This window comes from Tachypleus tridentatus, chromosome 8, assembly GCF_004210375.1.
Source record: "Tachypleus tridentatus isolate NWPU-2018 chromosome 8, ASM421037v1, whole genome shotgun sequence".
Taxonomy (NCBI): domain Eukaryota; kingdom Metazoa; phylum Arthropoda; class Merostomata; order Xiphosura; family Limulidae; genus Tachypleus; species Tachypleus tridentatus.
In genome coordinates, this window is record NC_134832.1 from 114279019 (window position 1) to 114423197 (window position 144179).

General features: G+C 32.1%; 2 protein-coding genes across 7 annotated transcripts; one reads left to right on the forward strand and one right to left on the reverse strand.

Annotated features, from left to right (window-relative positions):
* Positions 1 to 31373: 31373 nt before the first annotated feature.
* On the forward strand, positions 31374 to 37948 carry LOC143224259 (uncharacterized). The gene is made up of 3 exons (XM_076452672.1): positions 31374 to 31766; positions 35182 to 35299; positions 36100 to 37948. Exons 1-3 carry the CDS (start codon positions 31467 to 31469, stop codon positions 36342 to 36344), a joined length of 663 nt encoding a protein of 220 aa, XP_076308787.1. The 5' UTR covers positions 31374 to 31466; the 3' UTR covers positions 36345 to 37948.
* Positions 37949 to 55230: 17282 nt separating this feature from the next.
* Positions 55231 to 117522, reverse strand: LOC143223247 (uncharacterized). Of its 6 annotated transcripts, none has more exons than XM_076450949.1 (6): positions 117000 to 117522; positions 64319 to 64596; positions 63943 to 64172; positions 62552 to 62703; positions 58215 to 58964; positions 55231 to 55805 (listed from the first exon to the last, which is right to left on the reverse strand). In XM_076450949.1, exons 2-5 carry the CDS (start codon positions 64586 to 64588, stop codon positions 58243 to 58245), a joined length of 1374 nt encoding a protein of 457 aa, XP_076307064.1. In that variant the 5' UTR covers positions 64589 to 64596; positions 117000 to 117522; the 3' UTR covers positions 55231 to 55805; positions 58215 to 58242. The 6 variants fall into 6 exon arrangements, with proteins under 6 accessions (XP_076307064.1, XP_076307063.1, XP_076307062.1 ...); XM_076450948.1 differs by lacking the exon at positions 117000 to 117522 and adding an exon at positions 102231 to 102746; XM_076450947.1 differs by lacking the exon at positions 117000 to 117522 and adding an exon at positions 102240 to 102743.
* Positions 117523 to 144179: the final 26657 nt, after the last annotated feature.

Genomic DNA, 144179 nt, shown 5'->3' on the forward strand with positions numbered 1-144179 from the left:
GTCCCAGTAAACCAACAGTAAATGGTGGAAACTGTGGCTAATATCTGGAAGAGTAACAGAACTTAAGCTTTCTCACTGACTTGGGGAAACAAAGTGGACCTCTTACACTAAAATATTCGATGGTCAACTCAACTATCTTAAGAAAAGGTGTAGGTCGGTTTGTACCTGTGAATGTACTGGATATTGACTTTATTCTGACAAAGTACATATATTTTTTTGCATATGTAAAAACATATGGTATGGGTTGAGAAAAAAAAATTATGTAGAGGAGCAAACAACGTTTCGACCTTCTTCGGTCATCGTCAGGTTCACAAAGAAAGAAAGAGGTAACTGTTCGATAGCTGACCACATGTTTGAAGGGGTTGTGTAATTGAGTGTAGGAATGTAGAGGGCGTGCTTAGATGTTGATTATATTTATTAATATAGGTATAAAGGTGTTCCTTTGTATTGGTTTATTTTGGGCTTGAGTTGTTGTATAAGTAAAGCTTCTTTAATTTTGCGTTTGTTTATGTTTGTTTTTTTATTTAGTATTTGTGTGTTTTTATGGTTATGTTGTGATTATTTGATTTGTAGCGTTCGAAAAGGTGTGAAGGTAACTTTTTGTGTTCTTTGAATCTGGTTTCCATTTTTCTACTTATTTCTCCAAGTCGTGGCAGTTATCACATTGTATTTTATAAATAATGTTGGTGTGGTGTTTATATATATATTTTTCTCTACAAGTGGGTTTTCTCGTCATCACGGATATACATTTTTTGTTTAATCACCCCAATCTGACGGTTTTGCAGAATGAGTAATACGGATAACCAAGAAGATGCTTACAACTTTGGTAATCTCCACAGAACCAACTTGTATAAATGCTTCACATAAGCGGTGTAATATATTTATTTTTGTGCCTACAATTGTTTCAGTATAATATTTTTATGCATGTGACGTATATTGTTGAATGTTCTGCTTGTTCTGTAAAATTGTAGAAGATTCTCGATAGTAAGAAACAACATTTGTTTTACGTATGACTGCTATATAAAACCGACGCGCCGAGAGACAGTTATTATTATTATTAGTAAGCTACAATCAATGTGCTATAGGCCTCGGAAGTTAAAATTGTTATTAGCGCCTATTAGTAGGAAAACTACAGAATTTGGCCAGGAATGTTTATAGATTTTTAAATATTTAAAACCTTTCAATTTCAGTTAATTACTTCGGAGGTTATTATTTCTACTAGGACATTAGATATTTTATTCGGTAAGAAGTGAGCTTATGACCAGTGTGAGGCCAAGCAATCTAGTTAACTTAAACGAGATGTAAAAAATCTCAACTCAGAATTAACTTGCTCTTCGTGGATGTGAATCGTCGATAAAATATTCAGTTCCAAACCGGATACACAATTCTGTAAGTTGGTAAAACTGTTGTATTTAAATCATTATTTGCAATATTCATCTTTATTATGAATTATATTTTTGTTTGTAAGTAAAATATATTTATCTTAAAAAAGAAAATTCTGTGAATCAATCTTGTATCTACCTTATAATCCATAAACTCAATCCATATTAACATTTATATATCTCAGGACGACTGGTATGGGTATTAACTTTTTTACCAAAATAAACCAGAGAACAATGTTTAGGCTAATCTGAAGATGACCTAAGAAGGTAGAAACGTTGTTTTGTGCTTTATTTTGGTAAAAATGTTAATACCCATACCAGCCGTCCTGAAATACATTTTTACTTCGAGTGGGTTTCTCGTTATCACGAGTATTAGCATTTAATTAACTTCTAAATTCAAATTTCCAGTTATTTAAAACTGTAATACGTAATGTACGTAACATAATAAATAAGAGACTCATCCAAAACAAATTATTATACATAATAGTAGAAATGACATCTAGAGAAACAGAACAGGGATTTACTGGTTATGTGCCATGTATGCTTATGCTGAGGTTAGAAATCTTCCTTATTACATTAAAAATGGTCCTTCCATGAGAAGACAACCTACAACGTCCAGAGAAGTATAAGAAATGGCTAAGGTTTATGATAGTCATTGTGCACAAGTTTCCCTAACAATAACTAGAAAAAGCTGCTTGAAGACCGAAAAAAGTGTTATGATCAAATGATTAAAAAACAAGTTTAATTGTGGTGTTTGAGCCTTGTTGTGTTATGTAACTAGCAGGACAGAAGCAACATGTTTGCAGCTAAACTTATCTGTACGTTATAGTCCAACAAACTTGTCCATTAAGATATGAATTACACTGGCTTATAAAGTGTAAAAAAATCATGCCTACAAAAGATTGATAACTTTTTTGTACATTACAGATGATAGTTTAGTACATCTGCTTTACAAGGAGTCTAGGGGTAAGATAAATGTACCAGAAGACGACTAGGATGTCATCTTGAGTCACAATGAGTCACCAGTCGAGGAGGACTGTTCATGTTAAGTCAGGTAAAACGATGCTTGAGAAAAATGTCAGCCATTGTCTAATCTGGAATCGATATTGGTGGAAATGATTGATCATCAAACCTAAAGAAGCTAGAATGTTGAAAGACTAAAAGTATGACATTGTTTGCTCTCCAAGTTATCGAGTGGGAGTGAAAAGCAACGTATGGTATATTTTGTAAGGTACTTAAAGGGCTAAAGTGTGTAGCAATCCTTGCTATCTGAACTTCTTGTATGATGACATAAGATAATGTGTAATGTTACCTTGCGTGGTTCCCAGTCAATCAGGAATTAGGACGTTCATTTGGATAAATGACTGATAACTGAAAGTGCCTCGCTTCTAGTCTAATTAATCTGTTTGATTTTTTGTAAGATATAATGTTTGGAAGAGAAACTAAGATAGCTTTGCTCAACACAATGATATAACCTACTCTTTGTGACTACTACTTGTCTTTGAGAACTCTAAGAAGTATACTGATCTGGGAAGTGTGCCAATTCTACAAACAGCGATGGAATTGTGTTACTTGTGAGTGTATATCAAATAACAGTGGTAACAGTCTGAATTCTAATGTTGAAACTAGACTTTTATCTAAAATGCCTTGTTTAGTCCAAATTCTCACAGCAGTTATTTGTTTCACAAAGTCTGAAATAAAAATGATTTGTGTTGATACTTTTGGATGACATTACCATTGCTACTGTGTGTAGCTTTGGAAGGTAACTCAAAACTGTTACTATTGTGATTCATGTTGTTAGAAGTTCTCTGTTTAAACTACTAGTGTTTAATGATGTGTACTAGTAGTGTAGTTATTTAGTAATATACATATATCAAATTACTGATTTGTGGTCTAATGTGCACACATGAACAGTGCATAGAAGCCATTCATAAGTATGTTATAGCACAAATAATGTTAATGTAGTCTGAGAACAAGATGATAGTAGCAGAAAGGAGTATGGACTTTTTCTATGTAAAACTTCTTCAGTTATTTAATAACAAATATTATACAAAGATAATGTAAGGTAATACAAGTTATTCTCAAGTTTCTCAATGACTAACAATAATACAAATATACTGATTAACGTTTAACAAGGAAAATACTGAACTGAATAATTTGTTTATAAATATATTAGCAGCAATACTTACAGTGAAAATATTCTCATTTTAATAATTACAACGGTTCAGCTCATAGTTTCAGGCCATCATAAGGTTAAAGCTACATTCAAAGAACCAATTGAATTCTACGTAAAATAAATAAGAGATACACTGATAACAAATGATGATAGTTGTTATTGTTTTTTAGTTAAAAATACATTGAGACGTGAAACGTGTAAAAAATAAACATAACAATGTTAATGTCACATGAATAAACAATACTTGGTAATTGCTCAAACTTGTTCGACAGCTGAATGTCATTAAGAGATTACTTTATATTCAAATTACTTTACTTGTTACCTTATAATAATGTTAAGTTATTTTAAATAATGTATTTCTTTATTTATCCGGCAGTGCATGTCAGCCTTCCAAAACATGAAAACCAAGAGAGTTCAATTCACCCCTTTTGCCACGAGGTGGGAAACGTCAGTGAGTGTTAAAAGTTTCGCACAAAGCTACGCGAAGGTCATCTGCGCTAGTAATTCCTAATTTAACAGCGTAAGACTAGAGGGAAGGCAGCTAGTCATCATCATCCACCGCCAACTCTTGGGCTACTCTTTTACCAACGAATAGTAGGATTGACGTACTTATAACGCTCCAACGGCTGAAAGGACGAGCATGTTTGGTGTGACGGAAATTCGAACCCACGACCCTCAGATTACGAGTCTAGTGCCTTAACCACCTGGCCATGCCGGGCCTAAAAGTATGTCTGTTTGTTTGTTCTGGATTTCACGCAAAGCTACACGAGGGCTATTAGCAATAGCCGCCCTAATTTAGTAGTGTAAGACTAGAGGGAAGGCAGCTAGTCATCACCAACCACCGCAACTCTTAAGCTACTCTTTCACTAATGCATAATGGGATTGAGGTAACATTATAACACTCCCACGGCTGAAATAGCGAATATGTTTGGTGTGGTGGGGATTCGAATCCGCGGCCCCGAGATTTAGGATCTTGCACCCAAACAACCTGTCTAAGCCGGACCGCCTTTGAGGGGAGAAAACTATCAAAAAAAAAACGATGTGTAATGATAATATTGGAAAAATCAATTAATTAATTAAATTTAGTAAAAATTTAAGTAAAATAAATTAAGTAAAAAATAAAAATGAGAATAGTTGTGTGGATAGTTATACATGAAAAATAAATTAAAAACTTTTCAAGATGTAAACTTGAAGCACGAGAAGTGAGTCAGTATCAGAAAAAAGTGCGAAATAACATGGGAACAAGAATTGAGTTAAGAAATTCATGTGAGGAGTATTTTAGTAGATAAAAACACCATCGTAACAGAACAAGTAGAGAAGGCTGAAATAATGACAAGCTATTATATTGCCTGGAAAGAATAACAGACAGTGAAATTAGAGCAAAGTATTTCCAATAAAAGTTTAAATCAAGATAAATAGTTTCTAAAAATTCCAATCATTGAACAATATAGGAAAAAAGTTAAAGAAACAAAAAACTGATGAAACGCAGAGAGTTAATAAAAATGTTATACCAAAATCATGGAAAGATAATTGTAACAGTCATGATTAACAAAATCTGTGATACTTATATAGTGGATAACTGTCATGTTGTGCTACAAAACGAAGTAGAGGCGATAAAGTGATTGTCAGATATAATAGACTGTTTAGCGCAGGCATTATAGATTTATTTATTTTGTGAGTGAATATTTCATTCTTATTTAGTTTTTCGTAATAAGAGAGATAAATGCAGACGAATACTGGAAGTAGACGTATCTATACAAACACAGAAGATTATTGGATGTTGTGTTTGTAATTCATTGATGTTGAAGCTATCGAACGTTACGTGCAATCAATTGATATCAAGGATATAGAGATTTCTAGAAGACCTAAGTGATATATATATATAAATAAAAGCAAGCAGACGAAAAAAAAGAGCAAAATAGAGTGAAGTCAAGAGAACGAAAAGTTTGGTTAAACTTTGTTAATCGTTGTAGAACTGAAAGTCCTAACGGTTTATATGTTGGACTGAAATTAAGAATTTCATAAGAGATAAGAGGAATAAATTATATCTTCAAAATGTGTTTTAAAGTAATTGACTCAGCCTGAGACAATTATTAGAAATACAAAAAAAAATCAGACGATTTTTGAAGTAGAGTATACAACCGCGGTAACTCAATGACAGCGAAAGTGGAACTACACACAAATAGTCTTGTAATAAAATTAGAGAAAAGTCGTTCGGCTTGTCTACTGAATTCTAAAGCAATTGATAAACTTAAGTGGACTTTTGACAATAGTAAAAAACCAAAACTTTCTTTTGTTTTTAATTGCGAATGAAAGAATATCAAGGGACTTTATAAAATACGAATACACAATAGTTTATACAATACAGAAAATAGGAAAAAGTTACAAACATTCACTACGTGAATAGTTTTCTATCACGTTAAGTGAATCTGTTTGGTATAAGGCAACATAATATTCATATATGAGATGAAATAGACGACTCTAAATTTACTCATCTACGGATATTTTTAAAATGAATTTTTTCTTGTTATGATTCATTTTATGTGCAAAACTACATCAAAGGTTACTTACGGGAAATCTAAACAAGTGTTTCAGAGTTGTGAATTTGTAAAGTTACTCTTGAAATATTGAGAGATTCAAACGGAGTGGCCTTTTCTGGATAAACAAATACAACAGCTTTTTCAACCACAAATAATGTATTATTTAGTTTAATAAAACTAAATTTAAAGCTGAAAAGTAAAATATAAATATAAAATGGAAAATAAATAATATATTATGGAGATAACTGTTGCTTATTTAATAGCACGAAGTAGTACAGGGGCTGAATACATTATATTAAAAGGACTTTGGAGCCTTATCACGTTGTTACAGTCTGTTGACAACTGAAATTCCATTTCAAAATTCTCTGCAGAAAGTCTCATGTCCAAAGGACAATACTCCTTCCTTCAGGCTCAAAATGATCCAACTATAACAGGATGACGACTTTTCAACAGCTAACTTCAATAGTCTGAGAGCATACACATCCGACGACTTGATGGGAATGTTTTTGTATGAAAAGGTATCAATACCGGTGTCCTTTTCCATCTGCTTGATAGGCGTATCAGTTGAACAGTTATGTTGAGGAAGTAACTTAGGTGCATATGATTCATGTTGATTTTTCTATACGGAGATGACTCTTTATTGTGTTGGATACTATTAGCTGCTGCAAGTGGATCACTTTTGTCAATGATACTTGTGTTCATGAAATTTTACCTTTTTCACTTTTTCTTACCAGAGTGAAGTTCGACCTGTTTGAGGTCTCTTCGTGAATAGTTCTTATGTTACAAATTGATCTATATGACTTTACTTTTCAGTACAGTCACGCACACTAGAATTCCATGTCTTCGAAATTCTAAATGTTCGATTTTAACAGAACTTTATGATCTTCGTATACAAATATTGTGTGGTGTAAAGGGCTGTCACACGACCTACGAACTCTAAATAATCTCGAAGTGTAGATGTGATGTATGCCATTCCACGTAACTTTATACTTGTTGTGGTCGTCAGGTAACTTGCTAGTTGGCATTTTCAAACGTTTTCTAAATAATGGACTAAACTTTCAGATAATGACGCTCGACTCGTAATTTGAGAGCCACGAGTTCGAATCTTGTCCCATTAATAACATGTTTGTCTTTTCAGTAATGGGAGACGTTATGTATGAGTTGGCAAAAGAGTTGCTCAAAAGTTGGCGGTGGATGGTGATGACTAGCTGTCTTCCTTTTAGTTCTTACACTGCTAAATTATGCACGGCTAGCACAGATAATCCTGGAGTAGCTTTTCGCGAAATGCAAACCAAACAAATCAAACCAATAAATACCAGTGAGTAATAGTTAATTTATTTTACAAGTTAAGTCCTAAGAGCCTACTACAGGATTTGTTCCTGGACTCACAAGTCGTTAACCTGGCCTTGACACCATTTCCCTGTTTGGATAAAAAATGGATAAAAAGAATAAAATAATTAACTCCATATATTTCAGACCATTTAAAGTTTGTAATATGAAATTTTCATCGACACTAACGTGGAAAAAGTTAACAAAAATTGATAGTGTCTGAGATATATACATAACAAAACCTCGTTCTTGGAATTATGACTATTAATTATATTTATAGATAATGAACGTTTCGTTATCAATAAGGGTTCGCCATCTATCAATAAACAAGACATAAAATTTTGAATATATTACACTTCAGTTTATATCACTATTTCTCTTTATGCAAAAAAAAACACAATTTCTACTACTTAGTATATTTTACAATAAATGCTTTTTATTTTAAAATAGTATAGTATAGTATAATATAATAGTACAGTATAGCATAATACTATATATAGTATATTATAAAAGTATGGTATAGTAGGTTGAAATGAGCACTATTTATAAATAGATTAGATAATTATACAATTTTGTCAACAAATCCTTACATGGAACTCATGCCAAATGTAAAACAATATTTTTTTTCTTCTTGGATATTGAGAATTTCGATACAAAATCTATCAAAAGAATCTCAGTATTTAATTTAAGTTACAACAAAATAGGATTAAGTGCTCTTAATGCATCGTTTCTAATAAATTTTAAAATATAATACATTTTTTCTAGATTTATTATTTTTATTTCACATATTATTGTAAAAGTACAAATAAAAAAGTTAAAAACTTATAACAAAATAGATTATTCTCTCTATATGTTTAAAGGAAATATTTACAACAAGCATTATATAATATGTGCCACCAGGATACTATCATCGGGAGATATAACGTAAAGGTTTGGTTTGTTCTGAATTTCGTGCAAAGCTACACGAAGGCTATCTGCGCTAATTTTGGAGTTTAAGACTAGAGGAAAGGCAGTTAGTCATCACCACCCACCACCAAACTCTTGGACTACTCTTTTGCCAACGAATAGTGAGATTGACTGTAACATCATAACGCCCCGACAGCTGAAAGGGGGAGAATGTTTGGTGTAACGGGGAGTTGAACTCGCCACGCTCGGATTAAGAGTCGAATGTCTTAACCACCTGGCTATGCTGGCTCTAATGTAAAGGTAAAGTTTGTAAAACATTTTCAAGAAGTTGGAAGAAAAAAAATGCAAAATCGCGCCCTTCGAATGATTAGAACAGTTCGAAGCGGTTTTACGTTAGAAATGGGTGTTATCACAATCAGAAACTCAATACCTATTTTAGGTAGTTATATATAAAGGAATAGAAACTTAAGAGTTTTTGTTTTTTAAAATTAGAAAACATCTACACATGAACTACGTTAAGTGATAATCACCTATTTACAAGAGTTGCCGAGAGGTGATGCTACGTAAGGGAGAGTAAATAATTTTATCTATTAAAAGTTCTCCCATTTATCTCTCCCGTCATCTCATGTCTAATAATAATAATAACATTATTGAATAAAAAGGTAACTAAACGATTTCTAGTCACAAATATAGTGCACATATGCTAGTGTCTTTTTATATATGTTTGTATAATCTATACTTCGAAAACATAGTTTGAAATGTTTGATGATTACCCTACAAACAGGAAATGTAACAGTATCGACGTATAAAGAATTTAAAAAAGAACAAAACTACTGTCGCGCTGTACATCATCTGTGTATTTCAGTATTCCATTTCTTATATTAACTGATCCCAAGATCAGCTTATTAAGGAGAAACGACGAATATGATTTAGTGTAATGATATTGTGCACTGAGCGCTTATAAAGCTGTTTGAGTCCATGGTGATCGTAAAGAATAACTGGCACTACGTGTAGTAGCATGGTTGAAAACATAGATTTTTTTATAATGTTAAAGAAATCAGCCTGTAAATATTAGCAAGTCTGGAGTTTTCACTAGGTTGACTAAAAGTGACGTATTACGAGATAAACAAGGACGTATTATTAGCATGACAATAAATTGTCATGATTATATATTTCGCTGTTGGTTAACGTTTGGCACAGTTGACCAAATCCATTTTGGTAGAAATTGGTAAATCAGAGCGACAGTCTGAAAATTCAGACATTGCAGAGGCAGATTCTGTGTTTTTCTTTTTATATCGGCGGTCGTTACTGAAAATATAAGTAAGTAAGACCTAATTAAATAGGGTATTAATCGTTTTTAACATCTAATAAAAATGTAATTAAAATAGTAATGTGTTAATACTCTGCGTTTAAATAAAGTAAGTATAATTTTCATTACACAAGAATATCGTGAAATTACAAAAAAAAATATTATAATTCAGAACATCTACGTAATGTTCATTAAACCCATCTATATAAATAAGTATACTGTCCTTCATTACCCATAAATCATTTGCGTACGATAAAGGCTTATTAGGAAAAATACTTAAATCATTCGGTGGGACAGGGGTAAGTTTATGGATTTACAACACTGAAATCCATCGTTCACTTCCTCGCAGTCGGTACAGCAGATAGCCCAAAGTGGCTTAGACATAAAACAAAATAAACAAGAATACTTAGAAACAATTTATACACATATAATTTTAATTTGTCATGCAGAGTTATTCCTTCTGAAGGCTCGACATGGCCAGGTGGTTAAGACACTCGACTCGTAATCCGAGGATCACGGGTTCAAATTCCTGTCGCACCAGATATGCTCCCCCTTTTAGCCGTGGAGGTGTTATAACGTGACTGTCAATCCACTATTCGTTAGTAAAATAGTAGCCCAAGAGTTGGCGGGGTTGGTGATGACTAGCTACCTTCCCTCTAGTCTTATATTGCTAAATTATAAACGGCTAGCGCAGATAGCCCTCGTGTAGCTTTGAGCGAAATTCAAAGCAAAATAAACCTCCTTTCTGAATACGTAACACTGTCACTTAAATACATTTTCGTTTTTTAGAAATACTAAAATAAAATTTAAAACAATATATGTTTCTTTAAATCTTGTGATCTTCTAATGACTTAAAGATGCAGGTTATTAATAAGCAGGATGGTAAGATAATCTTATAATCTAAGAAGCTGGAAAGACGGGTTTTATTGGCTCAAATCCGACATCAGAGTATGTGGTATATGTTAGTTTAATGAGAGGCTGGCTGGAAGACTTATTTTGGTGAACTCATTCAAGTTGACATCTGAGATCCTTCTTGATTATGTTACCTACTTTTGACTGTAACACATTGTTGATTTTCGTCAATGAGTTATGTAATATCACTTTTTACAAGACAATGTATAGTTTGTTCACCACAACTGTGTTACGATTTGTTGCAAATTTTTTTTTTCTTTGGTTGTCCTGTTTTCTTGTGTTAATCTTTATTATTTTGTATTCCAATGCCATCAAGTTATATAGCATTCGAATAGCCACTAAGTATAAGACAGTTTTCCATCTTGAAAATACTAGATTCCCAATCTGAACATATCTTGATGAAATGAGTGTATGGATATCTTATGTTGGAAAGGATTGCTTCATCATTTTCTCAAAAGCAATCAATTTTGGATGGGAATAACATTAGCTACACTTTCATACAGTATCAAAATGTGGAACTTAATTATGCCATTTTATCACATTTATATTTGTATAATTATTAGGTGACTAGTTGATTTTTTTACAGTTTCTTGGATTTCATTCAAAGATGCTCGAGGGATATTTCTACTAGTCGCCTTTGATTTTGAAGCGATAGGCTAGAAGGAAGGCATTTGTTCAATACAACCTGTCTTCAGCACTCTGACTACTCAAAATTAATAGTGGTAATTGACCGTTACTCTTATAACTCTTCTATTGCACTAAAATGTGGAGCGTAATTTTTTTATTTGTAGCCATGTGGAGCGAGACACGAGAACCTCCGATACGCAGTCTATCATGTTAACCACTGGACTTAATTCAAAATTGTTCTAATATAATCTGTTCATCTCTTTATTGAATTTACTCACTTTGATGTTGAGCAATCTTTAGACCATTCTTGGGTCACACTGCTGTTTTTTGGCTGTTATTATGAATGACCAATTCGTGTTACAGCTCACAAACTTTTCTCGTAGCAAAAATACTCTGAAAAATAATGAAAAATCAGGTTGCTCTTGAAAAAAAAAATCCTTAAAAAGAAATATAGTTCTTGTTATAATCATATTTAACACATTTCTAGTTTGTACCTGTGTACTCACTCTGTCTAATAAAATCGGCAATCTCGTAATATGTTGATGCTGTTTCAAATATTATATTTTTTAAAGCAGTAGACAATAGAAGTGTTAAAAACGACTGTTTGATCTAACTTGTCTGCTTAATATTATTAATAACGTTGTAATTAGATTAATTAAGTTTTAAGATTCCTTAGTTATTTCCTTCTTTTTGACTTACAGCCACTGACAGGTATGTAAAAATCCAACGTATGAAAAATATTGAATTTCACTTCATTTGTATCCATAAATACTTGTGATTAAAATTTCTTATTCTTTCATTATGGGTTTTGGCAAGAAAGCGCCGAAGGGTCCAAATTTAGTCACACGATGTTTGATTTTAGTCTCGATAGTCTAGTGCATTGTATAAGAAGAAATTGTTTTTTATATTTTGAATAGATATGAAATTTGAATTTTGTTTCAGTTTCTAGAATATTCTTTGGACCAGTTTTAACCAAGAGATGTTAACTGTTGTATCTCCAGTTGTTTTGAAAGTGATTTTTATAAACTGTAAAAAAAATGTTTCTATTATATCATGTCATTTTAATGGCAGATATTTTCCTTGTAAAATTAGTTCATATATTTTGAAAACATACTTGACAAACGCTGGTTATTAAAAATGATTCATTTCATTAAGCCTGTCTTAGGCTTTTATTTTGTTGTTATGTACTAGGAATATCCTTGCTTACAAATCTTGACAAAAGTAAGTGTCTTACTAGCATTTTTATAGGCTTTAGACTTTCGTCTTTGATTGTTTCTCTTCACAAGTTATAGAAATCAGTCATAATATCTTTTGTTTAAACGCAGAGAATCTCTCTTCAAGTGATATGCTAGAAATGTCTTCTCATTCATCTCATCTTTGTAAAGAACAATGTTGTAGAGATCATGAGTGGGATGTTGATTAGAACAGTAAAACGTTCAGTAAATCACTTCAAACATGAATACTTGGTCTTTCTTGTACTTTCTTGTTATGTTATATGCCTCTTTGAAAATATGGTAAGTCATATTTTTTAGACTTTATTCTGTTTGAAGCTCATTACTGTATTTCTTTTCAACATATGACCAACGCTGAATTTCTTTGATTTATCATATGCTCAAACACTTTTATCTTCAGTCAGATTCATTTTGTCGTGGACAGGACATCATAGTAAGTGTAAAGGCTATAAGGTGTAAGAACTCTGTCTTTTGATTTTCTGAACAATCTCAAAACCAAGTTGACTCCCACATCAGTTTGCCTACGGCCTTAACAGAGGAACACCTGGTTAATTTATAGAATTGTCTTTATTGAAGATCTCATAACTTGAGTGTTACCATTAATCCTAGCCAAAGAATGAATGTTTAAATTTTAGTTGTGGGTCTCATAACAGAAGTTAATAAATCATATACCTCTTATAACGTTCACTTAATTACTTTAGCTTTAATCACACAACAGTGTTATGAAACATAACCTCACATTGTCTAATATTTCATTAATATGCTTCTATTTGTTATGGTAGTTACTGCTGTATTAATGCATACCGATATTGAATTTTTTAAGCCTTTTATAACGTACTACTACTACACCTTAAACGAGATACCCACTAAAAATGGTGAATATTTTCTATAACGCTTTCAAGATACACCTTTTACAACATCATGTAGGACCAGGTTCACTTAACTTTCTGTTATTGAAGATATTCCCTCAACCACTTTGCGTTACGTTTAAATATCCTAACCCTACTTCCAAAAATGAATTTACATTTTTAACTCTTTTAACTTTTCTTTGGATGATGTGTAATATATTTTTTAATCTCTCATCTTGTCAACTCACACATGATGGTTGTCTTATCTTCAAATTACTTTGAATTGTTATCAAATAAAGAGTTTTTTCTTAATTTCGCTCGGGTGGTTATTATTATCTATATCTGTAAGAAACTAAGTGAGCTTTGCGTGTTTCCTTATGTTAGCTCTTTAACATATCGATAACAACACAATAGTTTTCACAGCTTTAAATTTTCTAGCTTTAAATGGCGTAGCATCAGAAGCTTGTTTTAGTCCTTTTTTAAATTTTTATTTCGTATTTTTCTTCATCCTCATTTGTTAATTGATCTTTATGAACAGTTTTATTAATTTCAATTAAATATCTAGACATCTCGGGTTTTCTGAACATGTACACTGAACGTTTCACTACACTCTTTTTTGTTTTCTTCAACTGTTTTTGTTCCTTTTGTGTGTTATTTTTATTCTACTTGAGAAATCCTTCTTCGTCATATATTATAACTAGTAATTCTGCCAAACTCTTTTACCACGTAATTACTTTGTAGCTGTTGTCGCATGTTCTCAAGTCTATTTAAGCTACTTCTTTATTAAACACTGATGTTTACATAGATCTGCTGAAGGTGTGATATTTTATCCAAGGTTTATTCTTTAAGAACAATATTTGTAAAATCTCGTTAATGGTCTACTTTGAACTTTGTACACATGAAAGTGTCTAAATAAACGACATGTTTCATTATTAATACGTTTGTTTTGAATTTCGCGCAAAGTTACTCGAGGGCTACTGCGCTAGCCGTCCCTAAGTTAGCAGTGTAAGACTAGAGGGAAGGCAGTTAGTCACCACCACCCACTGTCAACTCTAGGGATACTCTTTTACTAACAAATAGTGGAATTGACCGTCACATTATGATGCCCCCATGGCTGAAGAGGCGAGCATGTTTGGTGTGACGGGAATTCGAACCCGCGACTATCGGATTACGAGTCGAGTGCCTTAACCACCTGGCCATGCCGGGCCTTATTAATAGGATAAAAAATAACTCATTCTTTCTTTTGTCAACTTGTTTAGTGTATTGCTTAAGATTAATTCACGACTCTTTCTGAAAAGAAATAAAGCCATAATTCTGTCACATTCTTTTATATAAGTGATGACTTGACACTGTAGTACAATCTGTTGTTTGCAGTTTAAGAGTTTAATATTAGAAAACACAGAATAACCCCAACAAACTTCAACTGTTAATTTACCAGGGCATTTAAAACACAAACATCTGTAACGCACCAATAGAATGCAGTTTACAGTGTAACCCATGGATACAAGAAAATTAACATTGATAAAATACACTACATGGCCAAAAGTATGTGTACACCCCTTTTAATTAGTGGGTTTAGCTAATTCAGCCATAACCATTGCTAGCAGGTGCATAAATTCAAGCATACAGCCATGCAATCTCTATAGACAAGCATTGGCAGTAGAATGGGTCGTACTGAAGAACTCAGTGACTTTCAACGTGGTATTGTCATAGGATGCCACCTTTTCAACAACTCAGTTCGTCAAATTTATGCTCTGCTAGAGCTGTCCCGGTGAATTGTAAGTATTGTTATTATGAAGTGGAAATGTCTAGGAACAATAATAACTCAGCCATGAAGTGATAAGCTACAGAAGGTGTAGCGCGTAAAAATCGTCCTTCCACAGTTGCAACACATACTGCCGAGCTCCAAACTGCCTCTGAAAGCAACGTCAGCACAATAACTGTTTGTCAGGAGCTTCATGAAATGTGTTTCCATGGCCAAGCAGCCGCACACAAGCCTAAGATTACCATGTACAATGCCAAGCATCGGCTGGAGTGGTGTAAAGTACACCGCCATTGGACTCTTGAACAGTGGAAACGCGTTCTATGGATGATGAATCACGCTCCAATAGTTGGCAGTCTGACGGACGAATCTGGGTATGGCGGATGCCAGGAAAACGCTACCTACCTGAATGCAGAGTGCCAACTGTAAAGTGCCAACGGAAGGAGGAATAATGGTCTGGGGCTGTTTTTCATGGTTTGGACTAGGTTCTTTAGTTCTAATGAAGGGAAATCTTAATGCTACAGCATACCATTACATTCTAGAAAATTGTGTACTTCCAACTTTGTGGCAACAGTTTGGTGAAGGCTCTTTTTTGACAATGTCGCCGTGTACAAAGCGAAGTCCATAAAGACATGGTTTGCCAAGGTTGGTGTGGAAGAACGTGACTGGCGTACACATAACCCTGACCTGAACCCCATCGAACACCTTGGGATGAATTGGAACGCCGACTGAAAGCCAGGCCTTCTCGTCTAACATCAGTACCCGCCTTCACTAATGCTGTTGTGGCTGAATAGGAGCAACTCCCTAAAGCCATGTTCCAAAATATAGTGAAAAGCCTTATCAGAAGATTGGAGGCTGTTGTAGCAGTAAAGGGGGAGCAAATTTATATTAATGTCTATGGTTTTGGAATGAGATGTTCTACAAGCACATATGAGTGTGATGGTCGGGTGTCTACATATTTTTGACTATGTAGTGTATGTTTCCTATTACTCATACGTTATAATAAACACAGAGATGAACTTTTATACCAAATCAACAATCTGGAATATCATTACTTTATTGGATTAACGAGCTATAAGAAATTAGACAAATTTAAACCATAATATCTTTGAAAAGTGATGAAAACATCGACAAACCTCCACATAAGGATAAAAAGGGAAAACCAGTGTGGTTTTTCAAAACGACTAACCAGACATTTAGAGTTTAGTATAAAGCCCTTATATTGATATTTTTCGTTTATGTGTTTAATTTAAATAACTGTACAATACAATAAATTTAGATTACAGCTTTGCATTAATATACTTACATCTCATTGGTATTTACTTAATACATCGAATGAGTATCTTAATTTATTATTTTAATGTTGTCCACATTCTATACTTTATACATTGCTATTAAGATTTCAACAATTGTTGTTTTTTTCAATAATATCAACATTTGTTAAAAACTCATGGTTATCATTCTTAAATACAGTTATATCATTATTCATTAAAACTGATAGCTGCTTTTGAAATTTAAGAGATTATTTCATATAAACTATTTATCCATTTTCTTTAAAAATCATATGCGCATTTCAGTTATGCACATTTAATACAAATCAAATAATTCATACAAATTACAGAAGAAACTCAGCTATGCTCGTGTACTTCTAGAACGTTTAGATTGTTTTTATTTATTTTTTGCAGAGCTATTACTGCATTTTTATTTGAAAACCAAAACTCATAGATGTATTACAGTTGTTTATAACAAGATACAAGCCCTCAGAAATATATCACAGCAGTTATATTTAACTAACGTGACATGAAAGCGCTTGGACCACGTCTGTCGTATTCTAGCTGGTATAGTATTACGAAATGCCTCATCGACATTGAACATGACAAATTTAGTGTGGTTTACATATTATTTCGTATTTTTCTTTACTTACATTCACAAGTTCTTAGAATTACTTATCTTGTTTTTAATAGTTGCTAGATCCGCTTATGGAACGAGAAGACTAGATGGTTCGCCAGTTTTTGTGAATAATAGTGGAGTTAATACAAATAAAATAGTGTATAATAAAAAGTAAATAATCAGTGTTCATGACTGAAAATAGGGATGGACATATACTGTCCTGATATTAGGGGCCCTCCCATGTACAATAATACACCCTGCGATGATTTGTTTGTTTCGAATTTTGCGCAAAGCTACACAAGAGCTATCTGCGCTGGCATTTCCTAATTTATCAATATAAGACGAGAACAGATAATCACCGCCCCCCATCGCCAACTCTTGTGATAATCTTTTATCAACACATTATATCGCTCCGACGACTGAAAAGGTCGAACATGTTTTATACGATAGGATTCGAACCCAAGACCCTAGCATTACGAGTCAAATGCCTTAGCGACCTGGCCATATCAGGCCGCACAAGGTGAAATTCTGCCCTCTACTTCTTTTTAAAAGTTAGTTTGTGATGAGAACCTGAACATTAATAAATAATGGCTGATTTAGCCAAAGCTATCATAAAATGTTCATATAATCTCTTTGATATACTAACTTCTAGTCTTTTCTGTAAGAAGAGGCTTTGATCAAGTGTGTGAAACTTCAATTCATAAAGAGAATTAATAATAAATATAATGTCGCGCAAAAACAACAACAAAAAACCTTCCTTAGCTCTCTAGTTTTCATGTTTCAGTCCAATATAGTGAAAATTTTCAACCTTCTAACATCAAAAATATTTGTGTTTTTAATAACGCATTTAAACGTCATCCTTGTCGGTTTGTATGAATAACCCAGATTTAAACAACCTTATAAATGTGTAGTGTGCCAATATCATGACAGTAAATCAGATTCATTGTTTCTTCTGGTATACAGAGCAATAGCAGAGATGTTTTCGTCTATTCTTATCACACGTTAATGACCTTCATATTATGTGTTCAATGATTTGTAAAGTAACCACAAAAAATTCAAACTATCTTTACAAGGGAAAATACCCAATAAAAGCCCTTTTTAAAATATTTATTTTTACGTACACAAAATTGAAAAATTTAATCTGCGGTTAGTTTTTAACATTTTTTTCATTTTACTCTTTCAATAACATGGAATATGACGTCAAAATATCTCAGCTTTTTAGGAAACAAAAATTTAATTTAAAATTCATCAGACTTTCTTAAACACTAGTAACCAAATACATGTATATTGAGATCGCTTGACTCGGTTTTTATTTCATTTAAATTGAGTCTTTATAAGAGCTTTAAGATGATTGGTTGCTGGGTAACTGAATAAATGAAAATTTTGTTGGTTATATTTCTTTATGAAAATCTTTGAAATGAAAATATACCTAAACCTTGTAATATTAGTGACAAGTCTGGAAAACAACATCTAGATATCTTTTTGTATGAAACTGGTATTGTTTAAAAATAATAACAAAGTGCGGTTTAATATTTGTCATGCATCTCAAGTAGGAATTCGTTACAACATGTACTTTTCTTACGTCGTGCTCTCTTCAACTCGTTCTACTATGTTAAAATAATGAACGTTTAATCTAAAACAAAATATGTATTAGAGTACTACTTTCCTTTGTTTCGGAATGAAAAATATCAAATTTAAACTAATTGGTATTCTAGAAAACATTCGTCTCAGGCACTAATAGATGGCGCGAGCTGTTTTAGAACAGTAAATTTCAGTATCTGTACGAATATAGAAATGTCTGCATGAATATTTTGTCATTTATAAGTACAGATATCGTAGAGGAAGTACTGTGCCTTGTAAGTTGTATTATTTGGCTTAATGCTGTTATCAGTGTTAACTTTTATATCAGTGTAGGTTAAATTTGTATAACAAACATTAAACGCTCTGGAATACATGGAGTTAACTTTCTTTTCTTTTTGCTTTTGTTTAAAATTCTTTAGAGACGTTTTATATGTCATTTTGTGTTTTTACCAGTAAAATAATCATCGGTTGAAAACTTTAGTGCGGAATTCTATTTCATTTGTATAGAATTGTCTGTCCACAATTCCTCTCCATAAAAAATCCAACCATGAGTAGTTTTGTTTTTTTCTACTTACTTACAAAAGTTAATTTATAATAATATAAGACGTTGCTATTTTTTGAAAAACAACTAATGATGAACTGCACCAATAAACAACTTTATTAACTAATAGAAATAATTCTAAAGTAAAAAAATATGAGCACAAGCAGTTGGGTATGATGATGCTTGAGGAGGAATTATGATTTTTATCATATTTTTGGTTGATTTTGTTTCTCGTGTCATGTTAAAAGCTACATGTTATGAAGTGTGCAAAGAATGCTAGGAAGCCTTTTTTTTATAAATTAATTTCTTTCATTAATTCATTTACAGGATAGCACCTAAAACAAATTATGTAAATAACAGTTATCTCCAACTACACAAAATTTGTAGTTCATCGTCACAGAAAAACTGGTTATTAAACATTTTAGAATGTACAACGAAATTATTCTGTATACAATAAGAAAATTTTGAGGAAGTAATTTACTTATTATTATATTTTTAATTGACTCTAATACGATTTACATCAAAGTATTAATTTTTATTGTATGGTTATTTCTCAACTCCTTTATCTACTAAAAAGCTAACTTTCAAAAGAAATAGAAGTTAAGGATTTCTTAAAATTTAATATAGGTATAACTTTCTGAATAGACGACATAATGGAGTTTGACAACATTACAAACAGTGCATGACTCATTTATAACTGTTGTTGAAGCAATATTAGTTATTAAGCAAGCTAGACACCGATAATAAAAACTAAAAATAGTTGCTTTTTCTCCTCGAGACAGAAGTAAAGTTCAACTATATATATATATATTTAATATTACCTTAATTTACAAAGAGTTTGTTTATCAATTCATTGGTTTGTTTTTTGTTTCTCAGTGTTATGGACTAATTTAGCTCTCATTGGAATAGTCTAAAACGGTGATAAAATAAATAATTTAAACACATCTTATCAACTACAACAAAATCTCTGAACATACTAAAAAGGACACAGGCTAAAATGTAGGATATAAGATGTTCACTGTGTTTTGAAGGTGAATGTAAATTTAGGCCCAAACAGCTCTAAAACACATCATCTATACTTATTAACCTCCGTTCGCTCGTTTCACACGTTAAATGTTTCCCGCTGGGACAACAATAAGTCATCGGATTTACATCTCTAAAATCAGGGGTTCGATTCCTCTCGGTGGATACAGCAGATAGCCCGAAGTGGCTTTGCTATAAGAAACATACATACACACACACACACACACATGTTAACTAAAGAAAAATAAACATAAAATAAGTTAGAAAAAATAAGTTAGGAGAGCAGCAGGATGAACATCTTGTTTACGGAAAATTATTCGAAAACAATACTTCGAAACACAATTTAAAGAAATTATAACATACAATATACATAAATTAAGACTAGTTGGAGATTTTAACTGTATATTAGATCATTAGACAAGATAGACGCAAACATAAAAAAAAGATCAAAGTGAGAACTGATTACAGACTTTAATTTAACTTTCAAATACGTGAACTATGAAGGCACTTAGAAAAAACAAGCTAGGTATTACATTTTGTAATCGTAATGAAGTCGGAACTATGATAAACAGATTATATATTTCCAAGTCTTTACTCAACCAGACTGATATAACAACAGTTATTCCAATAAGCAGCTCTAGTAATTTATGTAAGTGACACAATTTTTGTGAGCCTCGCATGACCAAGTGGTTAGGGCGTTCGACTCTCAATCTGATGGTTGGGGATTCAAATCCCCTTTACACTGAACATGCTCCCTCTTTCGGCCGTGAAGGCGTAATAGTAAGTTGAAAAATACTAAACTAAATTAAACAGGAGGAGTGGTATTTTTTTGACATGACAACCTTACGACGGAACCAGCAGTGGAGGTTACAATCGGGTTTTTTGTCAAGATGGATGTTCTTCAGGTAAAAGATGATTAGACATAGCAATATGATTTGTAAGAACGTAGCAAGGCTTTAAAATCGTTTCAATGTAACACACTAAACCTTCGGAACATTATTTTATACATACACAGTATGCACTGCATTTGACCATGAACTTCTCAATACGTCTTTTAAATCGTTATATTACACAACTTTTAATTTACTACAATATTCACAGTTCTTCACTGTTTGCTAAAGACTGCAATAGCTATTTATTTATGCGTAACTTTAATTGTAGATTCCTAAATACACCTACTTAATCTGAAATTCCATATGCATTAGACATGTAATTTCTGTGAAGACCTTATAAACAAGGAAAAATACACAAGTGTATTAATCACTTGATTTAGGAAAACATTATTTAAGTTAATAGCATCATCACACTCTTAAGCGTAAGTTGCATTTTATGTATTTTATAGATTGTATGTTGTCTAAAGACAAAGTAATTTTTTTTTTATATATTTGGGGTGGGTTATATTACAATAAGTATAAAAACACTATTCTAAAATGGTATTTTTGGAATTTCCTCGGTCTCTCGTTTGGAAAGTGGTAGGTCTATGGACTTGCAACGATAAGTTCGAGATTCGATACCCTTCAGTAGATACAGTAACTAACTCCCTTTGCTTTATTCGAGAGCTATCTGCGCTAGTCGCCTCTAATTTAGCAGCGTAATACTAAAGGAAAGATAACTAGTCATTACCATCCACCGCCAAACCTTGGGCTATTCTTTTACTAAGGCATAGTTGGATTGATTATCACGTTATAACACTCCTCACGGATAAAAGGGTAAGCATGTTTAGGGTGATGGAGATACGAACCCGCAACCCTTAGATATTGAAATAATGTAAACAGTTTGTTGTTTTTGAATTTCGCTCAAAGCTACACGAGGGCTATCTGTGCTAGCCGTCCCTAATTTAGCAGTGTAATATTAGAGGGAAGGCAGCTAGTCATCACCACCTACTGCTAACTCTTTTACCAACGAATAGTGGGATTGACCATCACTTTATAACACCCCCACGACTGAAAGGGCCAGCATGTTTGATGTGACGGGGATTCGAACCCGCGACCCTCAGAAAAACGTAAACAGATTCACACATTATCTTATTTCGATTTATATTAGAGTAAGCTTCCGGTTATTTTTCTTTAAAAAAATAAAAACTTTTATTCATGACTCTGTTATCTTCAATTTGTAGTTTTTTATTAGATAAAAAAACTTATTTGTTTCATATTGATACCTTCCATCTAACTTTTATTAAAGGAAACTTACAACTTTTTTTTTCAATAAATAGTTTATACCACGTTGATATTTTTATCCACTTTTAATGATTTTGCTTTTTTGGAACTATCCTACAATAATTTATCTTCCATCATTCGATATATCGAATTTTTCGGTTTGGTTTTGTTGAACCTTGTATGGTCAGGTACACACTCGGCTGCTGCGTCACCCAAAGAGTAGAATTTTGCTTTTTTATTCTTAACGTTGTATTAGATATTTCATTTTTAATTTGATTTCATTATAAGACGCTTGGCATTTACGCGTTTCCGAACAAAACCGACCAATCATTGTCGTTACTGAATTTTAAATACACTGCTGGCCCAAATCTTAAGGCCAATGAACATAAAGAAAACATATGCATTTTGCGTTGTTAGACTCAACCATTTATTTGAGTAGAGCTTTGAAAGATGAAAATAAGAAAAGTGGGAAAAACTTTTTTATCATTTAATAGGGAAAATGTGTACATTATAAAATTAGCCTAAATACTAACTGGTCGAAAGTTTAAGACCCTAAAGAAGTCCTAAATAGGGTAGGAAATGCCCAACAAAAGGTCTTATTGTTTTTGAGCTGCATTCTACCTCAGTTAGGGTCTTAATCTGGTTCGACGATCGACTGGTGTCTTGCCGGACAACCCGTCGAATCCTCCTGCTCAACGCTGGCGAAACTTTCTTGGGCCGACTACTTGAAATTCTCGTTCCGCATCCCTCAGAGTCTTTTAAGAAATTTGCAACAGCAGTTTTACTACGCCCAATGTCACCAGTGATGGCATGTTGAGAGAGACCTTGCTTCTGCAGCTCAACAATTCTGCCACGTTCAAACTCTGTCAACTTTTTAGCCTTTACCATATTTCTACCCAATGTAACATAGGAGATGTCGGTGGGAGATGTTTACAACGTTAATGCTTTGACACAAATTACTAAATTTCGTTACGTGTTTACCGATTAACGCTTCGTTTCAGTATGGTCTTAAACTTTTGGCCAGCTAGTATTTAGACTAATTACATAATGTTCACATTTTCCAAATTAAATGCTAAAAAAATTTCTTATTTTTATTTTTCCTTTTCTTATTTTTATCTTTCGGAGCTATACTCAAATAAGTGGTTGAGTCTAACAATGCAAAATGCATATTTTTTCTTTATGTTCATTGGCCTTAAGATTTTGGCCAGCAGAGTATTTCCTATCGCTTTACTCAACGTTGTTGTTAACGTAACAGTTAGATCATCGCCAAATTTCATCCACTTTTTAACGGTCTTCTTACTTTTTCGTGTAATCATTGTGGAGTTTTACCACTCACAAATGATAGTAAACAGATAAAACACAACTGTTCTTAACAATTAAACGTATATTCCCATATCGACAATTATATGCGGCACGTTCATGAGACTCTTCAGCGAAAGCGATCAGTATTAAACTCGAAAAAGAAAAACAGTCAGTGAGAAAAACTGCATTTAGAGACGTTTTGTAAACTAATAAACGATAGGCGAGATTAAGAAATAAATGCTATTTTTTGTTAAATAAAATAGATAATTGGGTAATCTGGTCAGAACGATAAAAAACAGGTTTACACTACCTTTGTATCTTCTACACAATTTTTATTGAAGACAGTTTTTTTATTTCTCCACGTGATGAGTCCTCCTGTGGCACAGAGGTATGCCTGCAGACTTAAACCGATAGAAACCAGGTTTTAATAGTCGTGGTGGGCAGAACACTGATAGTTCTTTGTATTTCGTTGTACTTAATTACAAATAACCATAACAACAACTCCACGTGATGAGAGATAATACCATAATGTGCACTTATTTTGTTTTGTTAAGTTTCTTAAATTTTGTTATTTATTTCTCGCGATAAATGAGGATCACTCTCAAACAAATATAAAACAATATTCGAAGCTAGGCCTATTTAAGGCAGTAAGTGAACCCTACATAAACTGTATTAAACAAATTCAAGCTTAAGCTTTAATTACCCTCTGAATAATCCGATATGGTCAGGGGTGAGGGCGCTTGACTAGTAATATTAAGGTGGCGGGTTCGAATCCCCGTCCTACCAAATATGTTCTCCCTTACGGCGGTGAAGGCTTTATAAAAATTATCGTCAGTCCCATTTTTCAATGATAAAAGAGTAGCCCTAGATTTGGCGGTGGGTGATGATGACTAGCTGCTTTCTCTCTCGTCTTACACTACTAAATTAGGAATGGCTAGCGCAGATAGTCCTAACGTAGCTTTTCGTGAAATTCAAAACAAACAAATCCTCATGAAACTGGTTATATCTCTGATAAAGTCCCCCATTCTCTAAATTTTGTTACATGTTCACTTTCTACTATCTAACAAATATAATCAATACATAACATTCTCATAAAAAGTAAAACAACATATTGCTTGCAATATAACTAATTAAGACATAAAAAATAACATCCATCAGTCAAATTCTAACGCATGATAATAAAATTTGTAGATATTTAATCTTAACACGGCCCGGCATGGCCAAGCGTGTTAAGGCGTGCGACTCGTAATCCGAGGGTCGCGGGTTCACATCCCAGTCGCGCCAAACATGCTCGCCCTTTCAGCCGTGGTAGCGTTATAATGTAACGGTCAATCCCATTATTTGTTGGTAAAGAGTAGCCCTAGAGTTGGCGGTGGGCGGTGATGACTAGCTGCCTTCCGTCTAGTCTTACACTGCAAAATTAGGGACGGCTAGCACAGATAGCCCTCGAGTAGCTTTGTGCGAAATTCAAAAACAAACAAACAAACAAAATCTTAACACGAGAAACTGTAGTTCATATTTTCCACGCAAACTAACTCACATATTACTAATAATGAATGTAGCAACACGCAAAATAATTTGTGTTGTGTGCTGTTAACTACCTGCCTTCCATCTCAGGCTATTTGTTTTAATGTAGACAGCACCAGCGTACATGAACTTTTGTAGTTTAGTGCCAATACAAGAACTCAAACTAACAAGTGATGTGGCATTTTTGTATTTGGTTCATTGGTTGCACATTCATGTGTTGTTGTGTTTTGCGCTACGATTGATTAACGTCGCAATGAGAGTAGCTTTTAATTTAAAATCATGACAACTTCCCGTTTATTGCTGATCCTTCCGCCCAAATTGCAGGATGCCATTTCACTTGCTAAGTTTTTTACAAACACGGAAGCCTGAAAATAAATTTTAAATATAAATCCAATTAAGCCCGAAAATAATTATATAATAATTTAAATATTTTGAAAAACAAAGAGAGAGATAACTTAAAATAGTAGAAGTTCGTGTCATGTAACTTTGTAATTATACATGTAATATTTGTTCGTTGGGAACAATTTATGAATCTCCGTTTTAAATTTAAGTATACAATATATAGAAATAATTATGTTTGATTTATTTTTTAAATTTTTATTATTAAGTGTGGAACTTGCTAATATACAAAATACAGACATTGTTACTGAATGAAATAATGTAGTTTTATAACAGAGTGTTTCCCTGTTAACTTTAGTTATATTTTATATTTTCCTGCGTACGTGCGAGATGTGACTTAAAAGCTATGATACATTCTTTATGTCTGATTGAAAGTTTTAACAAACTTTAATAATTGTTGATAAACGTTAAACGATCAAGTGTATTGCTATAACGTTATCGTACATACAAAGAAACGAGACATACTTTGATATTTTTTAAAGTTAAAGTAAAAATGACCATTAAAATATGGACTACTCTCCACCTCCCTCGTTTTCCTAAATGTATTTGGAATTTTTAAGTCTACAATAAATAATAATATATTTAATTGTTTTAAAATTTTCCTTTTGACGTAAAAATGTTCACAATAAAATGAATGGAATACGTAGAAGGCGAAGGAAAATTGTAGTTCTGAGTGTTTACTGCAGCAAAGTTTCAATAGGTTTCGGATACGTCCTCTCTTCACAACCACAGAGTAGCTATAAATTGATTCAAACTAGGAGCTAGTGGTGTATATTTCAACAAAACGGCTAGAAACTGTTTCGTGTCATATTCGATACAGTTTTCATTGTGAAAATTTATTGGTAATTCATGAACCTCTACCCTTTTACTATTCACTGTCTACATACCTGTATCTTATGTTTTTATGTGGAGTACGTACGTATAGCTGTATCTAGTACACACATTCCGTTCACGTTAATAAATAAATGGTCAATTGGACGTTATTTGAAAGAATTGGTAGGTTACATTCGCAAGCGCTGAGAACTTAAAACAGTACTTCTTTCTAAGTTGTAGTAAACCTAAATACACTTGGGCTTCAAAAGGGACGACAATTCCGAAGAAAATGTGAAAAACTTGGCGATGAAATAATTGTTTCCACAACTGTATTAAAACGACAAATCAAACGAATAGTTTAAAATAAAATATAGTATAATAAAAAAAGAAAAAAATAAGGTTTTTGACCAAAGTTACCATCTAGACCTGTTTATTTTTTGTAACATTTGCTGACGAGTGAAAGTGCTAAGGCACCTTTGCTCCATTAACATCATTCGCTGTTACTAATCAATCTATTATAATAAATATGTTCTGGCAGAGACACGTCCTGTTTATCTATAACTCTTCGTCTTTCAAACACTTACCGATCGATCGTTATTATTTCTTTATTCCTACGTAAATTAACTTGAAATATAGTGGGGCTATGCCTTGGTCCAATAAATCCATCACCTTTTTCCATTTCATTTGAATTAGATATTTTTAACGACTTTATAGGATAAAATTTAAAAAAAACCCAAAAATGTTTATTTTGGTTTCCTGAGCAGTCACATTTATATGCAGAAACAAAGACGAAAATTGGAATAAGTATAAATTTTCACTCGCTCAACGCATTGACATGCTACGAAGCGAGATTTGTCCATTTCAAGTCTTTTTAGGGAAATCAGAGCTTCTAAATAGTATAATTTTGAAGTTTATGGTCAATTAATTGGCCGTGTGTTGACCAATTTACACGAGATTCGGTACAAAAATACCTTTTGTTTTGACAAATACCAAACAGGTATATAAGTAATTTTGAAATTTTGTCTTTTGATAATCTTATATTGTTTTTTCGCACAAAAATACCTTCTTTTAAGTCTTAAGCCGTGATATAAACAGTTTTTGATATTTGCATACTTTTCACAATTTTTATTGTGTCAAAACTGACCATGCTGGAATTTCGTTGTGGAGGCATATTGCATTCCTCCTGTAATTGTTGAACTATTTAACTTTGTGTTGTATAGTTATGGAATCAAATTTTTGCTTGCTTTATTTTTTAGTAAAAATTTATTCCTATTTTTGAACTTGACAAAGTATATCGAATGTTACAATAGAATGTTTGTCACGTTGTGGTACAATAAACAGACAGGTATAGCGTGAATCATTATTCATATACAGGTGTTCAAACTTTAATTCCGAAAACCAAACAATCATATTTGAACGTGCCAGTTTCACTTAAGTTTCCATCATAAAATTATCACACGAAACTTTCTTTGTACGTAAAATCAATATACACAAAATAACGTTTCATACACCCAACTTTGTAAATTATTGACCATCAAGAGGTAAAGAAATTATAAACTTTCTGTTCAAGTATTAATAACAACAAAAAGAGAAATATTTAAATGAAAATTTAATTCTGTTTCACTTATGACTGTATTAAAAGTACTGCCCCATAGTGGCTCAGCGGTATGTCTGCGGACTTAATACGCTGAAAACCGGATTTCGATACCCATGATGGGCAGAGCACAGATAGACCATTGTGCAGCTTTGTGCTCGATTCAAAACAACAACTAAAAGTACTAAATATTCTATTAAATACATGAGTAAGATTGAAGTTATAGAAGGTAAAAATACAACGGTCCTTAAAATTATTGAGCTAATAAGCACAAACAACTATTCGTAATGTTTGTTATACTTCATTCAAATATTTCATACAATGTTAACCTTTTCTTGGTTCTGACTGCAGTGGTTTACCTCTCGTGGTTGATCGTGACTTCCAAATTTTGTTACCATTTCTCTATTTGTTTTTACAATGTTCATAGCAGCAGGATGAGTCAAGCTTATCAATCAGTTATATGACCACATTTTGACTTTGCATTATCAAAACCATTAAGTGTACGTATAACCAAATTTTAGTTTTTGTTTGGTAATCTACCATTATTACCGTTATTTTAACATTTCACATTGCTATCACCAAATTACTCTAAATAATTGTCATGATTGTTTCCAGTTTTCTTCACAACTGTAGAAATTCAAACGAGTTAAATTTATAAAACACGTATGTTACTGATTTTGTCATTCTGTGAACACGAATACTAAATCTTTACAATCTAACTATACATTTCTTTCCTTAAGGTTTTATTTTCAAATATATTTAAAGTATAAAAGACCTCAGTTTAGATACGAGCTTTTCGACCTTTTATAGTGGCTGGATATTTCTGAATGTGGACAAAGCTTCCTTTCAAAATGAATGGCTTTAAATAAGTGAAACTAAATGCTGTGTATGTTGATGCATTTGCCTTAGCAATTCTTTTATCACTAAGAAAAAGTCTAAGATGTAAAAATTGGACTCTGAGTGGACAGTCATTCACCTTTCTTATGTAATATATAAAGGAGCTTTGTATGACACGGATGGCCAGTCTAAACACACAGAGTCGAATAGTTGACCTTCTGAGTTTCTCTAGAGCTACAGTTTGTCGGCATTAAGACCTAGATTTGATGGATACTAAATAATTTATCACAGCTGTTTTGTCGGTGTGCGAAACAATAACATGAAAAAAGTTTTAGACTTACATTGTTATGTGATTTTCGGTAACTTTGACTTAACGTTTGGATGCAAGAAAATCAAAGAAATTATTTTGACTCCATGTCTAAAAGCTCTAATATTTATGACTTGTCTCGTGATGAAATAATGTCAACACTATATCTTAAGCCTTAAGCTTGTTTTTTACTCTTTTACACTTTCAGCTGGCTATCTTGTTTCTGTGAGGTTTTGAAGATCGCTATTCGCTTTTTAAATTAATAATTTTTAATAATATTTTTCTTTAGTTTTTCATGCACATCATGGACATAAATCTGTACAACATAGTATTTCTTGTTGTTGTTGTACAACATAGTATTTCTTGTTGTTGTTTCTTTTTTATTTCCTCTTTTTCCTCTCCTTTCGCCACAACCAGACTGGGCGTGGTTTTCTTGCTATATTTTCTTTTGGAATGACATTCTGCACGTCCTACAAGGTCAACAACGTGTTAATAACAATTATTAATTCATCATATTAATATACCTTCCGCCCATTTTTGATGGTGTTTGGGTTGTGACGCTTCTTCGATTTTCTTCCACAGATAATATATACAGTTATAAAAATTCTGTTTCACTTTCTACTAAAATCGCCATCTCGTGCTTGCACAATCAATAATGGCTACTTTACCTTGTTGTTGTTTTGAGTTAAGCACAAAGCTACTCAATAGGCTATCTGTACTCTGCCCACCACGGGTATCAAAACCCGATTTTTAGCGTTGTAAGCCCGCAGACATACCGCTGGACCACTGGGGGACGGGCTACTCTATCTACAATATCTATAATATTCGTGATTCATGATCCACATGTAACTATACGTATTTTTCAAATCTGGAAAAGGGTTTCTCATTAGCGAAGATATAATTCTTAAACATTTCTATATATAACTTTTACATCAGATTATTTTTGGTCTCAATATATTCAATTTTCTTTAAATACTGAACAGCATAAACTGCGAAATTACGCAATGGGTAATGTCATTAATTTTATATCTCCTAACCACTATAACTGGATTTGGTCATTATTCAAGTCTGTTTTCCTGTGATAATCATTTTCTCACGGTATAGTTTTACTAATTGAGGAAACCAGATTGTGTAGCCATAGTCTAGAGACATCTCTAGTTCAAATGTCGGTATCGATAATGGGAAATTTTAAAAATATGGAAACATTTGACAAGTATTTTGCAGCGGTTAAAGAACAGCAGGTTGTACTGGTGTTACCTAAGCAGGACGTTGTTTTGAAAATGTATGATTTCTAAAATCCACCTTTGAAACTAAAGTCATATAAACTAGCAAAAGACGTTGCCAAATTACATTATTCTATGAAGTATTGGATTTCATGTTGAACTTGTAAGAATTCAATTTCTTTTTTAAATATGTTGCTGGTATACCTGCCCACTGGTTGCTTAGAATCTTTAAATAGGGATTAAGTCCCTATGTTGCAATTCATTGTCTTTTTTATTTTTACGTAAGTAATGTCAGCTGTGAGTTTGTAGTAGCTCAAGACAAGATGTTTTCTCAATCAATTGTAGAAGTTGTCCTGTGTCTCAAACTAAAGGTATTTATCAGACGTGCTCACGTACTGTAAATGAAGAGCTCACAATGATGACGTACCAAAAGTATGCTGAATTTTGTTTAACACTTGTTTCTGCCTCTGTCAATGAAACTTTGATCTTGCGAACCTTCCTTCTCTGTTTCAAAGCTTGTCAACAGTGAACATTTTAGCACTATGACAGAGCAGAGTCTCAGTAATTTGGTGTTCCTGTAAGCTGAGTCAGAAAGAAGGAAGTTGATCAACTAAAATGTTATTCATGATAGTTGTTGAAACCATGTTTTTGGTGATCATCGATGAAGATAATTGTTCTCTGGCCCTTGTATAATATCTTCAGTACGAATATTGTGTATACTTTCTGGATGTTGCGTATACTATTAATACACATGTTATATTACACGTCTATTTCATTATTTTACGTACTATACGTGCACACACACACGCATATATATATATAGTGATATTTCGAGCTACACTGTAGTGACATTTTCATTGGATGACCTCTTACTTCTTGCACAAAGTCGTGTAACGCTTATACGTGCATCACAAGTTTTATGCGACAAAATCCTTCTCGGCTGTTCTAAACCACTTTTTGTTAATATATCTTGAGCCGCTCTGATTGGACACCGCCTTATATCCGATACCTGACGTGTGATAAACGTCATTGGCCATTATGTGTGTGTGTGTGTGTATACGTATATATATTAGTTTTATACGTAATGACAAATATATTGTTAAGTCTTTAATAATGTTGATCTATACGTTTTTCTTCGATTTAAAACTAACCATGGTTTCAGAGACTATAGCTCCTAAAGAAACAGATAAAGTGCACATTTTCAAGAGTCTCTAAGTTCCTAAGGTTTTCGTCTGTTACAAATAGAAACAATGTTATCAATCACATCTGTATTGATGGTTAATCTGTATTTCTCAAGGTATATTACATCAGTTACTTGTTTCCACTTCGAATCGCAATTTTATTTCAAAGATAAAAGCAAGATGAAGCAAATAACCCAAACTTTACAAACAATTCAAGCTCCACGATCCTGGAATTGTGGAGTGTACTGTAACAGAAGAAGCGACTGTCGAGGTTTCAACTACAACTCAGACATCCAGGAATGTCAACTGTTGATGTGGCCTGACAACGAAACAATGATATCAGAAGGACATTCGGTTTGGTTCAAAAGGGTAATCTTGCTTTATATATATGTAAGAAAGGATATTTTGATTTTTTTCTGTGTAAATGTATTTCACTTATTTAATAAGCGATGACGATATATATCATGGCACAATAACTAAAGGTTTAAAACACTAAATATATATATTTATGTTCATTACTTTATTCAAACTACCAGCCTGACATAGGCTTCGATTTAGAAGATACTTTCCTTTTAAACCTTGACGGTGTTATAAGTAGTGGCCAATCCCACATTTTCTTGCTAAGTTGTAAGTTGGTGGTAGATGTTGTTGTCTAATTATTTTTTTTCTAGTTTATGACTTTAATATTAACACAGGCCTGATTAGGTAGCTTTGGAGGAGCTTTACGAGAAACTCATCAAACAATTAAACAAAATAAGTGCTTAATCTCTAAGGAAAAATATATTTGACGCCAGTTAAAAGATACAGGGTTGTGTTTCTGAAGCTGAATATTAGCGCTATTGTGAGTGCTGTTTGGATTGAGACTACCTCCATTATATATCCACTGGCGATGTAATCACGGCGTTCTTCAAATTAATATCTGTAGTTAGTTTAAAAAAACAAGTCCACAAAGGCTTCGGGTCTCAGTTCCAATTGAACTTACCACCGACAATAAATTTTATGAAAACAAAAATCACTATCTGTATTATTTTATTGTATTAGCACTTAGGTTTTGTTGTACCTTGAAAGTCGATTGCAGATAAAATTCTATAGCTATAGATAAATAAACTACAAGTAATTTGTTAGATATTTGGCTTCTTCTTGACCTTTAAAACTCAAACATGTTGGCGGAAAAATTTGTAGTCATGGTACGATGGTATTGTTATAATAAACACTTTTAAATGAACTCAAATTATACCATTTACAATAATAATTCTTAAACACCGTTTTCATTATAAAACACAATTCTACATATTAGGTCATAGCCTGTTAATAGTACATTTAGTATCACTACTACTTTTGACTATGGAAATTCTACACTTGTCATGTTTATTGAAACAAATAAAAATTGTGTTCATAATGGAAAATTTGAAAAAATAAACACTCTTGTGGGGCTAAATCTGATCTTTGTACACGAGTATTTCATGTTTCTCAGATTTCATTTAAATATCCATTTCAATCTGTTAGTTAATGGTCAACGGCTTATAACGTTGTTGAAGTCATTCATTTTTAATCTAAACATTGTTGGAAATTGATGTTCGAGAAAATAACGAAATATCACTAGTTTCTGATTGTTGTGGCGTTGTTGGCCTTAAGAGAAGTGCTCTGCTTATGATGTATCATTTCCGTGATGTAGTTTCTTACCATGTTATACATTTATCTACTTGTTTACCTTACTGATATAGAACGCAAGCTATATAGTCTGTACCTCAAACGAAACAACGAACATAAATTGTATTGCTGTATTGTGTATTGGGCGAAAAAAAAAGAGAAAGAAAAAGGAATTATTACTATTACATCTATTTCTTTAGAACATTGCTCTTTTTCTCACTAAATTATAATTCATGTCCATTTCTCACTGTGATAAAATTAGTTTTGTTCTTACAAAACTTACGGTGCTCAAGTCTAAAGAAGGCTATTTGGAAAAATTCAAACTGTAAGTTATTTGTTTTTCGGCACATAACTATAAACTTTGTAATTGACTATCAGCTTTGTGCCCACCATAAGTACAGAAACCTCAAAAACAATTTTGAGCGTTATTAATTTTCGTAATTATCGTTTGGTCACCAGGAGGACAATAAATATTACTATGAATTTGTTTATTTGTCATAAAGCAGAAAGCTACAGGATTGGTTATATGTGCTGTGTTCATCACAGGCATTGAAACACAATTTAGCTTTTTTATGTGCTCAGACTTACGGCTAAGTTACAGGGGAGCTACACTATTGAAACAAAATGTATACATAAAAGGAAAATGCATTCAACTCAATAAAGCATATGAAATACCTGAAACCTTAGAAATGTAAAGCAACATCATAATAAATAATCACATTCCAATGTGAACATTTAAGAGTCAGATTATGTAGTTGAAATCAACAAACTTTTTAGTTGCAAACAACAACAAAAGCAAAAACAGAAACCCTTTTAGAAGATAGGTAGAAGTTTTCCACTTAGCTGTATTGCTATAGTGTGTCTGGTATAAGGATTAGTTATACTTTAAATTTACATTATTTAGTCAACTGTAGTACATGCATTAAACTTAAACTTTTTGTGTTGCCTTCTGCGAGATGTTCACGGTTTGTGTTATTTTAAATTATCTATATATTATTTATACGGAGCCAGCCTCTATTAAGTCTAAATACAAGTATTTTTAATGCTCAAAGTGTAAGAATCAATCTAAACATTCCAGAGAAACATTCTCAGTTAAAAGTAGTTTCTTAAGTTCATAAATCTTCAAATGACAAACGTATTGTTACTGTTGAGATGAAAATATTACTTAGTTATCATTATTGAAGCGTTTATAATTTATAATATGTCAAATTATATCTTAGTATACAAAAGGTTAAATATACTATATTGAAATAATTTTGTAAACACAATTCCGTATTTCATATGACAGTTACAGCCGTTACAATGTCGCGGTAGAACGTCAGGTATCATAACTACGTTTGGATATAGTTTAATTATTCGCATATAGTGTGATGTCAACGAAAATTGGTCGCTTCTAGAAAAGTCATGTAAGAGACATTTCCGACACTAAAATCATAAATATATGTTGAGATCAGAGATTCATAATTTCCAAAATAGGTATATCTCTTGTACTTCACGTACGTAACTGCACTGGAAAACAAAGGAACATATATATTATTTTGAAACACGCTGACCATCTAGAAAAAGACCTACAACAAGTCGTACCATAACTGTGGCAAGCCAATTTTGCCCTCTTTTAACAAAGGAGAATCCACCAACACATTCAGACAGCGATATACAATATAGTCGAAGAATAATCGCCATGAAAAGCGATAAAATTCACGTGAACACAGTTTGCTTCCATGGCATATCAGTAGTTGTGGATTGAAACGGATACTTATGGTATTCCATAAAAAGAGTTACGACTGTGACAGAGTCTATGAAACCGTCATTCCCGTACACTAGATGGAATGTCAGCAAGGAAGAAGGAGGAGCTTTGGACATGATATTTTATGATTGACAGTTTTGCGACAAAAACTTCGCTGCAGGGCTATTGTCAAAAAGCAACATCATCAGGTGGAGCATGACCGACCTTGGTGACATGGAAGGTAGCAATGTATTGAGGCTTGAATATCGTTTTCATATGATGTACTCGACTAAAGTGTACACATACGTGTGTGTGTTGCAACTTGTAAAGCCGTATCTAGGAATCACTTTTTGATATCTGTTAACAATTTTGTTGATACGACTTTCCTTTTGCCTTTTTAACCAACAGATCACGTGTACAGACAACCCATGTGAAAATGGTGGATCATGTCGAGATAGACCAGGATACATTCATCAGTACAAGTGTGACTGTTTACAAGGTTGGTGTGGAAGGAGATGTGAAGAACGTAAGTCTTGTCATGTTCAATTAATTGTTTCAGCAGTTAAACCAAAAGTTTTTTCCCTATGTTTATTTTAGTTATAATAATAAATATATTCTGCACCTTTTAAGAAATTTGTTCATAATGAAATGTTTGAATAAATATAAGTAACTCTGTAGAAAAATTCATTATCGTGTTTTAAACATCTTGTGAGTAAAATATTTTACCTCAGATCTTACATCCTACATCTCATGATGCCACAGTTATATGTATATTGATTAATAAACAAACGACACATTAAAGTATACATTATCACATTTTGTCTCACAAAACAGCATTTTTCAGACATTCATTAAGCTTCTAAAATTCGGTTTATAGTGAATAATATCACAACGCAATTAACAATCACGATTTAAACAATTGCACAATATCCCATGAAATAAGTTATCTTCAACTTGAATACTTGTAAATTATATCTAATTATAGTCAAATATTCTTAGTTTTATAATCAGTACCTAAACTGTTGATGTTTTGAATACCAACCTAATTACACAAACCATTTTTTAATTTTGAAAAGTAACTATACTTATTTTGAACGATAATCTAAGTTGTGTAAAATACTAATTGTTCTTCAATCACACATTAACTGTCTTAGTACAGTATACTGTAATTCTTAATACATTGTATTGTATTGGTTGTAAAAACAAACAAACAATAGAATGTAAAGCACTTTCATTTCTAAATTTCAGTTTGTAGTCTTAGTTTTAAATCGAAACATGACAAATATTCATTTATTATTGAAAATCATTTTTCTTTATTTATTTCAGTTCATTACAACGGCACCGATAATACCTGCTTCTGGCTTTATGATTTGATGATTTTATCCGTTTCCACCCCAGATGAGTGTATGAGACGGTGTCTTGATCGTCCCCTATGTAAAAGTACAGCCTTTAACAATGATTTGAATTCATGTTACTTGAAGACGAAAGATCACACCGAGATTGACTTGACTCCTGGTTGTTATGGATTGATTTACGCATACTATTATCCTTTGAAAGAATGCTATAATTAAAGCATAAATATTTTCATCTGAAAATGTTCTGTATTATTGTGTTTAGTTTTTTTATGTAAACATTTTTTACATAAAATTTCACTGAGTTTAATCAATGAAATATTAGTTTATTTTCACAAGTGAGTTACACATGTTACTATTTGATTGCTTGATAAGAACTGTTATATTTTAAAGCTTCACCAAAACTTCTGCCACCACGGTGGTTCAGCGATAAGTCAGTAGACTGATAAGGCTAGATTTTGAGTTTAAATACACATGGTATGGACCCGGCATGGCCAGGTGGTTAAGGCATTTAACTCGTTATCTGAGGACCGCGGTTTCGAATTCCAGTCACACCAAACATGCTCGCTCTTACAGCCGTGGAGGAATTATAATGTGAAGGTCAATTTCACTATTTGTTAGTGAAAGAGTATCCCAAGAGTTGGCGGTGGGTGGCGATGACTAGCTGTCTTTCCTCTAGTCTTATACTGTAAAATTAGGGACGGCTAGCGCAGATTGTCCTCGTGTAGCTTTACGAGAAATTTAAAACAAACAAATCCGTAATGGGCAGAATACAGATAGCCTATTGTATACTTTTATGCGTCAAAACAACATCACTAACCAACAACTATATAAATTTGTAAATTTTTAAAGCACTTTTTAGAAATTCCTTGAAGGGATATAACACTATTAATTTTACTTTAAATTCTACCCCTTAAAACATAGATAACTTATACCTAATTATGTTTTACATTTCGTGATGTTTCACGGCGAACTATTAAACATAACACAAGACATAACAAATAGCTTTTTTTTAAATTATGTTTAGCGTTTATATACAATAGAGCTTGACGATAACAAATTCTGAAAAAAAGTTCTAGAACAAAAAATAAAACAAAATCTGAATAAATTAGCAATAATAAACTTATTTAAATCTATTTTGCGTGAATATTTATCAATGGATCGTCCTAAATTGAGCTTCAATAAAATAACTTTTAGCTTGATTGCTATAAAGCAAAGTCACATTGAGCTATCTGCTGTGTTTACATTTGGAAATCGAACCTCTTATTATAGTGTTATAAGTCCGTAGACATACCACTATCCAAGTAGGATATATAGCTTATGGAATATTATTCTTTAGAAAATTATTTGAGCTCTTTACTAAAGTGATTTTAAACCAAAGAACTAATATAGCGGTATATCAATAATCTTTCAGTCATTGATTTAGAATCAAAATCTCTGAAAGAATAAAAGAGATTTAGTGCAAAAATAATTATTTATTTTAATTATGTTACAGTAATTGTCTTAACAGAAGGAAACTGTGAGTGTGGCACCATCTTACAGCATATCGTACAACTAGAATTGTTGTTGTTGCTTTGAATTAAGCACAAAGCTACACAATGGACTATCTGTGCTCTGCCCACCACGGGTATCGAAACCTGGTTTTTAACGTTTTAAGTCCGCAGACATATCGCTGAGCCAGTGGGGGGCAATTTGAATTGCAATGCCTATTTAGTAGATCTCAATGTGGTTGAATTTTAATCGATAAAGAATTTCTGGTTGTGATGGCGTTGCAGGCAAAATAACAACACATTAATGATAATAAAATTTCATTGGATGATTTACACGTGTGAAGATTTTTTATCAGTTATAAAAATACACGAATGACGATGTATGAAACTAAAACGGTAATAATGTTTAGTGTATCTTACAATACACGTACGATTAAACCTTAACAAATATAATTGTGTGTGTGTTTTTTCTTATAGTAAAGCCACATAGGGCTATCTTCTTAGTCCATCGAGGGAAATTGAACCCCTGATTTTAGCGTTGGAAATCCGTTAACATACACGTAATAAGTAGAAATAGCAAGTGCATAGATGTTTAATAGACACAGAATTACAGGTTAAAAATGTTGAACAAATACAGAGATACAGTTTAAAAATGTTAACAGATACATAAAGTGTACTGGCAGACACTTTGAAATATTTTTAAAAGTCTTACCACCTAAAAATATCACTGTAATCTTATTGTCACTGTTTGTTTTTTATACATTGTGCACATGCTGTTAATAAAAAGTATAATTCATGTCGTTTCGTACTTTTTAATACGCATTTTAATGTACTTAAAGTACCCATAACTGAATATAATATCCTAAAGATTTCTTCATGTAAACTGTACTAATAATAAATGTTTCATTAAACTACCTTTTACCCTCATGTTCAACACATCAAATGATTTCCAGACCATAATAAACCAGAATTTGTGTTGAGTATGTTGTGTATTATATACAAGTATAGATAAACACGGATTTCACAGAGTCACACCATTCTCTTTTACTGCTGATTAAAGTGTGTCTTTAATATAATCAACAAGTTGTCCTGTCACTTTTGCAGTTTTGCTCGAATCCCTGAACTCAAGAGGAATTCACTACAGATCCTGATCTTAGAGATGCAAACCTTTTGTTTCTCTCATGTACAGAAGTACACATTACAATAAGTTATAGATATTATATACAGAAAATCGTGGATTGGTATTAAGCTAGAAAAATAATTAATCTAGTATAAAAATCATAACATTCTAACAAGTCACACTGAATGAAGCAAATACCCAAGAAAATGTAATTAATCTCATGTAACCAGAACAGTGGAATGGAAATTCATTTTAAATTCTGAGAAAAAATAAAGATAAGTTGAAATATAAGTTAATATTGAAGCTTTTAAAACTGCTTATTATCACAAGTTCACCCAAAAATAACTATTAAAGATACACATGGTTTTCAATTTGGACAGTCTTTTCTATGTTCTACTAAAAATTCAATCCTTCAATCTTTGATAATATAAAAAAATTAAAACATTTTTGTGTTACACGCACAATCATTTAAATTTTCAAAATAAAGGCTTAAGTTATCTCAACTTGCATCTTATAGGTAAGCAAGCTATTTAATACAAAATTTTTTTTTTTAACTCGTAACAAATCCATTACTGTCAATAACCAGAATATTCGAATAAGACTATTATAATAATGAGGCACTAGATTTGCGACCTCATAGCTAGCTACTGTCATGGCTCATATTATTCTCAAGTTTGTCGTTGAAGTTGGTTTATGACTATTTCACATGAAAGTATGATGTATTCCGAGTTAATAATTTAAATTAATAGAGTGGAGTAATGTAGTTACTCTAAGTGATAAGATGTATCATTATACATTGTAACACAGCCTGTTGGTTATGGGCTGTTATTGGGTGGCCCGGCATGACGAAGCGTGTTACGGCGTGCGACTCGTAACGTGAGAGTCGCGGGTTCGTATCCCCATTGCGCCAAACATGTTCGCCTTTTCGGCCGTGGGGGCGTTATAATGTAACGATCAATCCCACTATTCGTTAATAAAAGAGTAGCTCAAGAGTTGGCGGTGGGTAGTGATGACTAGCTGCCTTTTCTCAAGTCTTACACTGCTAAATTAGGGACGGCTAGCACAGATATCTCTCGAGTAGCTTTGTACGAAATTCAAAAACAAACAAAAACACATTTCAAAAACTACTTAATGGTTTGAACGTCCTTATAACAAACACGGGAGTGTCAGAAGTTCAAACTTAAAAGGAGTTCAACTTTATCATATATAATATATTTAAAGAACTGCTACTTTTTATTGTGTTTAAAGTAAACTTTTAGCTTTATATTACCGTGAACATTTAGTAAGTCTAAAATGTTTGTTGTGACACTGCAGTAATAAATCTCAAACATAAAACATAAAATGCTTGTTTGACGGATTTCGAGAAATATAAAATTACCGTTGCGGGATTGTTTAAGTTGAAACAATATAAAGTTTGTGTGAAAAAAACTGCTATTGTAAAGATGTTTTATTAGATATAGAATTATACGTGTTAGTGATTATTGTTTGAAATACATACATTAATACTTTAATAAATATAAAACTACAAGAGTAATTACTGTGTACAGAGGCTCAGTTGATGAGAGATTTGATAGATTAACAATTTCACTCATGATGATGTGCAAGAGCTCATGTTAATGGCAGTCTGAATATTGTCATCTAATGTGACAGTTTCTAGTCGAGGTTATATGCTCAACATATACTTCAGTAACGGCTACAGATAAAAAAATAAAAAATTACGGACCTGCTGCTGCTACCTTTGAATTGTCTTGTAAACGTTCTGATATACCTGTTTCTAGTCTTTCTACCAGAGGGAGTCTCGGTCAACTGTGCCAAAATTCAAGAAATAGCGAGTTAAATAATCATGAAAATTTGTTGTCATGGTCAAGAAATGTCCTTACTCAGTTCGAAAGACTTCTTATTTTAAGTCCACCTGGTGAAAACTCCCGACCTTCTAGCCTTTATGGACTTCCTTCTTTAACATCAGAAAAATTCTGTGTTTTCACTCACCCCGCCAGATGTCGTGCCATCTGTTCTTAATGGCCATCCTGGATTGATACAGCCTTATAAGCGCTCAGAGCGCCAGTATCAACACACTAAATGAGACTCATCGTCTCTTCCTAATATCAGCTGAGCTTCGGCTATAACGACCGAGGAAATGAAACGTTGGAATTGATATAGTTCTGTTGTATAGACTGTGATAAAAGAGGTGATTTTGTGTTCCTATTATACATTAGTAGTTTTCATATTTTGTGTTTGATAATTTGTAAAGTAACCAAAAAACTTCATACAAAAGATGAGCATGTAAAATTAAACATTGCCATTCGTTTGAAAATTTTGTAATCCTTAAAATCTTTTTATAAGTCATACTATCATCGACCCATTATAGGATATTAAACAAAGAGCATTTAAAGTAAAATAAACTAAATAATAGAAAACTATACTTCTATTTTTTATAACCAAAAATACCGATTTAAACTTTTTCTTTTTTTTTTAATCCAAAAGGTTTTTCGTCTTACATACCGAAAGATGGCGGGAGCTGTTAGAGGAATCTAAATATCGGAATCGATATTAATATTTTATTATCTATATAAGTATTTCGAAGAGTGTAAATATAATACTATTATTCCAAGCTCAAGGTTTTGTTATATATATTCCTCGAACAAATATTGTTATTATAAATAATTTTTAGCTTATTCTGTGTCACTGTTGATAAAATTCTTATTCAACAGAAGCTTTAAATTGTCTGAAATAAATGGGGTTAACCGTTAACCACTTTATTTTATTTCTATATTTCTACAACTTTCCATACAAAAATTTTCTTTGTAGTTTTTCAGTAGATACTATTATTTCTATGTGGTCAGAATTGAATTCTCTTAACTGGAGTCTACAATATAAAATTTTCTCTCGTTTGCACCTATAACAATCTGTGAACTCGGTGCCAATTCTGATTTGTTTAGTTTTACCTTCATAAATCAGTCAAATATTCGCCTATAAACAAGTTGATGAACCCTGTGTGTTTATACGTGTAACTCATGTCACTTTCTAAACTGTTTCTCTTGAAAGTTAATTTTGTTGTTACACTTCATGTTTAATTTGTGTTGTAATCTCATTTTACAGCTTATAACAAATCTGTAATAAAGTACTAATATCATATAAAAATAAAAACTGAATAACTTAAAATGTAGTTCATTATCTATATTAGGGAAGGATAGGAATAAGGATTTGTGGAGCTAGGGTTAAAGTTTGTATATGCATCCCTATAAACGAACTTCATAAATAAACCGATTACATTTCAGTACTATTCATTACTTACTTTTGATCAATACCGAAACATAAACGATGAGAAGATAACATGAAAAATCTCAGTTCTTATATTCATAATAAACGTATGATAACGGTAACTACTGTTTATAATAAATACAAAGTAATTAAAAACCAATAACGATTTTTTTCTTAAAAAGACGAGAAAATATTTTGTGAATGAGTAAATTGAGGAACATGATAGTGAAAAATTAAAAATTTTTAGTTTTATACAAAATGAACACAAAGATTATTACTGTTATGCTGAAACTGCTATAGATATACGTTTTTTACATTAATAAATTTGAATTTTGATTATTTTTGACGAGTTTTTATTTCAATCTCCCGATCCAGAATAATTAATAGTGGTTTGATTTTCCTACTTCCTCTTTACAAATGTTAGTTTCCAAAGTTCACATATTTATGAGTAACAAAGCTATCGCATTAATCCAATAAGTACTGGGAGAAGAAAAACTTATACAGTTATCTATCAGAAATTTTGCTAAAGTCGACAAGTTTGTTTTTTTTTATTTTACACAAAGGTACGCGAGGGCTATCTGCGCTAGCCGCCCATAATTAGCGTAAGACTTGGGGGAAGGCAGCTGATCATCAGCATCCACCGCCAACTCTTGGGCGTCTCTTTTACCAACGAATAGTGGGATTGATCGTGACTTTATAACGCCCTCACGGCTGAAAGGGCGAGCATGTTTGATGTCACCATGATTTGAGCCCGCAACCCTCGGATTAGGAGTTCAGTGCCTCAACCACCTGGCCATGCCGGGCCTATATGTTTGGAGATAAGCAGTTTGGGTATAATGTTAGATGAGGAATTATTATTATTTTGTTATTTTGTAGCTGAATAATATTTTTGTAATCTCAAACTACTTAAAGTAAAAAAAAGAAGTGCGTGTTGTTAACTTCGAGAAGGGAATGTTAGTTTGACATATTTTCTTTTTTCAAAAAGTTAAAAGCTATTAAACAAATTGTTAATTAATAATGGTCGCCATTAATTTAAATCCCTGCATGGTTAGATGGTTAAGATGGTAATCTAAGGCTGGCGGGTTTGAACCCATACCACATCAAACATAGTAGCTCTTCCAGACGTGGGGCCATTATCATGTGACAGTCAATCCCACCATAGTCAATTAACAATGATCGCCTTTAACTTAAGGCCCTGCATAGCCAGGTGGTTAAAGAGCTTGATTTATGATCTAAGCATGGTGGGTTCGAATTTCCACCACACCAAATATGCTCGCTTTTCCAACAGTGGGATCGTTATAATGTGACAGTTAATCCCACTATTCATTGGTAAAAGAGTAGCCTAAGAGTTGGCGGTTGGTGGTGATGACTATCTACCTACCCTGAAGTCTTAGACTGCTACATTAGGGACAGAAAACGAACCGTTAAGCTAAACATTAATTGATAGTTTATCGTTAAATAAGTTTCTTATTAAGCATTTTAGAACGCACAATAAACATACAACAATAAACATTTGGAAGTGATTTGCTTGTTATTGTGATTTTTAATTGATTAAAATCACGTTGATACATACATGTAGAGAGAATTGGTGTATGACACGTGTATAACTTTTTAACACACTTGGCCATGCCGAGCCCAATAATAAATATAAAAAATTACTTGTGCTAAAATAAAACAGGCCATCTATGTTCTAGGCTTAAGAAGCCCCCTAGTGACTCAGCGGGTTTCGATATCCGTGGTATGCAGAGCACAGATAGCCCATTGTGTAGCTTTGTGCTTAATTCAAAACAACATAGACTTGAGAAAATCTGAAAGAACAATATACATGAACACTGCCCTGAAAAGGGTCTGAGCTATGCACATCACTCTGGCCCTCATGTATTTACTTTAAATATATTATTAAGTCCACTTTAACAGTGAAAAGAAAGGAGGAAGAGGTTTAGTGTACCCGACCCTACTGGACATTCAAATTTATATACCCAAATACCTAGATATATATATATATTAATTTTAAGTTTAGTTGATCCCACGAGCTACTCCATTGAAAAAAAGCATGTATTTTAATGTAATTAATAAAAAGGTGACTCGATTTTGTGTTAAACATTTTAATAATGTCAAACGAAAACGATGGCGTGGATATGGTACAATCCAAAAAGCAGTGGTGTGGGGTAGTATTTAAAACTAATTATGATACGGTTTGGAAATATTTATAAATAATTATGCTACTGTTTATGGTAATTTTTTTTATAAATAATTATGCAACTGTTATGGTAATTTTGATAAATGATTATGCTAGACGATCAGTTTCAGTGCTAAGTCTAACTTATTGCCTAGTGATCATTACTTCTTTATAATTTGTGTTGATTTATGTATTGTAACCATTTCATGATGCAACTTAATCAGCGCAAACTTTTTCGAACTAAAGATTTAATGGTTTTTGAAGTAAACATAAAACGTAACTGAATTCTTGCCCAATTTCCATCCTTTTTGGAAAGATTGTTGTTGAATCTTCTACAAAAGCTACTTAACGGCTGATTTTGAAGTGACAGACTTGAGCGAAGAAGCTAGTGAACAACACCCGCCTCCAATTTTTGAGCTACTATTTACCAATTAAACATGAAATTGACCGTCACATTTATCTCCCCTACATATTAGGTACTTAGTTTCGATCGCCGGACCCGAACTTTCGGAGTCGATCGTCTTAACCTGTTGACTTCCAAGTATTTCAGCTGCTACAGCAACTCCGAACCTAGTTCAAAATACAACTCTAATGATTCTTCATTTTGTAATCTTTTTTGTGACGCCATTTCGGATCAAAAGTGAAACAATTTGTAAGTAGGTAAAATGCATGTATGATGCTGACGTCTAGCGTTGAAGTTAGGTATTATTGAGTAAGAATTATCTCGTCCCTGGTACTGTGTTACCGATCGGCTTGGACGAATTATCTCGTCTACTGCACTGAACAGGTTAAACATCAGGCCATGCTATATTTTTTCTTTAGAGTAACATATTTAGCTTCGAAATAACAACCCCTTGGTTACAAATTTACTAAGCCTATCTCATCTTTGGCTCATTCAGAAAACGTGTTGATGGAAAACCTTAATAATATTTTCGTCAGCGATTTCTAAAAGTTACTTAATGATTTACGTAAAGTTATCTGATCCTTGCCATTGTTGCAATAATACATAAGTGCAGTATTTTCATGATGTGCTAAAATCACGTAGGACCAAAAAGTCTCGATGAAACTGAAATAGAAACCCTTATAATCCGAGTGGTCCTTTCTTCCGAAATTGCCCTTGAAGAAGAAAGGTCCACCTTTTGAAAGCGCTCGGGTTATAAAGGTTTCTATTTCAGTTTTACATAAATGCAGTAAAAATTGGGAAACTGTATACAAACTAAACTCATAATTTTATTTTCAAAATACATTTATAGGAAACGAGCATTTTGTCCCCCGCTAGTACACCGGTAAGTCTAGGGGTTTACATCATTAAAATCAAGAGTTCGATTCCCCTCGGTTATCTCAGCAGATAGCTTGATGTAACTTTGTTATCAGAAAAACCCATCCGAGTTTTTGTAAGTTTTTTCGTATTTTCCCCTATTCAAGTACTATGAATATTCTGTTACGTTTATTTAATTACTTGATTTTACATTTATCAAAGCTTTGCATTTGTTCATTATAATATTAATTTTATTTGGTTTTTAAAAAAATCTATATTATTGTAAAAACAGAATATGTATTATTTAACTCTAACAACAACAAACAATTTCTATCTATATTACTGCAGCAAAAAAGCATTTATGTTTTATAAATATAAAAATACAATTTAAAAATAATTGCAGCATGTGATGGTATACCTTTCTTCATTAAATTATATTTTTTGATTTTTTGTTTTTGAATTTCGCGTGAAGCTACACGAGGGCTATCTGCGCTAGCCGTCCCTAATTCTTCAGTGTAAGACTACAGAAAAGACAGCTACTCATCACCCCCCACCGCCAACTCTTGAGCTACTCTTTTATCAACGAATAGTGGGATTGACCGTCACTTTATAACATGAAACTATAATAGCTAAATATACGTCTGAACTCAATGCTTAAAAATGTAATATTATCGATGCTTTAGAAAATAAAATATTGAAAAGTACTCAAATATTTAATGTTATTTCCATGTAGATATTTCTAAAATATTTGGATGTCATTCATAATAAAACATAAAAATTTATATTTAAGTGCACAAGAACATAGTGTAGATATGAAGTTTATAACAAACAAAAGGAAAAGAAGACAACGTTATTAATCAAAACGTTACTGTATATATATGTATATATACACACATGCCCGCGATTTTTCCGGAACATGTTTTTTCTGACTTTATTAACATCCATGCATCATTTTTCCTAGGAAATCCAACATTATGCAGTGAAAGAAATAGTTCAATTACGGTTTAACGTGTTTGAACGTAAGAAGATTTCTGTATAAATATTTGGAGTATGCTCTTGACTGTCTGACTTCCTTCTTCGTTTACCAGCTCAAATTTAGGTAAGGTTAAAGCAGACGCCATTTCATAAACTTGGCTCGAATATCTAAAAACAGCTTGTTTATAATTAAGTACAAAGCTGCAATGAACTACCTATGCTCTGCTCATTACGAATATCGAAACCCAGTTTGTAGTGTTGTAAGTCCCCAGACATAGCTCTGTGCCACTGGGAGGTGGCCTCCAGAAACTAAAATAAACTTTTTTGTAGCTTATTCAAGGTTTACATAATTTTTGTCTGTATTACAAGAGATACGTGTTTATTGTTAGTTGGCTCAGTTTCTCATCTTCATAAACACTCCAACATTCTGTTTTTGTTAATATGTCCATACCAAGTCCATGGTACCAATTTATTTGTCATGTTTACTGCAAAGTTCGGGAAACTCGAAATCAGTTTTTAGTGTATATACAATAAACCCTACTAATAATTATATTTGCATTTTCGGTGTGTACCGTATGTTTCTGTTTTAAATTATCTTCTAAAGATTTATTGGTTGAGAACCTTTTAAGAACCTCGGTTCAAACTACTACAAACATGCGTGTCTGATGTACGATTGATTTACGATTTATATGGACAAGGCAAACCAATGACTATAAACTTTTCTATAAATAAGTGTGGGACTTATTAACACACTTAACGCAAACAACATCACATTTCTAGTTGCATACATACATTTTATATACATAATAACAGATTTAGTAAGGCGTAGTCAACCAGTTGCAATATCTATTAAGGGCACTTTAACAATCAAGAGCATTTATCAGAGAGAAATTTTTATGAACATTTTGTAAGCTAAAGTGAAAACGACTATTTGAATATTGCCGTCCTTCCATTTCCCCTCACTTTTCGTTTCGCTAAATCCATTCAACGCCTTTGATTTTAATTCTACAGGAAATGGATACACCATATAATTTAACTTTATTTTCTACCTAAAATGAGTTGAATAAAACGAATCCGTGTTCAAAAGTGAAAATGATAATTTTGATGGTTTATCAAAGCAATATTCAAAAAGGTTTTGAATTCCTTTCACATTCTCAACATATATAGATCCAGGCTCGGAGTTAATGATAACTGTTTTAACAACTTCTTCAAGTCATGCAAATGTATTGGTAAAACTTAGTTCAACCCTCTCTACCATATTACTATTCACTATTTACACTATGATTTTATGTGAAATAATCATTGATACTTTGTCTGTTACACGTAAAAATAAAAACGGTAAAATACAATTTCACGTGTCTAGTCACAATACCTTGCTGCAGCAAACAGGACCATTTTCGTTTGAAATTAAGCTTAAAATAATTTTTATGAGATAGGTTTGGTTTGTTTCAGGTTAAGCGCATAGATACATGGTAGGTTATTTGTACGCTACCCATCTCGACTATAGAAACTCGGTTATTATCACTGTAAGTCCGCAGACATACCGTTGTGCAACTGTGAGACAAGAGGTAGGCGGCACATTACTTCAAGAAGTGTTATCCCAGTTCAAATTTTAAAACCATATTTTACTAAATTTTCTGTTATACTTTTAATCACAGTAATTTCAAAAACATATTTATTAGTTAGAACATAAATTTGTTATCGTTTTATTTCATGTGTTCAAGAAACAATGTCAAACGTGCAATGGTCACTTTTTACTTAGTAAAAATAAGGTTTACGTCATAAAAAAAATTTTTAGGTGGCCACTTTCATTGAAGAGTACTTTAACTTCGACACCTGATGTGTGGTGAACGTCATTAGTATTTATGAAAAGATGTTTTCCTATCAAGTACAAATGTTATAAATACAAAAGTAAAAAATATAGAGAAAATATTAAATATAATATAAAATAAATACAATAATTCGAAGATAATAAGTATAATTGATTTCATTACACGAAGTAATAAGCAATAGTTTACAAAAACGGTAAGACAGACAATATTGGGATTAACCAATTATTAAACATTGTAATCACGTGTAAAGTAGAAGAGAGCATTATTAAATGTTAAGAAAGATGGGTTTTTGATTCAGAATTAAATGCAAACTTATTCAAAAAAAACATTTAATGTAAGAAAATTTATCTAACTAAAAACCATATTTTGCGTATAATTTGACTGAAAAAGATGGAATAACGTAACTAAAGAAAGATTTCTGAAATGAATAAAAAATTGTTTTCATACATGGACTTTCGTGAAACACTTGATACTGTTTTGCATTGAATATTGTATAATGATGTAAATATAGTTGATGTAAGCAGAATATTCCGTACATGTTCAGATGGGTTCAGATCTTGTGACTGGGAAGGCCATTACATATGAATAACCTCAATGCCATATTATTCCTCAGCCCACTAGGCGGCTAGTTGTGCTCTAATTACTGGGACCTTGTCATCTTGAAAAACATCCCTCTCTGCAAGACAGAAATGTTGTAACATTGGATGAACGTGATGAACCTTACCTTCTGAGGGTATTAGTACACCTAAACCAAGCCAGGAAAATGTTCCCACATCATAATGGAACCACCAGAAACTTTCACTGTTAGAACCAAGCACTCGGTGCTGTAAAGTTCTTTAGGCTGGCGCCACACGTTCATTCGTCCATTTGTTGAGAAAATCTTAAAGGATGATTAACATGACCGCATCACATTTCTTCACTGCTCGATAATTCTTAGACTATGTTTTAACATCACTGGAAGAGCAACCGTGCAGGTGTGATGATCGGTTTGTGCTTTGCGACCGTTTTGTGGAGTTTCGGTGAACCATTGAAAACAACTGGCTACTTTCACTACAAATTGAAAATTGCGGTCAATTTATTTGAAGTTGAACCCATGTTTTTCCTTGCAATTCGAATTAATGCACGGCCATCACTATCCTGAAGTATGTGCTTCCGCCTACTGTTGCCCTTTGTTGACGACGTCTCTTCCTCAAAATTCCTTGCTGACATCACTTTATACATCGTTGCTCATTTGAGTTGTCTTGGCCACTGAAATTCCCACCAATTGCACTCCAACAAAACCTCTCATTCAAAATCACTGAGGTCTCCTCTTGCACTCACACTAGCCATAAATATGGAAAACCGGGCCTGAATAGATTGTTTTTGAATTTCACGCTCAGCTACTCGAGAGCTATCTGCGCTAGCCGTTCCTAAATTAGCAGTTTAAGACTAGACTACAGGGAAGGCGGTTACTCATAACCACCCACTGCCAACTCTTGAGCTATTCTTTCACCAACGAATAGTGGGATTGGTCGTTACTTTATAACGCCTCCACGACTGAAAGAGCGACCTTGTTTGGTCCGCCGAGGTTCGAACCTGCGACCCTCAGATTACGAATTGAACGCCTTAACCCACCTGGCCATGCCGGGCCAGTCTGAATAGTAAAAAGCAGGGAAGCCAGTTATTTGTGGGTATTTACTCGATTCATTTAAATTAAAACTTAACGATGAAACCATTTCTAGACGCTCTGAGATACGTATTTTAAGTTTAGAACATAATCTAATGCCTAACATTTTCAGCAGAAAAACATTAAAGACCTTCTTTATGAGAATTTGTTCTTCTCCCAAGTCAAGTTACAAATGGAGTTTCATTGAAAATAAACGTAAAATGACTTTATAGGTTTAAATGATTTTGGAAAGTATAAAATTTCTTTGATTTTTAAAACCAAATACACGATGAAAGTTTTTCTTTCAAGTTAATTCTCATTGTTACAAACAATAAAAATCTTTTTAGAAATGTTTATAACGTATAGTTGTTAATATTAAAAACAATTGTTACTGTCTATTGAATTAAGTAAATTATATTTTAATATAATATATTTTTATATTAGAATAAACTAAACTAGAGAAGTTTTTTTCTCTCATTTGTGTTGAGTTGAAGGTTTTATCTTGTCTCTTCAACCAACGGTTCATGTGTTCATACAACCCATGTGAAAATGATGGATCATGTCGAGACAGACCATGGTACGTTCATTAGTATAAGTGTGACTGTTTCCAAGGCTGGTGTAGAAGAAGATGTGAAAAACGTATTATTTTCGTAATACTATTCGTTACTAGTGTTCTCGTTGAGGACTTGTGGTATCATTTAAATAAGGTTAATAATAATAATATTCAAAACATATAAAAGCATTTAATTGTAATTATAAACGCCTAAAAATACCATCGAAATGCAATCAGCTATTAGTTTACATTTTCTAACATATCTATTCTCCATCTCTTGACTAGCAGTTTGGATTGGTTATAACTAAATATTAGAGGACTGATTTAACTGGAAATTATAAACTCCGGAACAAGGTACTATTCACGTTAAAAATACCAAAACCTATTTTCAAAAACAAACATCATATTTGAGAAGAATAAAATTTTTAAGTCGCAATAAGACCCATTATTATTAGTGTGTGCATAGTACAAATAATAATGCAGTAATTTCATCTGTAAGTTTTTAAAAATTCACGTTTCTTTGTTTTAATTTTCTTATTCTAGTTTACTACAACGTTACAGAAAATACCTGTATCTGGGGTTACGATACCTCCTATCAGTTAAATCACACTCCAGAAATGTGCCTGAAGTTGTGTCTACAAACGCCTCGTTGCAAGTCGTTAACTTTCGGATATGACCGAAACTCGTTTCTTACAAAACAAAGATCACACTGAGGTTGCGGTGACACCTGGTTTTAAGGGATGGAACTGTTCATATTATTATCCTTCAAAAGAATGTTAGAACGAAATTCAAACAGTTATGAAAGAAAGTGATTTTTCATACTATAATTTGGTATTATTATGACTTAATAAAGTAAAAACCCAAAACCAGCATATTTTCAGACTAATATTTAATGAATATACTAAATCGTAGAAACCATACAGGTATTGATATAACTTCGAAGTCCTTTCAAACATTGGATCGTTGCAAGCTGGTAAAATACAAGCAACAGGTTCTAAGAGTAATACTTAATGTGTATATTAAAGTGAATTTGAACTCACAAGCTTTGATTACTTCAAGTGCATTTCAGTAGGTGGATCACCTAATTACATGTAATGAAAGTATTTGAAGTTTTGGAAATCTTGCAGGTTCAAACAAACCTCAATATAAATCTATTGTTGTTATTTTATCAGCTTGCACTAATCCAACGTTTGAAATGATAGCGAAGTTATATCTATACCTGTATAGTTTCTAGGTTTTAGTACACTCATTAAATATTAGTCCGAAAACATGTTTGTTTTTGTGTTTACTTTATTAAATCATAATGATATCAGATTATGATATGAAGAACCACTTTCACACAGGAGTGTTAAAAGTTCATTATTTAAATAATCCTTATTCCATTTGTGTCTCTATTTCAATGATATTTAAAAGTTACTTGACATAAAACTGTTAACATTTTGGATCAAGTTGTTTTTTATAAGTTCGTTCCAAAAAAGTGTGAAATGAGTTATTCTAATTACAATATCTTACATGAAACTAATTCTTACTATACAAATTGACCGCAACTAACGTCGTTTAATGCACTAATATTCTACGGACTTACGAGATATATCACTTTTTCATTCATGATTAATGCGATTTATATTTAACTACAAGCACCAGGGTACAATATTTGTTCACTTATTATTGTGTGAAATATCTTATTCAAGTCACATGTTTGCCCAAGGAAATAATTTGGTATACTTTTGAATATTGTATTCAATCTGAAGATAAAGCAATCAAAATGGGTAATCTAAGAGATAGAAGCCTGGCATGGTAAGATGGTTAGAGCACTTGACTCGCAGTCTCAGAGTAGCGGACTCGAATCCAAGTTCAACCAAATAGCCTTGACATGGCCAAGTGGTTAAAGCACTCGACTACTAATCCGAGGATCACGGGTTCGAATCCCCGTCGCAACAAACATGCTCGTCCTGTCAGCAGTGGCAGCGTTATAAATGATGATCAGTTTCCCTCTTCGTCGGTAAAAGAGTAGCCCAAGAGTTGGCGGTGGGTGATGATGAATACCTGCCTTCCCTTTAGTTTCACACTACTAAATTAGAGATGGCTGGCGCACATAGCCTTTGCTCAGCTTTGCACGAAATACAAAAACCAAAACAAATTGAGAGAATGAAAAAAAAAAAGCTTTCTTTTGGTGCAACTATTTTATAAATTTAATAATATATAAATAGTAAATTTTAAATTAAAATGTTGTTTTTTATAAAACGAGGAACTGATTTTACTCCTTAATTGGTTGTCTTATATTACACATTTAGTAACACGTTATCCAAACCTAGTAAGCATTTTGCAGTAACTTTTCATTAATTAATAGATTCTTACTGATAAGAAGGTCAACTTCTGTTCTTTACTAAACAAGTAAACAATCTTTTTTGTTTTAATTTAAAGGTAATTATTTATTTATTTATTTGTTCAAAAATAGCTCAAGGTTTCAATATGCTAAAAAACCCCAGCGGCACAACGGCATGTCTGCGGACTCACATTGCTGAAAACCGAGTTTTGGTACTCGTGGTGAGCAGAGTACAGGTAACCCATTGTGAAGCTTTGTGATGAATTATAAAACTGTCTTTTATCATTTCATGTGTTCTTTCAATAAAGAAAACTGCATTGCGTTTATTTTCAAGCAAAACGAGACTGACTGCAAGTGACTAAGGACTCAGATTCAGTGGAAGTCCTATAAAGCAGCCACCTTTGAGACTGAAACAAACTGGCCTGATTAGAGGAGTTCCACTGTACATAATTAGGGATTATGTAAACAAAAAAAGGAACTGTGATTGAATGACCGCTTTCATGGGGTGACCGAATCTGAGGGGTGGCCGCTTAGAGGGGTTTCACTGTATTTAGGTTTTGGAGCAATTGGTGAATATACAGCGGTAGTCAGTTCCAGTTCGCTAACTAGCTGTGGAAACTCTTCCGTTTTACTGAGCACAAGAAAATACTGCTATCGGAATTAGCGCTTTCCTGACAGTTGTCATTTCTATAAGAAACGCCAAAGTGGATATGTTCAATTCAATTTGATTCAAGATGATATAGTAAAATCATACATTTATGTAACACCAACATGATATGCGTATATATCATATATACAAATCGAACAGCAAAAAATATTATACTCAAACACATTTCTCTCTTTATCCATTTTTTTCTCCGTTCATACTCCTGTCTTTGAATTAATTCTCTCAGTTGGCCGACAGAGTAATTAGTTTCGTGACATTCCCTCGCAAAAAGAAACATTTTTGTTGTTGATAAGTTTTCTCGGATTGATCATTCAACACATAACAAAACTGTAATATTGATGTGATATCGATAGGAAATTTCAGGAATTGCACAAAATGAATAATGTTCCTGTAATGTACTGTTAAAAAAAAGCACTTCAATATATAATTTTTGTACGATTAACCGCTCAAAAGATACAGTGTGCTAGGAGAGAGGCATTTGGCTCTTTTATATACATATGTATACTAGCTTTTAAAAACACACCAATAAATGTGAGTTTTATCAACAGATGGCAAGAAGAGGACAAGTGAAGTCATGCTTACAGTAAATTAAACAGTATTAACAATGAAGTAACACAAAACATGTTAATATGTTTCCAACAGTTAGCAATATGTTTTATTTAGGTTTCTGTAATCAAATTCGAACTTATATGTTTTTCTTTATAATAAAACTTAAAATACGCAGAAGGAAAGAATCCCTAGTGATAAACTTAACTAAAAAGATGAATAATTCCAGACAGAATTCAGATAAAAAGACCATAAAGATGTTTGTATATCTTAAAACCTATACTGAACGTTTGTTAACAGTTTTGTCTATACAAATAAACACTATATTTCACTAATACAATTTAAAATTTACTCCAGTAACAGTAAACTCATAAACCAGTTACATACAGGATTGATTTGGTTTGTTTCGAATTTCTTAAAAAACCTACACGAGGGCTATCTGCGCTATTTGGTGAGACGGAGATTAGAACACGCGACCCTCGGATTACAAATAGAGTGCCTTAACCACCTAGACATGCCGAGTTCTACATACAATATCACTCTCTCACTAGTAACAAACTGTAGAGATACATGAATAGTAAAAGATCGAAGACTCGAGAGCTTTTGAATTGGAAGAAAATCTGCTTTATCCATTTCTGTATTTTATCACTGAAACGGTAGATGTATATAACATACATACATTAGGTAGCTGAATACAGGAATGGGTAATACAGATCGTTTTTCTCGTTCCAAATACTCTCTAATTTCCTTTTTTTTTCTTCCATTCCAATTGCCATCACAAGTCGCGTTGATTGATATGCGTATTAAGCAATAGTAAACTATCTGTATCATTACGTATATTTTGGGCTGTAACTAGCTTATCGTGCTTCAATTGGGACTCTAGCTTGAAAATACGCATCCTAAGGAGTAATGAAGAGTTTTGGTGCGCCGACTGGAAGTAGACACACTGTGGTTTATAAGTAACAGCTGACAGAAAAGAAAAAAAAAGATGAGAGAAAAAAGATAGTCGTGACTCATTTCTACATAGGAATCGCTCCCTGATAATCACGTTTTTTAAACGAATATAATGTTGTTAAACATAATTATATCATCGGTTTATACCGTCTAATGAGAATGCTATAAATATATGAACTTTAATTAAATTATTAACTTGTTGCTTCAGAAAGAAAGACAAAAAATGTTCTCGAGTAAAATGTTATTATCTTTTGAAAGTTAATTTTCTAATGAACGGAGAAAAGGAAAGGACCACAAACTTCATGAATAAAACATTTAATACTTTATGAATCATTTGGAAACAAAAACAGAATCTTAATCAAATAAAAATTATAATAATGAGCAAATCACTTTCTTAAATTGTTTATTATTTTTATACATTCATTTCATTATACATTTTAAAATGTTTAAGAACAAACTTTCATCTGACGATAAGCTATGTATTTTGTGTGGTTGATGGAGATCGTTTATTACAAAAGTTTGTTGAAGGTTTTGTACTTTGAATGAGTAATTTCTCTATAGCACGCTTTAAATACAGTTGATAATATGCAAACTTTTAAGGGAAGTAATATTAAAATAAAAAAAAAATCAACCACAAAGATAGAAATCACAATAACTTTTCACAAGCACATTACCCAAACTGCTTGTGTTAAAACACGTTGACTTCAGTGAAATTATTATTTTACTAAAGTTCGCAAAGACGTACCAGAAAAATCAAACTCATATAAACCTATACGCCTCCCGCTAGTACAGCGGTACGTCTTTGGATTTACAACACACAATCAGGAGTTCGATTCCCCTCGGTAGGCTCAGCAGATTGTCTGACATGGCTTTGCTGTAAGAAAACACACATATAAGCCTATAATTTCTTTATGAGCGTGCTTTTCAACAAATAATTCCTTGGCGATTTATCAAAACTAATTCGTTAACAGTGCTTTGTGTTCATCATGATATCTTTTGTTTGTTTAGCTCAAAACTCCACAATGGACTATCTGTGCTCTGCCCACCACGAGTATTGAAACCCGGTGTTTATTGTGTAAGTCCACAGACATACTACTGTGTCACTGGGGGGCTCGTCATGTTATTACCCTGTATTTAGTATAAAATTTCGTTGTGATTACTTTATTATAAATATATGAATTATGATCTTTTATATAATATACCCATCTCTTATGTTTACATACGGCTCAAACTGTAATTAATAAATGGTATTGAACCGTATTTAACTTATTTATGAAGTTCATGTTTGAAGATTACCAAAGTCCTTAGTCCAACCGTTCCCTTCTTCACTATATCGTATTATTAATGAACAATATTCTAAGTTATTTAGTTTTTATTTTTGGATGGTATTATTGTTTTCTTACAAGTGTGAATGATATGAAATTGTAGGTTTATTGTATGCTGTAAAACAATATTATCAAAAACTAAACATAATGTGTGACCAAGAAATATTTACGTTTTAAAAAAAAAGTTTAACTAGAGATGAGTATTCCACGTACATTTGACAGACAATTGATAATAAATCATTGATAATAATTTTCAGATTGTTATATAGACAAACGAATGAAAATTCTCTTTCAGAAATTTAATATATAATTTAATTCTGACCACACAGAAGCAGTATTATCCACTGAAATAAAAGTTTATACAAATGCAAAAAAGAAAGATATATATTATTGGCGCCACATATTTCAGATCGTTTAAGTTTTGTGTTATATTCTCGGACATACTAAAAGTTAAGAAATGACTAATAAGATCAAAAGTAGGCCTTGCACTTGGGATAATGTTATTATATTTATACACACTTAAATACTTTGACGATACTTAAATTCCCATATAAATAGAGAAATACTCACGTAAATATTACAGTACTCGTGTAGATTCTGAAATATGCATTTTTTAAATTTTTCGCCATCTGTTCATTTGCGAGAAACAAACTTCTTCATTTAGGTAACAATTTAATTTAAATCAATAATTTACATTACGAATAAAATACAGCTTTTTACTATTCAGATTGAATGTTCATTTTTTTATGTAGTAAGTTGAAGAGAGCGTGATTTATGAAAAGCTTTTGAAAATTACAAAACTGACAATGAATTTCTATTTCATGACAAATTTTATGACAAATGAGACAGTAATTTATTTATTCTCTGAAGCACTACTAATTTAATACGAAACTTATCATGATAAATTCTGATTGCGGATGGTGAGGATAAAACTAGTTTCATACAACTGAATATTTAATTGGGGGATTGCCACTTGTATAACAAATAACGGTTTCCACTCGTAAACGTAAATTTAATATTTGAGTTTTGAAAATATATAATAAATCACATGTAAATTAAGAACTTTTTATAAAAAAACCAAAAATTACATTATGTTGAAGTACCCGGTGATGGATAATGAACATCATATTTTCTCAAAATAATCTTAACATTTAATTGAAATAAAAACAAAATGTTCCAGTGTGACTAATAAATGTTTAGTTTGTAATCGGTGTTTAAGAGTTTTTCGTAATAATTAAAAAAAAAGCTGGTAATTATTTTTCACGTCACGTTATTTCACATCATTTTAAAAACAACAATAAAATATATTTAAACCAATGGGAAAATAAGCTGTTATCTCAAGTTTGGTATGAAAGATATCCTATTTTCACAACAAAGATTACCCATTATGCATCACCTGCAGCCTCATACTTCAACATTTCACGCATAAATCAAGAAGTTTGTTACACATTTTTGAATGTGAAGAAACATCAAGTCGCGTCCCTTGAGAGATTGTTCTACACACACAAGTTTTATTTTAGAATTGTGAGTTTTCACTACCAAGAAATTTCAATCTAATTAGTTAAACACCAGGGCATAAAAAGCTATAACAATGTTTTAGGAAAAGAAAATATTATTCTGTGCATTTTATACAATCACGCTGTTCGATTTATAAGTGAGCCGAAAGATGGCACGAAGTAAATAATTTTAACTAAAATTTACAACTATTCTAAATTACCTAAGTTGTATTTCCCAATCTTTCCTTTAATGTTATTATTCTTATTATTATTGAAAGAAAGCGCAAATAAATGACTTCTGAATGATAATCTTCGTTATTTCAAACATATGCTAACATGTTTTCATATACTTTTCTGAAGTCTATTTCTTTGAAAAAGCGTATGAAGTTTTTGTGGTTACTTTACAAATTATTAAACACAAAATATGAAAACTACTAATGTAGAATAGGAACACAAAATCACCTTTTTTATCACAGTCTATACAACAGAACTATATCAATTCCAACGTTTCATTTCCTTGGTCTTTAGAACCGAAGCTTAACTTATTAAGAAGAAACGATGAGTCTGATTTAGTGTGTTGATACTGGCGCGCTGAGCGCTTATAAGGCTGTTTCAATCCAGGATGGCCGTCAAGAATAACTGGCACGACATCCGGTGGGGTGGTTGAAAACACAGATTTTTCTGATGTTAAAGAAGGAAGTCCATAAATGCTAGAAGGTCGGGAGTTTTCACCAGGTGGACTTAAAATATGAAGTCTTTCGAGCTGAGCAAGAACATTTTTTGAGCATGACAACGAATTTTCATGATTATTTATCTCGCTATTTGTTGAATTTTGGCACAGTTGACCGAGACTCCCTCTGGTAGAAAGACTAGAAACTGGTACATCAGAGCGTATATATGAGAATTCAGAGGTAGCAGCAGCAGATCCGCCATTTTTTATTTTTGTATCTGTAGCCGTTACTGAAAGTATATGTTGAGCATATAATGAACGCTGAGAAAGTGCTGGTGAAACTTGTAAGGAACGAGGCGAAGGTTTCTCCAAGTGACATCGAACTGCTGGACTTCTCACGTAAGACACTAAAGACGTATAGGACCCAGAAGAACACTGTGGAGCAAGTCTGGGTGAGAAAACCGCTCGGCAGGGGGCGCTGACTCCAGAATCAAAAGGAAGACCAGTATTGAGATCATCGCTTAATTCGATGTCTGTCGTCACTGTTAAAAACGAAAATACATAATATAAATCATTCTTCAAATGATATTAAGTTATTGGAATATTTTAAATAAACTATAATCTATCTTTTTATGTGTAGAGGGAGCAACAAACTTTGTGCATATATCTTACAAATAATTAAATTATAATTTACAATTATTCATAAGTTATTTAATGGTTGTCTTCTTAAAGAAAAATTATAAGACGCCAAGGTGTGAAAGAAAAACTAATGTGCCCCTGACATTCCACAGCTACTAATTTTGGAGTATTTACAACAGGCTTATCAAAATTATCATTATAAAAACCTTTTATGTTCACTTTAATGGCAAGTATGTACGCCCAAGTAACATTACAATTCTAAAACGACGTTGAACACCTTTTAAACCTATCATCAAAACGCATATAGGATATACATTGACATTTTAAAACTGTAACAGCCGCTTGGGTGAACACACTTTGTATTAGAAATACTTTATTTCACACTATGCTTATCTGTTCTCATGGGCCTAACGCAGCCCAGTAGCTAATGTGCTGGACTATGGATGTTAGGTTCCATGATTTGCATATTACCGAAATATATGTATATCGCACTGCACACAATGAAGTCGTGATTACGTCACAAGTGTGATAGTCAAGACCCACTATTAGAATAGAATGTACCAAGAATTGTAGGTTTGTGGAAATAACCAGTAACTTTTCCTCTAGTCTATCATTTCAAAATTAGTGTCGGCTCTCGCAGATTCAGCTCCTCTCCAGTGATCTAAATGTAAGCTTGAATGCAAGCCAATTTTCAGTATATGTGTTAGGTGAATGGATAGTAAGTACTGTATAAATTGTGTAAGAGGACTACATGCAAGATTTATTGGTCCGGCATGGCTAGGTAGTTAAGGCGCTCGACTCGTAATCTGAGGGTCGCGGATTCGAATCCCCTTCGCAGCAAATTTGCACGCCCGTCCAGCCGTAGGGCGTTATTATGTTACGATCAATCCAACTATTCGTAGGTAAAAGAGTAGCCCAAGAAATGGCGGTGGGTTTTGATGATTAGCTGCCTTTCCTGTATTTTTAAACTGGTAAATTAGGAACAGCTAGCGCAGATGGCCCTCGTGTAGCTTTGTGCGAAATTTAAAAACAAAAAATAATATGTATTATTTGTAACTTAGTAAAAATTAAAATATATCATACTGGCACTAAATATTTCTACAATTATTTTCAATACTTTCTAACGATGTGTGTGTCGACTGAAAACTACACCTGAATATGAGCTAATGGAAATGTAACCACTAATATTTTATCTCTACTTACTTTTTTAGTTACCGTTTTTAAAGTGTCTCAATAGATACAATAACAAAATAATGTTTTAAACTTTGTTGTTCCACCTGATTGAGTGTGTTCTTATTATAGCAAAGCCACATCAGGCTCTCTGCCGTGTTCAACCAGGCGAATCGAACTCCTGATTTTAGCATTATAAATTTGTAGAATTACAGCTGTGCCAACAGGGGACTCATCTGATTGAGAGCAGAATTGAAATGAGAAAAATATGTTTTAAATCAGGATTTCAAAACATGCTCTCCAAGACTATATCGTTAGTCGCATTATTGTGTTGTATGAAAACGCTGACAACCGCACCAGTGTAATAATTTTTCATCGTTTCCTAAATTTATGTAATGAAAAATGAGTCATCTTAAATCTCTTATGAAGTTTGTGACAAAGCATATAAAGATACTGCAGGCATGTGGCAGACGTTTTGTGGTCAGATGAAAAGACAGTTGAGCTTTTTGTTCTAAATTCCAAGTGTTACATTTGACGCATGCCCCACACAGCACATCACTCAGTCAAGATACCACCTGTCAAGCACGATGGTGACAGCATTATGTCCTGGAAGCGCTTCTCATTGTCTTATTAGAATTGAGGGGAAAATTGATGGTTCAAAGTACAAACAAATCCTATAGGAAATTCTGCTTGAGTTAGTCCAAAATCTAAAATCTGGTTGAAACTTAATATTTTAGCAGGACAATGACCCAAATCACAAGACCAAAGCAACACTGGAGTGGTTTCCAAAGTAAAAAGTGAATGTCATGGAGTGGTCCAAAAGAAAATTTATATCAAAACCTAAATATTGCAGTTCATCAATGATTCCCAACGAAGTAGTCAGATTTGGAGCAATTTTGCCAGGAAGAATAGAGAAAAATTACACCACCCTATTGTGCAAAGTTCATAGTGACCTATCGAAAAACAACTAACAGCACTAATGTAACACTCATGATAATTAATAATGGAAGGATATTCAATCATTTCATTTGTACCAATGCCTTCGGTATATGTATGTTTATAGCAAAAACACCAATTTAACTTAAAAACTATTCTTAAAAGTGTATAAAGTGTCAGCAAAACATTGTTTTCTAACCATTCTTTACTTCATAAGAATACATGATGATTGAAATACTTAAGATTTTACAAAGTATTAACTTCATAAGCCTTCATAGTAGATAGTTGTGGATATTACAAGTTTATTTGTAAGAGCATAAAAAGTGTACTTTCCGTCATTCACTGTTCAGTTGGTTCATTCCATTGTATAAGAATTCTTTTTCAAGACTACAAATTACTGCCTAGAAGGTAAAATAGTTAACATAGGTGTACAGGTTTCTAAGTTTATTTGCTGGTTAAAAACGCCGTCTGAGCTAGAGAATTTTGTTTCGAAATCTGTTTCATGAAATAAAGGTTTCTGTTTGTTTGTTTTTGAATTTCGTGTAAAGCTACACTAGGGCTATCTCGCTAGCCGGCACTAATTTAGCAGTGTAAGACTAGAGGGAAGACAACTAATCATCACCACTTACTTCCAACTCTTGGCCTACTCTTTTACCAACGAATAATGGGATTGACTGTCACATTATAACGCCCTCATGACTGAAATGGCGAATATGTTTAGTGTGACAGCTAATCATTACCACTTACTTCCAACTCTTGGCCTACTCTTTTACCAACGAATAATGGGATTGACTGTAACATTATAACGCCTTTACGACTGAAATGGCGAGCATGTTTAGTGTGACGGGGATTCGAACCCGCAACCCTCGGATTACGAGTCGAGTGCCTTAACCACCTGGCAGTGCCGGGCCACAAGGTTTCTGAAATTGTAAAGCTGTATTTTAGCATCAACTTAAAATAATGGAGCGCATACGTTTTCAGAGATTTCTCCTATTTTGCAAAATTGGCAAAGTTATGATTAATCTTCTAACACGTTTCCTGTTATTTATTGATGCTACTCACTTTGCTTTAAAGGCTAAGTTTAATCTTGTTAATAATAGGAAAACACACGCAATCATACTTTCTATTTTTAACATATCTTTTTAAACTAATAGCAACAAAACAACATCACGTCAAACAGCTAGCTATGATTCACTAATGCTCAACATTCTTGAAAATATAATAAAAGTTTATTTAACACTTTCTTTATCATTTCGAGGTGTTTCTAAGGAATAATAGGTATAAGTATTCAGGTGACGCTTTTCATCTCAAATAAATTACAAAAGGTGTAAAATATTTAATAATAAAAGTGACACGGAAAATACACTGCTCTATTACATCTTACCCGAAATCCTTTGCGGTCTTCTTCCAAGATGTGGTGTTGATTGTCTTTCTGAAGTTGGCCGGATATTCCCGTTTTCTGGGTTTCGATTTCGGTAAAGTAGAGAGGGTGACGTCACACCATCATAAAGATTATGTTTCAGTATTAACAACTGGCTATAAGTAGATAAAAACATAAAATCAGTTGGCCAGAATACCAAGCGTATTGGCACTAATAAAACAAATAACCCTTGTAATAAAATTAGCAGATAATGTAAAAGCTTTAGTCAAATTATCACAGCGAATAACACGACCTGAAAATAATAAACTAAAGAACGTTTAGGAATAATAATTACTTTGAGAATAGCGATCCCCTAACATCACCTCCTAAAATTATTAATAACATTATAAATTACTACAGATATTCATTGATCAAAATAAGCTGGAACAACTTAAATAATGGAATCTTACAAAGGGAAGTGTGAAAGTGTCAGAAAGTGCTTAATTAACGTAAAAATATAGGTTACAGGTTAGTACAGTACGTAATTAACCATACAGCACAAACGGTACAGAATAAGCTTCCATTTCTATATATCATAATTAAAAAAAAAGAACAAATGTTTGTTAGGTGGTCTTATTTCGATTTCCATCACCAGGGCGGGTTATTGGTCATATACATGAAGTACTTGTGAATAACAGAGAGTTTTTAATTGATTCAATTATATTCTTTTACAAAATATCAAAATTAATTTTTGAATAACTAAAACCATGACTTTCCACAAACACTGCCTATGATATCTATGTTTAAGATAGCCACTAAATAATTGACTTGCCTAGGACAGAAACTTTATCTATGATCTCCCCGTGTTAGAAAACACTTTATGTATGACCTCTGTGACTTTCATGTGCAAGATGAGCAACTTTGTGTCTGATTTTGTCTCGGACAAGCACTTTTCTTATTGTCTCTTTAGAAATCTCTATGGCCCGGCATAGTCAAGTGTGTTAAGGCGTGCGACTCGTAATCTGAGGGTTGCGGGTTCGCATCCCCGTCGCGCCAAACATGCTCTCCCTTTCAGTATGTAACAGTCAATCCCAAAGAGTAGCCCAAGAGTTGGCGGTGGGTGGTGATGACTAGCTGCCTTTCCTCTAGTCTTACCCTGCTAAATTAGGGACGGCTAGCACAGATAGCCCTCGAGTAACTTTGTACGAAATTCAAAAACAAACAAACAAATTTCTAAGGACAGGAATAGTGCTGCCATCTCTGTATATAATATAACAACTTCGAGGAAGGACACTTTACTCAGTCCATGAATATTGCTCGTATAAACCATTCATTCACTCATCTCACACACAAAAATAGCTATAATAATTACCGTAGAGCTTCTAATTATTCAAAATATGATCCAGTTTATTTACCTGCGAGTAAGCTTTCTATCAGTTATCTGAGGCGTCAAACTCTGAGATTTTCTGAGAACTTCCCGCCGTCCCTTGCTAGAACCAATAGCTTCCTGTAGAGCGAACATCCAATCATCGAGTGTTGTTGGTGACCAAAGTAGCAACTGACCTTCTTGACCAAGGCGCACGGCTATTACACCTTCACGTTTTTTGTCGGCCCACTGGAGTCCTTCTATGTCCACTAAATTAATCTATAGGTGATTAAAAGAAAAGAGTGTTTAATGAAAACTATTCAAACGAGTAAGAACAGTATGTTAATGATACACGTTTCACTCAAAATGAAAACAAAACTACTCCAAGCTAAATTATTTATCTACAATATTTTAACGTTCATCACCTTGTACAAGAAGCTGCCCATCTCTGACATTCCAACCTTCGCTCCCTTTTTAAAACACGCCAGATAATCTCGAGTGAGAACAAAATAACGTTCCTTCCACCGACTGAAGAACTTGTCTCTCTGTTGCCATAGCAACCCCTTCTTGAGCGTCGATGCATCCAGCGAGATCGGTTTGGAGACCGGCTCTTCTTCCGACGATGTCATGGAAATAATTTTGTTTTGATCGGGGATTTCTTGCGATGTATGCGTATTAACAGGAACATTTATCATTGGTTCATCTGCAACATAAACATGAATCAACTGAAGTATATCTATTACACTGAATTAGTTGCGAAAAAAAATAATTATCCTGGGAAAGGTTTACAGTTGCTTCTTCTGTTAGATAACAAAACAATATGTTTATAAAATTACACATTTAATGGTTGGTTTAAAAACAGTAGAGATATATATCTACAGGATATCAAAAAAATGTAAATATTACAACTACGTCATACTACAAACGAAAACAATTGACAGTAATAGTATGAAAAAACAAGATAAGTTTGTACAGTAAAATCACGTGATAATGATGTCATTTTCAAAAATAAATGTGGTAGCAATGCCATATGAAAATACAGGTTAGCGGTCTATAATGACAACTCTGTATTGCTTTTCTGAACCAAAAATCTCTAATTAATGTATTAAGGATACGATTATAATAATATAATAAAAGTCTCACTACACAACGACTTTATTACTAACTCTAAAAGGCTTCTTCCCTCTGTCATTCAGTCGAAAACGCTCTCACATACCTTTCTTGGTAATGTTCAACCATATACAACGTCGCTTAGCAACAAAACTATTACCTGATTGTTCTCAGGCTAAATATGGTGTTTCTATTGAATGCTCAATATTCATGTTGATTTGTTAGAAATATTTGTTTTTATTTTTATTTTTGGTAACTCTGATTATGTGACAGCAAAACAGTTTAATTCAAAAGTTTTTAATATTAACTTGTAGCTAATAGCAAAATAAAATTTATCAAGTATCGTTTGAACTGAGCCTTACTTAACGTTTATGTATTGAGTTACACTAGAAATAGGCCTACTGTTACTAACATTATAGGGTCGGTGTTTAAAAAGTTTTAAGCGGTTAATAAATGTTAATTAATTAAATATTCTTTCGGTAGTTTAACACATGCATTATTTACTGAACCTTACAACATAAAGAAAAATAAACGCTCATATCTACCAAATATCTTTTATCCTATGTGCAGTCGAAAGAGTTGAAAATTTATGTCTGAATGTCCGCACTATATTTTCTACTTCCTGACCTAGAATACAGTAGAGATGTTCGAGGGTATTATTTAACTCTTTTAGAGAGGTTTGGTTTAGGTTTGTTTTGAATTTTGCGCAAAGCTACACGAGGGTTATCTGCGCTAGCAATCCCTCATTTAGCAGTGTAAGACTAGAGGGAAGGCAGCTAGTCATCATCACCCACTACCAACTCTTGGGCTACTCTTTTATCAATGAATAATGGGATTGACGGTCACACTATAACGCCCCACTACTGAAATGGCAGACATGTTGAGTTTGAGGGGGATTCGGACCCATAACCCTCAGACTGCGAGACGAGTGCCCTAATCACCTGGCCGAGTCTTCTTTGGCTCCTAGTAGCATTGATGAGTTCTTTGTTATTTTGAATTTTGTGCTAAGCTACACAAGGGCTATCTGCAATTGCCATCCTTAGTTTAGCAGTGTAAGACTAGTCATCACCATCCACCGTAGCTCTTAGATTACTTTTTATCAACGAATAGTTAGATTGACGGTCACGTTATAACGCCCCCACAACTGAAAGGGCGAGCATGTTTGGTGTGACTGGGATTCGGATTCGCGACCTGTTGTCTCATGCACTGTCGAAATATATATACAGTTTTACAAACAATCTAATAAATAACGAACCCTACCAGACATGCATACATTGAACTTCCATACGATTGACTTACGTGTATGACATTATTTGATAGTGTCAGTAAAATTTCATACATTCAAAAATGTAATGAATAAATTATCGTTTCAAGTTCTTTTATTTACAACATGCGTGTTTTAAGTATATTTCCGTGCTGTTACTTCCATTCTCCTTCTCTATGTATAAGTAAATTAAATATTTCTTCTGCATATGCGCAACTAGGTTTTTGTTTGTTTCTTTGGAACTTTAAAACATACATAATAACTGACGCTAAATCTTGTATTACGTCATGTAGTCGTTCATGGAAATTTAGTTACAAATATTAAGTGTAAGTTTTTAAAACCTCACAGTGATTGTCACCAAAAAATTTCAATTAACTGTAATATGCACGATAAATATAAACATCTAATACATAATAAAGTCACTCCAGAGACTTCCTAAACATGTTTAGAATATCAAGCAAAGCTGCATGAGGGCTATCTGCGCTAGCCGTTCCTAATTTAGGAGTGTAAGAATAGAGGGAAAGCAACTAGTCATCATCACCCACCGCCAACTCTTGGACTACTCTTTTACTAACGAATAGTGGGATTGACCGTAACTTATAATGCCCACACGGCTGAAAGGACAATTGTTTGGTTTGTATTTCGCGCAAAGCTACTAAAGAGCTTTCTACGCTACCCGTCTCTAATTTAGCAATGTAAGAGTAGAGGGAAGGAAGCTAGTCATCGTTACCCACCGCTAACTCTTGGACTACTCTTTTACCAACGAATAGTGGATTGACCGTCACATTATACCGCCCCCACTGCTGAAAGGGCTAGCATGTTTGGTGCGACGGGGACTCGAACACGCCTCGGATTACGAGTCTAGTGCCGTAGCCACCTGGCAATGCAGAGCCTCCTAAATACGTAAGCGTAAAGATAATACTTATCTCACGTTCAGATGATCAATATACGAGACATTGGCTCTTCACATTTTTATATTTTCAATAGTTTATTTAATTTTTAATTTCGTTCATAAAATGAAAAGTATTTACTGAGCATGTAGGGTATGTAAAGTACTGTAATAAAGAACGTAAACTATTAATAAATTTAAATAAATTAAAAAACTTTACGTGTGTACTTTATACACCGAAAGAAAATAAAACCTGCGTCAAATTACTTTTACAATTAAAAATATATAGAGGACTAAATTCGATAATATTAAACTTTTTTCCATCTCCGCTGAATGATATTTGTGTGGGGAATTCGTGCAAAACTGCCCCTCCTCAATAGTACAGCGGTAAGTCTACAGATTTACAACTGATTATCAGGGTTAAATTCCCCTAAATGGGCTCAGCAGGTAGCCCGATGTGGCTTTGCTATAAGAAAACACAAACACACTAGTGCAAAACTACTCAAGGGCTACTTGCGCTAGCCTTCCGTAGTTTTTAGTTGATAGAACAAAAGGATAGCAGCCAACAGTTCTCATCACCAACACATTGGCTACTTTAATAGAATTTGACTGTAACACTTACAATGATCCACGGCCCCAAAATGCAAAGCGCATTTTTTGCAGCAATAGGATGCAAAATACAGACTGTGTAAAATTTTAATTACTAGCCCACGTGCGAATGTATTCTCAACACGGCTGGTATGGGTATTAAAACTTTAATTAAAATAAAGTACAGAACAACGTTTCGACCTTCTTAGGTCATCTTCAGACTAACAAAGAGGGCCACGTAAGGTCCCTAGCTCAGCGAAACAGAGCTGATAAAAACTGAAAAATTCGGAAATAATCCCATAATTTACTTTGTGTATGAAAGAGGGCGCCATTTTAAGAATGTTTACACTAGTTATCACTGTTTTTTTCATAAGTTGTTTAGACGTATCAAAAGAAGGACTGTAACTTCATTGTTAAAATATGACTGTGACTATATTATATTCCAAACAGTTTGTTAACGAATTATCAAAATAATTTCAATTTGTCACAAGAATTCTGAATCGCATCAGTGAAAATAATAAATTCTGTTTCTCTCCTTTGTTCAATTATTAAAAGTCCTTCGCTGGGCAAAACGGTAAGCCTACAAAGAAACGGAAATAAAGAAAAGATAGACATTTCCTGTTTTCACTTAACGAATATTATATTTGACACAAATGTTCACATACAAGTCTAGGTAAACATCTCTGAAAACTGAGTGACTAAAGGAGTTATTTGTTTTGAATTTTCGCGCAGAGCTACATTAGGTCTATCTGTGCTAGTCGTCCCTAACTTACCAGTGTAAAACTAGAGGGAAGACAGCTAGTCATCACCACCAACTCTTGGGTTACTGCTTTACCAACGAATAGTGGAATTAAACCTCACATTATAACGCTCCCACGACCGAAAGGGCAACGATGTTTGATGTGACAGGGATTCGAGCCCACGACCAATATGAGTTGAGCGCCCCTAACCACGTGCCATGACGGACCATGGCCGAAAGAAACACCTGTAATAAGCAGCGTGTCTCTTACATCTAGTAAACACGTGTTGTAATAAGCCCAACTGGTAATTTATCAATGGTTAACTTTTTATTTGATTTCTTTCGACACTACAAATTTAATTTTGCTAGTGTTAAACAATTTCATTTGGATAGAGATTTTACAGCGTGGTACAGTGTAATCATAAATCGAACTAAAAATCAGTATACTACTTTATAAAAAAAAACTTATTTTAACTGTAAAAACACGAATAAGTTAGAAGCTCCCCATTTCTCCCAAAATACGATCGTGCTAAGATGTTAACATAATACTGCGGCAGTAGTTAGTGACAATAATTTTATATAAAGAAATATCAGGGGAAAAACAACGTTCACAAAATTAGAAGCTGTGTTTTTAATAAGCCTTTGCATTATACTAAGCTAATGTTATGGGTTTTCACGTAACTTTAAAAGTACATACACCTGTTCTATTCGACAAAGACGATATCCCACGACCACGTACAGTGAACTCTTTGTTCGTCTGCACGCTCACGGGAACCATGCCAAGAACCCAGCCGGATTTAGAAATTGAAGATAAATCTTTCTTATATGCTTGTTTGTTTGTTGTTTTTATTGGACAGTTGCGAAAAGCTTCTCGATGGTTATCAGCGCTAGCTGTCTCTAATTTAGAAGTCAGAAACTAAGTGGAAGAGTGACTCAACAGCACCAAAAACCACCTCTGACCGAGTAGTGGGATTTCACCGTCACCCTTATAACGCACCCACGCTTTTTTTGGCGTTGTCCCTCTGAACATAGGGATGAACAATGAGTTCACTGTACGCGTTCGTAGAACGCCATCTTTACTGTACTAAACAGGTGTATGTACTGTTGTAGTTAGTTACGTGGAACTCATACCATTAATCTAGTATAATACAAAGATGTACAGTATAAGATGTTGCGATAGAATTTTCCCACAAGTGATTTAAGTTGACGATTGAGTGATTCTTTAATTCATTGTTTACACAAACATTTCGGAGTGGGATTTTTTATTTCAATTACAATCATTTGTTAAAATTGAAGAACTCAACAGCGAAAAAAAAAAACACACACACCAAAAACCAAAGCGTATATCTTATCTTATTAAAAACATCCGGTAATAAGAAGTGAAAGAAGATAAAACTTTAAAAACATGTTTACTAAACAGTAAAAGGAAATCAGGAACGTAAGGCACTAAGTCACGCTTGGTCCGGAAGGTTTGTTTGTTTGTTTTGAATTTCACGCACAGATACACGGGGGATATCTGCGCTAGCCTCCTAAATCAGCAGTGTAAGACTAGAGAGAAAGCAGCAAGTCATCACCATCCACCGCCAAATCTTTGGCTACTTTTTCTACCAACGAATAATGGGATAAGCTGTCACATTATAACGCCCTCATTGCTGAAAGAGCGACCATGTTTGGTGTGACGGGGAATGGAACCCGCGAACATCGGGTTATAAGTCGAGTACCTTACCCACCTGGTGGGCCATCGGATTTCGATAACTGCAATGGGCATGGGAGAGACAGCCAACTGTATGGCTGTGTGACAGTCAACTGTATAGCTGTGTGCCAAACTTTGAACAAATAATAAAGTTATACAGCATTCACATCTTAAATTGAGAAGATTATTTTGTGGTATCGTACGCAGGTCGCCGAAATCACGAGCTAAACCACATGGACAAAACGTGTCCTTCGTCTGCCATAAAATCGATGAACTACCGTAAAATTTCTCTTTTTTGCGATAAGTCGATTAGGTTTGTATAATTTTGTATATGGTAAAGTTAACAAGGATAAGTCCATTAGGTTAGTATAGTTTTGTATATTTTAAAATTACTAAGGATAAGTCGATTAGGTTAGTTTACTTTTCTATATGATAAAGATATTAAGAATAAGGAGATTAGATTTGTTTACTTTTATATATGGTAAAGTTACAAAGAATAAGACGATTAGGTTTGTTTAGTTTTATATATTTTAAAGTTACAAATTATAAGTCAATTAAGTTTGTTTAGTTTTGAATATGATAAAGATATTAGGATAAATAGATTAGGTTTGTTTAATTTTATACATGGTAAAGTCACTAAGGATAAGTCGATTAGGTTTGTTTAATTTTGTATATGATAAGGTCACTAAGGATAAGTCGATTAGGTTTGTTTAGTATTGTATAAGGTAAAGCTACTAAGGATAAGTCAATTAGATTTGTTTAGTTTTGCATGTGGTAAAGTTACAAAGGATAAGTCGATTAAGTTTGTTTAATTTTATATATGGTAAAGTTACTAAGAATAAGTCGATTAGGTTTGTTAAATTTTATATATGGTTAAGTTACTAAGAATAAGTCGATTAGGTTTGTTTAGTTTTGTGTATGGTAAAGTTGTTTAAAATAAGTCGATTAGGTTTGTTTAGTATCGTATATGGTAAAGTTGCTAAGGATAAGTTGATTAGGTTTGTTTAAAATTGTACATGGTGAAGTTGCTAAGGATAAGTTGATTAGGTTTGTTTAGTATTGTAAAAAGTAAAGTTACTAAGGATAAGTCGATTAGATTTGTTTAGTTTTGTATGTGGTAAAGTTACAAAAAATAAGTCGATTAGGTTTGTTTAGTTTTGTATATTTTAAAGTTACTAAGAATAAGTCGATTAGGTATGTTTAGTTTTGTGTATAGTAAAGTTATTAAAAAATAAGTCGATTAGGTTTGTTTAGTATTGTAAATGGTAAAGTTACTAAGGATAAGTCGATTACGTATGTTTAGTTTTGTATATGACAAAGTTACTAAGAATAAATCGATTAGGATGTCTAATTTTGTATATGGTAAAGTTACTAAGAATAAGTCGATTAGGTTTGTTTAATTTTGTGTATGATAAAGTTACTAAGGATAAGTCGATTAGGTTTGTTTAATTTTGTACATGATAAAGTTACTAAGGTTAAGTCGATTAGGTTTGTTTAAAATTGTACATGGTGAAGTTACTAAGTATAAGTTGATTAGGTTTGTTTAGTTTTGTATATGATAAAGTTACTAAGGATAAGTCGATTAGGTTTGTTTAATTTTCTATATGGTAAAGTTACTAAGAATAAATCGATTAGGTTGTTTAATTTTGTATATGGTAAAGTTACTAAAGATAAGTCGGTTACGTTTGTTTAATTTTGTATATAGTAAAGGTACTAAAAATAAATCGATTAGGTTTGTTTAGTTTTTTATATGATAAAGTTACTAAGGATAAGTAGATTGAGATTGTTTAGTTTTGTTTATGATAAAGTTACTAAGGATAAGTCGAGTAGGTTTGTTTAATTTTGTATATGATAAAGTTACTAAAGATAAGTCGATTAGGTTTGTTTAATTTTGTATATAGTAAAGTTACTAAGAATAAGTCGATTAGGTTTGTTTAGTTCTGTGTATGATAAAGTTACTAAGAATAAGTCGATTAGGTTTGTTTAGTTTTATATATTTTAAAGTTACTAAGAATAAGTCGATTAGGTTGTTTAATTTTGTATATGGTAAAGTTACTAAGAATAAATCGATTAGGTTGTTTAATTTTGTATATGGTAAAGTTACTAAGAATAAGTCGATTAGGTTTGTTTAGTTTTGTGTATGATAAAGTTACTAATGATAAGTCGATTACGTTTGTTTAATTTTGTACATGATAAAGTCACTAAGGATAAGTCGATTAGGTTTGTTTAATTTTGTATATGGTAAAGTTACTAAGGATAAGTCGGTTACGTTTGTTTAATTTTGTATACAGTAAAGTTCTAAGAATAAGTATATTAGGTTTGTTTAGTTTTCTATATGATAAAGTTACTAAGGATAAGTCGAATAGATTTGTTTAGTTTTGTATATGGTAAAGTTATTAAGAATAAGTCGATCAGGTTTGTTTTGTTTTGTATATTTTAAAGTTACTAATTATAAGTCGATTAGGTTTGTTTAGTTTCGTATATGATAAAGTTATTAGGGTAAGTCGATTAGGTTTTCTTAATTTTATATATGGTAAAGTTATTAGCATAAGTCGATTAAGTTTGTTTAATTTTGTATATTTTAAAGTTACTAATGATAAGTCGATTAAGTTTGTTTAGCTTTATATATCGTAAAGTTACTAAGGATAAGTCGATTAGGTTTGTTTAGTTTTGTGTATGATAAAGTTACTAAGGATAAGTCTGTGAGGTTTGTTTAATTTTGTATATTTTAAAGTTACTAAGAATAAGTCGATTAGGTTTGTTTAGTTCTGTATATGATAAAGTTACTAAGAATAAGTCGATTAGGTTTGTTGAATTTTATATATGGTAAAGTTACTAAGGATAAGTCGATTAGGTTTGTTTAGTTTTGTATATGATAAAGTTACTAAGGATAAGTCGATTAGGTTTGTTTAGTTTTGTATATGGTAAAGTTACTAAGGATAAGTCGATTAGGTTTGTTTAGTATTGTATAAGGTAAAGTTACTAAGGATAAGTTGATTAGGTTTGTTTAGTTTTGTATGTGGTAAAGTAACTAAGAATAAGTCAATTAGGTTTGTTTAATTTTGTATATTTTAAAGTTACTAAGGATAAGTCGATTAGGTTTGTTTAGTTTTGTATATGATAAAGTTATTAGGGTAAGTCGATTAGGTTTTTTTAATTTTATATATGGTAAAGTTACTAAGGATAAGTCGATTAGGTTTGTTTAGTTTTGTATATCGATTAGGTTTGTTTAATTTTGTAAAGTTACTAAGGATAAGTCGATTAGGTTTGTTTAGTTTTATATATTTTAAAGTTACTAAGAATAAGTCGATTAGGTTGTTTAATTTTGTATATGGTAAAGTTACTAAGAATAAATCGATTAGGTTGTTTAATTTTGTATATGGTACAGTTACTAAGAATAAGTCGATTAGGTTTGTTCAGTTTTGTGTATGATAAAGTTACTAACGATAAGTCGATTACGTTTGTTTAATTTTGTACATGATAAAGTTACTAAGGATAAGTCGATTAGGTTTGTTTAATTTTGTATATGGTAAAGTTACTAAGGATAAGTCGGTTACGTTTGTTTAATTTTGTATACAGTAAAGTTCTAAGAGTAAGTATATTAGGTTTGTTTAGTTTTCTATATGATAAAGTTACTAAGGATAAGTCGATTAGGTTTGTTTAATTTTGTATATGATAAAGTTCCTAAGGATAGGTCGATTAGGATTGTTTAGTTTTGCATATTTTAAAGTTTCTAAGGATAAGTCGATTAGGTTTGTTTAATTTTGTATATCGTAAAGTTACTAAAAATAAGTCGATTAGGTTTGTTTAGTTTTGTGTATGATAAAGTTACTAAGGATAAGTCGATTAGGTTTGTTTAATTTTGTATATGATGAAGTGACTAAGGATAAGTCGATTAGGTTTGTTTAGTTTTGTATATGGTAAAGTTACTAAGGATAAGTCGATTAGGTTTGTTTAGTTTTGTATATTTTAAAGTTACTAAGGATAAGTCGATTAGGTTTGTTTAGTTTTGTATATGATAAAGTTAGTAGGGTAAGTCGATTAGGTTTTCTTAATTTTATATGTGGTAAAGATACTAAGGATAAGTCGATTAAGTTTGTTTAGTTTTGTATATCGTAAAGTTACTAAGGATAAGTCGATTAGGTTTGTTTAGTTTTATATATTTTAAAGTTACTAAGAATAAGTCGATTAGGTTGTTTAATTTTGTATATGGTAAAGTTACTAAGAATAAGTCGATTAGGTTTGTTTAATTTTGTATATGGTAAAGTTACTAAGAATAAGTCGATTAGGTTTGTTTAGTTTTGTGTATGATAAAGTTACTAAGGATAAGTCGATTAGGTTTGTTTAATTTTGTACATGATAAAGTTACTAAGGATAAGTCGATTAGGTTTGTTTATTTTGTTTTGTATATGGTAAAGTTACTAAGGATAAGTCGATTAGGTTTGTTTATTTTGTATATGGTAAAGTTACTAAGATAAGTCGATTAGGTTTGTTTAGTTTTGTATATGATAAAGTTACTAAGGATAAGTCGATTAGGTTTGTTTAATTTTGTATATGATAAAGTTACTAAGGATAAGTCGATTAGGTTTGTTTAGTTTTGTATATTTTAAAGTTTCTAAGGATAAGTCGATTAGGTTTGTTTAATTTTGTATATCGTAAAGTTACTAAAAATAAGTCGATTAGGTTTGTTTAGTTTTGTATATGATAAAGTTACTAAGGATAAGTCGATTAGGTTTGTTTAATTTTGTATATGATAAAGTTACTAAGGATAAGTCGATTAGGTTTGTTTAATTTTGTATATGGTAAAGTTACTAAGGATAAGTCGATTAGGTTTGTTTAGTTTTGTATATGGTAAAGTTACTAAGGATAAGTCGATTAGGTTTGTTTAGTTTTGTATATGATAAAGTTACTAAGGATAAGTCGATTACGTTTGTTTAAAATGTATATGGTAAAGTTACTAAGGATAAGTCGATTAGGTTTGTTTAGTTTTGTATATGGTAAAGTTACTAAGGATAAGTCGATTAGGTTTGTTTAGTTTTGTATATGGTAAAGTTACTAAGAATAAGTCGATTAGGTTTGTTTAATTTTGTATATGGTAAAGTTACTAGGGATAAGTCGATTATGTTAGTTTAGTTTTGTGTAGGATAAAGTTACTAAGGATAACTCGATTAGGTTTGTTTAATTTTGTATATGGTAAAGTTACTAAGAATAATTCGATTAGGTTTGTTTAGTTTTGTGTATGATAAAGTTACTAACGATAAGTCGATTAGGTTAGTTTAATTTTGTACATGGTAAAGTTATTAAGGATAAGTTGATTAGGTTTGTTTAGTATTGTATATGGTAAAGTTACTAATGATAAGTCGATTAGGTTTGTTTTGTTTTGTATATGGTAAAGTTACAAAGGATTAGTCGACTAGGTTTGTTTAATTTTATATATGGTAAAATTACTAATGATAAATCGATTAGGTTTCTTACTGAGAATAAGTCGATTAGGTTCGTTTAGTATTGTATATGGTAAAGTTACTAAGGCTAAGTCGATTAGGTTTGTTTAGTTTTGTGTATGATAAAGTTACTAAAAATAAGTCGATCAGGTTTGTTTTATTTTGTACATGATAAAGTTACTAAAAATAAGTCGATTAGGTTTGTTTAATTTTGTATATTTTAAAGTTACTAAGGATAAGTCGATTATGTTTGTTTAGTTTTGTGTATGATAAAGTTACTAAGGATAAGTCGATTAGGTTTGTTTAGTTTTGTGTATGATAAAGTTACTAAAGATAAGTCGATTAGGTTTGTTTAATTTTGTATATGATAAAGTGACTAAGGATAAGTCGATTAGGTTTGTTTAATTTTGTATATGGTAAAGTTACTAAAGATAAGTCGATTATATTTGTTTAGTTTTGTATATGGTAAAGTTTTTAAGAATAAGTTGATTAGGTTTGTTTTGTTTTGTATATGATAAAGTTACTAAGGGTAAGACGATTAGGTTTTCTTAATTTTATATATGGTTATGTTACTTAAGATAAGTCGATTAGGTTTGTTTAGTTTTGTGTATGATAAAGTTACTAAGGATAAGTCGATTAGGTTTGTTTAGTTTTGTATATGGTAAAGTTACTAAGGATAAGTCGATTAGGTTTGTTTAGTTTTGTATATGGTAAAGTTACTAAGGATAAGTCGATTAGGTTTGTTTAGTTTTGTGTATGATAAAATTACTAATGATAAGTCGATTAGGTTTGTTTAATTTTGTATATCGTAAAGTTACTAAAAATAAGTCGATTAGGTTTGTTTAGTTTTGTATATTCTAAAGTTAGTAAGGATAAGTCGATTAGGTTTGTTTAATTTTGTATATGATAAAGTTACTAAGGATAAGTCGATTAGGTTTGTTTAATTTTGTATATGGTAAAGTTACTAAGGATAAGTCGATTAGGTTTGTTTAGTTTTGTGTATGATAAAGTTACTAAGGATAAGTCGATTAGGTTTGTTTAATCTTGTATATGGTAAAGTTACTAAGGAATAAGTCGATTAGGTTTGTTTAGTTTTTGTGTATGATAAAGTTACTAAGGATAAGTCGATTAGGTTTGTTTAGTTTTGTATATGGTAAAGTTACTAAGGATAAGTCGATTAGGTTTGTTTAGTTTTGTATATGGTAAAGTTACTAAGAATAAGTCGATTAGGTTTGTTTAGTTTTGTATATGGTAAAGTTACTAAAAATAAGTCGATTAGGTTTGTTTAGTTTTGTATATGGTAAAGTTACTAAGGATAAGTCGATTAGGTTTGTTTAGTTTTGTGTATGATAAAGTTACTAAGGATAAGTCGATTAGGTTTGTTTAATTTTGTATATGGTAAAGTTACTAAGGATAAGTCGATTAGGTTTGTTTAGTTTTGTATATGGTAAAGTTACTAAGAATAAGTCGATTAGGTTTGTTTAGTTCTGTATATGATAAAGTTACTAAGGATAAGTCGATTAGGTTTGTTGAATTTTATATATGTTAAAGTTACTAAGGATAAGTCGATTAGGTTTGTTTAGTTTTGTATATTTTAAAGTTACTAAGAATAAGTCGATTAGGTTTGTTTAGTTTTGTGTATGGTAAAGTTATTAAAAATAAGTCGATTAGGTTTGTTTAGTATTGTATATGTTAAAGTTACTAAGGATAAGTCGATTAGGTTTGTTTAGTTTTGTGTATGATAAAGTTACTAAGGTTAAGTCGATTAGGTTTGTTTAAAAATGTACATGGTGAAGTTACTAAGGATAAGTTGATTAGGTTTGTTTAGTATTGTATAAGGAAAGTTACTAAGGATAAGTTGATTAGATTTGTTTAGTTTTGTATGTGGTAAAGTTACTAAGAATAAGTCAATTAGGTTTGTTTAGTTTTGTGTATGGTAAAGTTATTAAAAATAAGTCGATTAGGTTTGTTTAGTATTGTATATGGTAAAGTTACTAAGGATAAGTCGATTAGGTTTGTTTAGTTTTGTGTATGATAAAGTTACTAAAAATAAGTCGATTAGGTTTGTTTAATTTTGTATATGGTAAAGTTACTAAGGATAAGTCGATTAGGTTTGTTTAGTTTTGTATATGGTAAAGTTACTAAGAATAAGTCGATTAGATTTGTTTAGTTTTGTATATGGTAAAGTTACTAAGCATAGGTCGATTACGTTTGTTTGGTATTGTATAAGGTAAGTTACTAAATATAAGTCGATTAGGTTTGTTTAATTTTATATATGATAAAGTTATTAAGGATAAGTCGATTAGGTTTGTTTAGTTTTGTATATGATAAAGTTATTATGATAAGTCGATTAGGTTTGTTTAGTATTGTATAAGGTAAAGTTACTAAGGATAAGTCGATTAGGTTTGTTTAATTTTATATATCATAAAGTTACTAAGGATAAGTGGATTAGGTTTGTTTAGTTTTGTGCATGATAAAGTTACTAAGCATAAGTCGATTAGGTTTGTTTAATTTTATATATGGTAAAGTCACTAAGGATAAGTCGCTTAGGTTTGTTTAGTTTTGTATATGATAAAGTTACTAAGGATAAGTCGATTAGGTTGGTTGAATTTTATATATGTTTAAGTTACTAAGGATAAGTCGATTAGGTTTGTTTAGTTTTGTATATTTTAAAGTTACTAAAAATAAGTGGATTAGGTTTTTTAGTTTTATGTATGGTAAAGTTATTAAAAATAAGTCGATTAGGTTTTTTTAGTATTGTATATGGTAAAGTTACTAAGGATAAGTCGATTAGGTTTGTTTAGTTTTGTGTATGATAAAGTTACTAAGGTTAAGTCGATTAGGTTTGTTTAGTTTTGTATATGGTAAAGTTACTAAGGATAAGTCGATTAGGTTTGTTTATTTTTGTATGTGGTAAAGTTACTAAGAATAAGTCAATTAGGTTTGTTTAATTTTGTATATTTTAAAGTTACTAAGGATAAGTGGATAAGGTTTGTTTAGTTTTGTGCATGATAAAGTTACTAAGCATAAGTCGATTAGATTTGTTTAATTTTATATATGATAAGGTCACTAAGAATAAGTTGATTAGGTTTGTTTAGTATTGTAGAAAGTAAAGTTACTAAGGATAAGTCGATTAGGTTTGTTTAGTTTTGTATATGGTAAAGTTACAAAGGATAAGTCGATTAGGTTTGTTTAATTTTATATATGGTAAAGTTACTAAGAATAAGTCGATTAGGTTTGTTTAGTTTTGTATATGATAATGTTACTAAGAATAAGTCGATTAGGTTTGTTTAGTTTTGTATATTTTAAAGTTACTAAGGATAAGTCGATTAGGTTTGTTTAGTTTTGTGCATGATAAAGTTACTAAGGATAAGTCGATTAGGTTTGTTTGGCATTGTATAAGGTAAGTTACTAAAAATAAGTCGATTAGGTTTGTTTAATTTTGTATATGATAAAGTTATTAAGGATAAGTCGATTAGGTTTGTTTAGTTTTGTATATGATAAAGTTATTAAGATAAGTCGATTAGGTTTGTTTAGTATTGTATAAGGTAAAGTTACTAAGGATAAGTCGATTAGGTTTGTTTAATTTTATATATGGTAAAGTTACTAAGAATAAGTCGATTAGGTTTGTTTAATTTGGTATATGATAAAGTTACTACGGATAAGTCCATTAGGTTTGTTTAGTTTTGTATATGATAAAGTTATTAATGATAAGGCAATTAGGTTTGTTTGATTTTGTATATGGTAAAGTTACTAAGAATAAGTCGATTAGGTTTGTTTAGTTTTGTGTATGATAAAATTACTAAGGAAAATTCGATTAGGTTTGTTTAATTTTGTACATGATAGGGTTACTAAGAATAAGTCGATTAGGTTTGTTTAATTTTGTATATGGTAAAGTTACTAGGGATAAGTCGATTATGTTAGTTTAGTTTTGTGTAGGATAAAGTTACTAAGGATAACTCGATTAGGTTTGTTTAATTTTGTATATGGTAAAGTTACTAAGGATAAGTCGATTAGGTTTGTTTAGTTTTGTATATGGTAAAGTTACTAAGAATAAGTCGATTAGGTTTGTTTAGTTTTGTTATGATAAATTAGGTTTACTGAGAATAAGTCAATTAGGTTTGTTTAGTTTTGTGTATGGTAAAGTTACTAAAAATAAGTCGATTAGGTTTGTTTAGTATTGTATATGGTAAAGTTACTAAGGCTAAGTCGATTAGGTTTGTTTAGTTTTGTGTATGATAAAGTTATTAAGGATAAGTCGATTAGGTTTGTTTAGTTTTGTATATGATAAAGTTAATAGGATAAGTCGATTAGGTTTGTTTAGTATTGTATAAGGTAAAGTTACTAAGGATAAGTCGATTAGGTTTGTTTAGTTTTGTATATGGTAAAGTTACTAAGAATAAGTCGATTAGGTTTGTTTAATTTTGTATATGATAAAGTTACTAAGGATAAGTCGATTAGGTTTGTTTAATTTTGTATATGGTAAAGTTACTATGGATAAGTCGATTAGGTTTGTTTAGTTTTGTATATGGTAAAGTTACTACGGATAAGTCCATTAGGTTTGTTTAGTTTTGTATATGATAAAGTTATTAATGATAAGGCAATTAGGATTGTTTTATTTTGTATATGGTAAAGTTACTAAGAATAAGTCGATTAGGTTTGTTTAGTTTTGTGTATGATAAAGTTACTAAGGATAAGTCGATTAGGTTTGTTTAATTTTGTATATGATAAAGTTACTAAGAATAAGTCGATTAGGTTTGTTTAATTTTGTATATGGTAAAGTTACTAAGGATAAGTCGATTAGGTTTGTTTAGTTTTGTGTATGATAAAGTTACTAAGGATAAGTCGATTAGGTTTGTTTAATTTTGTATATGGTAAAGTTACTAAGGATAAGTCGATTATGTTTGTTTAGTTTTGTGTATGATAAAGTTACTAAAGATAAGTCGATTAGGTTTGTTTAATTTTGTATATGATAAAGTGACTAAGGATAAGTCGATTAGGTTTGTTTAATTTTGTATATGGTAAAGTTACTAAAGATAAGTCGATTATGTTTGTTTAGTTTTGTATATGGTAAAGTTTTTAAGAATAAGTTGATTAGGTTTCTTTTGTTTTGTATATGATAAAGTTATTAGGGTAAGTCGATTAGGTTTTCTTAATTTTATATATGGTTATGTTACTTAAGATAAGTCGATTAGGTTTGTTTAGTTTTGTGTATGATAAAGTTACTAAGGTTAAGTCGATTAGGTTTGTTTAGTTTTGTATATGGTAAAGTTACTAAGGATAAGTCGATTAGGTTTGTTTAGTATTGTATATTTTAAAGTTACTAAGGATAAGTCGATTAGGTTTGTTTAGTTTTGTATATGATAAAGTTACTAAGAATAAGTCGATTAGGTTTGTTTAGTTTTGTATATGGTAAAGTTACTAAAAATAAGTCGATTAGGTTTGTTTAGTTTTGTATATGATAAAGTTACTAAGGATAAGTCGATTAGGTTTGTTTAGTTTTGTATATGATAAAGTTACTAAGGATAAGTCGATTAGGTTTGTTTAGTTTTGTATATGGTAAAGTTACTAAGGATAAGTCGATTAGGTTTGTTTAGTATTGTATAAGGTAAAGTTACTAAGGATAAGTCGATTAGGTTTGTTTAGTTTTGTGTATGATAAAGTTACTAAAAATAAGTCGATCAGGTTTGTTTAATTTTGTATATGATAAAGTTACTAAGGATAAGTCGATTAGGTTTGTTTAATTTTGTATATGGTAAAGTTACTAAGGATAAGTCGATTAGGTTTGTTTAGTTTTGTATATGATAAAGTTACTAAGGATAAGTCGATTAGGTTTGTTTAATTTTGTGTATGATAAAGTTACTAAGGATAAGTCGATTAGGTTTGTTTAATTTTGTATATGGTAAAGTTACTAAGAATAAGTCGATTAGGTTTGTTTAGTTTTGTGTATGGTAAAGTTATTAAAAATAAGTCGATTAGGTTTGTTTAGTATTGTATATGGTAAAGTTACTAAGGATAAGTCGATTAGGTTTGTTTAATTTTGTATATGGTAAAGTTACTAATGATAAGTCGATTAGGTTTGTTTTGTTTTGTATATGGTAAAGAATAAGATAAGTCGATTAGGTTTGTTTAATTTTTGTGTACTAGATAAGTTATTAAAAATAAGTCGATTAGGTTTGTTTAGTATTGTATATGGTAAAGTTACTAAGGATAAGTCGATTAGGTTTGTTTAGTTTTGTGTATGATAAAGTTACTAAAAATAAGTCGATCAGGTTTGTTTAATTTTGTACATGATAAAGTTACTAAAAATAAGTCGATTAGGTTTGTTTAATTTTGTATATTTTAAAGTTACTAAGGATAAGTCGATTATGTTTGTTTAGTTTTGTGTATGATAAAGTTACTAAGGATAACTCGATTAGGTTTGTTTAATCTTGTATATGGTAAAGTTAGTAGGAATAAATCGATTATGTTAGTTTAGTTTTGTGTATGATAAAGTTACTAAGGATAAGTCGATTAGGTTTGTTTAATTTTGTATATGATAAAGTTCCTAAGGATAGGTCGATTAGGATTGTTTTTTTTGCATATTTTAAAGTTTCTAAGGATAAGTCGATTAAGTTTGTTTAGTTTTGTATATGGTAAAGTTACTAAGGATAAGTCGATTAGGTTTGTTTAGTTTTGTGTATGATAAAATTACTAATGATAAGTCGATTAGGTTTGTTTAATTTTGTATATCGTAAAGTTACTAAAAATAAGTCGATTAGGTTTGTTTAATTTTGTATATTTTAAAGTTACTAAGAATAAGTCGATTAGGTTTGTTTAGTTTTGTGTATGATAAAGTTACTAAGGATAAGTCGATTAGGTTTGTTTAATTTTGTATATGATAAAGTGACTAAGGATAAGTCGATTAGGTTTGTTTAATTTTGTATATGGTAAAGTTACTAAGGATAAGTCGATTATGTTTGTTTAGTTTTGTGTATGATAAAGTTACTAAGGATAAGTCGATTAGGTTTGTTTAGTTTTGTATATGGTAAAGTTACTAAGGATAAGTCGATTAGGTTTGTTTAGTTTTGTATATGGTAAAGTTACTAAGGATAAGTCGATTAGGTTTGTTTAGTTTTGTATATGATAAAGTTACTAAGGATAAGTCGATTAGGTTTGTTTAATTTTGTATATGGTAAAGTTACTAAGGATAAGTCGATTAGGTTTGTTTAGTTTTGTATATTTTAAAGTTACTAAGAATAAGTCGATTAGGTTTGTTTAGTTTTGTGTATGATAAAGTTACTAAGGATAAGTCGATTAGGTTTGTTTAATTTTGTATATGATAAAGTTACTAAGGATAAGTCGATTAGGTTTGTTTAATTTTGTATATGGTAAAGTTACTAAGGATAAGTCGATTATGTTTGTTTAGTTTTGTATATGGTAAAGTTACTAAGAATAAGTCGATTAGGTTTGTTTGTTTTGTGTATTTTAAGTATAAGTCGATTAGGTTTGTTTAATTTTAAGTTAAAGTTACTAAGGATAAGTCGATTAGGTTTGTTTAGTTTTGTATATGGTAAAGTTACTAAGGATAAGTCGATTAGGTTTGTTTAGTTTTGTATATGATAAAGTTACTAAGGATAAGTCGATTAGGTTTGTTTAGGTTTGTTTAAAGTTACTAAGAATAAGTCGATTAGGTTTGTTTATATATGGTAAAGTTACTAAGAATAAGTCGATTAGGTTTGTTTAGTTTTTATGGTAAAGTTAAGGATAAGTCGATTAGGTTTGTTTAGTTTTGTATATGGTAAAGTTACTAAGGATAAGTCGATTAGGTTTGTTTAATTTTGTATATGGTAAAGTTACTAAGAATAAGTCGATTAGGTTTGTTTAGTTTTGTATATAAAGTTACTAAGAATAAGTCGATTAAAGTTACTAAGGATAAGTCGATTAGGTTTGGTTTGTATATGGTAAAGTTACTAAGGATAAGTCGATTAGGTTTGTTTAGTTTTGTATATGATAAAGTTACTAAGGATAAGTCGATTAGGTTTGTTTAATTTTGTATATGATTAAAGTTACTAAGAATAAGTCGATTAGGTTTGTTTAGTTTTGTATATGATAAAGTTACTAAGGATAAGTCGATTAGGTTTGTTTAGTTTTGTATATGGTAAAGTTACTAAGGATAAGTCGATTAGGTTTGTTTAATTTTGTATATAATTAGGTTTGTTTAGTTTTGTATATGGTAAAGTTACTAAGAATAAGTCGATTAGGTTTGTTTAGTTTTGTATATGATAAAGTTACTAAGAATAAGTCGATTAGGTTTGTTTAGTTTTGTATATGGTAAAGTTACTAAGGATAAGTCGATTAGGTTTGTTTAGTTTGTGTATGATAAAGTTACTAAGGATAAGTCGATTAGGTTTGTTTAGTTTTGTTTAAAGTTACTTTAAGTCGATTAGGTTTGTTTAATTTTGTGGTAAAGTTACTAAAATAAGTCGATTAGGTTTGTTTAATTTTGTATATGATAAAGTTACTAAGGATAAGTCGATTAGGTTTGTTTAAGTTTTGTATATGATAAAGTTACTAAGGATAAGTCGATTAGGTTTGTTTAGTTTTGTATATGGTAAAGTTACTAAGGATAAGTCGATTAGGTTTGTTTAATTTTGTATATGGTAAAGTTACTAAGGATAAGTCGATTAGGTTTGTTTAGTTTTGTATATGATAAAGTTACTAAGGATAAGTCGATTAGGTTTGTTTAATTTTGTATATGATAAAGTTACTAAGGATAAGTCGATTAGGTTTGTTTAGTTTTGTATATATTTTAAAGTTACTAAGGATAAGTCGATTAGGTTTGTTTAGTTTTGTATTTTGATAAGTCGATTAGGTTTGTTTAGTGGTATATGGTAAAGTTACTAAAAATAAGTCGATTAGGTTTGTTAAGTCGATTAGGTTTAAAGTTTAAGGATAAGTCGATTAGGTTTGTTTATATGGTAAAGTTACTAAGGATAAGTCGATTAGGTTTGTTTAGTTTTGTATATGGTAAAGTTACTAAGGATAAGTCGATTAGGTTTGTTTAGTTTTGTATATGATAAAGTTACTAAGGATAAGTCGATTAGGTTTGTTTAGTTTTGTATATGGTAAAGTTACTAAGGATAAGTCGATTAGGTTTGTTTAGTTTTGTATATGATAAAGTTACTAAGGATAAGTCGATTAGGTTTGTTTAGTTTTTTGTGATAAAGTTATGATAAAGTTACTAAGGATAAGTCGATTAGGTTTGTTTAATTTTGTATATGGTAAAGTTACTAAGGATAAGTCGATTAGGTTTGTTTAGTTTTGTATATGGTAAAGTTACTAAGGATAAGTCGATTAGGTTTGTTTAATTTTGTATATGATAAAGTTACTAAGGATAAGTCGATTAGGTTTGTTTAATTTTGTATATGATAAAGTTACTAAGAATAAGTCGATTAGGTTTGTTTAGTATTGTATATAGGTAAAGTTACTAAGGATAAGTCGATTAGGTTTGTTTAGTTTTGTATATGGTAAAGTTACTAAGGATAAGTCGATTAGGTTTGTTTAGTTTTGTATATGGTAAAGTTACTAAGAATAAGTCGATTAGGTTTGTTTAGTTTTGTATGTGGTAAAGTTACTTAGAATAAGTCAATTAGGTTTGTTTAGTTTTGTATATGGTAAAGTTACTAAATAAATAAGTCGATTAGGTTTGTTTAGTTTTGTATATGATAAAGTTACTAGGATAATAAGTTCGAGTTTTAGGAATTTTGTATATGATAAAGTTACTAAAAATAAGTCGATTAGGTTTGTTTAATTTTGTATATGATAAAGTTATTAAGGATAAGTCGATTAGGTTTGTTTAGTTTTGTATATGATAAAGTTATTAGGATAAGTCGATTAGGTTTGTTTAGTATTGTATAAGGTAAAGTTACTAAGGATAAGTCGATTAGGTTTGTTTAATTTTGTATATGGTAAAGTTACTAAGGATAAGTCGATTAGGTTTGTTTAGTTTTGTATATGATAAAGTTATTAATGATAAGGCAATTAGGTTTGTTTGATTTTGTATATGGTAAAGTTACTAAGGATAAGTCGATTAGGTTTGTTTAGTTTTGTATATGGTAAAGTTTCTAAGGATAAGTCGATTAAGTTTGTTTAGTTTTGTATATGGTAAAGGTACTAAGGATAAGTCGATTAGGTTTGTTTAATTTTGTATATCGTAAAGTTACTTAAAATAAGTCGATTAGGTTTGTTTAGTTTTGTATATTTTAAAGTTACTAAGAATAAGTCGATTAGGTTTGTTTAGTTTTGTGTTTGATAAAGTTACTAATGTTAAGTCGATTATAAGTCGATTATTAGGTTTGTTTGTTTATGGTAAAGTTTTGTATATGGTAAAGTTACTAAGGATAAGTCGATTAGGTTTGTTTAGTTTTGTATATGGTAAAGTTACTAAGGATAAGTCGATTAGGTTTGTTTAGTTTTGTATATGGTAAAGTTACTAAGAATAAGTCGATTAGGTTTGTTTAATTTTGTATATGATAAAGTTACTAAGGATAAGTCGATTAGGTTTGTTTAATTTTGTATATGTATATGGTAAAGTTACTAAGGATAAGTGGATTAGGTTTGTTTAGTTTTGTGCATGATAAAGTTACTAAGCATAAGTCGATTAGGTTTGTTTAATTTTATATATGGTAAAGTCACTAAGGATAAGTCGATTAGGTTTGTTTAGTTTTGTATATGGTAAAGTTACTAAGGATAAGTCGATTAGGTTTGTTTAATTTTGTATATGATAAAGTTACTAAGGATAAGTCGATTAGGTTTGTTTAATTTTGTATATGATATAAAGTTACTAAGAATAAGTCGATTAGGTTTGTTTAGTTTTGTATATGGTAAAGTTACTAAGGATAAGTCGATTAGGTTTGTTTAATTTTGTATATGGTAAAGTTACTAAGATAAGTCGATTAGGTTTGTTTAGTTTTGTATATGGTAAAGTTACTAAGGATAAGTCGATTAGGTTTGTTTAGTTTTGTATATGGTAAAGTTACTAAGAGGATAAGTCGATTAGGTTTGTTTAGTTTTTGTATATGGTAAAGTTACTAAGAATAAGTCGATTAGGTTTGTTTAGTTTTGTATATGGTAAAGTTACTAAGGATAAGTCGATTAGGTTTGTTTAAAGTTTTGTATATGTTTAGTTTTAAAGTTACTAAGGATAAGTCGATTAGGTTTGTTTATTTTGTATATGGTAAAGTTACTAAGGATAAGTCGATTAGGTTTGTTGTTTATTTTGTATATGATAAAGTTACTAAGGATAAGTCGATTAGGTTTGTTTAGTTTTGTATATGGTAAAGTTACTAAGGATAAGTCGATTAGGTTTGTTTAGTTTTGTGTATGATAAAGTTACTAAGGATAAGTCGATTAGGTTTGTTTAATTTTGTATATGGTAAAGTTACTAAGGATAAGTCGATTAGGTTTGTTTAGTTTTGTGTATGATAAAGTTACTAAGGATAAGTCGATTAGGTTTGTTTAATTTTGTATATGGTAAAGTTACTAAGGATAAGTCGATTAGGTTTGTTTAGTTTTGTATATGATAAAGTTACTAAGGATAAGTCGATTAGGTTTGTTTAATTTTGTATATGATAAAGTTACTAAGGATAAGTCGATTAGGTTTGTTTAATTTTGTATATGGATTAAAGTTACTAAGGATAAGTCGATTAGGTTTGTTTTTAGTTTAAGTATACAAAGGATAAGTCGATTAGGTTTGTTTAGTTTATTAAAGTTACTAATAATAAGTCGATTAGGTTTGTTTAGTTTTGTATATGGTAAAGTTACTAAGGATAAGTCGATTAGGTTTGTTTAGTTTTGTATATGGTAAAGTTACAAAGGATAAGTCAATTAAGTTTGTTAAATTTTGTATATGATAATGTTACTAAGAATAAGTCGATTAGGTTTGTTTAATTTTGTATATGATAAAGTTACTAAGGATAAGTCGATTAGGTTTGTTTAGTTTTGTATATGGTAAAGTTACTAAGGATAAGTCGATTAGGTTTGTTTAGTTTTGTATATGGTAAAGTTACTAAGGATAAGTCGATTAGGTTTGTTTAATTTTGTATATGGTAAAGTTATTAAAAATAAGTCGATTAGGTTTGTTTAGTTTTGTATATGATAAAGTTACTAAGGATAAGTCGATTAGGTTTGTTTAGTTTTGTATATGATAAAGTTACTAAGGATAAGTCGATTAGGTTTGTTTAATTTTGTATATGATAAAGTTACTAAGAATAAGTCGATTAGGTTTGTTTAATTTTGTATATGGTAAAGTTACTAAGGAATAAGTCGATTAGGTTTGTTTAGTTTTGTGTATGATAAAGTTACTAAGGATAAGTCGATTAGGTTTGTTTAATTTTGTATATGGTAAAGTTACTAAGGATAAGTTGATTAGGTTTGTTTAGTATTGTATGAGGTAAAGTTACTAATGATAAGTCGATTAAATTTGTTTTGTTTTGTATATGGTAAAGTTACAAAGGATAAGTCGATTAGGTTTGTTTAGTTTTTATATATGGTAAAGTTACTAATGATAAGTCGATTAGGTTTGTTTACTTTGAATAAGTCAATTAGTTTTGTTTGTTTAGTTTTGTGTATGGTAAAAATATTAAAAATAAGTCGATTAGGTTTGTTTAGTATTGTATATGGTAAAGTTACTAAGGCTAAGTCGATTAGGTTTGTTTAGTTTTGTGTATGATAAAGTTACTAAAAATAAGTCGATCAGGTTTGTTTTATTTTGTACATGATAAAGTTACTAAAAATAAGTCGATTAGGTTTGTTTAATTTTGTATATTTTAAAGTTACTAAGGATAAGTCGATTATGTTTGTTTAGTTTTGTGTATGATAAAGTTACTAAGGATAACTCGATTAGGTTTGTTTAATTTTGTATATGGTAAAGTTACTAAAAATAAGTCGATTAGGTTTGTTTAATTTTATATATGGTAAAGTTACTAATGATAAGTCGATTAGGTTTCTTACTAAGAATAAGTCAATTAGGTTTGTTTAGTTTTGTGTATGGTAAAGTTATTAAAAATAAGTCGATTAGGTTTGTTTAGTATTGTATATGGTAAAGTTACTAAGGCTAAGTCGATTAGGTTTGTTTAGTTTTGTGTATGATAAAGTTACTAAAAATAAGTCGATCAGGTTTGTTTAATTTTGTACATGATAAAGTTACTAAAAATAAGTCGATTAGGTTTGTTTAATTTTGTATATTTTAAAGTTACTAAGGATAAGTCGATTATGTTTGTTTAGTTTTGTGTATGATAAAGTTACTAAGGATAAGTCGATTAGGTTTGTTTAATTTTGTATATGATAAAGTTTCTAAGGATAGGTCGATTAGGATTGTTTTTTTGCATATTTTAAAGTTTCTAAGGATAAGTCGATTAAGTTTGTTTAGTTTTGTATATGGTAAAGGTACTAAGGATAAGTCGATTAGGTTTGTTTAGTTTTGTTATGATAAAGTTACTAAGGATAAGTCGATTAGGTTTGTTTAATTTTGTATATGGTAAAGTTACTAAGGATAAGTTGATTAGGTTTGTTTAGTATTGTGTAAGGTAAAGTTACTAAGGATAAGTTGATTAGATTTGTTTAGTTTTGTATGTGGTAAAGTTACTAAGAATAGGTCAATTAGGTTTGTTTAATTTTGTACATCATAAAGTTACTAAGGATAAGTCGATTAGGTTTGTTTAATTTTGTATATCATAAAGTTACTAAGGATAAGTGGATTAGGTTTGTTTAGTTTTGTGCATGATAAAGTTACTAAGGATAAGTCGATTAGGTTTGTTTAATTTTGTATATCATAAAGTTACTAAGGATAAGTCGATTAGGTTTGTTTAGTTTTGTACATGATAAAGTTACTAAGGATAAGTCGATTAGGTTTGTTTAATTTTATATATGGTAAAGTCACTAAGGATAAGTCGATTAGGTTTGTTTAGTTTTGTATATGGTAAAGTTACTATGGATAAGTTGATAGGTTTTTTTTAATATTGTATAAGATAAAGTTACTAAGAATAAGTCGATTAGATTTGTTTAATTTTGTATATGATAAGGTCACTAAGAATAAGTTGATTAGGTTTGTTTAGTATTGTAGAAGGTAAAGTTACTAAAGATAAGTCGAAAAGATTTGTTTAGTTTTTCATGTGGTAAAGTTACAAAGGATAAGTCAATTAAGTTTGTTAAATTTTATATATGGTAAAGTTACTAAGAATAAGTCGATTAGGTTTGTTTAGTTTTGTATATGATAATGTTACTAAGAATAAGTCGATTAGGTTTGTTTAGTTTTGTATATTTTAAAGTTACTAAGGATAAGTCGATTAGGTTTGTTTAGTTTTGTGTATGATAAAATTACTATGGAAAATTCGATTAGGTTTGTTTAATTTTGTGCATGATAGGGTTACTAAGAATAAGTCGATTAGGTTTGTTTAATTTTGTATATGGTAAAGTTACTAAGAATAAGTCGATTAGGTTTGTTTAGTTTTGTGTATGATAAAGTTACTAACGATAAGTCGATTAGGTTAGTTTAATTTTGTAAATGGTAAAGTTATTAAGGATAAGTTGATTAGGTTTGTTTAGTATTGTATGAGGTAATGTTACTAATGATAAGTCGATTAAATTATTTTGTTTTGTATATGGTAAAGTTACAAAGGATTAGTCGATTAGGTTTGTTTAATTTTATATATGGTAAAGTTACTAATGATAAGTCGATTAGGTTTCTTACTGAGAATAAGTCAATTAGATTTGTTTACTTTTGTGTATGGTAAAGTTATTAAAAATAAGTCGATTAGGTTTGTTTAGTATTGTATATGGTAAAGTTACTAAGGCTAAGTCGATTAGGTTTGTTTAGTTTTGTGTATGATAAAGTTACTAAAAATAAGTCGATCAGGTTTGTTTTATTTTGTACATGATAAAGTTACTAAAAATAAGTCGATTAGGTTTGTTTAATTTTGTATATTTTAAAGTTACTAAGGATAAGTCGATTATGTTTGTTTAATTTTGTGTATGATAAAGTTACTAAGGATAACTCGATTAGGTTTGTTTAATCTTGTATATCGTAAAGTTACTAAAAATAAGTCGATTAGGTTTGTTTAGTTTTGTATATTTTAAAGTTACTAAGAATAAGTCGATTAGGTTTGTTTAGATTTGTGTATGATAAAGTTACTAAGGATAAATCGATTAGGTTTGTTTAATTTTGTATATGATAAAGTTACTAAGGATAAGTCGATTAGGTTTGTTTAATTTTGTATATGGTAAAGTTACTAAGGATAAGTCGATTAGGTTTGTTTAGTTTTGTATATGATAAAGTTACTAAGGATAACTCGATTAGGTTTGTTTAATCTTGTATATGGTTAAGTTAGTAGTAATAAATCGATTCTGTTAGTTTTGTTTTGTGTATGATAAAGTTACTAAGGATAAGTCGATTAGGTTTGTTTAATTTTGTATATGATAAAGTTACTAATGATAAGTCGATTAGGTTTGTTTAGGTTTGCATATGGTAAAGTTACAAAGATAAGTCGATTAGGTTTGTTTAGTTTTGTATATGGTAAAAATACTAAGGATAAGTCAATCAGGTTTGTTTAGTTTTGTGTATGATAAAGTTACTAAGGATAAGTCGATTAGGTTTGTTTAATTTTGTATATTTTAAAGTTACTAAGAATAAGTCGATTAGGTTTGTTTAGTTTTGTTTATGATAAAGTTACTAAGGATAAGTCGATTAGGTTTGTTTAATTTTGTATATGGTAAAGTTACAAAGGATAAGTCGATTATATTTGTTTAGTTTTGTATATGGTAAAGTTTTTAAGAATAAGTTGATTAGGTTTCTTTTGTTTTGTATATGATAAAGTTATTTGGGTAAATCGATTAGGTTTTCTTAATTTTATATATGGTTATGTTACTAAGGATAAGTCGATTAGGTTTGTTTAGTTTTGTATATTTTAAAGTTACTAAGAATAAGTCGATTAGGTTTGTTTAGTTTTGTGTATGGTAAAGTTATTAAAAATAAGTCGATTAGGTTTCTTTAGTATTGTATATGTTAAAGTTACTAGGGATAAGTCGATTAGGTTTGTTTAGTTTTGTGTATGATAAAGTTACTAAGGTTAAGTCGATTAGGTTTGTTTAAAAATGTACATGGTGAAGTTACTAAGGATAAGTTGATTAGGTTTGTTTAGTATTGTATAAGGGAAAGTTACTAAGGATAAGTCGATTAGGTTTGTTTAGTTTTGTGTATGATAAAGTTACTAAAAATAAGTCGATCAGGTTTGTTTAATTTTGTACATGATAAAGTTACTAAGGATAAGTCGATTAGGTTTGTGTAATTTTGTATATGGTAAAGTTACTAAGGATAAGTCGATTAGGTTTGTTTAGTTTTGTGCATGATAAAGTTACTAAGCATAAGTCGATTACGTTTGTTTGGTATTGTATAAGGTAAGTTACTAAAAATAAGTCGATTAGGTTTGTTTAATTTTATATATGGTAAAGTTACTAATGATAATTCGATTAGGTTTCTTACTAAGAATAAGTGAATTAGGTTATTTTGGTTTTGTGTATGGTAAAGTTATTAAAAATAAGTCGATTAGGTTTGTTTAGTATTGTATATGGTAAAGTTACTAAGGATAAGTCGATTAGGTTTGTTTAGTTTTGTGTATGATAAAGTTACTAAAAATAAGTCGATCAGGTTTGTTTAATTTTGTACATGATAAAGTTACTAAAAATAAGTCGATTAGGTTTGTTTAATTTTGTATATTTTAAAGTTACTAAGGATAAGTCGATTATGTTTGTTTAGTTTTGTGTATGATAAAGTTACTAAGGATAAGTCGATTAGGTTTGTTTAATTTTGTATATGATAAAGTTCCTAAGGATAGGTCGATTAGGATTGTTTAATTTTGCATATTTTAAAGTTTCTAAGGATAAGTCGATTAAGTTTGTTTAGTTTTGTATATGGTAAAGGTACTAAGGATAAGTCGATTAGGTTTGTTTAGTTTTGTGTATGATAAAATTACTAATGATAAGTCGATTAGGTTTGTTTAATTTTGTATATCGTAAAGTTACTAAAAATAAGTCGATTAGGTTTGTTTAGTTTTGTATATTTTAAAGTTACTAAGAATAAGTCGATTAGGTTTGTTTAGTTTTGTGTATGATAAAGTTTGTAAGGATAAGTCGATTAGGTTTGTTTAATTTTGTATATGATAAAGTGACTAAGGATAAGTCGATTAGGTTTGTTTAATTTTGTATATGGTAAAGTTACTAAGGATAAGTCGATTATGTTTGTTTAGTTTTGTGTATGATAAAGTTACTAAGGATAACTCGATTAGGTTTGTTTAATCTTGTATATGGTAAAGTTAGTAGGAATAAATCGATTATGTTAGTTTAGTTTTGTGTATGATAAAGTTACTAAGGATAAGTCGATTAGGTTTGTTTAGTTTTGTATATGATAAAGTTACTAATGATAAGTCGATTAGGTTTGTTTAGGTTTGCATATGGTAAAGTTACAAAGATAAGTCGATTAGGTTTGTTTAGTTTTGTATATGGTAAAGGTACTAAGGATAAGTCGATTAGGTTTGTTTAGTTTTGTGTATGATAAAGTTACTAATGATAAGTCGATTAGGTTTGTTTAATTTTGTATATCGTAAAGTTACTAAAAATAAGTCGATTAGGTTTGTTTAGTTTTGTATATTTTAAAGTTACTAAGGATAAGTCGATTATATTTGTTTAGTTTTGTATATGGTAAAGTTTTTAAGAATAAGTTGATTAGGTTTCTTTTGTTTTGTATATGATAAAGTTATTAGGGTAAGTCGATTAGGTTTTCTTAATTTTATATATGGTTATGTTACTAAGGATAAGTCGATTAGGTTTGTTTAGTTTTGTATATTTTAAAGTTACTAAGAATAAGTCGATTAGGTTTGTTTAGTTTTGTGTATGGTAAAGTTATTAAAAATAAGTCGATTAGGTTTCTTTAGTATTGTATATGTTAAAGTTACTAGGGATAAGTCGATTAGGTTTGTTTAGTTTTGTGTATGATAAAGTTACTAAGGTTAAGTCGATTAGGTTTGTTTAAAAATGTACATGGTGAAGTTACTAAGGATAAGTTGATTAGGTTTGTTTAGTATTGTATAAGGGAAAGTTACTAAGGATAAGTTGATTAGATTTGTTTAGTTTTGTATGTGGTAAAGTTACTAAGAATAAGTCAATTAGGTTTGTTTAGTTTTGTGTATGGTAAAGTTATTAAAAATAAGTCGATTAGGTTTGTTTAGTATTGTATATGGTAAAGTTACTAAGGATAAGTCGATTAGGTTTGTTTAGTTTTGTGTATGATAAAGTTACTAAAAATAAGTCGATCAGGTTTGTTTAATTTTGTACATGATAAAGTTACTAAGGATAAGTCGATTAGGTTTGTGTAATTTTGTATATGGTAAAGTTACTAAGGATAAGTCGATTAGGTTTGTTTAGTTTTGTGCATGATAAAGTTACTAAGCATAAGTCGATTACGTTTGTTTGGTATTGTATAAGGTAAGTTACTAAAAATAAGTCGATTAGGTTTGTTTAATTTTGCATATGATAAAGTTATTAAGGATAAGTCGATTAGGTTTGTTTAGTTTTGTATATGATAAAGTTATTAGGATAAGTCGATTAGGTTTGTTTAGTGATGTATAAGGTAAGGTTACTAAGAATAAGTCGATTAGGTTTGTTTAATTTGGTATATGGTAAAGTTACTAAGGATAAGTCGATTAGGTTTGTTTAATTTTGTATATGGTAAAGTTACTAAGAATAAGTCGATTAGGTTTGTTTAGTTTTGTGTATGATAAAGTTACTAACGATAAGTCGATTAGGTTAGTTTAATTTTGTGTATGATAAAGTTACTAAGGATAACTCGATTAGGTTTGTTTAATTTTGTATATGGTAAAGTTACTAAGAATAATTCGATTAGGTTTGTTTAGTTTTGTGTATGAGAAAGTTAGTAACGATAAGTCGATTAGGTTAGTTTAATTTTGTACATGGTAAAGTTATTAAGGATAAGTTGATTAGGTTTGTTTAGTATTGTATGAGGTAATGTTACTAATGATAAGTCGATTAAATTATTTTGTTTTGTATATGGTAAAGTTACAAAGGATAAGTCGATTAGGTTTGTTTAATTTTATATATGGTAAAGTTACTAATGATAAGTCGATTAGGTTTCTTACTAAGAATAAGTCAATTAGGTTTGTTTAGTTTTGTGTATGGTAAAGTTATTAAAAATAAGTCGATTAGGTTTGTTTAGTGTTGTATATGATAAAGTTATTAAAAATAAGTCGATCAGGTTTGTTTAATTTTGTACATGATAAAGTTACTAAAAATAAGTCGATTAGGTTTGTTTCATTTTGTATATTTTAAAGTTACTAAGAATAAGTCAATTATGTTTGTTTAGTTTTGTGTATGATAAAGTTACTAAGGATAACTCGATTAGGTTTGTTTAATTTTGTATATGGTAAAGTTAGTAGGAATAAATCGATTATGTTAGTTTAGTTTTGTGTATGATAAAGTTACTAAGGATAAGTCGATTAGGTTTGTTTAATTTTGTATATGATAAAGTTACTAAGAATAGGTCGATTAGGATTGTTTAGTTTTGCATATTTTAAAGTTTCTAAGGATAAGTCGATTAAGTTTGTTTAATTTTGTATATAGTAAAGTTACTAAGAATATGTCGATTAGGTTTGTTTAATTTTGTATATGGTAAAGGTACTAAGGATAAGTCGATTAGGTTTGTTTAGTTTTGTGTATGATAAAGTTACTAACGATAAGTCGATTAGGTTAGTTTAATTTTGTACATGGTAAAGTTACTAAGGATAACTTGATTAGGTTTTTTAGTATTGTATGAGGTAATGTTACGAATGATAAGTCGATTAGATTTGTTTTGTTTTGTATATGGTAAAGTTACAAAGGATAAGTCGATTAGATTTGTTTAATTTTATATAAGGTAAAGTTACTAATGATAAGTCGATTAGGTTTGTTTAGTTTTGTATATTTTAAAGTTACTAAGGATAAGTCGATTAGGTTTGTTTAGTTTTGTGTATGATAAAGTTACTAAGGATAAGTCTGTGAGGTTTGTTTAATTTTGTATATTTTAAAGTTACTAAGGATAAGTGGATTTGGTTTGTTTAATTTTGTATATGGTAAAGTTACTAAGAATAAGTCGATTAGGTTTGTTTACTTTTGTATATGATAATGTTACTAAGGATAAGTCGATTAGGTTTGTTGAATTTTGTATATGGTAAAGTTGCTATGGATAATTCGATTAGGTTTGTTTAATTTTGTATATGGTAAAGTTTCTAAGGATAAGTCGATTAGGTTTGATTAGTTTTGTGTATGATAAAGTTATTAAAAATAAGTCGATCAGGTTTTTTTAATTTTGTACATGATAAAGTTACTAAAAATAAGTCGATTAGGTTTGTTTAATTTTGTATATTTTAAAGTTACTAAGGATAAGTCGATTATGTTTGTTTAGTTTTGTGTATGATAAAGTTACTAAGGATAACTCGATTAGGTTTGTTTAATTTTGTATATGGTAAAGTTAGTAAGGATAGGTCGATTAGGATTGTTTTGTTTTGCATATTTTAAAGTTTCTAAGGATAAGTCGATTAAGTTTGTTTAATTTTGTATATAGTAAAGGTACTAAGAATATGTCGATTAGGTTTGTTTAATTTTGTATATGGTAAAGGTACTAAGGATAAGTCGATTAGGTTTGTTTAGTTTTGTGTATGATAAAGTTACTAACGATAAGTCGATTAGGTTAGTTTAATTTTGTACATGGTAAAGTTACTAAGGATAAGTTGATTAGGTTTGTTTAGTATTGTATGAGGTAATGTTACTAATGATAAGTCGATTAGATTTGTTTTGTTTTGTATATGGTAAAGTTACAAAGGATAAGTCGATTAGATTTGTTTAATTTTATATATGGTAAAGTTACTAATGATAAGTCGATTAGGTTTGTTTAGGTTTGCATATGTTAAAGTTACAAAGATAAGTCGATTAGGTTTGTTTAGGTTTGTATATTTTAAAGTTACTAAGGATAAGTCGATTAGGTTTGTTTAGTTTTGTGTATGATAAAGTTACTAAGGATAAGTCTGTGAGGTTTATTTAATTTTGTATATTTTAAAGTTACTAAGGATAAGTCGATTAGGTTTGTTGAATTTTGTATATGGTAAAGTTGCTATGGATAATTCGATTAGGTTTGTTTAATTTTGTATATGGTAAAGTTTCTATGGATAAGTCGATTAGATTTGTTTAATTTTGGATATGGTAAAAGTTACTAAAGTTATCTGCTACTTTTCTTTATTTTGAATTTTACCAGAGGGAAGGCAACTGGCGAACAACACCCGTCTTGAATATTTGTGCTACTTTTTTGACCATTAAAAAGTGAGATTGACCATCACATTACATCGCCAACAAGACGAGTGTTTGGTACTGGTATTCAAGCCCATATATTGTGAGTCGAGTACCGCATCAACAACAACCAGGTCAAGTAGGTTTGATAGAACTTTCGCCTCAAATGATTTATTTCGACGATATTTCCTTATATATTTAATTTGTTCTTTACATAAATATGTGCAGGCAGTGTTTTCTCTAACTTTTATTTGTGCTGGACGGACCGCAATATCACCTTCAGCACTTTTTTCATTCCATAGGCAACTTCAGTTTCGATAATTTCCACAAGTTATTACTTTTTAATTAAAAACACATTTTATTCAGTGGGTATTAGCCTTTGTACTCGTCTAGCGAGTGGACACGGTATTGTTTAAGCTTTTGCCCCATGTCTTCCACTTTAACTATTGCCATCTGTTTAATTTGTTAATATCATACTGTATTCGATGCGCTGTACCAGCCAGAATGCTGCAAGGCCGCGCATTCATGTATTTTTAGAGGAAAAGCTGCTTAGGGGTTGCTGAGTTTTGCCTATTTTCTTAATTATACCTATGTCTGAAAAATCGATAAAAAGAATAGTGAGAAAAGTAAAAGGAACGAAAGTTAATACGTATAATTATACAGAAAAACCACGAACACACAATTATGTACATCACGCACACACCGAGTAAGAAAAACAAAAACAAGTGACAAGTAAAAGAATCGGTTCGGGAAATTGTAAGAGGAAGACGGGAAACGTATCCTGCTTAGCCCTTTCTCTACGGAAGTATAGCTTTCAACAGAGGTAGCAACAGATTGCACACACAAAACACGGGTCTCAAATGTCAAGGAATTCAAATAACAGGTCTCAAGAACACGCTCGATTATGCCTGAAGTGGAATAACCATCCTTGGATGTAAAATCAATACCACAAGACATAACTCGCAGTTGATAATCAGTTATTTATTTATTACTAATTCTGTCTTATAACTGTTTGAAATTATAAAAAAAAATAGTTGGATCAGATCTTCACAAGGCGAGGAAGTAATAAATTTTCAAAAGTGAAAAACGAGTTGTAAATTCGTTGTAAGATAATAGTGAGGATATAAGGAACAGAAACTATTGTTTTATATGCATCACAAAAATATAGAATGCACTATTTGCGATCCGATTATCCCCTGCTGGGTCAGAGAAAAGTTTACGGACTTATAACGCAAAAATTTGGGGTTCGACTCCACACAAGATATGGCATGGCCAGGTGGTTAAGGCGCTCGACTCGTAATCCGAGGGACACGGGTTCGAATCCCTGTTACACCAAACATGATCGCTCTTTCAGTCGGGGAGCATTATAACGTGACAATCAATCCCACTATTCGTTGGTAAAAGAGTAGCCCAAGAGTTGGCGGTGACTGGTTATGATTAGCTGCCTTCCATCTGGTCTTACACTTTTAAATTAGGGACGGCTAGCGCAGATCGCCCTTGTGTTGCTTTGCGCGAAATTAAAAAACAATCGACTCCTTGCAGTAAACTTACCCTCCTAGATATTCAAAAATTAAACATGCCCAAATACCCACAAAGAAGAAGCGAAGTGAGCATAGCAGATAGCCCAATGTGACACTGTGCTAAAATAAATACGTTTTTAATATTGTAAGTTCGTAAAAATTTTGCTGACACAATGAACGACAACAATAATAGAGGTGAAGCTACGATAATGTGACATAAAATAAGACAAATATTAAAATGTTATACATAAGATGCTGTGATTCCACAGCATGACATGAAATGAGCAAAGTATGATACGAAATGTCGTGTAGAATTAATCGTAACAGAACATGAAATACAGAGAAATAAGTTTGACGAAATATCAAATGAGGTTAATAACGATATTGTAATATAAACTTCAGTAAAATAACCGAATGAGGATAGAAACTGAGGCAATATTTTGTATGCAGAATATTAAGGTGGTGTAATAACAATAATGTCGAAACAACTATGGTGTGACACACAATGAGGCGTAATAACGACAATTAAATATAACACTAATAACAACAAAGAAATATAACACAAGATAGAATATAAAATGTGATAGAAATCTTATTGGGTAAGGTAAAAACTGGTAATATAACTGTAATGTTGTTTTGAATTAAGTACAAAGCTACACAATGGACTATCTGTGCTCTGCTCACCACGGGTATCGAAACCCGGTTTTTAGTGTGGTAAGTCCGCAGACATACCGCTGAGCCATTGGGAGCATAATTATAATGAAATACAAAAAGTTGGGCTAATAAAACAATGGTAGAATTAAAATAGTTGGCTATACATAAAAACAAAAACAACGATAAAATAAATATGAAGAATTTTGTTTGATATTAAACACAAAAGCTGCACAATGGGCTATCTGCTCAATAGCGGTATCGAAACTCGGTTTTTATCGCTATAATTTTTTCGGAATTACCACTGTGCCACTGGGAGACAGCTAAGAAGATAAAACAGAATATCTCAGAAGATTTTGAAATTATAAATTGTAGAATGAAGCGCGAAAATGGTAGATTGTGTCGTTTTTTTTAAGGCAGTGTGTGTTTATGTTTTTTATAGCAAAGCCACATCGGGCTATCTGCTGAGCCCATCGAGGCAGACGTGGTAAAAAGAAAAACTAGAAATAAACGATAAGAAAGAGCAGTGAATATTAACTAGAGTGGATGGAAGAAAAAATAATATAAAAACTTAATCATTTACAAGTGTAAAAGATCGAACAAAGAATTAGCTGTAGCTAAAACATAACTGAGGTCACACGAGTTAGGGTTTTCTTTAAATACATATTAAAAACAGTGAGAAATAATTTTATTTACCTGTACTTGTTTACTCACATATTAAACGCCAAGAAATTAATAAATACTATTTAAAGTAATAAATAGAAAAACACATTAGAAAAAAATGTGATTATATTTAACTCACATACTATGTATTTTTCACTGCAGCGTTAAAACAATGGATATAAAAATATGAAGGACTATTACTATTAGTTTTCGATGAGATACAGTCGAACAATATTTCTTTTCTTATTTGTTGTTGTTGTTGCTTTGTGTGTGGGGGTGTGTGAATTTATCGACATATTTTATATCTGCCATTTTGTTGGTATTGTAAACGTTAGAACCTAGTGGTATTAAAAGAGATTTTTTTTCCGCCTTTGAAGTTTTTCGTGACTTTAACACTCATTCAAGGAGGAAAGAAAACATTAAAACAAACTATGCAGTCACGTACATCATATCTGAAACTAAAGTCTGGGTTTTATCTGTGATGCTATAGTCACCTTGCCCATTGGTGATTGATTACCAATGCACTATCTATACTTTGTTCATTTTAGGGAATTGGACAGTGGAGTTTAGCATTGTAAGTCCGTGAACTTACCGCTGCTTCACCACGGGTCAGCTCTTGGAGATTAATGACATATATACAATGATATTTGTATATTCCACTTCGCCTGCAACCGTAGTATTAGGATTTTTTCTTCATACATTTTTATGTAACATTTTAAAAACTAATAGTTTTGCCCGACTTTGTGTGATTGTGACGTCATTTATTTTCGGTTCTAACAAAGTGCAGAGAAAACTGTATGAGTTATGCAATGCTTTGTTTTCTCAAGACAGCTGGTATGAGTAATACAATAGAGTACAGAACAACGTTTCGACCTTCAATGGTCGTCTTCAGATTAACAGGGTTTGCAACCCTCTTTGTTAACCTGAAGATGACCTAACAAGGTCGAAACGTTGTTCTGTACTTTAATTAAAGATTTAATACCCATGTCAGCCGTTTTGAGGACACATTGAAAATTTTATTCTGTGTAAAATTATACGGGATGGAGGGCCCACAAAAATTATTAGCCCCGGGACCAGCACAAACTTAAATCTGCCACTGAATGCATACGTTTCAAAAGCATAACAGTAAACAAAAATTAGCAATTTACAGCTCTTGCAACTAAATTATAGTAAATACATTACCTTTACTTAATATTAGATCGTATTATGCGGCATCACCCACGCTTGGGTCTATAACACTTACATAACAGTTTATATTAGACAAATAGCTTTTGATAGACGATATTAATTGTATACAAACTATACGTAGTCCAACAGTTTGACATTCGGTCTGTCAGTATTACCTGAAGTTGAGAAAGCAAGAAATTGTACTTGAATAGCAGTACACGTAAGCTCTACGCTATCGTGTTACACTTGTGGCTAAAATAGGACAATGTTATCAAGTTATGTCTGAAATATTTCTATTCCTGAGGCAAATCAGCTACTGTATTTCTATCAGACTTTCTGCAAACGTAAATAACTGTTCATGTAATACGATACATGTTATCATAGTAGTTACATAGGGCACAAAGAAGGTACTAGCAATGGAATGAATAGCGAAAAGTGAATACAAAACTTGACAATGTTATGACTTGAATCAGTTGAATGATATCTCAAAATGGATTACTGCAATTCTTTGTTTTTATTATCCGAATGTTTCTTAAGTTAATACTTGTAGTGTATGTCTACCCGTTTTCGTTTGTTATTGAGTTGTAGAAATATATATATATATATATAAGTAACCAATATATCTTATATTTATATGGACATTTCATGAATTGCATTTACGAAAAATGTAGTTATGGAAATAGCGAAATATTCTATACTTAGAGCGGATTAGTTTGACTACATGTGAAGTTTCGTGATTTTAAAATATTACATAACCAAGCATAAAGACTGCATGTTAGTATACGACGAAGTTTTAGTAGTCGTATTAACGTGAGTTGTTTTTTTTCTATGAAAACTTGGTTTTTGTTTCGCGAACTGGTAGTAGAACGTTACATTCGTTTAACTCTTGACTTTGTAATGAAACGAAATTATTTCTCCGATGAAAAAATTACTTCGCCACTGAACACTTACGATACTGTAAATCTAAATTTAAGATAACGTAGCGAATACCCACTTACACAGCTACAGTGTAAGCATTCACTTTCATTATGAGAGTAGCCATGTTATCGAACACATGGTAGAAAATACTGTTGACGACGCATGTTAACAACATAATGGTTCTGTACTGTCTAATCATTACAGGTTATACCTTTATTATATCAGACTTTAAAAAATTAACCATTTTTAAGCGTTTTCCTAGATGGGTGTAAACATTGAAAATAAGTGGAAATAAATAGTTGTCTCTATCAGACGAAAATAAACTGACCTGTCTTACCTTCTGGTCTTTAGTATACTCCCAAATCTTTTGTCCGACACAAAATTAAAATACTTTTTTCAACCGACAACAATCTTACAGTGTGCTCCCTGTTGGTAAAGTGCTGATCATACCACACACCGGTGTCGAACATCTGGATCTCTGTCGTTCAACCAATGCCATGACAGCTGCTGTTCCACCCCTTCCTGCAATGTGGACGCGCCCAAGTCCACTATACACCAGACACTAGAGTAGCTAGTACACCCGGGCCTTGTAACAATTAACTATGTAGAGCGGCAACAACTAGTTTCTACGGGAGTTCGTTTATTATGAGTCATCATAGTCCAAACGGCCCACAAACACGTGTATACGACAATGACCTTTAACTTGGCAAGTCAAAGGTTAAGTAGCACGAGTAAACAAAAGTCAGAAAAACGAAAACTTGCTTTGTGTTATGATCATTGGACAGATACACTACTATAGGATTTACCACTCCTGCTATGGTTTAGTTTTAACAGCCGCAATAAACAAAGCCCAAATTTCTAGCTTCGAAACGAAGAGAAGTTATTATTAGCTCTCTGTTTGTTGTCATGCTGCCCAAAGATCGTGTGGGGCGAAGTAGAGGAACATAGCACACACAGGTTCAACTTTCTCAAAAACAAAAAAAAAAAAAATTGGAATGAAAACGCTACACAGTCCGCGGGAACGCCATGAGGAATTTAATGAGTCATCTTATGACGTCACTTCAAATTTTGCAGCCTAACCCTATAAATATTTCCTGAAAGCAGTCGTACAACAAAAGTTATAAGGACGAGTTAAAGGGAATTCTCACAGACGCACTCCTACGTACATATATATCATACGTATCTTTAAAGCAGTTTCTATATTTGTTTACCAAAAAATATTTCAAACGAAGAGAGTTCTTTAAACGTAAACCAACAGATCAATATAAGATCAATTCGAATTATATCACAAATAATAAAACTTTTTTAAAGCGCTAGTCCTTTCGCTTCTATCTGTTGATCAATCATATTAATGTCTGTCTGTCTGTCTGCTTCTGTTTTGTTTTCTCTGCTTCAGTTCTTCAACCATTATACACATACACTAGTTAATAGATATGTATATATATATAATGTCGTCTATATTTCATTCACTATTGTTTCTCAGTTGGTCAGCAGTGTATTTATAACGCTAAAACCTGAGGTTGGTTTTGTCCTAACAAACACATCATAGATATTCCATTGTACAGGTGTTTTTTAAAACACAACAGCTATTATTATACTTATTTTCTTTCTTTCTATTTTATAATATTTAATTCTCCATATTTATCCAGTTTTATTCCATCGTCTTTAGTTTTAATTTTATTTTTAAAGTAATCAACACACTTTCAGCTTTACAATTTCACATATATAATTTATCTTCGGATTTTCATTTCAAATTTCCGGTCTCTTACTTATCTCTGTCTCTCCCCTTTTAACACTTTCTATCCTCTACATTTGATTCATATATTTTGCAGTTTTAACCATTTTAATCCTTGATTTGAAACAGTCCAACTTTCATATTATTCCGCGATGACCATTCGTTAATTATTTTCTCCTTTTTGAATTTCGCTTGTTGAGGTTTTCAACCATGTCATATCAAACAATAAATTATTTAACATACTGAGCTAGATTATGAAATACATGATTACACGTATAAAATACCTTATACAACATATAATAAGAACCAAAATAAACCGAATACCTACGTAACTAACTACCTTATAGCCAAAAAAATCTGCCACTCCTTAATTAAGATAGACAGAGTATATGATATAGGTCTCCTATATATCACAGGAAGTTATTATAACTTGTTGTGTTTTGTATTTCGCGCAAAGCTACACGAGGGCTATCTGCGCTAGCTGTTCCTAATTTAGCAGTGTAAAACTAGATGGAAGGAAGCTAGTCATCACCACCCACCGCAAACTCCTCTTGGGCTACTTTTTCATTAACGAATAGTGGGATTAACTGTAACTTTATAACACTCCCACGGCTAAAAGAGCGAGCATGTTTGGTGCGACGGGAATTCGAACCCCCGACCCTCAGATTACGAGTCGAGCGCCTTAACCCACCTGTCCATGCCGTGCCTGTTATAACTTGCAATAAAAGTCTTAAATGTTTCTCAGCAGAAAACACAAGTGTACCACTAAAAGTGTAGATTTTTTGTGTTCTTACTCAGTTAATGTATTGTACTACATAAAGTAATATGTGTCATTTAAAAAAACACACGATTGTATAACTATCATTTCATGCCTGTTCCTTATACTTTCGACCCAGCATGGCTAGGTGCGTTAAGGCATTCGACTCGTAATCTGAGGATCGCGGGCTCGAATCCCCGTCGCATCAAACATGCTCGCCCTTTCAGTTGGGAGGGGCGTTATAAAGTGACGGTCAATTTCACCATTCGTTGGTAAAAAAGTAGACCAAGCGTTGGCGGTGGGTGGTGACGACCAGCTACCTTCCCTCTAGTCTTACACTGCTAAATTAGGGACGGCTAGCGCAGATAGCCCTCGTGTAGCTTTGCGCGAAATTCCTAAACAAACAAACAAACTTTACGCCTTCCTACATTTCTTGATCAATCAGCACCAGACTTGATACAGTGATACAGGATGACATGAGAAAGGTAATGGGGGGAAGGGTTTATTTTCTTGTGTTAGTTATAAAAGCACCAAATCAGCACAACTTAACACAGTAATATATACAGGATGACATGAGTAAGGTCATGAGAAAGAGGTTGTTCTCCTCACATATCTAATTTCATATTGATATAATTTTTTAGAAGAGTTAGCCTTTCTTTCAATATTGGTACCTTTGTGTGTTTTTATTTCACTTTTAATGATCGTTCTGTTAAGAATTCAATATTATCACAATTGTCGTTGTTACAAACGAGTTTATTTCACACATTCAACGAACGGGTACTGCAGTTAGTATCAAATATAAGTAATCCAAAAAATACTTTGTACTTTGTCTCGTTGAACTAATTTGTAGACTGAGAAGCCACTGTGGTAATTGTAAAACATAAATAACTGATTAACACTTATGCGTTTTGTTAATTTAAACCATCTGCATTTGTTCAATACAGCTCTTTCTAAAATGTCTTTGAGGTATTCAACTTTTTGGTAGGTGACTCAAGTGCACCGAGTGTAAACTGGTTAATCCTAGCCTACAGAAGAAAGACAATACATTGGATCTGTATTTAAAACTATAACGTGTTTTCATTCCGTATGATTCTTAGATGAACAAGTGTTAAAGTGTTCTTACTCCCAACTGTACCACTAGTTTGCTTATTAGTTTTATACTATGGTTCTAACTTGTTATAATCTCGATATCAGAGCCTGTAAATAAAATAAAATCAATACCCATATTTCTATTCAGTACTGTATAATGTAGGAGGCTGTAGATTCCAAGAAACGTTGTTTGAGAAGTAACATATGCAGTAAATATCATAAAACGTTTTTTGCTCAAGGCATTAATATTTTACATATCAATATGTAGAAATACGCCCATTCTAGTAAACTACCCCTTTACGTGTAAAATCTTTGGTCTAAAAGAATAACCTTCGATTCTTACAACGTAAACTTCGATAGAACAGTTTGCAAAATACAAAAATAAAAGGTGGTAGTGCTTTTGTACGTGAAAACACAACACGAAATATTTCCCTAAATTGGAAGGTTTTTAAAGTAACTCCCCTAAAATTTGATAAACAGACTTTGTGTAGGTTAAACAAAGATACGTATCTGCTGATACTGAACGACCACCTGTCAGACACCTTAAGAAGCAGAATGGCCTGAGATCAGACAAACAAAAAGATACAATGCATTTACCAGGCAGACAATATGTGTTTGTTTGTAGTTAAGTACAAGGCAACACAAAAGGCTATCTGTGCTGTGTTCCCCCATAGGTATCGAAACGTGGTTTTTAGCATTATATGTCTTCAGACTAACCGCTGTGCTATTGAAGGGCTACACGTTACTTAAACGATTTTGTATGAGTTAGAAAAACAAGTTTATTCGTCAAGCTGAATAAGCTGCAAGTCGCTAGATGGATAACTTATTGAAAAGAATTACTTTGTGTCAACCAAACTGACATATTCAATCGAAGACGGTATAGACAATATGTAAGCAAAGCTTGTGACTCTAGAACTTTCAAACCATTCTTTCTCATGTATTACTTAAATCATGATAAACAGATAATGTACAAATGATATAAATTTAATTCTTCGGCGTTTATGTGATATCATTCTTGTCAGATATTCTCAACATAAAATATGAAGTCAGAGACCATTTAAAGCTAAGACAATTTACTCAGGCAAATTGCAGCGCTCCAAGTGGCAGGTTTGATAAAAACAGTTGTGATGCTGGCTTACCGTATAAAGTTTTCTTGTATATAAACACGTATTACATTCCCTGTTTATGTAAGCAATAGCTAAGAAATGGCAGTGCTGTCAATTCCACTTTTGGATAACATTTTTAATAAACATACTAACTACCGATTATATGTTTTCCTTCTTTGTTTCCTTCAAATATTTGTTACGACCCTACAATTTCCTCGAACATTTTACTTTCCCAGCCATTCACTACATTGACGAAATGTGTTTATCGCGAGATATCACGCTAATTCAGTGTCAACTTCCTAAAGCATGTGTTGTATACAGATAAGCGAAATATTGCTTTTACTGTAGTCTTCCTTGCTGTTGTTTACTAAACCAACTATCTTAATATCATTGATGTTTCATGGTAGCGAGAAGTGTCAGACAATAACAAAACAGTGGCGGCGCCAGGATATTTTAATTGGGGGGCTGAGGTAAACTGTGGAGGGGCTTCCCAAAATGCCATCAATATGAAGTATAGATGGTAAATTGTAATAATGTAAATACCAAGGTACATTTCAGAAAGGTGTGCTATTTTGAACTGCGTTTTCAATGCAGTTTTCATTGGAAACTCATACTCTGATTAATAATTCATCATTACAAATTAGGAATAATCTGTTTGTGAAAATATGCGTATATGTATACATTATTTATACAGGCCAAACTGTGATTGTGATATTGTTCTTATTATCATAAGTGTGAGAAGCACCTGTTACAGTAATGTAACTACTACATTACATTAAATTAGGCACTTCTAAATAGCCCAATGACAATTTCAAAATTCATTCTAGATTTGTTCAGAAATATTATTTGGTCAGTTAACATGTAAGGTCATTATCTAATCATAAGTATTACATTAATTGGATTTTAAGTGACAATTTTAAGTGTATGCCACAATTATCAGTACAATTTTGGATGGTTGATACACAATGCAAAATGATCTCACAGAGGACACAACACCGGCTAAATGCTTTATAGTTTTGACCTAAACACAATACACTTATACATGCATGCTATGTTTTACTTTTCAATAAAAAGATAAATGAAATTAATGGGTAAATACCTGTGAAACCTTTAGTTTATCAAGTAAAATCCCTGATGATTTGTTGTAACTTGGAATCAACGTGGTTGTCTAATCTTCGTTAAAGCTCAAAATAGAATGGCATTACACAGAGAGCGGCAATACAGCGCATGAGTTTCAGTGCATTCAGTATGTTGCTATGGGACGCATGACACATACTTCCGTCTTAATGAAGACGTTGAGTTCTACAGCTCTATGTCTCTTTGATGTTTAATTGTTAAACAACAACAACGATTGTGTTTTCCATATTTTATGAATATATGTAGGTAACAATATTGGTGGGCTGAGGCGCCGCCACTGTTTTTTTTTTTTTTTTTTGAAGGCTTTGAAAACTTTTCAGCTTTTGAGTGTTCCCTTCAGTTTTTACAAGAGAGAATATTAGTAATATTAGTGCTATATAAGAAATATTAGGGTTAACCTAAATAATATAAATATTAAACCCACTGATGGTAAAACAGAAAGACTGAGATATTGAAAGTAGAGCACCAGGATTGGACAATACTTTCCACAAGGTTTTAAAGAGGTCAAACATGAAATATGCAAGCTCTTTTATTCTGTACTTGGTAAATCAGTAGACACTGGGCAGGTGTCAAGAGATTGGAGAGTTGATGATTACTCTATTTTTTAAATCTAATATGTAATAACACGTGATGTGTTCCTTAGATGCCTATTACAACCACTTTTAAAGGGCCCGGCTTTGCCAGGTGATTAGGGCGCTCGAATCATAATCTGAGGGTCACGGATTTGAATCTCCGTAACACCAAACACGCTCGCCTTTCAGCCATGAGGGCTTATAATGTGACGTTCAATCCCACTACTTGTTGATAAAAGAACAGCCCAAGAGTTGACGGTAAGTGCCTTCCCTTTAGTCTTACACTGGTAAATTAGGGATGGCCAGCACAGATAGCTCTTTTGCAGCTATGCACGAAATAAAAAACAACAACAAAAAAAAACACTTTCAAAAGCCTGGTCGTAGCACCTCTTCACGTATTACGTTCACTTAATATGATATACTATGAATTCATGTTACGACTCACTAAATTCTCACAACATTTACCATGATATGTGGCCACTTATTTGCACTAATATACGCTATAGCGTGAGTAGTACGTAAATATTAGCTTATTTCGCTCGTTGATATGATCTCACATCAAGAACTATCATAATAAAACAAGTTCCTAATTTCAAACTAAAACTTCCTGAATTTGTCATAAAGTGTGCGGTTAAATGATAGAAGTTTTGTGAAATGTTATCAATGTAACTGTTAGATAGCGCAGTTGAAGTTTCATTACGCTTGTAGAGAATGGGAGTGGGACATCTTAGCGATATATGGTTTTTTGGTGGGGTGGGACTTAACTTGGCTTGTTTCGAATTTCACACAAAGCTACTCGGGGGATATCTGCACTAACCTTTCATAATTTAACGGTGATAAACTAGAGGGAAGAAAGCTAGCTATCACCACCACCAAAGAATTGTGGAAGTAATAATAATTTAACGCTCTACGGCTGAAAGGGTGAAAAAGTTAGGTGACGGTAATTCGAACCCGTAGATTGGTAGTCAAACGCCCTAACCATGCCAACCAAGCCTGTTGATGTGATGCTAATTGAATACTGTTTTTTTACACTGATGATCTTGATATTAGAGTCCTCACTAGCTAAGCGTTACGTCTGAGGGCTTATAACAATAAACACACTGAATTTCAATTCCCGCTGTAGTCACAGAATAGGTAACTCACTGTGTAACTTTGCGCTTAATTATAAATAAACAAACTTAACCTTATTACTTTACATTAAGAACTCACCAAGATGTGTCACTGTTGTAATTATAACCAAAATAAGTTTACTACAATGGCATTCAGATTGTGGTAACACGATAAGGTACTAAAATATTTAGTTCGCCGAAAGATACGTATTATAATAAAGAACAAATATTCAATATAGAATCTTCCCCTCGATTGAGATAAGTTCCAAGTATTTAGTAAAATATTTTGTAAGTTTTCTTTTTTACTATAAAGTAATCTTAAACTGTTAAATCGAGAAAATCTTACCTTTACCTTTTTATTTTCCACAAAAGATAATTAATTACTTTAAAACATGCCTGACTTAATTAAGTAACTACATAAATAGTCACCACCAGTAACACAGTGGTATGTCTGCGGTCTCACACCGCTTGAAACCGAGTTTCGACACCCGTGGCAGGCAGAGCACAGTTAGCCCATTGTTTAGCTTTGTGCTTAATTCCAAATAATGAATAACACAAATAGTCTTAACTCTCCCATCCTCACCCTTCTAGTCTTGGTCACGTGCTTTAGGCTTCATAAAAGTACTTTTACATCATAAATTTCCATACAAACATCAATGAGTTTAAGACGAAATTATTGTTCAACGTAACGTCACTGCTTTTGGGAACAATTTCAAATTATACTGTACTCCAAAAAGTCATAATTCATTATGCTGACATCGCTGGTCATTATTACGGAGTTACAACTGGTAGTACTGTGCAAAACACAAAACTGTATTTTAATACAAAAGAAAAAAGACTATTATTTTTTATGACTCATTGATCGGGCATTATATTTCAAAATGATAATCTTCATAATTCATAAAAATAAGACAAAGGTAATTTGAATGAAACAATAGATAAAGGCTTTAATATTGTTGGTTACACTGAGGTTTTCTGGTCAATCCTTCTTTCTTTGTTTGACTTCTTTGATTTATCTATACTCGATTATACAGAGAAAGTATATTAATCTTATTTTATTGTTTAGTTCTTTGCATCATTAAATAAAAAAAAGGGTATTCTGCTGCAATGTTCATTAAAAATACAATAAACTACAATTAGTCTTAGAGATTGTGTAAATACTGTATAAATGTTTCGAGCTATCTTTTTGTATTTTCTTAAGTGTTACATTTACGTTGCTGAAATATACAATGGAAATCTGTCTTTTCTCTTCAACTGAAGTTTAATAGTGAAAAAGAGTTTGATTATTTCGAGGCTTTATGACATAAGAGTAAAGTAGAATTGAATGAAACACACTAAAGTTTAATCTCTTATTTATCAACAATTTGTTTTAGCCCTTCTCGTCTTGTGGATGAGAACTCATTAATATTCATAGAAAATTAGTGGCTATAATGTAAGTTAAATAAATAACAACTCAATTCCATTCTTTGATAAAATTCTGTAGCATTTTCAAGAAATAAAAGATTTATTGATTATTGATCTTTGCTTTTTCTTTATTCAGTTGTTTTTGACAACTTTTTAACTTTTTGGATGATACAAAATAAAAAAACGTTTGTGTCTGTGATAGCTATTTATATGATTTATATAGCGCTTGCATTAATCCAGAAGTTAAATTATACGTATCTTAAAGATCATGGAGGCCTAAATTCATCACTAACTTATTTGTAGCGTTTCGTACAGATTATATAACACGTCTCAAGAGTATACAGCATTTTGAATTAAAAACAGATATGTATTTTAACATGTTTATTTGTTTGAAAGTTTGGTAAAATAACATATTACAACAGCACATGCTTTGATGTATCCTGTTTTTCTACGCTGACCATCAAAGACTTACACCGCCAAAAACAAGGTTTCCATACCAGTAGTTGACAGAGCACGTATAGCCTATTGTGTATCTTTGTGTTTAATTCCAAGGTACATTTCAGGTATCGATCACATAACGAAGAACGGCTTGGAGGATATGAACAATCCACTGGCGGACCTACAACGCTAGAAACCGGGTTACGATACCCGTGGTTATCAGTGTACCAATAGCTCATTGTTTATCATTGTGCTTAACTTGAAACAAACAAACTTAACCTCCCTATGGATGGAGCTTCTTCCTGTTTTGAAACTCACGATGAATGGAATTTTCTGTACAGATTTATTTCCAGTAGGAATGTATTTGTTTGTTTGTTTTGGAATTTCGCGCAAAGCTACACAAGGGCTATCTGGGCTAGCCGTCCCTAATTTAGCAGTGTAAGACTAGAGGGAAGGCAGCTAGTCATCACCAACCACCGCCAACTCTTTGGCTACTCTTTTACCAACGAATAGTAGGATTGATCGTCACCTTATAACACCCCCACGGTTGAAAGTACGAATATATTTGGTGCGACGGGGATTCGAACCCTCACTGGTCGAACACCCGAACCCACCTGGCCATGCCGGGCCGTAGTAGGAATGTGTTTTGTCGTATTATTTTTGGTACTATAAATAAATATATACATAATATAATAATAACACGGAGAAAAGGTTTATATATACGCGTTCATGTAATTACTCTTAATGTTGCCAACAATGTTTGGTTAGATAACATCAAATAAAGTGAATGAAGCAAAATTCAAGCGTAACTAACCAGAATCTGTCAAAATAGCTTTATAATATGCCGTTACGTTACAGAAGATAGTAAATAGAGTTACGTGGTCAAAACCACGACACGCACACAGAATGACCATTTTATTTGGATTCGCGCGACCTCATTGTATGCCAAAAATACCAATCAAAACACCTGTAAACTAAGGAATTCACCAGATTGTAACTTTCTTTATGGCTCTTTTCTTTTTTGTGTTAAATACTTAACTAATCTGTTTTTTGCACTCGTGAAGTTTATCTCGTACAAGCCTGTAATTAGGGTATTTTCACTGGGAGTGAAGTTTGATGCAAATCTGATAATGGGAGTAAGAAAGTATGTTACTTAAGGAAGAACCATGGTGGTGTAACTGAACTTAACTTTAATTCGCATTCTTTAAAAAATTATCCTTTTTATGATTGCACAAATAAATATCTTTCTTGTCTGAACAGCATTAAAATGTATTTACAAAATTACGTAAACATTCCTTTAGATTAACCTAACTTTAATGAAAAGGAGAAATGTCACAATATAACAAATACTGTTAATGTAATGTAATCTAATGTAATACTCTTGTAGAGTAATGTAACTTTACTTGTACTACTCAGTGTACTTAGCTCTTACACTTTAAAACACATTGGAATTACTTCTTTCATCCTAACACTGATTGATGTCTAAAACACACTGCATTTCACCTCTAGCATCTTAAACAGAATAACATCCAAAACACATTGCATTTCACTTCTTGTATCTCAACACAGATTGATATCTCAAACACATTGCATTTCACTTCTTGTATCTCAACACAGATTGATGTCTCAAACACATTGCATTTCACTTCTTGCATCTCAGTGCTGTTTCTTGTCTTAAAATACAAAGCATTTCTTTTTTTCATGCTATCACAAGTTGATGTGCAAAACATTGCATATAACTTCTTGCGTAACAACACAGTTTGGTGTTCTATACAACACTTAACAACTGTGTTGCAAGCGAAATTTGTTAGTAAAGATATCTATATTTAGTTCTTTTTGAGTTTTAAATTTCACGTTCGTGGTGGAAAAGACCGCCATGAACCAAACAACTCTAAAAATAACCGTCGCTGGTGAACGGTTAAAAACTATAACTTCTTAAAAAAAAAAGTTTGTTACAGGTAGACCTCTACCTTCACTTCCCACGTGAAGATGCTACAACGACTTTATGCGCTACCCTTACTTCGTATTGAACTAATACACCAGAGGGCTGTTGTTTGTTATGAAGAATAAAGCTGAACAAAGGGCTATCTGTGCTCTGCCCACCACCAGCATTAAAACCCGGTTTCTGGCTGTGTAAGTCCACAGACATACCTGTCCCCTAGTCTGCGGACTTATATTGCTAAAAACCGGGTTTCGATATCCGTGTTGAGCAGAGCACAGATAGCTCTTTGTGTAGTTTTGCGGTTAATAACAGTAACCGCAAACATACCGTTGTGACACTGGTGGGCTATACCAGAGGGAAAGAAGCTGGTTAACACAGTCACTGCCATCCCTTGAGCTGCTTTATTCGCAGAATGGGACTTGACCATCACATTTCTAACGCATCCACAATCTCAAAATGCGCAGTGCGGTTGTTTTTTGTTTTTTAAATAACAAAATGAGAACCGCTTGTCCACATTCCGACGTGCGTTTTTGGAGATACTTCGATTTGTTAAACTATACAGAGTGGCTCAAGCAGAGCAGAACAAAACAGAATATTTTAAACTTAGATAAATCATTTCAACATCATTAAAACTATAAGATGAAATTGAATTATCGTTTACAAATTATTTTGTTACCAGTGTCGTTAACACGCTTAATGCACTGATTACTTGGTTTTGTGCTTGTTACAAGGTTTCATGCTGTCAGCTTGTTTGTCACATAGTATTTATGGTGAATGAATAAAGAAAATGATTCGTGTATAGGGTCACTTAAACTGGCACTTTGTCCTTATCACGACCCGTGACCGTATTCGTGTAGGAACAATAAACGTCACCTTTGAGCACCTCATAAAAACATTAACATGATTCGAGAACCGCAAGTCCAGAGATCAGGGCCAGTGGTTTTGCCTTCACATAGAAAATGGTTAAAACTATCGTTCCTAAACCTTATACATAAAAAGTGTTCTATACACCCAAGTTATATATTTTGAGTAGCAAAAAAAATGAGAAGACATGGTTGCACATGTTGACTGGATACATAGAGTGTTTATTCATTAATAATTTTTGAAAATAAGATAGAAACCGATCACCTTTAATAAAGATTGTGTGCTAGACTGTCTGTATCCAGCTGGGCGTTGGAACGTTATTTATTGGAACATTTATGAAATATTAAACCTTAAAGAGACGTGTTTACACTTCAAGTCATAACATCGAGTGAATTTCAGCATTATGAAATAAACATTTATTTTTGCTTTTAAAGGTAAACATGATTTATTTATTTGACCTACGGTACGTTGATGAATATAGAATCAACCAGACTAAACGTTCTTAATTAACTAATGAAGAAACTTTTGGATAGTTTTTTCTTAGTTAACTGAAAGATATTTATATACTCCTTAAGTCCTAACATGTTGATTTCAAGTTGGTAAATCAAAAGAAATCTTATATAAATAAATAATATAAGATAAAATAATATAACATTGAACATTCTGAATGTATGCTAGGCCTAGCATGGCCAGGTGGGTTAAGGCGTTCGACTCGTAATCTGAGGGTCGCAGGTTCGAATCCCGGTCACACCAAACACGCTTGTCCTTTCAATCGTGAAAGCGTTATAATGCAACGGTCAATCCCACTATTCGTTGGTAAAAGAGTAGCCCAAGAGTGGGCGGTGGGTGGTGATAACTAGCTTACTTCCCTCTAGTCTTACACTACTAAATTAGGGACGGCTAGCACAGATAGCCCTCGAGTAGCTTTGCGCGAAATTCAAAAACAAACAAACTAAACGAAGGGAATGCGAATCTGGGATGGATGGTTACAACTTTCAAGATTCATGGAACAAAAAGTAACTGATTCCGAAACACAAAACGAGTACAATGATATATAGCACGATATACGTGTGTACTTTCGTTATTCTTACGACGTGATACCTGAATATCCACAATATTTTGTTCGTCATTCGTATCACGTAACAACCGAACATTTGATGGTTCACTGGTATGTACGGGTATTCAGTGCCAGTTTAGCGTTCTCGAATACCTCCTTTGACTACATGAACTTGGACTTTGATTTTATCGGTTCTGACTATTTAGTTCTGTACTCGTGCAGAAAGGCCGTCGTACAAGGATAGCAACTTGAACTTTGATTATCACAGCTAATGAACTCCAACGAATTCGGTGAAAGTTGAATATCGGAATGAACACAAAGTGATTGAGAAACAAGACAGAGTTTTCAATATTCGTGGAATTCGTTTAAGCAAAATTAAAGTAAATTAAGGTATGAGACCCCACCACCCCTATTTATTAGCTAAATTATTGTGTGCCAGCAATAACAAGCGTGGGGCGCTAGTATGCCCGATTTACTTTCAGTACTCGTAAGGATCTCTACCAGCTTTAAGGCGTGCGACTCGTAATCTGAGGGTCGCGGGTTCGCATCCTTGTCGCGCCAAACATGCTAGCCCTTTCAGCCGTGTGGGCGTTATAATGTACAGTCAATCCCACTATTCGTTGGTAAAAGAGTAGCCCAAGAGTTGGTGGTGGGTGGTGATGACTAGCTGCTTTCCCTCTAGCCTTACGCTGATAAATTAGGAAAGGCTAGAGCAGATAGCTCTTGTGTAGCTTTGCAAGTAATTCAAAACAACAACATCATTACTGGTTCAAGTCATCTCGAATGTTTGATTTCCTAAAAATTGGGTTCCTCGTCATCAAAACATTACCTTCTGTTGTTATATAGAATTATTTTAAATTAATGAATATCTAGTTTACTCACTCTCATAATTGCAGCATCTGTCAAGGATGTGTAGCATTCTCTTGTTTCTCAAACACTTTGTTCTTTTGTTGGTTGCCATCTTCAGCACATAGTAATATTTTGTGTCTAGGTTAAATGTGGAGTATCGTTTGCTGGCCGAACTATGACGCGAACTAAAACTGATAGTTGGCCAATGTTCTTATAAAAACGTAGGCTCACTGAAAAAAGGAAGCAAGGTAATGTTTGAAACTCAAGCACATTTCACTTGTTCAATTCTATTCGGCTTTCATCGCGACTAGTTCGACAGAAATTCATTTCTAGAGAAGGAAACCTGCCGAGCTGTTCACTGATCCAGTACACGCGATTGTCTACTTGCCTGTGCAGGTGCGTATACTGTATTTTGTGTTGTGTCTCAATAAAGATTGTTTTCATTGTCATTTAAATGTGTCCAATCTGTTTATTTCTCGCACAGTTAAAAATTTAGACTTGATTGAATCTGCTGTTATTTGCCCATTTGCTTGGAGTATAACTGTTATTTGCAGCTTTGCTTGTCTGATATTTATCAGGAAATCGGTTTGACCTATAGCTGCCACACTTCTTTAGGGTAATTTTTATAAATGCCAACGTTTCAAATATAATAGCTTCCAGTGACTCAGCGGTAAATTTTCAGGTTTATGACGTTAAAATGGAGTTTTAATACTCATTGTGGGAAGAGCACAGATGTAGCTTTGCACTTAATAACAACTAAACCAATATAATAACAACCCCCCCACACACACACACGAAGAAATAATAAAAAAATTAAAGCTGTTCTAAGTTTTTAGAAACTAAGTAAATCAGTCAGCTGCGAGTACTTTCGGAATTTTGCGTGATAAGAACTTCCCTCATTCATCAATTTTTTTAGCTGTTACGCAAGTTTTGCTTATACTTCTTTTACCTTCAACTGACAAATTCATTTAATTACTATCTAATTTTCTATCAGAGTAAATGTGACAGTTAGGTTACACCTTAAATAATAACACTTACCTCCTGCACGTTAGTGTAGCGCAACAACCTTCACGCACCCTTGCTTTGAGAAGTCCCAAAACCTTTTGCGTGTAGAAAATTATGAGAAATTATGTGCTATGAATCTGGATATCTTTCTCTCGAGTCATGTGTGAGTTATTCTGTTGTTGTAGAGGAAAAACAAACGAACATTATAATCCCGAACAGTTTCAGTTTACACCAGCTCGGGACAGTAAACGCTGAATGTTATTGTTATGTAATTAAAACCAATATAGGTGTTTCTAATTATAGTTAACAATCACTTTCTAGACCTAGAATTTCTTAGGGCTTTCTATTGCTTTCATTTGTACAGCTGATAACATGTACCGCTTTGTTGAATGGGTTTCTTTCGGTTGAACCTTTAGAATTACTTAAAATATGAGCCAAAATAGGAATAGTTTGGCGAGCTTCTCTGGTAACCTGTAACGAAACTAGTATCAGAGATTGGTATTGATTTTGTATTAAGTGGGAGACAGTTTTGCAATATACAGTAATTGACTCGCGCAGAAAACTTTTCTCAGCTTCCTGATATTTAGCGGATGTCCACAGCTACTGTGTGAAGTTTCTATGAAGTGGAGGTTTTCCCAGTATTCGTCACGTACTAGCATGGAAGTTTTCCTAGTATCCATCACGTTATAGTATGAAAATTTTCCAAGTATTTATCACGTTATAGCATTGTGGCGACGTCCTGTGTAACAATAACGTCTAAATTCTGATTTCAAACAAAAGAGATGATGGTTTGTAGTTATTGTGATGGTTTATATTCACATGTCACTTAATTTCCTTTGAAAAAATAGCATTTTACATTCTTTAGGCCCGATGAATTTTATTATTATTTGGACAAGACATAGTGACTTTTAGAAGAAGACACTTTAAACAGATAGTAGTTGATCAAACAATTTGTTTTATTGTTAGATTTCGCGTAAAACTGCATGAAGATTATTTATTCACTCTATCCATCCTCAATTTTGAAGCGATAAACTAAGAACTAACACCGACTCTTAACAGACCCAATAATGGAATTTGATGCTTACATTTATAACGCACCCATGGAGTAACAAGAATTTCCACAGTCCGGAACGCTAATCAATAGATCGCGTAAAGCAACCTGTGACTTGTGAATAGTAATGAAGTTCGAAACTAGAGGGCGAACTCACTCACCGCTCTCAAAGGGTGTGGTAAAAAACATTGACCTGATTATTCCATCTCTCAATACAGACCATGCATACATTAGCTGAGAGTATAACTCACGCACATTGTAACGATAGTGATTAAAATCATACACCAGATATTGCAGGTTTTCATCAGGTACGGAAATTTTGGCTTGTAACAAGTTTCTCACAAAGCTACACGGGTGCTATCTGCACTAGCCTTCCCTAATTTAGCAGCGTAAGACTAGAGGGAAGGCAGCTAATCATCACTACCCACCGTCAACTCTTGGGCTATTTCTTTCACCAAAGAATAGTGGGATGGACCATTATCTTATACGACTCAAAGGTTGAAAGGGCAAGCATATTGGGTGGGACGGGGTTTGAACCCGCGATCATTAGAATAAGGACTTAAGTGCTCTAATCATCTGATCATGCCGGGCCTAATTACAGGAAAAGGAAGAACATGAAACATATATTGGATCAATTTAATTCAAGTAGTTCAAAACTGACCTCTATTAATATGTGGCTATGCCTTCCAACGGTTTGTTTTAAGTGTGTTACACATTACGGTTTTCTTTCACAATTTTTAGCTAATGCTTTAAATAAACACAACATATTTACTTAGATAATTTTTTCTGTAAACGTTGTTTCGACACTGGAAGGTAAACAGTTAAGTTCTTTTTTTTTCAGATATTGTGAACGTAGGTAAAAAATATTTAAACTTAAGTTTGTTTGTCGTTTTATCACAGAATATATTAACGAAAAGTTGGAATGACCAACGCATTACCAAGCTTCCAACAGGTAAAAGGGCAAGCATGTTCGGCCCCGCATATTGCGAGTGGAGCACCTCAAGCACCAGGCCAAACAATGAACAACCTATATAAAAACTGGTCTAGTTTTATGTAATACTTGTCCTTAAAGATGTTTATTTTCTCCAGCTTAACAAACACGTATCATATTAACATTATTTGCGCAAGATAAGTACGGAGACAAGGCATAAATACCAAGAATATTTGACATACCATTTCTGACTTGTCAGTTTCTGTTGTTTGGTGCAACATTTCACATTGCCTGACGATGTTTGAAGATCTATTTCAGGAACGACTGTTTCTTTAAACACAGACCACGTGGAAATGGAAACGTTGCTTTAATCAAACATGTATACACGTATTTCAAGGAACTACTTAAATAATACATGATTTAATAATAGGAACAAAATGAAGTGGATAAAGCTCATGTCTATTAATTAAACTGTGGTTAGTACACGTCCAATACAAAATACATGATGGGGCGATAATTTGTAATTAATAGTTAACTCCCACGTAACTAACTCATAACAGCTGTGTAAACAAATGTATTTTTTATGGTTTTGGTTTGTTTTGAATTTTGCACAAAGCTACACGAGGGCTATCTGCGCTAGCCGTCCCTAATTTAGCAGTGTAAGCCTAGAGAGAAGGCAGCTAGTCATCACCACCCACCGCCAACTCTTGGGCTACTATTTGATCAACGAATAGTGGGATTGACCGTCACATTATAACGCCCCCACGGCTAAAAGGGGCGGGAGTATGTTTGGTGTGAGGGGGATTCGATCTCGTGACCCTCAGATTACGAGTCCAGTGTCTTAACCACCTGACCATGCCGGACCACTTCTAGTGAAGTCGAACCCGTCGATGGGAAAGTTTCTCATGTAATTAAGTAATAATGTTGTGACATTATTTATAAGTTTATGGATAGCTGAACAAGGGCATTGAAAAAATACAGTAAGAGAATTCAATAATATTTACCTTCAGGTGTACTTACATCAACAGTATATACGGAGTACATTCATAACTTGTTTATGTTATATTGAAAATATGGAGATTATTTAATTTTGTATTTGAATTCAACGAAAAATTAAATGTTGGAAATGATTGTTACTTCTGCAAATAATATTAATTATAGTTCTGATTAATGTTTTCATTTATACAATCACTGAATCGATTGTCTTAACCACTAAGCCATGCAAGAAAAAACATGATTCAAATTTTGAAGTGTTCAATTTTCCATTGAAAGAAAGAAAAGAAAAAAAAACACGTGTATATGTTTCACGATTTGTTATAAAAAGGCTTCGTTAATAAGTGTAATAATTTTTATACACGTTTCTGTTCAAAATATATATGAATTACGATAGTACGTTTTTAACCTGCCAGGTGGAGTATATTCTGCCTCAGAATATCGATCTTCTCAGCATTCATTAGAAAATTGCTAGTTTTACGAATTGAAGTTTTCGTTACACCAAAACATTTTTGCTTTATCTGCTTTCAACTTTCAGACTTTTAGATTAGTTTGTTAATTACTTCAATGGTGTATTAATTAATTAGAAGCTCTTCTTTAGTATAGAGAGGTAGACACAAAAGCGAAGCTCCAGAAAAACGCAATATGCAATCAGTTTTTTTTTCTGTTCTTTAATATTAAATGTCAGCGTTCCAACAAATCAATCCAAAATTAAAATCTCACACAACTAAACGCTGTGGACGAAGGAAAAGCTTCTAAACCTATTAATATCATGGTTGTTTCTGACCATAGAACATTCTGACACAATAACCTGTAGATAACTTGTTGTTTCTGATAGAATATTTAAGCGTAACATTTTACGAATTGTTCGATATTTTAAAAGTGTATTCCCTTTAAAAGGCATCGTTTTTTAATCTCAAAATCAGCACCCTGTGTTTACTTACACATTTAGACAACGAAGTAACTTATAAGTAAAATGCGTTCATTTTAAGTGGTATTTTAGGTATATTAACCTCAAAAGTAAGATATTCTGCATTCAAAAATTTAGACGGCAAAGTAACTTACTTATACGTAAAATACATTATCTCTAAAAGGTATGTTCCTTGTACAGCGGTATGTCTCCGGATTTACAACGCTAAAATCAGGGATTCGATTCCCCTCGGTGGGCTGAGCAGATAGCCCTTTGTGGCTTTGCTATAAGAAAAACACAAACACACTCCTTAGGTATGTTGACCTTAAAAGTAATATATTATCTTTATTTAAAAATTCAGATATAAAAGTAACTTACTTATATAAGCTCCACATAAAACTAGATCAATAATTGTGTTAACATCAGTGGTTTTAATAGTAATTAATATGTCGCTTTATTTCTTCTTTATAAGAATTAAACGAGAAATATGACATCATGAGTACTTTTAGCTGTTTGCATTTGTACCAGATGATGTTCCCCACACTGATAAATATAGCTCAGAACGACATGCCTTAAGAGAAACCTTGCGCCACTATTTGCTTGCACGTGGCTCTCTCTCTCTCTCTCACACACACACATTTATATGTGCATATCCACGACGTCTTTGCATATATATATATTTGTGGGGGAGGATAGATAGCACGTTTTTCGTATTTATCTCTATATAAGAATTCTATTTTAAAACTTACATACGGCTAAAATCAAAATAATCTGACCGTATTTAGGGTTAATATTAGTTCCAAATACATTTACTTCCATACACGCCAGTGCAACAAGAGTATTAATATCCAGAGGAATTTCAGTATTGGTTTGTCAGTGTTGGATGTGTTATCATAACACTGTTTATAACTAGGAGTATTTTTACTGTGATAATTTCACCAGTCGTTTGAATCTATGTGTTACTCAAGGCTATCTACAGCGGTGATGAAAATATCATAAAATATCACGTATAACACATTCTTTCTCATAATTGGTGATTTCATTTTTATTTTTTATGAAACATCAATACTAAAATGCATTCCGAACATTTGGAAACGTGAAGTTTTAAAAATGTATAGTATTTTGGTTGTCATAGTTGGCCCCTCAATGTTACAGTGGTATGTCTTCGGACTTACTATAAACCGAGGTTCAATACCCGTGGTGAACAAAACACAGATATCCCATTGTGTAGCTTTGTGTTTAATTTCAAACAAAGAAACATAATTACCACAGAGTACACTATGTAACAAAATTTTTACTTTTCTTGTTCCTGGACAGAAAGTGTTATTTTCCAATTGCTTGTGCCTAAAGTAAATATAAAAGATCTATTTTTCTCTTCAAACTTTGCTTTTGTGAGCTGGAAGCGTATAACGAAAACATGATGGGAGACTATATTTGTGGGCTGATACGTGAAAGTTATTTACATTACAGTCGCAAATCTCGAAAAACTACTCACTTCTAAACATTTTTGTTATTTTTTGTATAACTTTAGTATAAATACATGTAAATTTTGATTCACATGTTGTTTTATTTAGACCTTATGTAAATGAAAATGTGCAAATCCATTTTTACATAGAAAATAGGTTAATTTCTAAATTTCCTTATCCAAAAGTATCCAAGGTCACAAAAGTAAAGTTTGAAGGGAATAATGGCCATTTTCTGTACTTTTACAACATAAGCAATTAAGAAGTAACACGTATTGTCCAGGAACAAAATTTGTGTTACATAGTGTCAGTAGCACACATTGACTGTTACAATAAATATATAAGCTACCGGATACATTGTTACACACAGCAAAACGTTTTGGATGAAAATACTTTTAGGGTTACGTATACAACGAAAACATAAAAAAGGCAACAGCTGATGATCGTGTGAAAATACTTGAAGTCATCGACCCTTCTTTCTCATGTCATAATGAATACATAACCATCTAATTTGTCGGGTTTTTTCATTCACTTAATATAGATGAAAGCTGCATGCATTTAGAGTTCAAAAACTGCGAGTCATGTTAAGTAATAAATCATGTTAGGTAATGAGCGCCATCAAGTGTGAAAATGGTTGTATAGAACGTGATAGAAATATATAAATATGGACCCAATAAAAGGATAATTTCAGTTCATTTGTTAGATACTTAAATTACAAAAGAAATTACTTAAAATCACATTCGTATAAATAAAAGATTTTATAAGTTGAGGATAAGTGGGTATTTTCCATTAGTTACGCTATATAAGGGTGGGTGTAGCCAAGTGGTTATCGTGAGAAGATCTACGGTTGGCTTTCTGTTGCTGTGAAATTACTTTTTTTTTACTTTGCCACCGTTAGTGTACAGTAAAATTGACTGGACAGTCAGATCAAAATTAGCACTGATAGGTCTTGTATAGCTTTGTGAAAATATTCGAGAAATAAACTTTACATAACTTATTGCATTAATTATCAACAGATGGCAGCACATAAACCATTAACGCTCTTAACGAGAAAAACTGTGTTAAAATACTATATTTGGCAATGCATAACAAAAAATCCTTCTAAATTATTATTCTTTATTTTTAATATTTTGTATATATTTTAACTTGTTATTGTGTAAAAACTCAGCGAAGCATCAAACATTAATTACGATACTTTGATTTAAGATATCTTTATTTTTCGACAAAGTATATGAAACTTAATCAGCTTCAAAAATACATTCTGTTTGTATACTAAATCGTTAAGGCATCATGAATACAGCGTACACGAGCTGTCTAAATAATTACAAAATCAGAAAATATAAGTAGGATTCTGACTGCTTTAACTTGTGGGAAGTTTTTGAAAGTTGTATCATTTTTTTTCTCATTTCATAACCTTCAGCAAAAGTAAATCATTCGAATAGAATAATTTGCCGCTGTTATGTGTGTCGTCTTACACATTGCACAGAAAAAATTATACCCAAAAAACGCATTTCGAAATCATATTTTCCTGTCATAACTGGTACTAAAAAAAAAACATATCTCTTTTACATTGGCCGCCGGTGGGACAGCTGTAATTTTACAGACTTAAACTATGAAATCCGAGGTTTAATTTCAGATGGTGGACGTAGTAAGTAGGCCAAAGAGGCTCCGATCTAAACCAATCAGAAACGTTCTTCTTCACCAAGAGTTTTCTTTAACATTTAGAATTATTTTTCGTTCTTTAACACGCGCATCAAATGATCAGGGGCTGAAATTTATTTGATACTCGAATACTGCCAGACACCTTCCATCTATTGGGCACTTCTAAAATATAGGACTCTTTCTTTGATTCACGAATACTTTCAGCGGTCTTCTATCTATTGGACACTTCTCAACTTCAAAAACTCTTTATTTGTTTCACGAACATTTAGAGATGTCTTTCTTCAGAGAGGATGGCAAAATATTTCATATCATTCGTTTGTTTTTCTCTTTGATAGTAGTGTATTGTAACCATACAACTATGTAATATTGATATTCACCAAGCAATCACTCCTTTAAAATATAACTTTATTAACCATTTGAAAGTCGCATGATCAAACTGTACTGTTAACACTAAAGTGACACTGCTGACTAATTCTTCTAAGCTGCAAGTTATTTTTGTATCTTGGTTGAGTGGTATCTTACTGTTATGTTACTACTCTTTCTGTCTAACCTGTACCTGAGAAAGTATAACACCAACGTCTATATCACAGACGTCAATATCCAAATATATATATGAACATGACTTAACCCAACTTAAGATGGAAGACTGTAATAAATTACTCCAATTGCTGGAAAGCATGACTTCATTTCTTCTTCCGAGGGCATCTAACGTTAAAGGTATTCCTCGAGTAACTTACACTAATTTTGATAAGCAAATGAACTGATTATACCTATAATGTATATTTATATACTTTGTCCCTCACGAACTCTCCATAACGTATACAAACATTGTTTGGGAAAGTTGAAAAAAATCTGCTCCTCCAGATAATACTGTAATTTTCTAAAAATTCATATAAAATCTCAGAATACGCTCCTTTTCCTTAATTATTAATAATCAGGTACTCTTGGAAAGCTGTATTATTCTTTCCCAAAACATCCTTTACACTTTAACCTTTGCCTCCACTTTGTGGAGATCAGGGGAGGTTTACTATAAAGGTGTCGCTTCAAATAACAAATAAATCATGGGGTTGATATATGTAGTAGTCTATACAAGTGGAATATTATTTGTGTCTTAAAGTTATGTAAATATGAAAATTCGTGTTCTTCGTCCAGTTCCACCATTTGTTCTCATTATTCTCAGAATGTTTGAAGAACTAACTTTATTTGATGTTATTTTAGTTTATATTATTTTACTTTCCAAAACTTAGAAACTGTGTAATAGGTAGTTGTGGTTGTCACCTTCTAGAAGAATATGTATATTTTTAATTCATTGATTTTGAAGCGTTTCCTTCTAGAGTTAGACACATCACGGTACTGTACTTTATATACTTCTAGACACATCACGGTACAGTACTTTATATACTTCTAGACACATCACGGTACTGTACTTTATATACTTCTAGACACATCACGGTACAGTACTTTATATACTTCTAGACACATCACGGTACTGTACTTTATATACTTCTAGACACATCACGGTACAGTACTTTATATACTTCTAGACACATCACGGTACTGTACTTTATATACTTCTAGACACATCACGGTACAGTACTTTATATACTTCTAGACACATCACGGTACTGTACTTTATATACTTCTAGACACATCACGGTACTGTAATTTTATATACTTCTAGACACATCACGGTACTGTAATTTTATATACTTCTAGACACATCACGTTACTGTACTTTATATACTTCTAGACACATCACGTTACTGTAATTTTATATACTTCTAGACACATCACGGTTACTGTACTTTTATATACTTCTAGACACATCACGGTACTGTACTTTATATACTTCTAGACACGGTACAGTAATTTTATATACTTCTAGACACATCACGTTACTGTACTTGCTTTATATACTTCTAGACACATCACGTTACTGTACTTTATATACTTCTAGACACATCACGTTACTGTAATTTTATATACTTCTAGACACATCACGGTACTGTACTTTGTACTTTATATACTTCTAGACACATCACGGTTACTGTAACTTTATATACTTCTAGACACATCACGTTACTGTGCTTTATATACTTCTAGACACATCACGTTACTGTACTTTATATACTTCTAGACACATCACGGTACTTCAGACACATACGTTACTGTGCTTTATATACTTCTAGACACATCACGGTACTGTACTTTTATATACTTCTAGACACATCACGGTACTGTACTTTATATACTTCTAGACACATCACGGTACAGTACTGTTTTATATACTTCTAGACACATCACGGTACTGTACTTTATATACTTCTAGACACATCACGGTACAGTGCTTTATATACTTCTAGACACATCACGGTACTGTAATTTTATATACTTCTAGACACATCACGGTACAGTACTTTTATATACTTCTAGACACATCACGGTACAGTACTTTATATACTTCTAGACACATCACGGTACAGTACTTTATATACTTCTAGACACATCACGGTACAGTACTTTATATACTTCTAGACACATCACGTTACAGTACTTTATATACTTCTAGACACATCACGGTACAGTGTTTATATACTTCTAGACACATCACGGTAGTACTTTATATACTTCTAGACACATCACGGTACTGTACTTTATATACTTCTAGACACATCACGGTACTGTACTTTATATACTTCTAGACACATCACGGTACAGTACTTTATATACTTCTAGACACATCACGGTACTGTACTTTATATACTTCTAGACACATCACGGTACTGTACTTTATATACTTCTAGACACATCACGGTACAGTACTTTATATACTTCTAGACACATCACGTACTGTACTGTATACTTCTTTATATACTTCTGTGCTTTATATACTTCTAGACACATCACGTGCTTTACTGTATCACGGTTACTTTATATACTTCTAGACACATCACGTTACTGTATACTTCTTTTTATGTGCTTTATATACTTCTAGACACATCACGGTACTGTAACTTTTTATATACTTCTAGACACATCACGGTACTGTAATTTTATATACTTCTAGACACATCATCACGTACTGTAATTTTATATACTTCTAGACACATCACGGTACTGTACTTTATATACTTCTAGACACATCACGGTACTGTAATTTTATATACTTCTAGACACATCACGGTACAGTAACTTTATATACTTCTAGACACATCACGTTACTGTGCTTTATATACTTCTAGACACATCACGGTACTGTACTTTATATACTTCTAGACACATCACGGTACTGTAATTTTATATACTTCTAGACACATCACGGTACAGTAATTTTATATACTTCTAGACACATCACGGTACAGTACTTTATATACTTCTAGACACACTTTATATACTTCTAGACACATCACGTTACTGTGCTTTATATACTTCTAGACACATCACGGTACTGTACTTTATATACTTCTAGACACATATACAGTACTTTATATACTTCTAGACACATCACGTTACTGTACTTTATATACTTCTAGACACATCACGGTACAGTATTTTATATACTTCTAGACACATCACGTTACTGTACTTTATATACTTCTAGACACATCACGGTACAGTACTTTATATACTTCTAGACACATCACGGTACAGTACTTTATATACTTCTAGACACATCACGGTACAGTACTTTATATACTTCTAGACACATCACGGTACAGTACTTTATATACTTCTAGACACATCACGGTACTGTATTTTATATACTTCTAGACACATCACGGTACAGTACTTTATATACTTCTAGACACATCACGGTACAGTACTTTATATACTTCTAGACACATCACGTTACTGTACTTTATATACTTCTAGACACATCACGGTACAGTACTTTATATACTTCTAGACACATCACGGTACTGTAATTTTATATACTTCTAGACACATCACGGTACAGTACTGTTTTATATACTTCTAGACACATCACGGTACAGTACTTTATATACTTCTAGACACATCACGTTACTGTGCTTTATATACTTCTAGACACATCACGGTACTGTAATTTTTTATATACTTCTAGACACATCACGGTACTGTGCTTTATATACTTCTAGACACATCACGGTACTGTTTTTATATACTTCTAGACACATCACGGTACTGTAACTTTATATACTTCTAGACACATCACGGTACTGTACTTTTATATACTTCTAGACACATCACGTTACTGTACTTTATATACTTCTAGACACATCACGGTACAGTATACTTTATACTGTACTTTATATACTTCTAGACACATCACGTTACTGTACTTTATATACTTCTAGACACATCACGGTACTGTACTTTATATACTTCTAGACACATCACGTTACTGTACTTTATATACTTCTAGACACATCACGGTACAGTACTTTATATACTTCTAGACACATCACGTTACTGTACTTTATATACTTCTAGACACATCACGGTACTGTACTTTATATACTTCTAGACACATCACGGTACTGTAATTTTATACTTCTAGACACATCACGGTTGCTGTAACTTTATATACTTCTAGACACATCACGGTACTGTGCTTTATATACTTCTAGACACATCACGGTACTGTACTTTATATACTTCTAGACACATCACGTTACTGTAATTTTATATACTTCTAGACACATCACGGTACTGTGCTTTATATACTTCTAGACACATCACGTTACTGTAATTTTATATACTTCTAGACACATCACGGTACAGTAATTTTATATACTTCTAGACACATCACGGTACGTAATTTTATATACTTCTAGACACATCACGGTACAGTACTTTATATACTTCTAGACACATCACGTTACTGTAATTTTATATACTTCTAGACACATTACTGTAATTTTATATACTTCTAGACACATCACGGTACTGTAACTTTATATACTTCTAGACACATCACACTTTATATACTTCTAGACACATCACGGTACTGTACTTTATATACTTCTAGACACATCACGGTACTGTAACTTTATATACTTCTAGACACATCACGGTACTGTACTTTTATATACTTCTAGACACATCACGGTACTGTACTTTATATACTTCTAGACACATCATCACGGTACTGTATATACTTCTTGTGCTTTATATACTTCTAGACACATCACGGTACTGTAATTTTATATACTTCTAGACACATCACGGTACTGTACTTTATATACTTCTAGACACATCACGGTACTGTACTTTATATACTTCTAGACACATCACGGTACTGTACTTTATATACTTCTAGACACATCACGGTATATACTTCAGTAATTTTATATACTTCTAGACACATCACGGTTACTGTACTTTATATACTTCTAGACACATCACGGTACACTTTATATACTTCTAGACACATCACGTTACTGTACTTTATATACTTCTAGACACATCACGGTACTGTACTTTATATACTTCTAGACACATCATACACTTTATATACTTCTAGACACATCACGGTTGTACTTTATATACTTCTAGACACATCACGGTACTGTACTTTATATACTTCTAGACACATCACGGTACTGTACTTTATATACTTCTAGACACATCACGGTACAGTACTTTATATACTTCTAGACACATCACGGTACTTTATATACTTCTAGACACATCACGGTACTGTACTTTATATACTTCTAGACACATCACGGTACTGTGCTTTATATACTTCTAGACACATCACGGTACTGTGCTTTATATACTTCTAGACACATCACGGTTACAGTACTTTATATACTTCTAGACACATCACGGTACTGTACTTTATATACTTCTAGACACATCACGGTACTGTAACTTTATATACTTCTAGACACATCACGGTACTTTATATGTGTACTTTATATACTTCTAGACACATCACGTTACTGTGCTTTATATACTTCTAGACACATCACGGTACTGTACTTTATATACTTCTAGACACATCACGGTACTGTAACTTTATATACTTCTAGACACATCACGGTACTGTACTTTATATACTTCTAGACACATCACGGTACTGTAATTTTTTATATACTTCTAGACACATCACGGTACTGTACTTTATATACTTCTAGACACATCACGGTACTGTAGACACATCACGGTACTTTATATACTTCTAGACACATCACGTTACTGTACTTTTATATACTTCTAGACACATCACGTTACTGTACTTTTATATACTTCTAGACACATCACGGTACTGTACTTTATATACTTCTAGACACATCACGGTACTGTACTTTATATACTTCTAGACACATACGGTACAGTCTTTATATACTTCTAGACATCACGGTACTGTACTTTATATACTTCTAGACACATCACGGTACTGTAATTTTTATATACTTCTAGACACATCACGGTACAGTACTTTATATACTTCTAGACACATCACGTTACTGTACTTTATATACTTCTAGACACATCACGGTACAGTACTTTATATACTTCTAGACACATCACGGTACTGTACTTTATATACTTCTAGACACATCACGGTACAGTACTTTATATACTTCTAGACACATCACGGTACTGCTTTATATACTTCTAGACACATCACGGTACTGTAACTTTATATACTTCTAGACACATCACGGTACAGTGCTTTATATACTTCTAGACACATCACGGTACTGTAATTTTATATACTTCTAGACACATCAGTACAGTACGGTACTTTTATATACTTCTAGACACATCACGGTACTGTACTTTATATACTTCTAGACACATCACGGTACTGTACTTTATATACTTCTAGACACATCACGGTACTGTAATTTTTATATCTTCTAGACACATCACGGTACTGTAACTTTTTATATACTTCTAGACACATCACGTTACACATTTTATATACTTCTAGACACATCACGTTACTGTACTTTATATACTTCTAGACACATCACGGTACTGTACTTTATATACTTCTAGACACATCACGTTACTGTACTTTATATACTTCTAGACACATCACGGTACTGTACTTTATATACTTCTAGACACATCACGTACTTTATATACTTCTAGACACATCACGGTACTGTTTTTTATACTTCTAGACACATCACGGTACTGTACTTTATATACTTCTAGACACATCACGGTACTGTACTTTATATACTTCTAGACACATCACGGTACAGTACTTTATATACTTCTAGACACATCACGTTACTGTACTTTATATACTTCTAGACACATCACGGTACAGTACTTTATATACTTCTAGACACATCACGGTACAGTAACTTTATATACTTCTAGACACATATATACTTTATATACTTCTAGACACATCACGGTACAGTACTTTATATACTTCTAGACACATCACGGTACAGTAACTTTATATACTTCTAGACACATCACGGTACTGTAACTTTATATACTTTTTATATACTTCTAGACACATCACGGTACTGTAACTTTATATACTTCTAGACACATCACGGTACAGTATACTTTATATACTTCTAGACACATCACGGTTACTGTACTTTATATACTTCTAGACACATCACGTTACTGTATTTTATATACTTCTAGACACATCACGGTACTGTACTTTATATACTTCTAGACACATCACGGTACTGTACTTTATATACTTCTAGACACATCACGGTACTGTATTTTATATACTTCTAGACACATCACGGTACAGTACTTTATATACTTCTAGACACATCACGGTACAGTACTTTATATACTTCTAGACACATCACGGTACAGTACTTTATATACTTCTAGACACATCACGGTACAGTACTTTATATACTTCTAGACACATCACGGTACTGTACTTTATATACTTCTAGACACATCACGGTACAGTAATTTTATATACTTCTAGACACATCACGGTACTGTAATTTTATATACTTCTAGACATCACATCACTTCTACAGTAATGCTTTATATACTTCTAGACACATTACTGTACTTTATATACTTCTAGACACATCACGGTACTGTGCTTTATATACTTCTAGACACATCACGGTACTGTAATTTTATATACTTCTAGACACATCACGGTACTGTAATTTTATATACTTCTAGACACATCACGTTACTGTACTTTATATACTTCTAGACACATCACGGTACTGTACTTTTATATACTTTATATACTTCTAGACACATCACGTTACTGTACTTTATATACTTCTAGACACATCACGGTACTTTATATACTTCTTTACAGTACTTTTATACTTCTAGACACATCACGGTACTGTAATTTTATATACTTCTAGACACATCACGGTACAGTACTTTATATACTTCTAGACACATCACGGTACTGTACTTTATATACTTCTAGACACATCACGGTACTTTATATACTTCTAGACACATCACGGTACAGTACTTTATATACTTCTAGACACATCACGGTACAGTACTTTATATATAGACACATCACGGTTCTTATATACTTTATTCTTCTAGACACATCACGGTACTGTACTTTATATACTTCTAGACACATCACGGTACTGTAACTTTATATACTTCTAGACACATCACGGTACAGTAATTTTATATACTTCTAGACACATCACGGTACTGTAATTTTATATACTTCTAGACACATCACGGTACTGTAACTTTATATACTTCTAGACACATCACGTTACTAGTGCTTTATATACTTCTAGACACATCACGGTACAGTATACTTTTATATATGCTTTATATACTTCTAGACACATCACGGTACTGTACTTTATATACTTCTAGACACATCACGGTACAGTACTTTTTTATATACTTCTAGACACATCACGGTACTGTACTTTATATACTTCTAGACACATCACGTGTACTTTATATACTTCTAGACACATCACGGTTATTTTATATACTTCTAGACACATCACGGTACAGTAACTTTTTATATACTTCTAGACACATCACGGTACAGTACTTTATATACTTCTAGACACATCACGTTACTGTACTTTTATATTCTAGACACATCAATTACTGTAATACTTTATATACTTCTAGACACATCACGGTACAGTACTTATATACTTCTAGACACATCATACTGTACTTATATACTTCTAGACACATCACGTACAGTAACTTTATATACTTCTAGACACATCACGGTACTGTAATTTTATATACTTCTAGACACATCACGGTACAGTAATTTTATATACTTCTAGACACATCACGGTACAGTACTTTATATACTTCTAGACACATCACGGTACTGTACTTTATATACTTCTAGACACATCACGGTACTGTACTTTATATACTTCTAGACACATCACGGTACTGTACTTTATATACTTCTAGACACATCACGGTACTGTACTTTATATACTTCTAGACACATCACGGTACTGTACTGTATACTTTATATACTTCTAGACACATCACGGTACAGTATTTTATATACTTCTAGACACATCACGGTACAGTAATTTTATATACTTCTAGACACATCACGGTACTGTAACTTTATATACTTCTAGACACATCACGGTACTGTACTTTATATACTTCTAGACACATCACTTTTATATACTTCTAGACACATCACGGTACTGTTTATATACTTCTAGACACATCACGGTACTGTACTTTATATACTTCTAGACACATCACGGTACTGTACTTTATATACTTCTAGACACATCACGGTACTGTACTTTATATACTTCTAGACACATCACGGTACTGTAATTTTTATATACTTCTAGACACATCACGGTACTGTACTTTATATACTTCTAGACACATCACGGTACTGTAGTACTTTATATACTTCTAGACACATCACGGTTACTGTCTTTATATACTTCTAGACACATCACGGTACTGTAACTTTATATACTTCTAGACACATCACGTTACTGTAACTTTATATACTTCTAGACACATCACGGTACTGTAATTTTATATACTTCTAGACACATCACGGTACTGTAATTTTATATACTTCTAGACACATCACGGTACTGTACTTTATATACTTCTAGACACATCACGGTTACTGTAACTTTATATACTTCTAGACACATCACGGTACTGTACTTTATATACTTCTAGACACATCACGGTACTGTACTTTATATACTTCTAGACACATCACGGTACTGTAATTTTATATACTTCTAGACACATCACGGTACAGTAATTTTATATACTTCTAGACACATCACGGTACTGTAACTTTATATACTTCTAGACACATCACGTTACTGTACTTTATATACTTCTAGACACATCACGGTACAGTACTTTATATACTTCTAGACACATCACGGTACTGTACTTTATATACTTCTAGACACATCACGGTACAGTACTTTATATACTTCTAGACACATCACGGTACTGTACTTTATATACTTCTAGACACATCACGGTACTGTACTTTATATACTTCTAGACACATCACGGTACTGTACTTTATATACTTCTAGACACATCACGGTACTGTAACTTTATATACTTCTAGACACATCACGGTACTGTACTTTATATACTTCTAGACACATCACGGTACTGTAATTTTATATACTTCTAGACACATCACGGTACTGTAACTTTATATACTTCTAGACACATCACGGTACAGTACTTTATATACTTCTAGACACATCACGGTACTGTACTTTATATACTTCTAGACACATCACGGTACTGTACTTTATATACTTCTAGACACATCACGGTACAGTACTTTATATACTTCTAGACACATCACGGTACAGTAACTTTATATACTTCTAGACACATCACGGTACTTTTGTATACTTTTCATATATTTTATATACTTCTAGACACATCACGGTACTGTACTTTATATACTTCTAGACACATCACGTTACTGTACTTTATATACTTCTAGACACATCACGGTACTGTACTTTATATACTTCTAGACACATCACGGTACTGTGCTTTATATACTTCTAGACACATCACGGTACTGTACTTTATATATATATACTTCTAGACACATCACGTTACTGTAATACTTTATATACTTCTAGACACATCACGGTACTGTACTTTATATACTTCTAGACACATCACGGTACTGTAATTTTATATACTTCTAGACACATCACGGTACAGTACTTTATATACTTCTAGACACATCACGGTACAGTACTTTATATACTTCTAGACACATCACGGTACAGTACTTTATATACTTCTAGACACATCACGGTACAGTACTTTATATACTTCTAGACACATCACGGTACAGTAATTTTATATACTTCTAGACACATCACGGTACTGTAACTTTATATACTTCTAGACACATCACGTTACTGTACTTTATATACTTCTAGACACATCACGGTACAGTACTTTATATACTTCTAGACACATCACGGTACAGTACTTTATATACTTCTAGACACATCACGGTACTGTACTTTATATACTTCTAGACACATCACGGTACTGTACTTTATATACTTCTAGACACATCACGGTACTGTACTTTATATACTTCTAGACACATCACGGTACTGTACTTTATATACTTCTAGACACATCACGTTACTGTACTTTATATACTTCTAGACACATCACACATCACGGTACTGTAACTTTATATACTTCTAGACACATCACGGTACTGTACTTTATATACTTCTTTATATACTTCTAGACACATCACGGTACAGTAATTTTATATACTTCTAGACACATCACGGTACAGTACTTTATATACTTCTAGACACATCACGGTACTGTAATTTTATATACTTCTAGACACATCACGGTACAGTACTTTATATACTTCTAGACACATCACGGTACTGTTTATATACTTCTAGACACATCACGGTACTGTAACTTTATATACTTCTAGACACATCACTTTATATGTAGACAACGTTTTTGTATATACTTCTAGACACATCACGGTACTGTAATTTTATATACTTCTAGACACATCACGGTACAGTACTTTATATACTTCTAGACACATCACGGTTACTGTATTTTATATACTTCTAGACACATCACGGTACGTACTGTAATTTTATATACTTCTAGACACATCACGGTACAGTAACTTTATATACTTCTAGACACATCACGGTATACTTCTAGTACAGTACTTTATATACTTCTAGACACATCACGGTACTGTACTTTATATACTTCTAGACACATCACGGTACAGTACTTTATATACTTCTAGACACATCACGGTACAGTACTTTATATACTTCTAGACACATCACGGTACAGTACTTTATATACTTCTAGACACATCACGGTACTGTAATTTTATATACTTCTAGACACATCACGGTACTTTATATACTTTTATATACTTCTAGACACATCACGGTACTGTAATTTTATATACTTCTAATTTTATATACTTCTAGACACATCACGGTACAGTACTTTATATACTTCTAGACACATCACGTTACTGTACTTTATATACTTCTAGACACATCACGGTACTGTAGACAATCTTTATATACTTCTAGACACATCACGGTACAGTACTTTATATACTTCTAGACACATCACGGTACAGTACTTTTATATACTTACATCACGGTACTGTAACTTTATATACTTCTAGACACATCACGGTACAGTAATTTTATATACTTCTAGACACATCACGGTACTGTAATTTTATATACTTCTAGACACATCACGGTACTGTACTTTATATACTTCTAGACACATCACGGTACAGTACTTTATATACTTCTAGACACATCACGGTACTGTACTTTATATACTTCTAGACACATCACGGTACTGTACTTTATATACTTCTAGACACATCACGGTACAGTAATTTTATATACTTCTAGACACATCACGGTACAGTAATACTTTATATACTTCTAGACACATCACGGTACTGTAATTTTATATACTTCTAGACACATCACGGTACTGTATATACTTCTTTATATACTTCTAGACACATCACGGTACAGTACTTTATATACTTCTAGACACATCACGGTACTGTACTTTATATACTTCTAGACACATCACGTTACTGTACTTTATATACTTCTAGACACATCACGGTACAGTACTTTATATACTTCTAGACACATCACGGTACTGTACTTTATATACTTCTAGACACATCACGGTACTGTACTTTATATACTTCTAGACACATCACGGTACAGTACTTTATATACTTCTAGACACATCACGGTACTGTACTTTATATACTTCTAGACACATCACGGTACAGTACTTTATATACTTCTAGACACATCACGGTACAGTACTTTATATACTTCTAGACACATCACGGTACTGTACTTTATATACTTCTAGACACATCACGGTACAGTACTTTATATACTTCTAGACACATCACGGTACAGTAATTTTATATACTTCTAGACACATCACGGTACTGTACTTTATATACTTCTAGACACATCACGTACTGTAACTTTATATACTTCTAGACACATCACGGTACTGTACTTTATATACTTCTAGACACATCACGGTACTGTAATTTTATATACTTCTAGACACATCACGGTACAGTACTTTATATACTTCTAGACACATCACGGTACTGTACTTTATATACTTCTAGACACATCACGGTACTGTAATTTTATATACTTCTAGACACATCACGGTACTGTAATTTTATATACTTCTAGACACATCACGGTACTGTACTTTATATACTTCTAGACACATATATACTTTATATACTTCTAGACACATCACGGTACAGTACTTTATATACTTCTAGACACATCACGGTACTGTAACTTTATATACTTCTAGACACATCACGGTACAGTAACTTTATATACTTCTAGACACATCACGGTACTGTACTTTATATACTTCTAGACACATCACGGTACTGTACTTTATATACTTCTAGACACATCACGGTACTAGTAATGTTTATATACTTCTAGACACATCACGGTACTGTACTTTATATACTTCTAGACACATCACGGTACACTTTATATACTTCTAGACACATCACGGTACAGTACTTTATATACTTCTAGACACATCACGGTACTGTACTTTATATACTTCTAGACACATCACGGTACAGTACTTTATATACTTCTAGACACATCACGGTACTGTAATTTTTATATACTTCTAGACACATCACGTTACTGTATTTTATATACTTCTAGACACATCACGGTACTGTACTTTATATACTTCTAGACACATCACGGTAGTACTTTATATACTTCTAGACACATCACGGTACAGTAATTTTATATACTTCTAGACACATCACGGTACAGTAATTTTATATACTTCTAGACACATCACGGTACTGTAACTTTATATACTTCTAGACACATCACGGTACAGTACTTTATATACTTCTAGACACATCACGGTACTGTACTTTATATACTTCTAGACACATCACGGTACAGTACTGTACTTTATATACTTCTAGACACATCACGGTACTGTACTTTATATACTTCTAGACACATCACGGTACAGTAATTTTATATACTTCTAGACACATCACGGTACTGTACTTTATATACTTCTAGACACATCACGGTACAGTACTTTTATATACTTCTTTATATACTTCTAGACACATCACGGTACTTTATATGTACATCACGGTTTATATACTTCTAGACACATCACGGTACAGTAATTTTATATACTTCTAGACACATCACGTTACTGTAATTTTATATACTTCTAGACACATCACGGTACTGTACTTTATATACTTCTAGACACATCACGGTACTGTAATTTTTATATACTTCTAGACACATCACGGTACTGTACTTTATATACTTCTAGACACATCACGGTACTGTACTTTATATACTTCTAGACACATCACGGTACTGTAATTTTATATACTTCTAGACACATCACGGTACAGTAATTTTATATACTTCTAGACACATCACGGTACAGTAATTTTATATACTTCTAGACACATCACGGTACTGTACTTTATATACTTCTAGACACATCACGGTACTGTAATTTTTATATACTTCTAGACACATCACGGTACTGTAATTTTATATATACTTCTAGACACATCACGGTACTGTAATTTTATATACTTCTAGACACATCACGGTACAGTACTTTATATACTTCTAGACACATCACGGTACAGTAATTATATACTTCTAGACACATCACGGTACAGTACTTTATATACTTCTAGACACATCACGGTAGTACTTTATATACTTCTAGACACATCACGGTACAGTACTTTATATACTTCTAGACACATCACGGTACAGTAATTTTATATACTTCTAGACACATCACGGTACTGTATTTTTATATACTTCTAGACACATCACGGTACTGTAATTTTATATACTTCTAGACACATCACGGTACTGTAATTTTATATACTTCTAGACACATCACGGTACTGTAACTTTATATACTTCTAGACACATCACGGTACTGTAATTTTATATACTTCTAGACACATCACGGTACAGTACTTTATATACTTCTAGACACATCACGGTACAGTACTTTTATATACTTCTAGACACATCACGGTACTGTAACTTTATATACTTCTAGACACATCACGGTACTGTAATTTTATATACTTCTAGACACATCACGGTACTGTACTGTACTTTATATACTTCTAGACACATCACGGTACTGTACTTTATATACTTCTAGACACATCACGGTACTGTACATTTTATATACTTCTAGACACATCACGGTACTGTAATTTTATATACTTCTAGACACATCACGTTACTGTAATTTTATATACTTCTAGACACATCACGGTACTGTACTTTATATACTTCTAGACACATCACGGTACTGTAACTTTATATACTTCTAGACACATCACGGTACAGTACTTTATATACTTCTAGACACATCATAGACACATCACGGTACTGTAATTTTATATACTTCTAGACACATCACGGTACTGTACTTTATATACTTCTAGACACATCACGGTACTGTAACTTTATATACTTCTAGACACATCACGGTACAGTAATTTTATATACTTCTAGACACATCACGGTACAGTACTTTATATACTTCTAGACACATCACGGTACAGTAATTTTATATACTTCTAGACACATTTATATACTTCTAGACACATCACGGTACAGTAATTTTATATACTTCTAGACACATCACGTTACTGTAATTTTATATACTTCTAGACACATCACGGTACTTTATATACTTCTAGACACACAGTACTGTAACTTTATATACTTCTAGACACATCACGGTACTGTAACTTTATATACTTCTAGACACATCACGGTACAGTACTTTATATACTTCTAGACACATCACGGTACTTTATATACTTCTAGTCACGGTACAGTACTTTATATACTTCTAGACACATCACGGTACAGTACTTTATATACTTTATATACTGTACTTTATATTCTAGACACATCACGGTACAGTACTTTATATACTTCTAGACACATCACGGTACAGTACTTTATATACTTCTAGACACATCACGGTACTGTACTTTATATACTTCTAGACACATCACGGTACTGTATTTTATATACTTCTAGACACATCACGGTACTGTACTTTATATACTTCTAGACACATCACGGTACGTAATTTTATATACTTCTAGACACATCACGGTAGTAATTTTATATACTTCTAGACACATCACGGTACTGTAATTTTATATACTTCTAGACACATCACGGTACAGTACTGTTTTATATACTTCTAGACACATCAATTTTATACTAGTACATTTTATATACTTCTAGACACATCACGGTACTGTATTTTATATACTTCTAGACACATCACGTTACTGTAATTTTATATACTTCTAGACACATCACGGTACAGTACTTTATATACTTCTAGACACATCACGGTACAGTAATTTTATATACTTCTAGACACATCACGGTACAGTATATACTTTTATATACTTCTAGACACATCACGGTACAGTAATTTTATATACTTCTAGACACATCACGGTACTGTAATTTTATATACTTCTAGACACATCACGGTACTGTAATTTTATATACTTCTAGACACATCACGGTACAGTACTTTATATACTTCTAGACACATCACGGTACTGTACTTTATATACTTCTAGACACATCACGGTACTGTATTTTATATACTTCTAGACACATCACGGTACTGTACTTTATATACTTCTAGACACATCACGGTACAGTATTTTATATACTTCTAGACACATCACGGTACAGTACTTTATATACTTCTAGACACATCACGGTACAGTACTTTATATACTTCTAGACACATCACGGTACAGTACTTTATATACTTCTAGACACATCACGGTACAGTACTTTATATACTTCTAGACACATCACGGTACAGTAATTTTATATACTTCTAGACACATCACGGTACTGTACTTTATATACTTCTAGACACATCACGGTACAGTACTTTATATACTTCTAGACACATCACGTTACTGTACTTTATATACTTCTAGACACATCACGGTACTGTACTTTATATACTTCTAGACACATCACGGTACAGTACTTTATATACTTCTAGACACATCACGGTACTTCTAGACACATCACGGTACTTTATATACTTCTAGACACATCACGGTACTGTACTTTATATACTTCTAGACACATCACGGTACTGTACTTTATATACTTCTAGACACATCACGGTACTGTACTTTATATACTTCTAGACACATCACGGTACTGTACTTTATATACTTCTAGACACATCACGGTACTGTAATTTTATATACTTCTAGACACATCACGGTACTGTAACTTTATATACTTCTAGACACATCACGGTACAGTAATTTTATATACTTCTAGACACATCACGGTACAGTAACTTTATATACTTCTAGACACATCACGGTACAGTACTTTATATACTTCTAGACACATCACGGTACAGTAATTTTATATACTTCTAGACACATCACGGTACAGTACTTTATATACTTCTAGACACATCACGGTACAGTAACTTTATATACTTCTAGACACATCACGTTACTGTACTTTATATACTTCTAGACACATCACGGTACGTACTTTATATACTTCTAGACACATCACGTTACTGTACTTTATATACTTCTAGACACATCACGGTACAGTAATTTTATATACTTCTAGACACATCACGGTACAGTAACTTTATATACTTCTAGACACATCACGGTACTGTACTTTTATATACTTCTAGACACATCACGGTACTGTAACTTTATATACTTCTAGACACATCACGGTACTGTAATTTTATATACTTCTAGACACATCACGGTACAGTACTTTATATACTTCTAGACACATCACGGTACTGTACTTTATATACTTCTAGACACATCACGTACGGTACTGTACTTTATATACTTCTAGACACATGTACTGTATTTTATATACTTCTAGACACATCACGGTACTGTACTTTATATACTTCTAGACACATCACGGTACTGTACTTTATATACTTCTAGACACATCACGGTACTGTACTTTATATACTTCTAGACACATCACGGTACTGTACTTTTATATACTTCTAGACACATCACGGTACAGTACTTTATATACTTTTATATACTTCTAGACACATCAGACTTTTATATACTTCTAGACACATCACGGTACTGTACTTTATATACTTCTAGACACATTACTGTAATTTTATATACTTCTAGACACATCACGGTACTGTACTTTATATACTTCTAGACACATCACGTAATTTTATATACTGTACAGTACTTTATATACTTCTAGACACATCACGGTACTGTAATTTTATATACTTCTAGACACATCACGGTACAGTACTTTATATACTTCTAGACACATCACGGTACAGTAATTTTATATACTTCTAGACACATCACGGTACAGTAATTTTATATACTTCTAGACACATCACGGTACTGTACTTTATATACTTCTAGACACATCACGGTACAGTAATTTTATATACTTCTAGACACATCACGGTACTGTACTTTATATACTTCTAGACACATCACGGTACAGTATATACTTCTTTATATACTTCTAGACACATCACGGTACAGTAACTTTATATACTTCTAGACACATCACGGTACTTCTAGTACAGTACTTTATATACTTTATATACTTCTAGACACATCACGGTACTGTACTTTATATACTTCTAGACACATCACGGTACAGTACTTTATATACTTCTAGACACATCACGACACATCACGGTACAGTACTTTATATACTTCTAGACACATCACGGTACTGTATATACTTCTTTATATATATACTTCTAGACACATCACGGTACTGTAATTTTATATACTTCTAGACACATCACGGTACTTTATATACTTCTAGACACATCACGGTACAGTAATTTTATATACTTCTAGACACATCACGGTACTGTACTTTATATACTTCTAGACACATCACGTTACTGTAATTTTATATACTTCTAGACACATCACGGTACAGTAATTTTATATACTTCTAGACACATCACGTTACTGTACTTTATATACTTCTAGACACATCACGGTACTGTACTTTATATACTTCTAGACACATCACGGTACTGTAATTTTATATACTTCTAGACACATCACGGTACAGTAATTTTATATACTTCTAGACACATCACGGTACAGTAATTTTATATACTTCTAGACACATCACGGTACAGTACTTTTATATACTTCTAGACACATCACGGTACGGTACTGTAATTTTTATATACTTCTAGACACATCATACAGTAATTTTATATACTTCTAGACACATCACGGTACTGTACTTTATATACTTCTAGACACATCACGGTATCACGGTACTTTATATACTTCTAGACACATCACGGTACAGTAATTTTATATACTTCTAGACACATCACGGTACTGTACTTTATATACTTCTAGACACATCACGGTACATCACGGTACTGTACTTTATATACTTCTAGACACATCACGGTACAGTATTTTATATACTTCTAGACACATCACGGTACAGTAATTTTATATACTTCTAGACACATCACGGTACAGTAATTTTATATACTTCTAGACACATCACGG

Bases quoted from the DNA above. Each gene is read 5' to 3' on its own strand.
- LOC143223247 (XM_076450949.1), bottom strand. From the start codon at position 64,588: ATGATAAATGTTCCTGTTAATACGCATACATCGCAAGAAATCCCCGAT. The intron at 62,704-63,942 runs GTAAATAAACTG...ATCTACTTATAG, and splicing joins GATAGAAAGCTTACTCGCAG to CCAGTTGTTAATACTGAAAC. The intron at 58,965-62,551 runs GTAAGATGTAAT...CGTTTTTAACAG, and splicing joins AAGACCGCAAAGGATTTCGG to TGACGACAGACATCGAATTA.
- LOC143224259 (XM_076452672.1), top strand. From the start codon at position 31,467: ATGTTATCAATCACATCTGTATTGATGGTTAATCTGTATTTCTCAAGG. The intron at 31,767-35,181 runs GTAATCTTGCTT...TTTAACCAACAG, and splicing joins ATTCGGTTTGGTTCAAAAGG to ATCACGTGTACAGACAACCC. The intron at 35,300-36,099 runs GTAAGTCTTGTC...TATTTATTTCAG, and splicing joins TGGAAGGAGATGTGAAGAAC to TTCATTACAACGGCACCGAT.